General features: G+C 41.7%; 2 protein-coding genes across 17 annotated transcripts; one reads left to right on the top strand and one right to left on the bottom strand.

Annotated features, from left to right (window-relative positions):
• Window positions 1-48,470: 48,470 nt before the first annotated feature.
• Window positions 48,471-137,968, bottom strand: ZNF157 (zinc finger protein 157). Of its 15 annotated transcripts, none has more exons than XM_073227732.1 (6): window positions 137,658-137,968; window positions 135,845-136,045; window positions 99,556-99,625; window positions 51,587-51,713; window positions 51,204-51,354; window positions 48,471-49,890 (listed from the first exon to the last, which is right to left on the bottom strand). In XM_073227732.1, the coding sequence occupies exons 2-6, from the start codon at window positions 135,904-135,906 to the stop codon at window positions 49,056-49,058; spliced, it is 1,245 nt and encodes a 414-aa protein (XP_073083833.1). In that variant the 5' UTR covers window positions 135,907-136,045; window positions 137,658-137,968; the 3' UTR covers window positions 48,471-49,055. The 15 variants fall into 15 exon arrangements, with proteins under 15 accessions (XP_073083833.1, XP_073083834.1, XP_073083824.1 ...); XM_073227733.1 differs by having other exon boundaries at window positions 51,204-51,299; window positions 51,587-51,668; XM_073227723.1 differs by having other exon boundaries at window positions 48,471-50,281; window positions 51,204-51,299; window positions 137,658-137,966.
• On the top strand, window positions 113,137-135,769 carry LOC140847402 (endogenous retrovirus group K member 10 Gag polyprotein-like). Of its 2 annotated transcripts, XR_012127386.1 has the most exons (3): window positions 113,137-115,335; window positions 128,456-128,595; window positions 133,762-135,769. XR_012127386.1 is itself a non-coding variant. In XM_073227641.1 (2 exons), the coding sequence occupies exon 2, from the start codon at window positions 129,489-129,491 to the stop codon at window positions 130,488-130,490; it is 1,002 nt and encodes a 333-aa protein (XP_073083742.1). In that variant the 5' UTR covers window positions 113,137-115,335; window positions 128,456-129,488; the 3' UTR covers window positions 130,491-135,769. The 2 variants fall into 2 exon arrangements, 1 of the variants encoding a protein (XP_073083742.1); XM_073227641.1 differs by having other exon boundaries at window positions 128,456-135,769.
• Window positions 137,969-144,179: the final 6,211 nt, after the last annotated feature.

The following is a 144,179-nucleotide window of genomic DNA, read 5'->3' as shown; positions in this document are numbered from 1 at the left end:
AACCAGTCTAGCAGATGCTTCCCATTCATATAGGGTATCATTAAATAGGTCCAGAATTAGTAGGCTATCTCAACCACTAATTAATGTAGCTACATTCACTGTCAACCCCAATTTTGCCAACTGGGATGAAGGCAGAATCAATCTTTCACATTAGACCCTTTGGAATTTTGATGTAAACATTTAAAATACAGTTAAAGTTTCTTGCTCAAGGATTATCCCTGCTTCTGGCATGTGCACTTACAGTGCTGGTCCTGAAATCCCTGAATCAGATAGGAAAAAAAGGAAAGTTGAGGTGGTGTGGGCGAAACATGGTATAGTCATATATCTCCTACCAACTCTCTCCTGGATCCTTCTGAAAAGTAAAGAAATCTATCTATTGGAGATCTGCCTTGGCAAACCCCCCACCATCACCCTGTTGACTGAGTACACACTTGTGAAGTCATATAAGTCAATCCTTCATCTCTCCCAGTTTCAGACAACAAATGTTTCAATTGCCTGTTCCAATTCTCTATCAAATCACTACTCCAAGGATATCTCTGCCCATTGCTGTACATTATGGGTTGTTATGTATACCCCCCCAAATTTATATGGTGGAGCCCTAACCTGCAATGTGATTGTATTTGGAGATACCACTTCAAGGTGGTAATTAAAGTTAAATGACGTCATAAAGGTAGACCTTAATCCAATAGAAGTTGTGTCCTGATAAAAAGAGGAAGAGACACCAGTGATGTGTGTGCAGAGAAATGCCATGTGAGGACACTGTGAGAAGGAGGTCATCTATAAGGTGGGAAGATTGGGTAATTTCGGCTTTCCTATCTTAGAACTTACTGATTCCTTCATCTGTTACTTCATTGAGTTCAACTTTTTTTTAAAGTAACCCTTTTAAACAACTTTGTATTTCAGAAATCATAAAAGTATTTATATAGTTAAAAATAATAACTATGTATGAGACTTCTCTCATTATAAGATAGTTTTACAGTTGTATTTACACTCTATTCTTTTTTTTCATGTTGGAATCCTTTATTATTATTATTATTATTTATTATTATTATTTGGTATCATTAATCTACAATTACATGAGGAACATTATGGTTACGAGACTTGCCCAATCACCAAGTACCGCCCACATACCCCATTACAGTCACTGTCCTTCAGCGCAGTAAGATGCTATAGTATCACTACTTGTCTTCTCTGTGTTGTACAACCCTCCCGGTGCCCCCCGGTACATTGTGTCTGCTAATAGGAATGTCCCCTTTTTTCCACTCCTTATCCCTTCCTTCCCACCCATCATCCCCAGTCCCTTTCCCTTTGGTAACTGTTAGTCCATTCTTGGGTTCTTTGAGTCTGCTGCTGTTTTGTTCCTTCAGTTTTTTCCTTGCCTTGTTCTTATACTCCACAGATGAGTGAAATCATTTGGTACTTGTCTTTCTCTGCCTGACTTATTTCACTGAGCATCCAACCATGTTGTTGCAAATGGTAGGATTTGTTTTCTTCTTATGGCTGAATAATATTCCACTGTGTATATGTACCACATCTTCTTTATCCATTCATCTACTGATGGATACTTACTTAGGTTGCTTCCATTTCTTGGCTATTGTAAATAGTACTGTGATAAACATAGGGGTGCATATGTCTTTTCCAAATTGTGCTGCTGCATTCTTAGGGTAAATTCCTAAGAGTGGAATTCGTGGGTCAAATGGTATTTCTATTTTGAGTGTTTTGAGGAACCTCCATACTGCTTTCCACAATGGTTGAACTAATTTACATTCCCACCAGCAGTGTGGGAGGGTTCGCCTTTCTCCACAACCTCGTCAACATTTGTTGTTTGTTTTTTGGATGGTGGTCATCCTTGCTGGTGTGAGGTGATATCTCATTGTAGTTTCTATTTGCATTTCTCCAATGATTACCGATGTGGAGCATCTTTTCATGTGCTTGTTGGCCATCTGAATTTCTTCTTTGGAGAAGTGTCTGTTCAGATCCTGTGCCCATTTTTCAATAGGTTTATTTGCTTTTTGTTTGTTGAGATGTGTGAGCTCTTTATATATTTTGGATGCCAACCATTTATCGGATATGTCATTTATGAATGTATTCTCCCATACTGTAGGATGCCTTTTTGTTCTATTGATGGTGTCCTTTGCTGTACAGAAGCTTTTCAGCTTGATATAGTCCCACTGGTTCATTTTGGCTTTTGTTTCCCTTGCCCAGGAAGATATGTTCATGAAGAAGTCGCTCATTTTATGTCCAAGAGATTTTTGCCTATGTTTTTTTCTAAGAGTTTTATGGTTTCATGACCTACATTCATGTCTTTGATCCATTTCAAATTTACTTTTGTGTATGGGTTTAGACAATGGTCTGGTTTTATTCTCTTACATGTAGCTGTCCAATTTTGACAACAGCAGCTGTAAAAGAGGCTGTCATTTCCCTGTTGTATGTCCCTGGCTCCTTTATCATACAATAATTGATGACATATGTTTGGGTTAATATCTGGACTCTCTATTCTGTTCCACTGGTCTGTGGGTCTCTTCTTGTGCCAGTGCCAAATTGTCTTGACTACTGTGCCCTTGTAGTAGAGCTTGAAATTGGGAAGTGAGATCCCACTTGCTTTATTCTTCCTTCTCAGGATTGTTTTGGCTATTTGGGTTGTTTTGTGGTTCCATATGAATTTTAACACTATTTGTTCTAGTTAGTTGAAGAATGCTGTTGGTATTTTGATAGGTATTCAATTGAATCTGTAGATTGCTTTAGGTAGGATGGCCATTTTGACAATATTAATTCTTCCTAGCCAAGGGCATGGGATGAGTTTCCATTTGTTAGAGTCCTCTTTAATTTCTCTTAAGAGTTTCTTGTAGTTTTCAGGGTATAGGTCTTTCACTTCCTTCATTGGGTTATTCCTAGGTATTTTATTCTTTTTGATGCAATTGTGAATGGAATTGTTTTCCTGATTTCTCTTTCTGCTACTTTATTCTTAGTGTATGTGTATAGGAATACAACAGATCTGTGTCTTAATTTTGTATCCTGCAACTTTGCTGAATTCAGATATTAGTTCTAGTAGTTTGGGAGTGGAGTCTTCAGGGTTTTTTATGTACAATATCATGTCATCTGCAAATAGTGACAGTTTAATTTCTTCTTCACCAACCTGGATGCCTTGTATTTCTTTGTTTTGTCTGACTGCTATGGCTAAGACCTTCAGTACTATGTTGAATAACAGTGGGGAGAGTGGGCATCCCTGTCTTGTTCCCGATCTTAGAGGAAAAGCTTTCAGCTTCTTGCTATTCAGTATGACATTGGCTGTGGGTTTGTTGTATATGGCCTTTTTTATGTTGCGGTACTTGCCCTCTATACCCATTTTGTTGAGAGTTTTTATCATGAATGGATGTTGAATTTTGTTGAATGCTTTTTCAGCATCTATGGAGATGATCATGTGGTGCATATATATATTGGGTGCATATATATATTGTTGATGTAGTGGATGATGTTGATGGATTTCCAAATGTTGTACCATTCTTGCATCCCTGAGATGCATCCCACTTGGTCATGGTGTATGATCCTCTTGATATATTTTTGAATTCGGTTTGCTAATATTTTGTTGAGTATTTCTGCATCTATGTTCATCAAGGATATTGGTCTGTAACTCTCTTTTTTGGTGGTGTGTTTGCCTGGTTTTAGTATTAGAGTGATGCTGGCTTCATAGAATGAGTTTGGAAGTATTCCCTCCTCTTCTATTTTCTGGAAAACTTTATGGAGAATGATATTATGTCTTCTCTATATGTCTGATAAAATTCAGTGGTGAATCCATCTTGCCTGGGGGGTTTGTTCTTGGGTAGTTTTTTCATTACTGATTCAATTTCATTGCTGGCAATTGGTCTGTTTAGATTTTGTTTCTTCCATGGTCAGTCTTGGAAGGTTGTATTTTTCTAGTAAGTTGTCCATTTCATCTAGGTTTTCCTGCTTGTTAGCATATAGATTTTCATAGTGTTCTCTAATAATTCTTCGTATTTCTGTGGGGTCCCCCGTGATTTTTCCTTTCTCATTTCTCATTCCGTTTATGTGCGTAGATTCTTTTTCTCTTAATAAGTTGGGCTAGGGGCTTATCTGTTTTGTTTATTTTCTCAAAGAACAAGCTCTTGGTTTCATTGAATTTTTCTATTGTTTTTTCTCAATTTTATTTATTTCTTCTGTGATCTTTATTATGTCCCTCCTTCTGCTGACTTTGGGCCTCATTTGTTCCTCCTTTTCCAGTTTCAATAATTGTGACTTTAGACTATTCATTTGGGATTGTTCTTCCTTCTTTAAATATGCCTGGATTGGTATATAATTTCTTCTTAGTACTGCCTTCACTGTGTCCCACGGAAGTTGGGGCTTTGTGCTACTGTTGTCATTGGTATCCATATATTGCTTGATCTCTGTTTTAATTTGGTCATTGCTCCATTGATTATTTAAGACCATGTTATTAAGCATCCACGTGTTTGTGAGCCTTTTTGTTTTCTTTGTACAATTTATTTCTAGTTTTATACCTTTGTGGTCTGAGAAGTTGGTTGGTAGAATTTCAATCTTTTTGAATTTACTGAGGCTCATTCTGTGGCCTAGTATGTGGTCTATTCTGGAAAATGTTTCATGTGCACTTGAGAAGAATGTGTATGCTGCTGCTTTTGGATGTAGAGTTCTGTAGATGTCTGTGAAGTCCATGTGTTCTAGTGTGTTGTTCAGTGCCTCTGTGTCCTTACTTATTTTCTGTCTGGTGGATCTGTCCTTTGGAGTGAGTGATGTGTTGAAGTCTCTTAAAATATATGCATTGCATTTTATTTCCTCCTTTAATTCTGTTAGTATTTGTTTCACATATGTTGGTGCTCCTGTATTGGGTGCATATATATTTATAATGGTTATATCCTCTTGTTGGAGTGGCCCCTTTATCATTATATAATGTCCTTCTTTATCTATTGTGACTTTCTTTGTTTTGAAGTCTATTTTGTCTGATACTAGTACTGCAACACCTGCTTTTTTCTTCCTATTGTTTGCATGAAATATCTTTTTCCATCCCTTGACTTTTAGTCTGTGTATGTCTTTGGGTTTGAGGTGAATCTCTTGTAAGTAGTGTATATATGGGTCTTGCTTTTGTATCCATTCTCTTTGTCTGTGTCTTTTGATTGTTGCATTCAGTCCATTTACATTTAGGGTGATTATTTAAGGATATGTACTTATTGCCATTGCAGGTTTTAGATTCGTGGTTACCAAAGGTTCAAGGGTAGCTTCTTTACTATCTAACCATCTAACTTAACTCACTTATTAAGCTATTATAAACACAGTCTGATGATTCTTTATTTCTCTCCCTTCTTATTCTTCCTCCTCCATTCTTTATATGTTACGTGTTTTATTCTGTGCTCTTTTGTGTTTCCTTTGATTGCTTTTGTGAATAGTTGATTTTATTTTTTGTCTTTAGTTAGTAGTTGGTTGGTCTGTTTTCTTTGTTGTGATTTTTTATTTTCTCTGGTGACATCTATTTTGCCTTAGGAGTGCTTCCATCTAGAGCAGTCCCTTTAAAATATCCTGTAGAGGTGGTTTGTGGGAGGCCAATTCCCTCAAGTTTTGCTTTTCTGGGAATTGTTTAATCCCTCCTTCATATTTAAATGATAATCGTGCTGGTTACAGTGTTCTTGGTTCAAGTCCCTTCTGTTTCATTGCTTTAAATATATCATGCCATTCTCTTCTGGCCTGTAAGGTTTCTGTTGGGAAGTCTGATGATAGCCTGATTGGATTTCCTTTGCAGGTGATCTTTTTTCTGTCTCTGGCTGCCTTTAATACTCTGTCCTTGTCTTTGATCTTTGCCATTTTAATTATTATATGTGTTGGTGTTGTCCTCCTTGGGTCCCTTGTGTTGGGAGTTCTTTGGGCTTCCATGGTCTGAGAGACTATTTCCTCCCCCAGCTTGGGGATGTTTTCAGCAATTATTTTTTCAAGGACACTTTCTATCCGTTTTTCTCTCTCTTCTTCTTCTTGTACCCCTATAATGCAAATATTGTTCCATTTGGATTGGTCACACAGTTCTCTTAATATTTTTTCATTCCTGGAGATCCTTTTATCTCTCTCTGCCTCAGCTTCTCTGTATCCCTGTTCTCTGATTTCTATTCCATTAACAGTCTCTCACACCTCATCCCATTTTCTCTTAAGTCCTTCCAGAGATTGCTTCATTTCTGTAATCTCCCTCCTGACTTCATCCCTTAGCTCTTGCATATTTCTCTGCAGGTCCATCAGCATGGTTATGACCTTTATTTTGAATTCTTTTTCAGGAAGGTTGGTTATATCTATCTCCCCATGCCATCTCTCTGAGGTTGTGTCAGTGATTCTTGACTGGACCAGATTCTTGTGCCTTTTCATGGCGATAGAGGTAGTTGTAGGCAGGTGGCCTGTGTGTCAGCTGGGGGAACAAAGTCCCTTTCTGCTTGCTGTTCGCCTTGCCCTTTTCTGCTGCCTGTGTTGGTTACCTGCACACCAGGAGCAGCCTCCAGGTTAATCCCCTGAGCTGCCATGGGTAGGGCGCCCCTCAGAGTAGCCCAGAGCCCTATGGGGAGTGGCAGGCACACCAGGTGTGTTCTCCTGCAAGAACTGCACCCCTTCACCCCTTGCCCCAGCTTCATCTGTCTGTGCCAGGCAGCCTCTCATCGGCAGCAGCCTCTGGGTCTGTCCTGGATAGCTGCATGCTGGGAGGAGCCTCTGGGTGGTTGCTGTGGGTGGGGCCACTCTTTGGCTGCTCTGCTGTGGTGGGGCAGTGCTGGCCAGGGGTAACAAATGGCAGGCTGCTTATTGCTATGAGGGCTTCAAAGCTGCATTGCCATCCAGGGGGTTGAGGCACCTAAAGTTCCTTAGGATTCTCAGCCTGCTGGGCTGAGTGTGCCGGGACGACTCTATCTAGCTGTTAAGCCCCTGTCCCTTTAAGACTTTCAAAAAGCACTCACTTTTCTTTTGTTCCAGAGAGATCTGGCTGTGGGGACCTGCAGGCAGATTTTACTTTTCTGTTTCTCTAATATCCAGTACACCATGAAATATGTGTCTGTGCTCCCAGTGCACATTACTAGGGCTGGTTAATCAGGAGTCCTGAGCTTCCACTCCTTCACCACTCTGACTCCTTTCCTCCCACTGGTGAGCTGGGGTGGGGGGAGTGCTTGGGTCCCTCCAGATTGTGGCTTTGTATCTTACCCTTTTCGTGAGATGCTGAGTTCTTGCAGTTGTAGATGTAGCCTGGCTGTTGTACTGTATCTTCTGATCTCTCTGTTAGGCATAGTTGTATTTGTTGTATTTTCAAAAATATATATGGTTTTGGGAAGAGATTTCCACTGCTCTACTCATGCTGCCATCTTGGCTCCCCTCTGAGTTCATCTTTTCAGTTTTTAATTTTGTCTATTGCATTGTTCAGTTCTGAATTTTGATTTGTTTTTTTATCTTCCATAGCTTTGCTAAGACTTTGTATTTCTTTGCTGAGACTGTATTTTTGTTATTTGTTTCAAGTGTGTTCATAATTACTCACCAAAGCACTTTATTGTGGCTGTCTTAAAAGCTTTGTCAGATAATTCTAACATCTCTGTCATCTTGGTGTTCACAAGTGTTCTCTTTTTTTGTAATAAACTTACTACAGTATTATTGACTATATTTCCTGTGCTGTACTTTCCATCCCTGGACTTAGTTATTTTATAACTGGAACTTTGTTCCTCTTAATTCCCTTCACCTACTGCACCTATTCCCCAACCTCCAGCCCTCTGGAAAACACCAGTTTGTTCTCTGTATTTATGAGCCTATTTCTGTTTTTGTTTGCTTGCTAGTTTGTTTTGTTTTTTAGATTCCACATATAAGTGAAATCATACGGAATTTGTCTTTGTCTGACTTACTCCACTTAGCATAATACCCTCTAGGTCCATCCATGTTAATTGCAAATGGTAAGATTTCATTCTTTTTTATGGCTGAGTGATATTCCATTGTGTAAATGTACTATATGTTCTTTATCCATCTACCACTGGACATTTAGTTTACTTCCATATCTTAGTTATTGTAAATAATGCTGTGATAAACACAGGGGTACATTTAGATTTTTGCATTAATGTTTTCATTTTCTTTGGGTAAATACCCCAAAATGGAATTACTGGGTCATATTATATTCCTATTTTTAATTTTTTAAGGAATGTCCATACTGTTTTCCATAGTGGCTGTGCCAATTTACATTCCCACCAACAGTGCACAAGGGTTCCTTTTTCTCTACATACTCCCCAACACTTGTTATTTCTTGTCTTTTCAATACCAGCCATTCTGACTGGTATAAGGTGATATCTCATTGTGGTTTTGATTTGCATTTTTCTGATGATTAATGATGTTGAGCATTTTTTCATGTCTCTTGGAATATCTGTATGTCTTCTTTGGAAAAACATCTATTCAGATTCTCTGCCCACTTTTTAACTGGATTTAATTCATTTGGGTTTTTTTGGTGTTGATTTGTATGGGTTCTTTACATATTTTCAATATTAACACCTTATCAGATATATCATTAGCAAATATCTTCTCTCATTCAGTGAGTTACCTTTTTATTTTGTTGATGGTTTCCTTCACTGTCCAGATAGATGCTTTTTAGTTTGAGGGAGTCCCTCTGTTTATTTTTACTTTTGTATTTTTTGTACATTTTGCCTGTGGAGACATATCAAAAAAAAATTGCCAAGGACAATGTCCAAGAGTTTACTTTCTATATTTTCTTTTGGGAGATTTATGGTTTCAGGACTTACATTTAGGTCTTTAATCCATTTTGAGGTGTGTGTGTGTGTGTGTGTGTGTGTGTGTGTGTGTGTGGTGGTGGTGGTGGTGGTGTAAAGAAGTGGTCCAGTTCCATTCTTTTGCATGTAGCTGTCCAGTTTTCCCAACACCATTATTGAAGACTGTCTTTTCCCCATTGTATATTCTTGTCTTCTTTGCTGTAGGTTAACCATGTAAGTGTAGGTTTGTGTATGGGCTGTCTGTTCTGTTCTACTGATCTATGTATCTGTTTTCATGTCAGGACCATATTGTTTTGATTATTACAGCTTTGTAGAGTAGTTTGAAATCAGGGAGTGTGATATTCTGAGGTTTGTTCTTCTTTCTCAAGATTGCTTCGGCTATTCAGGGTCTTTAATGGTTTTATACAAATTTTAGGATGACTGTTCTAGTTCTATGAAAATTGCCATGGGTATTTTGATAGGGATTGCATTGACTCTGTAGATTGCTTTGGGTAGTATGGACATTTTAACAATATTCTTCCTATCCATTAACATGGTGTATCTTTCCATTTATTTGTGTCACCCTCAATTTCTTTTATCAGTGCCTTATAGTTTTCAGAGTACAGGTCTTTTAACTACCTCATTGGCTAAATTTATTCCATGATATTTTATTCTTTTTGATGCAATTATAAATGGGACTGTTTTTCTTAATTTATCTTTCTGCTAGTTCATTAGTGTATAAAATGCAACAGATTTTTGTATATTGATTTTGTATCCTGCAACTTTATTATCTTTTTTCATTCAATTATAAAACTGAAAATTCAATTATAAAATATTCCTGGTTCTTAGAATGACAAGTGATTTTCAAATGAAAGCTGAACATTTTAGATATTATGTTATAAGATTACAGTTCTTACTTAAGCCTTCTTTTTCTCACACCATTCCAGCAGGGAAAAATAGTGAAGGGTGCCAGATTGCTAATGCCAGGTATGGGGAGAAGTCTATAGTTTCTACACTCACCCTCTGTTGATAATAAAGGGGGGAGCCTCCTTGCTATTGCTAGGCAGGGCTGGGAGTTCCAAGTCTAAGTAGGGTCCCACTGATACTTCCCTGGCTGGAATGAAGGGGAAGGGTGCCTTGATACTACCATGTGAGGAAGTCAAGGCTTCCCAGATAGTTTACACTGATACTGCATAAGAGAGGGCTTGTTACTATCTGGTAGGGACAACTATCCCGGCTCCATAATCAATCTTTTCTGACACTACCTTGACAGGTGTTTGGCATGACATTCTTTGGAGTGAAAATAAAAGCTCCTCGCTTGACATTTGTTGGTGTAGGTGGGAGTTGGTCCACTTTTTTTTTGTTTGTATACTATTTGGTTCCAGTAAAGCAACTATTTTCTCAAAGTTTACTGTCTTGTTAGGCTGCCCATTTTCTCATTCTCTGACTAGAAAAGGCAGGGTTTTGTATGGTAATTTTTCTTGTCTGGGACCATTGGCATGTCCAGGTTGTCAGGTTCTCCAGCACAGTCTCAGATACATGAAGCAAAAAGAAAACCCATGGAACTCACCAATGTGCTCTTTTTTGGGGGGAGGGGGGTTACTGAGGTTCCTAGCCAATCTGCTTTCTTCACTGCATCTTCCAGAGTCATCTTATGTTTATTTTATAAATACCATTTCCAGAGATTTTTGTTGTCGTTGTACTTAATGGGAAGAATAGGGGAAGTACATCTACTTCATTTTCCCAGAAGTGGAAGTCTAGTATTGGATCTTCTAAAAAATATTTTCCATGTCTCCACTAACTTTCTCAGCATGTGTAATATATTTAGAAAAATGTTTAAAATATACCTATCTGCTAATTCTAACATCTGTGTCAGTTCTGGGTTGGTTGATTGCTTATTCTCATTATGTGTCCTGTTTTCCTAGTTCTTTGTATGCCTAGTAATATTTGACTGAATGCCAAACACTGTGATTTTACTTTGTTAGGTATCAAATACTTATGCATTTCTATAAATTATCTTGAACTTTTGGGGGGCACAGCTACATTACTTTGAAATAGTTTGATCTTTTCAGGTCTTGTTTATTAACTTTTAGGTATATCTGGAGAAGTGCTAAGCCTAGGGCAAATTATTCCCTACTGAGGCAATAGCTTCTTGAATTCTCTATCCAATGCCCTATTTTTCCAGTCTGGCTGATGAAAATAGGCACTTTTCCCAGCCCTTTGTGAGCATCAGACACAATTTCCTCTTTTCCTTTCAAATGGTTCTTTCCCTGACCTCAGATTCCTCACACATGTGCTGACTGGTATTCTACTGAATACTCAAGAAGGACCCTAGGCAGATCACCTGGGTCATCTCTCTTGTGTGATTTTCTCCACTCTGGTGGTGTGTCCTGCAAAAGTTATCTGCTTTGTTCTCCCTAGACTCTCAGGTCCTTCTCAATTCAGGGAATTCACCAGGCTCTACCTCAGTTCCTCCTCTCTGTGCAGTGCCCTGGAAACTCTCTCAAGGAAGTATGCTGGGCCAATTACAGGGCTCACCTCATTTGTTTTGTTCTCAGGGATCACTGTTCTTCATTGTATGACATACAGGGTCTTGAAAATCTTTTTTTTCTTCATGTATTTTCTGTTTTTGTTTGTTTGATCTAGGCATGAGGGTAAATCCAACCTCTCTGACTCCATCTTGGCTGAAGGAAGTCACAGGTATAAATTTATAAATGTGGAGATTTGTCAATGAAGGCTGTCAATAAGAGATATATCCTCAGTTGGTGTGATTTTTTATGAACGGGGGGGTGAGGTTCTGAGCCTCACCTCTGTTGATCCCCAATTTCTCACCTGATAGCCCCCCTGCGACTGTGCCTGTCTTAGGTTGTTCCTCCCTTGAGGAATCTTACCTGTCTCTGGCTAACCAGTCATCTTCTGGGGCCATACAGGGAATTGTAAAGTTGGTAAGTGAGAGAGAAGCCATATTGTTTGAAAAGGTTAGCTTTTTACTTCTTTGCAGATTTATGCCCTGTGGCTTCTATGCCCAGCACTTGTCTCGAGGTATCTTTACCACCTGGAGGAATTATGATACTCGGTAAATTCGATATGAGGTACGAATTCTATTTAAGGTTGTAATTAGGAAGTAAGAAGAAAAGCTATAGAGGTAGCATATGGGAGAAAACATGGGAGGATTGATTATTTCTTTGACATATCTTCTTGTAGAGTACCTTAAGTATGTATAGATTTTAAACTACTAACTAATCTGCACACACATATTAACATAATAGGAATACGGTGACATAAACAAAGCAAATCTATAATTACCATCCATCTCCAGTGAAGCCAAGACAACCAGTTAGGCACCCTAGGCATTTGTGAAAATTTGTCTAGGATATGATGGATATTGTCCAACTGTACTTGAACAGTCTGAGAGAAATAAGACAAATTAAAGCAGCGCATTTCTGGGATCTGTTCACATCCCATATATTCTTTTAACCATAGATAGTCTAGAGTTATTAGATTTTGGAGGGCTACAACTTGCACCCCTCCTAACTCCTGGTTGAGTTCCAAGAGTACAGATCCGGTCAAATTCGTTTTCTCACTGTATGCACCTGCCAGCCTAGACATCTCTCTCCTCATTCCAATGGCAAGTCCAGGAAACAGTGGGGTGGATGCAGCCACAACTGCAGCATCGCCCAGATCCCTGTGGAGGCCTTTTGATGATCATCCCCCTGGCACAAGTCCTCCAGAGAGTGCTGATGCCGGAAGCCCCTCCTCATATCGTAAATTAGTTCATTTTCGGGGTATCCAAGCTAGGCCTTGATCTTCTGCGTAGAAACAAACAGACCCTTTGCCCACACTTTGACATGCCCTCTATACCACTGTGCAGAACTCACTGGAGGTCAGCACACAGGAAATGCTTTTTTTTTTTTATTAAGAGAAAGGAATATTATCAGAAAAGAGTACCTCCATAGCTGATCATCTGACACCCTTTAAGTGATCAACATTAAGGATATTTAAAGCATGCGTTGATCTTTGACTTACCAATAGTTTTATCCTATCAAGGAGTAATCCCCCTTTTCTTTCTTTCTTTCTTTCTTTTTTTTTAAATCTTTAATCTACACTTACATGAAGAATACTATGTTTACTATGCTCTCCCCTATATCAGGTCCCCCCTAACAACCACAATACGGTTACTGTCCATCAGCTTAGCAAAATGTTGTAGAATCACTACTTGTCCCCTCTGTGTTGTGCAGCCCAACCTCCCCTTTCTCCCTCCCCCCACATGCATGCTAATCTTAATACCCCCCTTTTTCTTCCCCCCCCTTATCCCTCCCTGCCTACCCATCCTCCCCAGTTCCTTTCCCTTTGGTACCTGTTAGTCCACTTTTGGGATCTGTAATTCCGCTGCTGTTTTGTTCCTTCAGTTTTTCTTTCTTCTTATACTCCTCAGATTAGTGAAATCATTTGGTATTTTTCTTTCTCCGCTTGGCTTATTTCACTGAGCATAATACTCTCCAGCTCCATCCATGTTGCTGCAAATGGTTAGATTTTTCCACTTCTTATGGCTGAGTAGTATTCCATTGTGTATATGTACCACATCTTCTTTATCCATTCATCTACTGATGGACATTTAGGTTGCTTCCAATTCTTGGCTATTGTAAATAGTGCTGTGATAAACATAGGGGTGCATCTGTCCTTCTCAAACTTGATTGCTGTGTTCTTAGGGTAAATTCCTAGGAGTGGAATTCCTGGGTCAAATGGTAGGTCTGTTTTGAGCATTTTGATGAACCTCCATACTGCTTTCCACAATGGTTGAACTAATTTACATTCCCACCAGCAGTGTAGGAGGGTTCCCCTTTCTCCACAGCCTCACCAACATTTGTTGTTGTTTGTCCTTTGGATGGCAGCTATCCTTACTGGTGTGAGGTGATACCTCATTGCAGTTTTAATTTGCATTTCTCTGATAATTAGCGATGTGGAGCATCTTTTCATGTGTCTCTTGGCCATCTGTATTTCCTTTTTAGAGAACTGTCTGTTCAGTTCCTCTGCCCATTTTTTAATTGGGTTATTTGTTTTTTGTTTGTTGAGGCGTGTGAGCTCTTTATATATTCTGGATGTCAAGCCTTTATCGGATCTGTCATTTTCAAATATATTTTCCCATAATGTAGGGTTCCTTTTTGTTCTATTGATGGTGTCTTTCACTGTACAGAAGCTTTTCAGCTTAATGTAGTCCCACTTGCTCATTTTTGCTGTTGTTTTCCTTGCCCGGGGAGATATGTTCAAGAAGAGGTCACTCATGTTTATGTCTAAGAGGTTTTTGCCTATGTTTTTTTCCAAGAGTTTAATGGTTTCATGACTTACATTCAGGTCTTTGACCCATTTTGAATTTACTTTTGTATGTGGGGGTTAGACAAAGGTCCAGTTTCATTCTCCTACATATAGCTGTCCAGTTTTCCCAGCACCATCTGTTGAAGAGACTGTCATTTTGCCATTGTATGTCCATGGCTCCTTTATCAAATATTAATTGACCATATATGTTTGGGTTAATTTCTGGGGTCTCTAATCTGTTCCACTGGTCTGTGGCTCTGTTCTTGTGCCAGTACCAAATTGTCTTGATTACTATGGCTTTGTAGTAGAGCTTGAAGTTGGGGAGTGAGATCCCCCCTACTTTATTCTTCTTTTTCAGGATTGCTTTGGCTATTCGGGGTCTTTGGTGTTTCAATATGAATTTTTGAATTATTTGTTCCAATTCATTGAAGAATGTTGCTGGTAATTTGAGAGGGATTGCATCAAATCTGTATATTGCTTTGGGCTGGGCAGGATGGCCGTTTTGACGATATTAATTCTTCCTAGCCATGATCATGGGATGAGTTTCCATTTATTAGTGTCCCCTTTAATTTCTCTTAAGAGTGACTTGTAGTTTTCATAGTATAAGTCTTTCACTTCTTTGGTTAGGTTTATTCCTAGGTATTTTACTCTTTTTGATGCAATGGTGAATGGAACTGTTTTCCTGATTTCTCTTTCTATTGATTCATTGTTAGTGTATAGGAAAGCTACAGATTTCTGTGTGTTAATTTTGTATCCTGCAACTTTGCTGTATTCCGATATCAGTTCTAGTAGTTTTGGAGTGGAGTCTTTAGGGTTCTTTATGTACAGTATCATATCATCTGCAAATAGTGACAGTTTAACTTCTTCTTTACCAATCTGGATTCCTTGTATTTCTTTGTTTTGTCTGATTGCCGTGGCTAGGACCTCCAGTACTATGTTAAATAACAGTGGGGAGAGTGGGCATCCCTGTCTTGATCCCAAGCTTTCAGCTTCTTGCTCTTCAGTATAATGCTGGCTGTGGTTTTATCATATATGGCCTTTATTATGTTGAGGTACTTGCCCTCTATTCCCATTTTGCTGAGAGTTTTTATCATGAATGGATGTTGAATTTTGTCAAATTCTTTTTCAGTATCTATGGAGATGATCATGTGGTTTTTGTCTTTCTTTTTGTTGATGTGGTGGATGATGTTGATGGATTTTCAAATGTTGTACCATCCTTGCATCCGTTGGATGAATCCCACTTGGTCATGGTGTATGATCCTTTTGATATACTGTTGAATTCTGTTTGCTAATATTTTATTGAGTATTTTTGCATCTACATTCATCAGGGATATTGGTCTGTAATTTTCTTTTTTGGTGGGGTCTTTGCTTGGTTTTGGTATTAGGGTGATGTTGGCTTCATAGAATGAGTTTGGGAGTATTCCCTCTTCTTCTGTTTTTTGGAACACTTTAAGGAGAATGGGTATTATGTCTTCTCTGTGTGTCTGATAAAATTCCGAGGTAAATCCGTCTGGCCCCGGGGTTTTGTTCTTGGGTAGATTTTTGATTACCGTTTCAATTTCTTTGCTCATAATTGGTTTGTTTAACTTTTGTGTTTCTCCCTTGGTCAGTCTTGGGAGGTTCTATTTTTATAGGAAGTTGTCCATTTCTTCTAGGTTTTCCAGCTTGTTGGCATATAGGTTTTCATACTAGTCTTTAATAATTCTTTGTATTTCTGTGGAGTCTGTCGTGATTTTTCCATTCTCATTTCTGATTATGTTGATTTGTGTTGACTCACTTTTTCTCTTAATAAGTTGGGCTAGAGGCTTATCTATTTTGTTTATTTTCTCAAAGAACCAGCTCTTGGTTTCATTGATTTTTGCTATTGTGTTATTCTTCTCAATTTTGTTTTTCTTCTATGATCTTTATTATGTCCCTCCTTCTGCTGACTTTAGACCTCATTTGTTCTTCTTTTTCCATTTTCGATAATTGTGACGTTAGACTATTCATTTGGGATTATTCTTCCTTCTTCAAGTGTGCCTGGATTACTATATACTTTACTCTTAAGACTGCTTTTGCTGCGTCCCAGAGAAATTGGGGCTTAGTGTTGTTGTAGTCATTTGTTTCTATATATTCCTTGATGTCTATTTTGATTTGTTCATTCATCCATTGATTATTTAGTAGCATGTTGTTAAGCCTCCATGTGTTTGTGAGCCTTTTTGTTTTCTTTGTAGAATTTATTTCTAGTTTTATACCTTTGTGGTCTGAAAAATTGGTTGGTAGAATTTCAATATTTTGCAATTTACTGAGGCTCTTTTTGTGAGCTAGTATGTGGTCTATTCTGGAGAATGTTCCATGTGCACTTGAGAAGAATGTATATCCTGTTGCTTTTGGATGTAGAGTTCTATAGATGTCTATTAGGTCCATCTGTTCTAGTGTGTTGTTCAGTGCCTGTGTGTCCTTACTTATTTTCTTCCCGGTGGATCTATCCTTTGGGGTGAGTGGTGTGTTGAAGTCTCCTGAAATGAATGCATTGCAGTCTATTTCCCTCTTTAGTTCTGTTAGTATTTGCTTCACATATGCTGGTGCTCCTGTATTGGGTGCATATATATTTAGAATGGTTATATCCTCTTGTTGGACTGAGCCCTTTATCATTATGTAGTGTCCTTCTTTGTCTCTTGTTACTTTCTTTGTTTTGAAGTCTATTTTGTCTGATATTAGTACAGCAACCCCTGCTTTCTTCTCACTGTTGTTTGCCTGAAATATGTTTTTCCATCCCTTGACTTTTAGTCTCTGCTTGTCTTTGGGTTTAAGGTGAGTTTCTTGTAAGCAGCATATAGATGGGTCTTGCTTTTTTATCCATTCTATTACTCTGTGTCTTTTGATTGGTGCATTAAGTCCATTTACATTTAGGGTGACTATTGAGATATGTATTTATTGCCATTGCAGGCTTTAGATTCGTGGTTACCAAAGGTTCAAGGTTAGCTTCCTTAGTATCTTACTGCCTAACTTAGCTCGCTTATTGAGCTGTTATATACACTGTCTGGAGATTCTTTTCTTCTCTCCCTTCTTATTCCTCCTCCTCCATTCTTCATATGTTGTGTGTTTTGTTCTGTGCTCTTTTTAGGAGTGCTCCCATGTAGAGCAGTCCCTGTAGGATGCCCTGTAGAGGTGGTTTGTGGGAAGCAAATTCCCTCAGCTTTTGCTTGTCTGGGAATTGTTTACTCCAGCCATCATATTTAAAAGATAGTCGTGCTGGATATAGTATCCTTGGTTCAAGGCCCGTCTGTTTCATTGCATTAAGTATATCATGCCATTCTCTTCTGGCCTGTAGGGTTTCTGTTGAGAAGTCTGATGAAAGCCTGATGGGTTTTCCTTTATAGGTGACCTTTTTCTCTCTAGCTCCCTTTAAAACTCTTTCCTTGTCCTTGATCCTTGCCATTTTAATTACTATGTGTCTTGGTGTTGTCCTCCTTGGATCCTTTCTGTTGGGGGTTCTGTGTAATTCCATGGTCTGTTCGATTATTTCCTCCCCCAGTTTGGGGAAGTTTTCATCAATGATTTCTTCAAAAAGACTTTCTATCCCTTTTCCTCTTTCTTCTTCTTCTGGTATCCCTATAATACGAATATTATTCCTTTTGGATTGGTCACATAGTTCTCTTAGTGTTGTTTCATTCCTGGAGATCCTTTTATCTCTCTCTATGTCAGCTTCTATACGTTCCTGTTCTCTGGCTTCTATTCCTTCAATGGCCTCTTGCATCTTATCCATTCTGCTTATAAATCCTTCCTGGGATTTTTTCACTTCTGTGATCTCCTTCCTGACATCTGTGATGTCCGTCCAGACTTCATCCCATTGCTCTTTCATTTTTCTCTGCATCTCATCCCATTGCTCTTGCATTTTTCTCTGCATCTCTGTCAGCATGTTCATGATTTTTATTTTGAATTCTCTTTCAGGAGGACTGGTTAGGTCTGTCTCCTTCTCAGGTGTTGTCTCTGTGATCTTTGTCTGCCTGTAGTTTTGCCTTTTCATGGTGATAGAGATAGTTTGCAGAGCTGGTACAAGTGACTGCTGGAAGAGCTTCCCTTCTTATTGGTTTGTGGTGTTCCTCTCCTGGGAGAATAGCGACCTCTAGTGGATTATGCTTGTCACCTGTGCGCAGGCAGGGCTTCTGCTACCTGCCCGTTTGCTATGAAGTTGATCTCCGCTGTTGCTGTGGGCGTGGCCTGGCTGGGGCTGCTCCTCCAACGTGGTGGAGCCCCGTTGGAGGGGGAGCCGCCAGGAGGCTATTTATCTCCGTAAGGGGCCTTGTGCTCCCTATTGCCCAGGGTGTTAGAGTGCCCAGAGATCCCCAGATTCACTGCCTCTGGTCTAAGTGTCCTGTCCTGCCCCTTTAAGACTTCCAAAAAGCACTGTCCAAACGAAAACAACAGCAACAATGAGAGAGGGAAGAGAAAAAAAAAAAATAGAAGGAAAAAACACACGATGTTTTTTGTCCTCAGGCACCAGTCCCAGGCACCCACTCACTGGTCCTGCTGCCCTGCCTCCCTAGCACCGGGGTCCCTGTCCCTTTAAGGCTTCCAAAAAGCACCCGCCCACCGGTCCCACAGGGAAAAACCCGCAATATTCTTTGTCCTCAGGTGCCAGTTCCAGGCACCCGCTCACCGGTCCTGCTGCTCTTCCTCCCTAGCATCGGGGTCCCTGTCCCTTTGAGGCTTCCAAAAAGCACTCGCCAAAAAAAGAGAAAAAAAGGGCAAAAACGCGCGATTTCCTCCGTCCTCAGGCGCCGGTCTCAGGCACCCGCCCACCGGTCCCACAGGGAAAAACGTGTGATATTCTTTGTCCTCAGACTCTGGTCCCAGGCACCCGCTCACCGGTCCTACTGCTCTGCCTCCCTAGCACCGGGGTCCCTGTCCCTTTAAGGCTTCCAAAAAGCACTCGCCTAAAAGAGAAAAAAAAAAAGGGGAAAAATGCACGATTTCCTACTTCCTCATGCGCCGCTCTCAGGCACCCGCCCACCAGTCCCATAGGGAAAAACGCGTGATATTCTTTGTCCTCAGGCACCGGTCCCAGGCACCCACTCACCGGTCCCACCACCCTGCCTCCCTAGCACCGGGGTCCCTGTCCCTTTAAGGCTTCCAAAAACACTCGCCAAAAAGAGAAAAAAAAAGGGGGGGGAAACGCACGATTTCCTCCATCCTCAGGCGCCGGTCTCAGGCACCCGCCCACTGGTCCTGCAGGGAAAAATGCGTGATATTCTTTGTCCTCAGGCGCCAGTCCCAGACACCCACTCACCAGTCCTGCTGCTCTTCCTCCCTAGCACTGGGGTCCCTGTCCCTTTAAGGCTTCCAAAAAGCACTCGCCAAAAAGAGAAAGAAAGAAAAGGGGAAAAACGCGCGATTTCCTCCGTCCTCAGGCGCCGGTCTCAGGCACCCGCTCACCGGTCCCACCACCCTGCCTCCCTTGCAATGGGGTCCCTGTCCCTTTAAGGCTTCCAAAAAGCACTCGCCAAAAAAAAAAACCACTCCAGTTTCTTTCCACCCACCGGGAGCCGGGGGGAGGGGCGCTTGGGTCCCGCCGGGCCGGGGCTTGTATCTTACCCCCTTCGCAAGGCGCTGGGTTCTTGCAGGTGTGGATGTGGTCTGGATGTTTTCCTGTGTCCTCTGGTCTCTATTTTAGGAAGAGTTTTCTTTGTTATATTTTCATAGCTCTATGTGTTTTTCGGAGGAGATTTCCACTGCTCTACTCACGCCGCCATCCTGGCTCCGCCCCATGACCTTTATTTTGAATTCTTTTTCAGGAAGATCGGTTAAATCTATCTCCCCTGGCTCCCTCTCAGGGGTTCTCTGGGTGATTCTGGACTGCATCAGATTCTTCTGCCTTTTCATGGCTATAGAGGTAGTCATGGGCAGTCGGCGTGTGTGTTATCTGGGAGAACAAAGTCCCTTCCTGCTTGCTGGTTGCCTTGCCCTCCCCGGAGCAGCTTCCGGTTTTATTTCCTGAGCTGCCACAGGTGGGGCATCCGTCGGGGCAGCCCAGAGCCCTGCTGCGAGGCGCAGGCGTGCCAAGTGTGCTCTCCTGCAAGAACGGCGACTCTTGTCCCTCTGTCCCAGCTTCCTCTGTCTGTGCATGCCAGCGGGGCCTCTGAGTCTGGTCCGGGTGGCTGCAGAGGAGTTCCTGGGCAGTTTCTGTGGGCATGGCCACTCTCAGGGTGCTCTCCTACTATGGTGGGGCCACATCAGAGGGGGAATGGATGGGAGGCTGTTTGTCACCATGAGGGGCTTCAGAGCTGCACTGCCTCCCAGGGGGCTGGAGCACCTGAATTTCCCCGGATTCCCAGCTGCTGAGCTGTGTGCCGGGATGCTGCCATCCAGCTGTGAAGCCCCTTTCCCTTTAAGACTTTCAAGAAGCACTTGCTTTTCTTTTGTCCCAGGAGTGCCGACTGTTCCATTTCTCTAATATCCAGCTCACCATGCAGTGTGTCTACACTCCCAGTGCAGATGACCAGGGCTGGGTATTTAGCAGTCCTGGGCTCCCACTCCCTCCCCTCTTCAACTCCTTTCCCCACCAGGGAGCTGGGGTAGGGAGGGCGCTAGGGTCCCACTGGGCCACAAAAGCTTGTGTTTTTTCCCCTTTGTGAGGCGCTGAGTTCTCACAGATGTAGATGTAGCCTGGCCGTTGTACTGTATCTTCTGGTCTCTCTTTTAGGAATAGTTGTAGTTGTAGTTGTTGTAGTTCAAAAATATATATGGTTTTGGGAGGAGATTTCTGCTCCCCTACTCATGCCACCATCTTGGCTCAAGATCAACATGTAGTCTTTTGTGACTGTCTTCTTTCAAGTAACATGTTTTCAAACTTCATCCATGTTGTAGCATGTATCAGTACATCATTCCTTATTATTACTGAATAACATTCCACTGTATGGATATGCTGCATTTGATTATCCCTTCATCAACTGATGGACATTTGGACTGTTTCTACTTTTTGGCTACTATGAATAATGCTGTTGCAAACATATGTGTACAAGTTTTAATATGAACATGTTTTTATTTCTTTTGGGTGGATATCTAGGAGTGCTCTCTGTTTACCATTTTGAGAAACTTGCAAACTACTTTCCAAAATCTTTGCACCACTTAACATCTCACCACCAATGTAAGACAGGTCCAATTTTTCCACATCCTCAATACTTGTTTATCCTTTTTATTCCAGCCATATGGTGGCTGTGAAGTGATACCTCATTGTAGTTTTGATATTCATTTTCCTGATGCTTAATGATGTTAAACAGCTCAGCTTTTCATGTGCTTAGGCCATTTGTAGATCTCATTTGGAGAAATGTCTATTCATATCCTTTACCTATTTTTAAGGAGCTGTTTATGTTTTATTACTGAATTATAAGAATTCTTTACATATAAATACAAATCTCTTATCATATATGATTTGCAAATATTTTCTCTTATTCTGTGGTTGACTTTTTACTTTCTTGACAGTATCACTTGCAGCACAAAAGTTTTTGATTTTGATGAAGTCCAACTTCTTTTTGTTTTATAGCATGTGCTTTTGGTGTTATATCTAAGAAACCATTAAGGGGCAGGATTTGAATGCAGATTTCATTCCAGAGTTCATGTTTTTTATCATTATACTACATTACTTGTCTAGCACGGACCACAAAAGGATTCTGGGTAGGGACTGTGAGGCCCATTTCTTAGGCTGGGAGTGAAGGAAGAGCCAACAACCAGGCTGCCCACTGAGCTGGACCCCATGCTGCACATGCCACAGGGCTGTCACCCTCATGAGCTTCCTCTCAGCCATCAGTCTCTCCCCAGCAGAGATTCACACACAGATACATGGAAGGCTGGGTGCTGGTTGGGGTGGGGTTTGTTAACTCATTTTACTGTAATTTTCTAGAAGGGTAATGGGAGGAAATGTAGTGCCTCCAGGACTACAAATATCCTGCCAGGAGCTACACCAGGCTCTGAAGTAGGCAGCCTCTCCATAGGGTCTGCTGCTCCCTAACAGCCGCAGCCAAAGGGATCTACCTGGAAGGTGTGCCCTGTGCAGCCTGCAACTCCCACCTGCTGTTTAATGCTCCCAGCCACATCCAGAGTATACAATAGTCCTCGGTGTTGGAAAACAGCTGGAGAAACCAGAAAAAAGGCAGTAGGAAGTGTGAACATAACGAAGATTGAGGTAACAACTGGGAGAGTAAGGTAACCTATTCCAGGGGAATAGGTAGAAGCAGCAGGAACAGTCTGGAGTTCCAGGCAATAGGCCAGGGCTGAGGTACTATCCCAGGACACTAGGAAACACACATGGGGACCAGGGAAGTCACTGCAGTGATGTGAACAGTCAGAGGGACTATCAAAAAGTCAGAGGGCCAGTGAACAGTCCTTGTCATTAGAAGACAGTCAGAGAGACCCTAGAAGAGCCAAAGGGAAGAGGAAACCATCCTTAAGTGTCATGCAACAGCCAAAAACATGTAGGAGACAGCCAGAGTTAAGGGAACAATCTCAGGCTGAGAGAACAGTCAAAGAAACAGGGAAACAGCTGGAAGGACAAAGGAAGTGTCTCGACCTGAGGCAGCGGGATCATCAAACATCAGGAGAGACCACAAAACAGTCCTCACATCTGTAAGACACTCAGAGGGACTACAATATAGCCAGTGCAACAAGGGATAGATTGTGAGCACCAGGCCACCGCCCCAAAGACCAGCAAACAGTCTCTGAAGCGCAGGTAACAGGAAAATAAGGAAGCGGTCTCAAGGCTAGGGAACCACGAGAGTCCAAGGAACAAAAGGATTGAAAGAACAGCCAGCAAACAGTGTACAGAGATCAGGGAACAATGACTGGTCCTAATATAGGGTGATCAGAAACTATAGGCAGAAATCACAGATCAAAGACACTATGTTGATAACTAGTGGGAATTCAACAGATACAGTCATGGGAGCTAATATAGCACCAGCAGACATGTCTAAGGGGACACATGGGGATCAGACACTGTACTGTAGCTAGTATAGGAGCATCTGAAACCATGATAGGCTCTAACACAGGGTAGGCACCAGTGAGTCCCATGCATTATTCTGGGCCTCATGAAGCCAATACGCTGAAGTAGGAGATAATGAGGGAGCAGCATCCACACGGATGGGGTAGTGAATGGATTAATGCTGGGGTGGAGACTAAATCACTTTAGAGGTATCAGTAGTGATAAGGGCTAATACGGGATCAGCAGACACTGGACTGATTTTTAATGCTCAAAAGCACTGTACTTGTGACCAGTATTAGGAGACATAGTGATGACACTAATATAGGGTCAGAGCAGATACCATAATTGAGTAAGATGAAGCAAAGACTGAACTACTGAGCAGTCAGTGTTGAGGCTAATACTTTTAACCTTTGAACACAGGTTTGAACTGTGTAGGTCCACTTATATGCATATTTTTCAATAAATGTATTTGAAGATTTTTTGGACATTTGCAACAATTTGAAAAAACATTTTCTCTCTAGCTTACTCATTTTAAGAATATAGTATGAAATACATGGTATGTGCAAAATCAGTGTTGACTGTTTATGTTATCGGTAAGGCTCCTGGTCATTAGTAAGTTTTAATAGCTAAGTTTCTGGAGAGTCAAAGTTATATGCAGATTTTCAACTGCAGAGGGGGTCAGCACCCCTAACCCCTGCATTGCTCAAGGTCTAAACTATAATGGGTTAGCATACACAGTGATGAGCTCTAATGGCTGGAGCATTGTGTTCAGACACTGTATTAGTGGCTCATGAGACATCAGCAGGCACAATGATGAGGGCTAATGTACAGTCAACAACACAGTAGTTGGGGCTTATCAGGATCAAAGACAGTGTACTCAAGGCTAAAGGGTGATCTGCAAGGTGAGGCTAGTGTAGAATCAGCAGATACGTTCTGGAAGCTCACACAGGTTAGTCTTTGTTCTTGGGGCTAACTGAAGATCAGCAGACAGTGACGGTAGCTAAAGTAGCAAACACACTGCTGGGGCCTCATGGATGTTGAAGAAACTGTACTGTCAGCTAACAGAGTCTCAACAGACACTGTGATGTGGGCTGATGTGGGGTCACCAGACCCTACTGAGGCCTCAATGGGTCAGAGACACAATACTAATGGTTAAAGCAGGGGGATTCAGCAGACAGTGATTCGACTACCGTAAGGGCAAAAGACATGGTGCTGACTCCTCAAGGAAGTCCTAATAAATCAAAAGATATTGGTGTATGGTCAGTAGATATGCGGAGAGGCTGTAGAGTAGCATCAGAATGTTAGGCAGAAAGACAGAAATGAGCAGGATGGAAAGGAGAAAGGGCCCCCCAAAGATGACTCAGGGAGTTGATCAGGGGAACCAGAAAGCCAGAAATGACTCAGAGTTAATTAGATGAAGCCACAGGGTCCAAGGATGACTCAGGAAATGTCCAGGGTCCCCCAGATAAGAAATATCAGAGGCACAGGCACAGCACGGCCCCTGTCCCCATTTCACCAACCAGAACAAGCCTAGAGAGATGACTGCTGCCAATCAAGGACCTCTCTGCCCAGCCAAAGCCACATAAAAGAAGCCTCAGAATGAGCATCCAGGCCTGTCTTGTCTTAGGCAGGCCCGCTTTGCTACTCTATGCAGAGTGTATTCAAACTTACTTTGCTTTCTTGACTTTGGTCTCTCATCTCACTATATCTGACTTCCCTGCGACACCGAGCTGACTTCTTTCCTTCCCAACATATTTTGGTGCCATGCCTCAGAGAAAGCAGTGGTAAGTCACTCTTACTTTCAATTTCTGTTGGGCAGCCACTCTGGCCAAAAGCAGGCATGGGTCAGCCACACTAAAATGCCACTAGGGCAGGCCGCCACTAGAAGACTCCCATGACAGGATAAGATGGTCGCAGATCAGGGACAGAGCATTAGGCTCCCCACCACCCATAAGACAACATCTGCACAACCAGGCACACAGTAAATCACACCCAAGTCCAACCCTGGCCATCTCCAAAGTAGGTTTTTTTGCTGCCTGACACTATACCCTTTCCAGTTTCCATTTGGTTGAGCCACCTTCTGACACCCATAAATACCTGCCAGCCTTGATTTCCACTGTCTCCAGCTCTTGGGATCATCTCAGATCACTGTAAGCCTCCTTTAACCCTTCACTAGGAAGCCACAAGACTAGTCCTCCATATCCCACTTGGAGATGTCTGACGCGGGATGTATTAAAGTCCTGGGCAGCCAGCTGTGCCAGGACCTCTGGGATAGACCCTGGGACACTGGGCTCTCTAACCCATTCCACAGGATTAGTCTTTCAGTCCTCCGTCCTGTTGCTGGAGACGTCCGAAACAGGAATAGATTTACAGGTCTTGGAATGCTGAGACCGCTGAGATAGACCCAGGAATGCTAGGCTCTCTAACCCATTGGTTTCTTCCTAGATGGGCAACCAGGAATCCATTCCGGCTACCATGCCACTGGGCTGTATCCTTTCTCATTGGCCCCAAATAGATGCAGAGACACTTAAAAAGAAAAGACTGATATTCTTTTGCAACACAGCCTGGATCCAATATCAACTAGGGGACCAGGAGCAGTGGCCAATTAACGGAACTCTTAACCCAAGTCTCTGCCAGACTTGTAAGATAAAAAGTCCTCCCAGCCTTCTCTCTATTCCACTGCCTGCTTTACCTCTACCCCAGTACCCAGGACCACCCAAGGGCAAAGTGTCACAGCCAGCCCCACAGGGCCATCAAGAACAGAGTCCTGGGTACTCAAATCTGCTCCCAAAGGCACCTGCTAAAGTTCTCCCATTAGTAGAAATGGCAGGTAGAGAATTTGGGACAGTACTAGTCCACAAACCTTTTTCACTAACTGAATTAAAACAGCTTAAAGCTGATCTTGGCAGCTATACTACCAATTCATATAACTGTTGTCTTGCCAATGGGTTTCAGCCCTGGGCAAGTTCGCTAATTCAGTGTGACCAAAGAAAATGACAGCAAAACGTTCTTGGGGTGAAAGGGTTATACCCAACTTTATTTTCACAGTGGCAGGCCAGTCACTAAAATCCCGTTCACTCAGAGCGAGTCTGCATGCAGCAAGCCAGTCTCTGCCTCTGGACCCTCTGTCCACACAGCTGTCCTCTGGGCTTCTCTGCACAGCCGTCCTGCACAGCCATCTTCTGGGTCTTTCTGCACAGTCATCCGCACAGCTGTCTTCTGGGCCTGTCCTCGGCACTCCCACCACTCCAGCCTCTGCTCTGCTCTCCTGCAGCCTTGCAGCCCTGCCACCGTGTATCACACAGAGCACTGGGCGGAGCTCTTCATATAGAGTCAACAGCCATGTATTGCCCACAGGTGTGCAGTGAGCTAGTCAACCACAGCCAGGTGAGAATCCTGGCCACAGGAACTATCATTTTATCCACACTGTTTTGATCAATTCCAGCACATCAGTCTATGCTGGGAGCCATGCTACTCAAGCTGTGTAGCAAAGCTCAGGCTGGAAGAAGACCCCCACAAATCAGGGTCTTCGCAGTTGGCTCCCTCTATTACCCACCTTGATTTTGTTATTTTCCATTATACTATTGGCTTTGTTTTTACTTGCATTGTTGCCAAAGACTAAGCTAACCTTTGCTAAGCAGCATGGAAAAGATGAGAACATAAACTTCCCAAAAGGTTTTCAGGACAGTGCTCCTGAAGAATAGAACACGCAGGGCCAAATGGCGATCTTAGCATAAAGTACCGAAACTTGCTGTTAGTTAGTCAAACATTGACCACCCCATTTCCACTGAGAACGCCCTCCTTGTTTATGCTAGTGAAACTAGCGATAGAAAGTTTTCTAGAAATCAAGTTATGAAAGAATATTGAATAGAATAACCCTGTTGACACTTAATTAATCATCTCATGTTTTCTTCCCTCTACTACTTCTATAGTTTGTTTTTCTTCTTTCCTAATCACAGCCCTTTACTAGAATTTGTGCCTCATACGTGAAATTACCAAGAACTATAGTTTTCCAGGAAGTAAAGATGCCTCAAAACAAGTGCTGGGCGTAGAAGCCATGGAGCGTAAATCTGCAAAGAAGTGAAAAACTAACCTTTTCAAAGAATATTACTTCTCTCTCACTTACCAGCTTTACATCTCCCTGTATGGCCCCGTAAGATGGCTGGTTAGCCAGAGACAGGTAAGATTCCTCAAGGGAGGAACAACCTAAGACAGGCACAGTCGCAGGGGGGCCATCAGGTGAGAAAAAGGGGGCCAAGAGAGGTGAGGCTTAGAACCTCACCCCCCCCCCCCCAGTTTTGAGAGAAATCTTCTACACCTGTGGATGTTTTGTTGCCCTTGTTCAGCTTGGATTAAGACCTGGTCTGTAGGCACAAACCTGATCATCTATACCTGCCTTCTTACAGTTCTAAATCATGCTTTCTATCTATATCTTGCATTTACCTACTACATTAACATTTTATTAGATTCACATATAAAGTATAAAAACCAAATGAATAATCATACATTTGACGTGATTGTTTATAGTTTAAAGTTTGTAGTTAAAACAGAAACAGTTTCTATGATATGAATGCCCTTGCATTGTTCACCATGTAAGAACTTGTTCAGTCCCTGCAGTAGTGGAGTCATAGAGAGCTGTGTAGCATATGTCAAGGAGATTTTGGTATCCACACAGAAGAAAGAAAAATGTAGATAAGAAGGGGAAATTTAGTTTGCTGCCTACTATGCCCTATAAAGAAGTATAAAGTGAAAATGTGAGTTTATGATTTTAGATTGCTTATAAATTTATTAAAGCTTTTAAGAATATTTTTGTGAGAAAGAATCCTAGCTAACTGTAGCACTAGGTGACCTGTATTACACCCTGAGCTGATAGACTGCATAGTCGCTGCTACATACTGCACGCTCCTGCGGTCACATGCACTTCTTAGAAACTGTGTTGCATAGAAACGTAAAACACAATAGAGTACATGTTAATGAGAAAAGTTTTGGTCAAAGAACAGAAAAACAATCACCTGTCTAACGCTTGACCAACCATGAATAGATTAGAAAGTAAAAGAAAGAAAAAAGCTTGCCTATACTTATTAACCGTGTATTCTAGTTAATCATCAAAATAATAAAAAATAATCATATCCTTGTGCAAAACAGTATAAATAAAGCTGTCATCGGCACTTTGTCGAGAGACCACCTCCATCTGACTCTGTGTCCTGTCTCTCCACGCTCCGACTCCGTCTCATCCTTTTGGGCTTCACATCCCCCCGCTGGAGCTGGACTCCGGCAAGTCTAGCTTATGACTTCACTTGGAAAGATGTCATGATAATCCTGGGATAGACACTCTCTGACCCTGAGCAAGAGAGAGTTATTAAAGAAGCCCATAAATTTGCCAGTAGTATCCACTTATCAGATACTAAATTTCCCACTGGGGAAACAGCAGTCCCCTTTACAGACCCTAATTGGGGGGATTATAATGATAAAGACGATATGTGGGGAAGAAACAACTTCCTCTTTTTCATAAAGACAGGGCTAAAGAACGCCAGGCAAAAAGTTATTAACTATTCAAAAGTTGCTGCCATTAGTCAGGAACCGGAGGAAAATCCTGTTACTTTCTTAGAAAGACTGAGAGACACCCTCACTAAATATACTAATCTAGATTTAGACACATATGAAGGACAAGTAATTGTGAGAAATAAATTCCTCTGACCGTCATCATCTGACATCAGGAAAAAATTACTAAAACAGACCCAGGCAAACCCTAATAGCACTATAGGTGAGCTCCTGACCACGGCCAATACTGTGTTCTATGGCCATGATCAGGAAGAGAGGCTAGGTCTCAGGAAAAGGAAAGAAGGAAGGAGACCCGACATACTCAGCTACTAGCCGCCCTTGCGGCTCAGTCCATGTCCAGAGGCTCACCAGGTCCTGACCAGAATTCTAAGAAAGATAATAAGTGTAATATCTGTTGTAAGACTGGTCTTTGGGCTAAGAGTTGTCCTAATAGAGATAAGCCTCCACAGTCTCCCTGCTACAAGTGTAAGGAAATGAGTCACTGGGCTGCCCTTTGCCCCATGGGCTGCAGGGCCCCTGGGCCATTGGAGCTGCCCATGGTCCTTGAGCTCCTTTTGCAGGAATGAAGAGGCCCTGGCCAGTTGGCCCCAATCCATAACATCGACATCATTGGACTAGAGCCTAGGGTAACCGTGGATGTGGCAGGTAGGACAATTTTCTTTTTAATTGATACTGGGGCCTCCTACTCTGTCCTCAGTTCCTATTCTAGACACCTATCCTCTCGAACTTGTATAGTACTCAGAGTGACAGGGACCCCTACTACTTGGCCCTTCACTCCACTTAGGATGTCTCCTCCATAGCCATTATTTTTCACATCCATTTTTAGTTGTAAAAGAATGCCCTATTTCCTTCTTGGGACAAGACATACTAGTAAAATTACACACCAGGATGATTTTTAGCTTTCCCCTAGCTAGTCAGACTCCTCTCCACCTTCTAGTTGTTCCCAAAACCCCCTCATCAGCTTTTCAATACTGGGAACAGTCTATCAATCCTGATGTTTGGGATAAGGGAATCCCAGAAAGGACTAAGTATGCCACCCCAGTAGTCATCCAGCTCAAAGATCCAACTAAGTTTCCTAGCCAAAAACAATATCCTATAAAGCCTGATGCTTGTAAAGGCCTCCAGCCTCTAATTTTCAATACCTTAAAGATGGGCTGCTAGTTCCAACTAAGTCACCTTACAATACTCCAATCGTGGCCATCAAAAAGAAAGTCCAGACATCGTCTAGTTCAGGGTCTAAGAATTATCAATGAGGCAGTTGTGCCTTTACATCCAGTGGTTCCTAACCCATATACTGTATTAGGAGCTATTCCACCTGACACCTTGTGGTTTATAACTCTAGATCTCAAAGATGCTTTCTTCTGCATCCCCTTAGAAAAACAGTCACAGTCACTATTTGCTTTTGAATGGACCACTCCAGAAAACACCTCTAGCCAGCTAACTTGGACTGTCCTTCCCCAGGGGTTTAGAGACAGTCCTCATCTACTTGGACAAGCCTTGTCCCAAGACTTAGCCCACCTGCACCCGAACAATGGGGCACACTCATACAATATGTAGATGATCTTTTAATCTGTTCCCCCACAAAACAAGATTCCATTAATCATACCATTCAAACCCTTAATTTCTTAGCTGAGCGAGAATATAAAGTTTCAAGGGCCAAAGCTCAGTTAGTACAACAAAAGGTCACTTACCTGGGATTAATCCCTACTCCAAGAAAGAGAGGCCTTTCTCCAGACCAAGTTCAGGCCATTTCCCTTCCTCAACCTATTACCCACAAACAACTCAGGGCTTTCCTAGGATTAACAGGATATTGCAGGTTGTGGATCCCAAACTATGGACTCATTGCACAGCCTCTCTATGAAGTCCTAAAAGGAAAGGATGACTCTAATCCTTTAGACTGGGGACCGTCACAGCAAAAAGCTACAGGTCTGCTTAAGAACCTGTTAACACGGGCCACCACCTTAGGACTCCCAAACCCAGCCAGGCCACTCCACTTGTACTCCCATGAAAAACAAGGAGTAGCTCTTGGAGTTCTAACTCAAAAATTAGGCCCAACTCACCAACCTATGGCCCATCTGTCAAAATATCTCAACCCCATAGCGCAGGGGTGGCCTTCCTGTTTTAAAGCTATTGGGGCCCTTACTCTTTTGCTAGAAGAAACCCTTAAACTAACTCTAGGGGCTCCCATCCAGGTTTATACCTCCCACAATATCCCTAACCTTTTACAATACAGTGGGTTCCAGTGGCTATCTGATAAGACTCCTCAAATATCAAGCCATGCTATTAGAAAATCCTGATATCACAGTAGCTACATGCTCATCTCTTAATCCAGCTACCTTGCTCCCAGATACCCAGGAAGAGCCCATCCATTCATGTGAAGAAGCACTATCGCTCTCTCTTGGCCCTAGGCCTGACCTTACAGACCAACCATTAGATAACCCAGATCTTACCTAGTTCATTGATGGGAGCAGTTTTTTCTTAATGGGCAGAGAAAAGCTAGATATGCTATAGTCTCCCTACATGAAACAAGAGAGGCCCAGTCTCTGCCTCCCGGAACTTCAGCTCAATTAGCTGAGCTCATTGCTCTATCGGGGGCCTTAGAACTAGCAGAAGGAAAAAAGCTTACCCTTTACACTGACTCCAAGTAAGGATTTCTTATTCTCCATGCCCATGCGGCCATCTGGAGAGAAAGAGGATATTTAAATACTAAAAACAGTCCTATTAAATACAAAGATCAGATCTTAAAGCTGCTTGAAGCAGTACAAGTCCCCCAACAAGTAGCTGTAGTACATTGCAAGGGACACCAGAAGGGAGATGCTGAAATAGCAAAATGCAACTATCTAGCTGACCAAGCTGCCAAGCAGGCGGCTCTCCAAGACCCCTCAGCCTCAGGATACTCTTTTGAGGGAGGCCTCTTCCCCCCACTAATCTCCCAACACCTCAGTATGCTGAGGAAGAGAGGACTTGGGGTCAGCAACAGGGATATACTTTACAGACCAATGGGTGGCTCACTAAAGACAGTCTCCTTTTTATACCATAAAGCCTACAATGGAAAATCATCAAATCACTACAAGATGCCACCTATATAGGACAGCCAGCTTTCACTACATTAGTCCACTGCCTATTTACTGGTAAGGGGCTAACAAATACCATCAAACAAGTAACTGAAGCTTGTCGTCTCTGTACCATTAATAATACACAAGGAAAACCATGATCCCACCTAGTACAGCCTATTCAACAGCGAGGATCTTATCCTGAAGACTGGCAGTTAGATTTTACCCAAATGCCTCTATGTCAAGGATACAGATTTCTCCTGGTATATATAGACACCTTTATGGGGTGGATAGAAGCCTTCCCTACATGGACAGAAAAGGCCAGAGGGTTGCTGGGAGCCAACCTACTCTGCCTGCCTGATGGCACAGCCAAGGAGGCCAATGGATGGATGCTGCACAGCGGGCCTCCAAAGGGAAAGCTACTGATATCTCTTCTATTGCTTAATTTGACTATTCCCCTAGATTTGAGCAGCCCTCATGAATCAGAAAAAGCCCCTAGAGAAAGGACTGTTAGGAGCCATAGAGCAATCATAAAACTCAGCTTGTGACTCTGCACATTCCCCTCAGGCCGGTGGGTTATTATCCCTGGATTGGGAAATAGAAGAAAGCTCAGGTGAATTCAGGGTACAACTCCCTGGCCAACTTGGCCCCCAGGAGAAACAAGAGGTGACCAACATGGGGTGTGGGTCAGGAAAGCAGGTGGAAAAAAAATCTTGGTAGAGTCCCCTTATGAATCATTACTGTAGAACTTACAGCACACATTGTTATAGTCAAGATCAACAGGAGTGCTGCTCATTCTACTGTAAATGGTTTCAGGAAACTGGAAAACACATGCCCCCACAGCGAGTTTAGGTGGGAGTCCGGTTAAGCAAGTTTTAAGACACCTTCAGAAGACATTGTGGTGCCTTGTAGAAATTTAACCTGAGATTAGAGCAACAGAAAAATCTTGAGTAAAAGACCATAATGACCTTTCATGCTTGGGAAAGCAGGGGAACATTCCGAGAAGTAGATTATGCCATAAATCACCTAATGACACATGCTTTATGATGATTTTATGTAACCAATCCCCTATATATTGCTTGAAGTTTCTATCAATAAACAGGCCAGCTTAGCATCTTTGCTAGTGTCTATGTCCTCACTCACTGACACCGTTCCTCCCTCAGGGACCCCTGGACTTGCTGGAGCTGGACTCTAGCAAGAGGTGGCAAAAACTTTACTACATGAAATCATTCCATGGTTTGGGCTCCCAAAATCACTCCAGTGACAATGGTCCTGCCTTTGCATCCCAAGTTACCCAATTTATTTCACAAGTGCTGGGCATCTCCTACCACTTACATTGTGCCTGGAGACCCCAATCTTCTGGGCAAGTAGAACAAGCTAATCAAACCCTTAAGGCTACTATTTGAAAGTTAGTATAGGAAACCTCTCTAAATTGAGTCAAAGTTCTACCCATAGTCTTATTAAGAGTTCGAGTAGTTCCAAAAGCCCATCTTAATTTGAAGCCACCTACGGACAGCTTTTTCTATACACTGACCTTTTATTAGACCCTGAGGCCAGTGCCTTATCAGAATATGCCACTTCCATACACTAGTTCCAACAGGCTCTGAGAGAATTTGGACTCACCCAGGTCCCAGTCTCTAATCAAAGGACAAGCCTCTGTTTAGCCCAGGAACCCAGGTTCTCATCAAAGTCTGGAAAGATGGGTCACCTCAATCTCAGTTACAGCCCATTTCGAAAGGACCCTACCCTGTCCTTATGTCCAATCCTTCAGCTGTCAAGGTCCCTGGAGTCACCAGCTGGATACATCACTCTCGAGTGAAACCTTGGAAAGAACCGACCGCAGAGGACAGTATCACCCAGGACCCCAGCTATACCCATGAACCACTAGAAGACTTAAGACTTCTTTTCAGATGACAACTGCCCAAATAAGATATGTCACTCATGACTGAGCTCACAAATTGTCAGTCAACTTTCTTTGCCTTATTTTTCCTTCTTTGGGAATTTTCCCTCCCTTGGGCTCTTCTGTCTTATGTCTGTGGAGATAACAGCTTGGTCCCTGTGCTTAAACATAGCTTTTCAAAAGTGGAGTTAAACTAATTATACTGTAACCAATACCACTATACCATAACCAATACCTTGGCTATGAATATGAATCTCCCAAGACTTTCCCTTTAGAAAAACTCACCGGCCTTTGCTTTCAAACTTATTCTCATTCCCTGGCACATAACCAGCCATGGGCTACTCCTAAAAGAATTCATGGACACTGGATACCTTCACAAAACCCTAAACTTAACACATCACCTCTTAAATATTACCAATCCTCAGCTAGCACGTGACTGCTGGATATGTCTCTCTATGTCGTCTACCAAGTATACAGCTGCTCCAATTCCAATCCTCTTATGGCCTAACCTTACTATAACCCTCCATCCCAAGTACGAAGGGGAAGCCCCTCCCAACTAATAAATTTAAATAGTCTTTATGACTTCCAAATCAGTGAATATACAAAAAGAACAATTACAGGAAGAGCAGTCCAACTCTTCCAATCCTATTTAGACAATTTAACTCAAGCTTCCGCTACTGACCTGCCTGTCTGGGCACCAATAGCTTCCCACACTAAACTTAGTTTCAGGTACCACTGTGCATAAAAAGATATCAAACTTCAGGTCAAAAGTTAGGAGAGCTTGAAGAGCATCTCCGTAACTTCACCTTAGAGATCAAGCCCTCAAACAACCATGCCAACTTTCAAGTCACTCAAGCAGCCCCTTTTTCCAAACCTGTACAATTTTCATGGAAACCTTCCTTACAGGTCAATACATTAAAAAATAAGCAGTCAGGATATTGCCAAGGCAGACCTGCCTCTTGGATAAATATTTTCCCTTGGGAAATATGTTCCTATCCTACTCAACATGAATGCTTAGTAGTCCCCACTTAAGAAAATTCTTCCGAGTGGGTTCTAATAGATACCAAAAGGAATTTCATACAATAGGAAAACAAAACTTCTGGAGCAGTCCACTACATGCCTCAGGGCCCTTTTCAACCCATAACTGGAGCTGTATTAGCAGGAACCCTATCTGCCTGGAAAAATGAAAACAACAAACTCACCCACTTATTTTCCATTGAAACTAATTTCTGCCTCAAAACCAAGGAGTCATTTTCTTATGTGGATTAAATACCTATTTATGCCACCCAGGTAATTGGACTGGGACCTGTACCCTAGTCCACCTGGCTCCAGACACTGACATAGTTCCCAATAACCAATCACTAACCAGTCTTCTGTCCTCTCACATAAGAGTTAAATGAGCTATACAGTTCTCTTAATAGGCTTAGGAATCACCACAGGACTAAGCTCTGACATAGCTGAACTAACGATCTTGCTGTTCTATTATGAAAGCCTGTCCAAAGATTTTTCTGACAGCCTAGAAGAAATTGCCCAAAGTATTATAACTGTTCAAAATCAGATAGACTCCTTAGCAGCAGTCACGCTTCAAAACAGAAGAGGATTAGACCTCTTGACCGCTGAAAAGGGAGGCCTATGCCTCTTTGTAAAAGAAGAATGTTGTTTTTATGCTAACCAGTTAGGCCTAGTTAGAGACACAGTCCAAAAGCTTTCTGAATGTGCCTCCAGAATCTGACAACAACTATCAGAATCCTGGGGCAACTGGTCCCAGATATGGAACTGGGCATCCTGGTTACTTCCCTTAACAGGACCCCTGCTGATGCTTCTCCTAGCCCTACTATTTGGACCATGCTTACTAAATCTCTTAACTAAATTTGTTTCTTCCAGACTAAAGTCCATCGAGGCCAAAATCCTGTTGTCAGGATTCAAGCCCTTGCCAACTGATGAATCAGCTGTCTTCCTGGGACCCCTAGATGGACACCCTTACTGTCCTACTCTCCACCATCCTGACAGTCAGCAAGCAGAGGGACCCAAATGACCACACTGTCCCTCACTAGCAGGAAGCAGCCAGAGCAGTCGTCACCCCTCATCCCAATGACTTGGGTCCTACCTGCTTGAGGGGGGAGTCTTAGGCAGAAAGACAGAAATGAGCAGGATGGAAAGGAGAAAGGGCCCCCCAAAGATGACTCAGGGAGTTGATCAGGGGAACCAGAAAGCCAGAAATGATCAGAGAGTTAACCAGATGAAGACACAGGGTCCAAGGGTGACTCAGGTAATGTCCAGGGTCCCCCAGATAAGAAATATCAGAGGTGCAAGCACAGCACAGCCCCTGTCCCCATTTCACCAATCAGAACAAGCCTAGAGAGATGACTGCTATCAATCAAGGACCTCTGCCCTGCCAAAACCACATAAAGGGAGCCTCAGAATGAGCATCCAGGCCTGTCTTATCTTAGGCAGGCCCGTTCTGCTACTCTATGCAGAGTGTATTAAAGCTTACTTTGCTTTCTTGACTTTGGTCTCTTGTCTCACTATATCTGACTTCCCTGCGACACCGAGCCGAGTCCTTTCCTTCCCAACAAGAAGACAAAGTGATGGGAGCTATTTTAAGGCAAGCATACACCACTAGATCTTAAGGTTAAAAAACCTGAAACTTGGTTAATGGGGTATCAGGAGGCAGAGCGACATGGTCATATGAGTTCTGCTGGGGCTCAGGAGGATCAAAGTCACTATATTGGTGGTTAACTGAGGAACAGCAGATAGGTACTGGTACAAATATAATGTGCTATGGGTTCACTGGGATCAGGCACTACCAGAGGCTAACAAAAAATCAGCAGACATAGTGATGGGATCTAATGTAGGATGAGCAGATGCTGTGATTAGAACTCACTGGCTTAAATACATTGTATGGTAGTCAATGGGGGATCAACAGATAAAATGGTGAGGGCCAATGTGGTTAACAGACAGTAGGTCTAACGGAAGGTATAAGACACATTGCTGTATATGAATGGAAGGTCAGCAGTCACCATGCTGAGTCTAAAGAAGGACAAAAAGACATGATACTGAATTAATGGAGGATCATCAGTCACTAAGCTGGAGGTTAAAAGGTGAAAAGACACTATGCTATAAGCAAATGGGGGTCATCAAAAGTTGTAATGATGGCTAAAAGAGGTTGTAAGCCTTGAGGCTATGAGCTAATAAGGGTGGGGAGTCAGCAGACTGCTGGAGCAAAAAGTTTTGATAAGACAAGACATTCTGAGTTAATGGCAGGTCAGCAGACATTGCACTCTGGGCTAAACAAGATAATAGAATTGCTGTAAGCTAATGCAATATTAGTAGACACTGTGTTGATTTGTCATGGGGGTAGAAACTACTGTGGAAGTGGCTAATGGAACATCAGGAGAAACTGCTTATGCTATTGGGAGTGAAATATACACAGCAGTGTTGGCCAGTGGGGGATCACCACATAAGGGACAGTAGCTAATGGAGGGCCAGCACAATCCATCATGCAGCCTCAGTAAATGTCATTTTCATGGAGCAAGTCCACTTCTAAGCCTTGGGAGGACTAAGTCTCCCATTTACAGTGTCTTTCATGTACTCTAGTGATCAAGATTCCTCATTTTTCCCAGGCAACTCACATCTGACTCCTGGTGTGGGAACAGGGAACTTAATATTGTTTTTAAATTTTAAATGAGATATAATTTACATACAATAAAATGCACAAATCTTAAGTTTACTCACTGATGACTATTGTATACACCCATCAACACACATTCCAGTCAAGACAGAGAATAGTTCCATCCCCCAGAAGTTCCCTCCTACCCCTTATCAAAGAATTCTCACCCCAGAGGCAACCACTTATCTGCTTTGTCACTAAACATTACTTGTATATATGTTTGAAATTTTACATAATAATTACAAAACATCAAATTTAATATTTTTAATGGATGAGCTGAAGATTGGAAGAACTAATGAGATGGCATCTTAATAAATTTAATTAATACTTAGCAAGTGAGTGTGAGGGCATGCTATATACAAACTGCAGAAATTATAATATGTATATTCATGTGTATGCTGTATTTGGGGGCATCTGATGATTAATTCAAATATCCTAGGTTATCATAATCATTATGGAAGATTCAGGAAAAAAAAAAGCAAGAAGGTCTTTCATTTAGCATCAAATTACCATGGCATAGTGCTACCAAATACCAAAGGTGAAGTATTCATTTTTGCTTATCAAAAAAGGTGCAAGAGACTTGATTATGGGGGAAATCTAGTAACCACAGTGTTGCTCATATGACTGTATATTAATGATACCACAATAAAAAAAAATTTTTAAAGGTGCAATAGAAAACATTCTCAGACAAAGTTGAGAAGTTTGCCCCTAAAAGGTGCTCTTTAGGCAAAATAGAAAATAACCTTGGATGGAATGCAGAAAGGAATGAGAGCAACCAAGATGGTGAATATGTGGGCAAAATGAAATAAAGAAATGAAACAAAAATGTTTTCTGAGAATATGTGTGTGTGCATGCGCATGTGTGTGTGTAGACACATATATTACATATATATATATATACACCGCAATACATTATATTTAAAAATATATATGCATATACATGTATATAAGCAAAGTTCATCTTAAAAGATTAATTTTCAAAGACAATTTCTTGGAGAAAACCATAAAATACTGAAGGTCAAGAGATGAGTTACAAAAAATAAAGACAAACTGTTAGGGTCCAAGACTCCGGGGTTTCCCCAGAGAACAAGCCACACAGACACGGAGATGTAAATCCAAGGAACGTCTTTAATCAGCCAGCAAGCTGGGGCCGACAGCACCTCCCGTGACATGCAGGCCGAGTCCGAGCTGCCGACCCCCAAGCAACTTTAGGTAGGGAATATACAGAGTTTTCGCAGCTGTTGCACCGAAGCCCACGCATTACCACAACCAATGAATTAAAAACACATTCTACATTTTAGCCAATGGAGTTGAAACGGGAATGCCCCGGTTACCTAAACCGCTTCCCGTTATCTCTACCTCACACAAGCATGTCTTTGTGACTTATCACAGGTTATGTCCCGAGGCTACTGCCCACCTCTGGTTATCTAACTTAGGGCAGGCGTGTTAGCTTCGGGTAGTTTCTACGAAAACTGTGTGGCTATTGCTCTAGGGTTTCCTGACTCTTGATGCTCTCTGCACTCCTTTACATTTCCCCCCTTTTCTTGATCAGACTGAGGAATCTTCCACAGCGGCACCTAGGGCCTGATACTTTTGACGAAGGACCAGAAGTTGGACGGTGTTAATCCTTTCCCATACAAACCTAAGCAGCCTGTTTATTATGCACGGACCAATCGTAAACAACAACAGCAGGATGACCAGTGGCCCCGCAACGGCCGAGAGGAGGGTAGTGAACCAAGGCTTGTATTTGAACCAAGACTCAACCCAGCCTTCGTTACCTTCATATTCTTTACGTCATTTCTCTAGATCCATTTTTAGTTTGGCTAAGGAATCTCTGACTGCACCTGTCTTATCTACATAGAAACAGCACTCTTCTTTTAGGGCTGCGCACAGTCCACCTTCCTTTAAGAACAAGAGGTCCAGGCCCCTTCAGCTTTGTAGGACCACCTCTGACAAGGAGGTGAGGGATTGCTCCAGGTCTGATATTGACTGTCGGAGTTGTTCTAGGTCCCTGTCGACTGCCAGCCTCAGGGCTGTGAGCCCTTTTTCCCGAGTTACAAGGGCTGCAACCCCAGTGCCTGCCCCTGCTATCCCTAGGGAAAAGAGGGTCCCAATGGTCAGGGCAGTAACAACCTCCCTCTTGCTCCGGTGGGGGCTCGGCCTTTCTTCCCAATAAGAAAGGAGAGATTCATGAGAATGATACATTAGGCGAGGTAGAATGGCCACCGGCACACAAAACTCACTGTTAGCATTGAACACAGAGGTGGATAGGGCCGGAGTGAGGCCTGTCTTTGAGCAGAGCCACCAGCCCAAGGAAGGTATAATCCACTTTTCCTGCTCCCATGTGGTGTTAGCGTAGGAAGAGCATAACTGGCCCTGGGCCGTCGAGACTGTGCCTACACATGTACCAGCGACTGAAATCTGAGCGATCGTAAGTCCCCACGGTTTCCCGTCCCAGTAAGTGGGATGGGAGTTGCTGATAGTATAGGAGCCATTTATCCCGATTGCCTCATAGAAGGGGGGTGAACCTGGGTAGCATAGCCAACAGGGATCGGTGAGGGAGGGATTGGTGTGGTTAAGAGTCTCTGCTACTGCCTGCACCATTTCCCACATGGGGTTATCTGACCCGGAGGGACCCAGACTTGGTCCTCTTGTGGGCTCTGGAATCAGGGCTACAGCACCTACTGGAACCAGGGCTACAGCTACCAGCAGGGCTACGGGCCAGGCTATGGCGGCTTCGACTACTCGCCCCATGGCTATTGCGGCTACGGCCCCGGCTACTACTACAGGTGGGTCCAGGGCATGCGTTCCGGCAGTTGGCCGGCGGATGTGGCCGTCGGTGCCCACCAGGGCGCCCCTTGGGGAGCTGAGCCGGGTGTGAGGTGCAGGCGTACGTCCGGTCGACATTTTCTCGTCCCTTTGGCCCAAGTCCTTGTTCTGATTTGAAGGTTTCTGGGGATGTATAACCGGTTGCTGGAGACGTACAACCGGGTTGGGCCCTATGAAGACGCTTCTGGGAGTTGACACGGCTAATTTGATGGTGAGGGTTGAGCCTTCATGCCCCCTATATTTATAGTACGCTATCCCCCATGTTAGTCTGTTTATCCAGCACAATACTTCAGTCTTTTTGCCCATCTCGGTGAATTGAATTTGTACCCAATCCTGGTCCCTTCAGTCACAAGCCTTGTCCTTGTAAAGGGCCATAGGCACGTGACGAGGGATGCCCTGGTTGACATAAGAAATTTTGACAGCATCCTTTTTTGTAACTGGCCATCTCCAATCCCTATTGTTCAAGGTTACACAGTCCCATTTGGCACACCAGAAGTCTCTTCCCCCACCCCCCACATGACTTTCCTTTACCTGTTTCTGGGCAAGCATAAAATCCATGGGAGCAAGCCAAGTTTGGAGGGATGGTTCGGTAACCATGGTTGATCTGTCGGAGGCAGAAAAACAGGTCAGGCCACCAGGTTCCAAGTGGTGCAGTGTGTTCTGTGGTGCTGATGATCTCCCCAGTTGCGCCGTTAACCAGCATCCAGGTCAGGTCCCATGGCTGATGAGGGTTGGTGCCTTCAAGCCAGGGGATGATGCCTGCCCCCAGCTCCACAGATGTGGTTCCCTTGAAGGTCCATATTAAGACGCTTATCAGCAGGATCTCCTTCATCTTCAGCTTAGGTGTAGTTTTAGGGGATCCACAGGATGCTGCTGCACCTTCCACTCTGAGGTACTCTGAGACAGAGCCTTCCAAACGTGGGTGTAGTGCACCCATGGAGTGATACCATCAACTTTGAGAGCAGTGGGGGTGGTAAACAATACAACATAAGGTCCCTTCCACCTGGGTTCGAGAGTCCTTACTTGGTGTCTCTTGACCCATACCATATCTCCTGGGACTATGCCATGTTCCGGGCTCGGAATTTTCCCGCCCTCATAATATGCTCTGATCAGGGGCCAGATTTCCTGCTGTACTCTAGCAAGAGCTTGCAACACATTCGGATAGTCAGGGGCCGGGTCCTCTGCATCGGGAAGCTGCACTCGCTGAATTATAGGTGGAGGAGCCCCGTACATTATTTCAAATGGAGTTAAACCATGTACATAGGGGGAGTTCCGAGCGCGGAAGACGGCTAAGGGAAGGAGGGTCACCCAGTCCCTGCCAGTCTCCAATACCAATTTAGAAAGGGTCTCCTTCAAGGTCCGATACATTCTCTCTACCTGCCCAGAGCTTTGTGGGTTGTAAGCATAATGTAACTTCCAATCTACCCCCAAAGCCAGGGCTGATCCCTGCAGAATTTTGCTAATGAAAGCCAGGCCGTTATCGGAACCTATGGCTTCAGGGACCCCATATCTGGGGATGATTTCTTCAATTAATTTTTTTGCTATCACCTGGCTGGTTTCATGCTTGGTTGGAAAAGCCTCCACCCACCCTGAGAAGGTATCCACCATAACCAGCAAATACTTATATCCGTACTTCCCTGGTTTTACTTCAGTGAAGTCTATTTCCCAACCCCTCCAGGGAGCCCTACCCCTTTCCTGAGTACCTGCCGGGTGCAGCCCTCTTGGGGCTGGTCTTAGCATTGCACAGCTGCTGTATTCTTTCGTGATCTGACGAGCTGCCTCATTCTGGTGGGGAAACACCAACTGCGCAGACTGGAAAAGGCTGAGTAGGTTTTTCCAGACTAGATGGGTGGACTTATGCAGATTAGCAAGCATGTACTGCCCCAATGCTTCTGGCAGGATCAACCTACCTTCTTGGTCCCTACTCCAATTTCCCTCCCCAAACACTTTCCCCGAGACTTGTTTCCTAATCCAGTCAAGATCCTGGAGGGAATACTCAGGTTTGGGTAGCAAGGTGGGCAGTTAAGGTATGGGTATTTCGAGGGCTGCAAGTACAAGGGAGTCCGAGAGGGCCGCCCTCTTAGCTTCCGCATCAGCATGGTTGTTGCTGATGGCCTCAGGTGTCTTCTTTGATTGGTGGCCCGGTACATGTATAACTGCTACTGCCTTGGGTTTTTCGATAGCAGCTAGTAGTCTTTGTACTTCTTGTAGATTCCTCAGTTCCTTCCCTTCCGGGGAACGGAATCATCTTTCTTGGTATATGGCACCATGGACATGGACAGTGCCAAAGGCATACCTGCTATCTGTGTAGATGTTGGCCCGCATGCCTTCTGCTCTTTCCAGGGCCTCAGTGAGAGCAATAAGTTCCACCTTCTGTGCTGAGGTGCCAGGGGGCAGAGCTGCGCTCCAGACAACTTCCCCTTCGTGGGTTACTACCGCTGCCCCTGCTCTCCTGACCCCCTCCTGCACAAAACTGCTCCCATCTGTATACCAATTTAGCTCACAGTTCGGTAACAGTGTGTCCTTCAGGTCTGCTCGTACCTGGATAATTTCGGAAAGGATGTCTCTACAGTCATGGATGGGGGTCATCAGATCTGGGTCCGGCAGAAGGGTGGCAGGATTTAGGGTCACCGGGTCAGAGAAGGCAATTCGTGGAGAGTCTAGTAGGAGCCCTTGGTAGTGGGTGAGTCTTGTATTCATCATCCATTTTCCTGGAGGATGCCTGAGAGGATCCCCTCCACAGTATGTGGGGCTGTTACTCTCAAGTTCTGGCCAAAAGTCAGCTTGTCTGCCTCTTTTACTAGTAGAGCAATGGCTGCTAGGATACGTAGACAAGGTGGCCACCCAGAAGCCACTGGGTCTAGTCGCTTGGACAAATAGGCCACAGGTCTTTTCCATGGGCCCAGCTGCTGAGCAAGGACTCCTTTAGCCACTCCTTTCTTTTCATCTACAAACAGGATGAAGGATTTTTCTGGGTCTGGCAGAGATAGGGCGGGGGCCCGGAGGAGAGCTTCTTTTAGTCTGTCAAAAGCCTCTTGTTGTTCCTGAGTCCATTGCCAGCCCGGCCCTTCTTTGGTCGCCTCATATAGCGGTCAGGCTATTTCTGCGTACCCTGGAATCCAGAGCCTGCAAAACCCAGCTGAGCCAAGAAACTCCCTCACTCCCCGGGGTGAGGAAGGGACAGGGATAGTCAGGATAGTTTGTTTCATGGCCTGCATTAGCCACCTGGCCCCATTAGATATTTTGTACACCAGGTAGACCACTGACCTCTGACAGATGTGGGCTTTCATGGTGCTGGCTCGGTATCCCAGTTCGCCTAGTTCAGCCAGCAAGTTCCCCGTGGCTTCTTCGCACTCCTCACGGGTTTCTGTGGCCAGCAACAGGTCATCCACATACTGCAGCAGTGTCACACAGGGGTGGCTCCTGCGAAAGGGCTCCAGGTCCTGGCTTAGGGCTTCATTGAATAAGGTGGGAGAGTTCTTGAAGTCCTGTGGCAGTCTAGTCCAGGTAAGCTGCCCTTTTCTTCCTCCCCCTGGCTCCTGCCACTCAAAGGCAAACAAAGGCTGACTAACTTCAGAGAGTGGGATACTGAAGAAGGCGTCTTTCAGGTCCAGAGTAGTATACCACACATGTGCGGGGTGTAAGGGTTGGGCACTGTAGGATGGATGTCTTCTACCCTCTCATTGACCTTTGGCAAGTCCTGCACTGGTCTGTAATCTCCACTGCCAGGCTTCCTTACTGGAAGCAGGGGCGTATTCCATGCAGATTGGCAGGGTTTAAGGATTCCTGTCTCCAACAGTCTGTGGATATGGGGTGCTATTCCTTTTCTAGCCTCTTCCGGTATTGGATACTGCCAGACCCGGATGGGTAGGGCCACGGCTTTGAGTTGAACAACAACCGGGGGCAGATGTTTGGTGAGACCAATTCCTCCGGTTTCGGCCCATGCGGAAGGGAACCTCTGCCACCAAGAGTCCATTTCTCCCTGGCCCCCCTTTTCTTGATCTGCCTGAAACAGATGATGTTCACTGGCCAGAGACAGAGTCAACACATGCACCAGTGGTAGGGGCTGCCCCTCTTTGTCCATGATCTTTATCCCCTCGGGTTCGAAATGGATGCGCGCCCTGACCTTGGTTAATAAGTCTCTGCCCAGCAGCAGTACGGGGCTTTCGGGTATGACTAGAAATGAGTGAGAGACCTGATGCCTTCCTAGGTCCACTTTTCGGTTTGTAGTCCAGGCACATTTCTTGGACCCTGTCGCTCCCTGGACTATACTTGTGTGTCCTGGGATCAGGGGACTGTGGGCTTGGTTGAGAACTGAATATTGTGCCCCAGTATCTACCATGAACCCAATGGGAGTTGCCTCCACACACAGGGTTACCCAGGACTCGGGAAGGGCTGCCAAGCCCCGTCCCCGTCAATTCTCCTCTCCTAGGTGCAGGGTCTTAATGGGGTTCCCTCCTCCTTGTTCCCTCCTTTTGGGGCACTCCCTCTTTCAATGTCCATATCTCTTACACAGGGCACATTGATCTCGTCCTAGTCGGGGTTGGCAGGGTCCCGTTCTTTGAGGTGGTCTAGGGCTCTCCTTCTCCCCGGCCAGGAATATCCTGGCCATCTCCTCCCTCTGCTTCTTGTTCTCCCTCCTCTGAAATTCTCTGTCTTCTTTCCTATTTTTCTCCTGCATTTCCCATTTCTCTTTCCTCAGCCTTTCCTCTCTGTCTTCCGGAGTTTCCCTAGCATTGAAGACTGTCTCTGCTTGCTGCAGCATTTCTCTAATAGAGATCACCCCCAGGTCATCCCGTTTGTGGAGTGTCCTCCAGATATCGGGGGCTGCCTCATTGATGAATGAGAGGACTACAGCTGACCTATGTTCCTCTGCTTCTGGGTTTATGGGGTATATTGCCTGTAAGCATCAAACAGCCTTTCCAGATATGCGGCCGGGCTTTCTATTTCCCCCTGAACAATAGTTTTTACCTTAGCCAGGTTAGTGGGCCGCCTTGCAGCTGCCTGGAGACCGATCATCAGAGTCTGGCGGTAGACCCGGCGACGCTCCCTACCTTCTGCAGTCCCGAAGTCCCAATTTGGGCACGTAAGTGGGAACACATCGTCGATGATGGGCTGGAGAGTAGTGGGTCTTCCATTTTCTCCAAGGACATTTTTCCTGGCCTCATTGAGGATACGCTCTCGCTCTTCTGTCGTGAAGAGGGTGCGGAGCAATTGCTGGCAGTCGTCCCATGTGGGACAATGGGTAAACATAATGGACTCCACCAGGACTATAAGACACTTGGGGTCCTCCGAGAAGGGGGGGTTCTGAGTCCTCCAATTATAAAGGTCACTAGACAAAAAGGGCCAGTACTGATATTGTTGAGCTCCGTCCGATTGCCTGCACCGATGGCACGCACAGGCAGGACCAGCACTGCTCCTTCTGAGGTGGAGGAGGGAGCCTCCCCTTCCTGTTCCCTGGCCCCCCGAGGCCTTAACTGCATTCCTCCCGCTATCCCTGGCCTCCTGCCTTCTCTTGCTGGAGAGCCTGGAAAAGCTGCGGCCATTCCTCCCGCTCTCCTTGGTCTCCTATCTTCTCTTGCTGAAGAGTCTGGAGAAGCTGCGGCCGTCTACCTGCTAGGCACTCTAACCTCGTTTTCTACCCCCCGGCGGCTTCACCCCCTCCCTCCCACGGAGCCACATATGGGGGTGGTCGCTCAATCGGCAGAGGGGGGTAGAGGGGAGAACTGTCAGGGAGAACAGGCGGCACACTCGGGCGCACAGGGTTTCTGGCCTTGCGATCAGAGGGCTTTAATTCTTCCTGGGTGACTAGGACAGAGGTCTTTAGTGGGTCGGTGTGAGGTTTCCCCACCAAAAAGGGCTCCAGCCAGGAAGGAGGTTTCTCAACCAGATTTTCCCATACAAGGATATAGGGAAATTGGTCAGGGTGGCCCTCAGGGTCTGGCAGGGAGATAATGGCCTTGACTTTGCCGATAAGGTCCAGGGAAAGAGACCCCTGGGTCGGCCAGCCTACTCCAAAGGAAGGCCACTCGGCCGAGCAAAAGGTGTCGAGCTTACCTTTCTTGATGCCAAGGCCCATATTTAAGGCCCGTTCCTTGACCTTCGGGAAATGGGAAAGGATCAGACCTTTAGGAGTAGCCTGAGTCTGGCCCATAGTGAAAAATACGAGGAAGCAAAGGCGAAAGATAGAGATGCCACTCTAACAAGATGACTGGTGTATGTGCTTGTGAACGGGTGCCTGTTGTTGCACAGTTTTTCTTCTGCGGGGGACGCGAATTTATCTGGGATTCGCGGCTATGACCCCCTTATCCTGTCACTGGAGTCTTCTAGCAGCGGGCGCCCTAATGGCTCTTAATTGCCTGACCCGTGCCCGTGGGGAATGATTTAGTGGCAGAAAGGAGGAACGGAAAGAACAGGAGAACCTTAGAACAGGGAAACTTAAAATGAAAAGCACAGAAAGAAATATAGACCAAAACCAAAACACAATAAAACAATCAATGATAACACTAAGCACACACACCACATCTGATCGCACTCGCTCGGACCGGTCCTTCTTTCACTCTGGTGTGCACCACACTTACCACTTTCAGGATCCTCAAAAACTCTCGTGATTCTCCCGAAAGGCGTGCACTCGGACTGCCGCAGAGTGACGAGCTCAATTTCTTCCTCCTCGGGCGCCAGGTTCCTGCCGATTGGACTTGCCTTCCTAAGGCCGAGTCACTCGGACCCTAGGGCCAGGATTGGTTACCTGGACTTCACCCAGGGTCACTAACCTGGGGGCCGGGACTACCAACCTGGACTTCCTCACTCGGGGTCACTAACCCAAGACCATACACGGGATGGCGACTCCCGCTTTATAATGGATTTATGCAGACACGAGGGGGCGACCCTCGAATTACACTGCCTCATCCAGACAATTAGACCTTGCCTCCAGCCATCCTTTGTTCTCAGGGAAGGCACTCGGATCCCGGACGAGCCCCCAAATGTTAGGGTCCAGGACTCCGGGGTTTCCCCAGAGAACAAGCCACATGGACACAGAGATGTAAATCCAAGCAAAGTCTTTATTCAGCCAGCAAGCTGGGGCCGACAGCACCTCCCCTGACACACAGGCCGAGTCCGAGCTGCCGACCCCCAAGCAACTTTAGGTAGGGAATATATAGGGTTTTCGCAGCCATTGCACCGAAGCCCGCGCATTACCACAACCAATGAATTAAAACACATTCTACATTTTAGCCAATGGAGTTGAAACAGGAATGCCCCGGTTACCTAACCGCTTCCCGTTATCTCTACCTCACACAAACATGTCTTTGTGACTTATCACAGGTTATGTCCCGAGGCTACTGCCCACCTCTGGTTATCTAACTTAAGGCAGGCGTGTTAGCTTTGGGTAGTTTCTACGAAAACTGGGTGGCTATTGCTCTAGGGTTTTCTGACTCTTGATGCTCTCTGCACTCCTTTACAGAACCACATTTATGGATGGAAAGACTTAAGGCCATTTTTTGCCTTTCACATTAGTAGCAATTTGAAAGACTGATAATAAGTACTGGTAACTATATAGGAAAATGTAAACTTCTCTTAAACTGCTCATGAGAGTATAAATTAGTACAATTTAGAGGGAAAAATTCCATTATTGAATAAAGCTGAAAAAATTCTGCATCAATCAGAACCCAGCTAGGAGACAGAAACCATACCAGTTCTTTTAACAGAGAGAACTTATTATAAAGAATTTTTAACTAGTTATGAAGTTATTAATCACATAACTAAAAAACAAAAAGCAAACATTAAAATTATCATGGAGGTAGCAACTGGTACCTGCCAGGTTATGGTAACAAGGGAAGAAATTGGAATTATTAAAAATTAGGAGAAGGGAAGACGGGTTTCATGTGGCCGAAGTCATATCTCTAAGGAGATGGCACCAGTCTGAGTGTGTGGGGTGCCAGAAAGCTGTTCTGTGCATGTGGGAAAACCACACACTGGATTAATCTGCTGCTGCCATGAGGAACTGCTTTTCCCAAGGTAAAAAGCAATGCCAGCTGACACTCAGATGAAGAGAGAGCCAAGGGGAAGAACAAAAATGGATCAAGTCCCTTCTTCCTTCCCCAGGCTCAGAGTTTACAGTTAGCATCTCTTCTTGGCAAGGTCCAACAGGGAGCACTTGGCAAGGCAGAAACACTTTTTGTAGTGTCACATACCAGAATCACAAAACAAAGTCTTACAAAGGTGGATTTGGCACTAGGGCACAACATAATAACTGCACACTGCCTACACTTGGCGACCCATCAGTTCTGCTTCTAGATTTAGATACTGAACATAGAAACAATTCAAATGTCTTTCATGAGGGGACTGAAGAGATAAATGAATAAACCAGACATATTTATTAACACGGATTGATTGTGGACAATCACGTTCATACACAATTGTATAACATTACATGAAAAGAGCCAGCTGCAGAACTTTAAACATAGTGTGATACCATTTATGTGAAGGTTTAAATTGCAGTATAGTTTTCCATACTGCATACTTTATACTATACACAGAAAAAAACTCAGGGTAGATTAAAATTCTAAATATTGAAAGGAAAACTTTAGAGAAAAGTATAGGAGAATATTATCACATTGAAACTGGTAATATTAGAACATAAAACCTCACCAGAAGAAAAGAGTTCATGAAATTAAAGAACCAGCCAAAGTCCAGGAGGCGATATTTGCAACACACATGACTGAAAATGATTTTTATATTCTCACATATGAAAAAATAACACTTAAACCAAGAAGTAAAAGATAAACAGCCCATTAGAAAACACTGAGCAATGGATATGTACAGTCAATGCAAAAAAAAAAAAAACCCAAATGGTCAATCAACAGATAAGATGTTCAACCTCACCATTAACTAGGGAAATCCAAAAGAAATGAAAACAATGAGCTACTCCTTAATGGGATCAGGACATATTTTCACACCAGCATAAAAGCCAAATTGTTACAGGTGCACTCTGTGTGCCCTGATGGTCAGATGGCTCAAAGGGTCTGATCAAATGGTGAGGGGAGTCTTCACAGAGAAGCTTTCTTCATGGTACAACACAAGTGCCGGCCTACATGAGTTCTTTGATGTTCTGTGAGGTGTGCTTTCCGGTAGAAGGCTTTTCCACATTCTTGACACTTGAAGGGTCTCTCTCCTGTATGAATTCGCTGATGTTCAATGAGGCGTAATTTCTCATAGAAGGCATTTCCACATTCACCACATTCATGAGGTTTCTCTCCTGTGTGAGTTCTCTGGTGTTGACGAAGGGATTTCTTCATACTGAAAATTTTTCCACACTCACTACATTCATAGGGTTTCTCTCCTGAATGCATTCTCTGATGTTCGATGAGGCGTGCTTTAACATAGAAGGCATAACCACATTTAATACATTCATAAGGTTTCTCTCCTGTGTGAATTCGCTGATGTATCCTGAGAGATGAATGCACCCCAAAAGATTTCCCACATTCATTACACTGATAGGGTTTTTCACCTGTGTGAGTCCTCTGATGATTACTGAGAGTCATCTTAATTCTGAAGAATTTTCCGCATTCACTACATTTATAAGGTTTCTCACCTGTGTGAATTCTTTGATGTTGATTTAGGGATTTCTTTGCACGGAAGTTTTTCCCACAATCACCACACTCATAGGGTTTCTCCCCTGTATGAGTTCTTTGGTGTTGGGTAAGGGATATCTTAACGCGAAAAGTTTTCCCACATTCACTACATTCATAGGGTTTCTCCCCTGTGTGAGTTCTCTGATGAATCATGAGGGTTGCCTTCTCAGAAAAGGTTTTACTACATTCAGTACATTCATAGGGTCTTTCTCCTGTGTGTGTTCTCTGATGTAGAAGGAGTTGTGACTTCCTGCCAAAAGATTTCCTACATTCATTACATTCAAAGGGCTTCTCCCCTGTGTGGGTTTTCTGATGAGCAATGAGGTATGATCTTGCACTAAAGGTTTTCACACATTCACTACATCTATAGGGTCTCTCCCCTGTATGTTTTCTCAGATGTTCAATAAGGTTTGATTTCCTGCAGTAAGTTTTCCCACATTCATGACATTCAAAGTTTTTTTCTCCTGTATGTGTTCTTTTATGTCCAGCAAAGCCTGTTTTCTTGTAGAAGACTTTCCCATATCCTCTGTATTCAACACTTTGATCCAAAGTTTGAATTTTCTGATGGTGAAGAAGGTCATTATCATGACTAAGAGCATTACCCCCAACAGAATTGTTGCCACACAGCAGTGAGAGAGATCCTTTAAAAACAAATTAGATCAGATCACACTTTCACTTGAGACCTAACAATGGTGTCCCTTGTTACAGTAGGGAAATTAAAGTGATTAACAGAGCCTAGAAAACTCACATAATTTGGCTCCTACCTAACTCTCTGATAACCACCTTTTAACACTCTCATCACCTACCCTTAAGCTACAACAGCACCATTGGTATTCCTGGGATATGTCACTCAAACTAGGCTTGGCACTTAGTGTTCTCTCTCTGACATATACATGGTTGCACCTCTCACTTCACTGATGTTGGTGCAGTAATGTCAACCTTACCGAAAAATTTCCCAACCACATTCCCTAAAAGCACATACCCCAGCATTGTCTATGCCTCTCGCACACTGATTTTCTTTTCACCACCAAATGTTATGTGTTTACCTCTGGTCTCTTTCCCGCATCAGACTGTATTCAACTCTGCTCCAAGAGAACAGAGATATTAATTTATTCACTGCTGGATCCCCATACCTAGAACATGACCAGAATATAGTTGACACTCATTTAAGATTTGATGGATCAGTAAATGGATGCATGAATGAATGCCTGACAACAGAAGGCATCCAAGGCGATGGAGGGAAGGAAGACAATTGAGAATACTAAAGAGAAAGTGTCTAGCTAAGAATAGATGTTTAAAATGGGGTGGGCAGGAACAGATAAGAGTGGTAAATAGCCACAAAAAATCAATATAAAGTAGGAGAGAACACTTAAGTATGAGCAGTTATATTGACATGTGTGATTTAGGTATTTGAAGCATGTATACCTTCTTCCCTCCAGTCATTTTCAAAGAACCAGGGGGCCTCTAAAAAGACACTCCTGAAAAATCTGCCCCAAGTGTTTTGACCTTAATTCCAGTGTTCTTATTTCCTGTTTTCTACATGTCTAGTTCTTGCTCACTCACCTAGGTATCCGCGGCCTGAGGATTCCTCCTCTAATATCCACAGTTCTTCTCCTCGCTCCAACTTGAAGATCATCTCTGGTTTGGCCATGCAGAGGCCTGTTAATGGGAAATGGCACAGGACATGGGCCAAATTGTCTGAGCTTTAGGGATTCTGATGGAAGAAGAAGGTGCATCTTCATGAGCTGCACAAGGAAGGGGGCCCATTTAAATCTTTCAGTGGGAGAAGTGAGAACACACACATTCTTTCTGGTGCCCCAAACTGATCATCTGTGACCCTTGAATTTAAGACTAAAGTATCATTAAAGTCTATAAGGCTACACACACTATAGTAACCACATAAGGAAATACATGCAACCAAGAGTTATACAGACAAGAATCCTTACCCACAGATGCCAAGTTGCTGTAGTTCTCCAGCATTACATCCTTGTGCATGGTCCTCTGAGCAGGGTCCAGTCTGTGCCACTCCTGTCGGGTAAAATGCACAGCCACGTCCTCAAATGACACAGAACCCTGTAACAACAATCTTCAATGATCAGAATGGGACACATGGAAAAGCTGTGTGGGAACTAATTCTCTCAAAAGAGCACTATTGAGAGTTGACTATAAAAAGCTCCACTGGACACCAAACTCTGTGTCTTGCTTGGTATTATACTTTGTGGGGGAACCCAGAACCAGCCTGTTACTGTGTTAATTTATCAATTCATGAAGAAAAGACTACTGACTACTGAGTTAACACTCTGTGCATGGACCTGTCTCAGTCAGTGGGGAAACCAAAAGGAGTAAGATGGTGTACCTTCTGTCAAGGAGCTCATTGCCCAGTAAGGAGACTTGTATATGAATACATATCTGTGGTGAGCTGTTACAGGAGCTATGGGGAAATGTGCACAGGGCATGATGGGCTTTCACAAGGGGTGGAACAGAATTCTCCTTTGTGTTATCAGATTGAACTTCACTTGGGGAGGTTTAACGGGAATAACATTTCCTCACAAACATGGGGCAACAGACACAGTCAGGCAGTGGAGGGACTTTCAACTTTTTTCCCCCCTATAGATGTTTAGTCTCTATAATACTTGACTCCTTACACCATCAGAATATTTTCTGAACTTCTCACAATATATTTATAGTTATATAGAAGTACCACACAGTGGAAGAAAGGGAGAGAATATTACTCCCAGGTTAATGACATGAACAGCTAGGTTGAGGCTGATGCCATATATTGAGATTAGCAAAACAGGAAAGACGATGGGTTGGCAGAAGGGGAAAGTGAGACAGATCTTGAACCAGAGCTGGAGTGTTTATGGCACAGATAGAGACATCCAGCTATCAAGTAGATATGATTCTGGGGTTCAAGAGAAGGCTAGGATAGACCAAGGATTGGGAAACAATAGCATTTTAGTACTAGCTGAAGCCACCAGAATGAAGTGGTGGGCTAAGAGAGAACAAAGATCTTGAGAGAAGCAGCAAGTACAGGGCCATCAGGAACACCAGTATGACTAGAAGACTTGAGAGGGTTGGCCCTATGGGACAGAGAACACGGGAGAAATATCTTTTCTCATGCATCCTGCCTCAGAGTAAGCCCCAGTGCCAGACCTAGTCTTGCAGTAGCAGGCATCTCAGACTCTAAAGGAAAGGATACTTTTCTGTGGCCAGAGGTATAGTGGTCTGAAGAGTGTGGGAAAGGAACCTCATTTCCTTCTTCCTAACCCCCACCACTTGGCCCTAAAAGCAAACCTAGTTGTAGAAAGTGAGTGCCAGAGTGGAGAGACTGATACCCCAACTGTCCAGCCAGAGGACAAGGAATGGAGCATCCTGGGAGCAGGAGAATGGGGGAGACCACCCTAAGACTGCACCTTCAAAATACATGAAGCCAAATGGAAAGAACTGAGAGGAGAAACAGGCAAATCCACAATTACGGCTGCTGACTTTCAACACCTCTCTCCTAGCAGACAGAAAATGAACAAGGATATAGAAAAACTGAACACCACCAACCAACTGACTTTGCAGAACATTCTACACGAAAATAGAGAGATTAACAGTTTCTTCAAGTCTACATGGCATATTCACCATGCTAGACCATATTCTGGACCATAAAACAAACACAATCAAAGGGCCCACTAGGTACCAAAGAAAATTAACCTAGAAAATTAACTCTGAGATATGTCTTAATAAAACTATTAGAATTTAAAGACAAATAAAAAATCCTTCAGAGCCTTCAGTCAAAAAGATGAAACAACTTACAAACCAAGAGAATTAGACAGGCATCAGTTTCTCACACACACAAAAAACATACAAGGCAAAGCAATAGTAGAATGGCATTTTCAAGAAACTTAAGAAAATACAAAGGAAATTATATTTCTAGCCAAGACATCCTTCAAACATTAAAACCATTAGAAAAATAGTTGAATATTCCAGAATACTTGTTCCCTTCCTAAAGAATTTAATAGAGCTGCACTGTCCAATATGGTAGCTGCCAGCCACATGTGGCTATTGATATTTAAATTTTGATTAATTAAAATGGAATAGAAAAGAAAACTCAACTTTCAGATACACCAGGCACATTCCCAGTGCTCAATAACCACATGTGGCTAATTACAGTACTGGACAGCATAGATACAGAAGAACATTCCCATCACCGCAGGAAGTTCTACTGGACAGCACTGTACTAGACAAAGAGCTTCAGTCAACCAAAAAACTGAATGGAAATGTTTTGGCAGAAGGACTGACAGTGAGCATTTCATGTATTTAATTGTAAAGCTAAGACTAAAACAAGGCTGGGTCATGGATTGAAGGACAGTATAGAAACATTTAGTGTTCTGACAAAGTAGAAAAACTGCAATTAAAAAATGGGAGGAAAAGAGCAAGAAATAGGGGAAAGCTGAATAAGACAATCGACTGTTGTATAGGTATAGGTGAGAGACAAATTAGATGATAAGATTAATAAAGAAAAAAGGTAAATTGGTATAGTCATTCTGGAAAACAGTATGGAAGTTCCTCAAAAAATTGAAAATAGAAAATACCATATGATCCAGCAATCCCACTTCTGGGTATTTACCCAAAAGAATTGAACTCAAGATCAGGAAGGGATATCTGCACTCCCACATTCCCTGCAGCATTATTCATAACAGCCAAGATATGGAAACGATTTAAGTGCCTATCAACAGATGAATGGATAAAGATGTGGTAAACACACACACACACACACACACACACACACACAAGTATATTATTCAGCCATGAAAGGGAAATCCTGCCATTTGTGACAACACGGATCAACATGGAAGGTATTATGCTATGTGAAATTGTCAGAGAAAGACAAATACTGCATGATCTCACCCATATGTGGAATCTGGGGGAAAAAAGTAGCAAACTCATAGAAGCAGAGAGTAAAATGGAGGTTAGCAGGGGAATGGCAGCAATGAGGAGATACTGGTCAAACAGTATGAAGTTACAGTTATGCAGGATGAATAAAGCCTAACATATAGGCATGATGGCTATATTTACACTCTACAGGAAATATGCTAAAAGTAAATTTCAGGTATACACATCACACAAAAAATGATAACTATGTGAGGAGATGATATGCCAATAAGCTTGACTGTAGTAATCATTTCACTATGTATAAGTATTTCAAATCATCATGTTGTTCACCTTAAATATACACAACTTGTATAAGTAAGTACTTAAGAAGAAAGAAAAAAGAAAAGGGTTGACAGTATTAACACAAAGGTAACCACCAGCATAAAAGTACAAATGTTCCAAAACCTTACCAAAAAAATTTGGAGGAAAGACTCAATAGAGAAAAAAACATAGTAAATATAACCTATATTCACAGTAATTACATCTAAGATAAAATGAGAGAATTGACACCAAACATATTTGTATAATTTATATTACCAAACAGTTAATACAAATAAATGTGATTGGGCTTACGTTGCCTATTAACAGAAAAAAGTTTTCACATTGCCTCATAAAGCAGAACCTAACACAATACTGTATACCAGAGATGGACAAAGAAATCAAATGAAAACAGTATAAAAACAGGGGTTGAAAGCAGAAAAATAAACTAGAATTCCAAAAGCAACTGTATGAGAGAAAGTAGGACACTCTGTAACGATATAAGCCCTGTCTACTGAATGAAACAGATTCAGTGGACAGAAAAAAAAGTAATGATATAGAAGACCCGAACAACATAATAAGGTAGAATTTATGCAAAAGACCTAGAATAATAAAAGGAATTTTGAAAAAAGAGGATGTATAAAGCCACAGGTCTCATGACAGTGTGGTATTTTAAAAAAATAAACATCAGACAAAAAAAAGTTTAGTAATAGGCCCAACACATATATGGTCAATTGATGTCTGACAAAGCTATCAAGGATATTCAATAGGAGAAGAATACTGTTCTCAACAAATGCTCTGGAACAATTAGTCATATCTAAAAACACTTCAAAGTTCCTGAAGGATATTTACTTAACTGTTAAGATGATTATTTCCACAAGGTGAGATTATGAGGAATTTTCAAATTGAAATTTTTATATTTTTGGTCATTTAGTTAAAGTAGTTTCTCTCAGGTCTCTCCACTGTAAAGTAACCAATTTTCCCTATGTAATTAATAAGTCATTTGTGGGGACATAACGAGACTCTGTAAATATTTTATTCCTCACATAGGATTAAAGATGGTGGTGTAAGAGGTGAGACAGAGGCTTCCTCCTGAAACTGCACGTAATATGAAAATATAATTAATACAACCAATCCTGAAAGAGCAACAGGAAAGAGGACTGTGCCAGATTGCATACATCTGGAGAAAAGAGCAGATGTCATGGAACACGGTAACATTCCAAAGCTGTGGCGTGGCAGGACCCAAGCCCTTCCCCTACCCCAGATCACCAGCAGGAGGAAGAGAAACAGAGCTGGGAGGGAGTGGAGGCCTGGGACTGCTGAATACCTAACTCTAGAGATCTGCTCTGGGAGCAAAAACCTACATTTCATGGTGCTTGCATGATACTCTCATGATAAGGGGGTTGGAAAGCAAAGACAGGCAGAATTCCTGGAGACACTGAGATTCCAGGAGCTTGTGGAAAGCAAGGACCCATATCAGGCTGCTCTGGGACAAAAGAAAGGCAGGCAGTCTGAAAGACTTTCTAACAAGGAAGCCCTTAGCAAGAGGGCTGCTAAAAGGGGCAAGGACTTCACAGAGCTTACTGCTCAGGACAAGTAGACAAAATTGTCCAGGTGTACTCTGCCCAGCAGGTTGGGAGCTTTCATGATCTTCAGGTGCTCCAGCTCCCTGGCTGGCTACACGGCTCCAAGGATCCCTTCCGTGATAGGCACCCTACTGCACCTTTCTCCCAGCCAGCCCCATTGGGCTCGCAAACTGGCAAACACTACCCTGGCATTAGGCCAGCCAGAGGGAAGATCTGTCTACAGCAACTAAAAACACAAAGCATAGAGGCTTATACCTGTGTGCATGGACCATTGGTTGAGGCACTGGAGACAGGCATAACAGCCTGGAAGCAGGAAACAGCTCTTTCCTCCCCCCAGGTACCAATATCATTCCCCTGAGACCCCCGACATTGCTTCAGGGGCTGAGCAGGTCCAGAGAGTAGAGCTTCTGGGCACTAGAGGGTGCCATAAACAAATATGAAACGTCAAAGGAACCTGATTCAGAGAAAAATTATTAATACAACTACTGAGAAAGATTTAGATGACATCAACCTCAGGAATCTTCCGGAAAGGGAGTTCAAAATAAAAATCATTAACATGCTCATGGAGGGACATAAAGATATTTAAGAACTCAGGAATGAATTCCGGTCAGAGATCCAATCATTGAAGAGCACAATGGAGGGTATTAAAAGCAGATTGGATACAGTGGAGGAGACAATAAATGAAATACAAACTAGAGAAGAGGAATACAAAGAAGCAGAGGCACAGAGAGAAAAAAGGATCTCTAAGAATGAAAGAATATTGAGAGAACTGTGTGACCAATCCAAATGGAACAATATTTGCATTATAGGGGTACCAGAAGAAGAAGACAGAGAAAAAGGGATAGAAAGTGTCTTTGAGGAGGTAATTGCTGAGAAATTCCCCAATCTGGGGAAGAAGATAGTCTCTCAGGCCATGGAGATGCACAGATCTCCCAACACAAGGGACTCAAGGAAGACAACACCAAGACACATAGTAATTACAATGGCAAAGATCAAGGATAAGGACACTCTATTAAAAGCAGCCAGAGAGAGAAATAAGATCACATAAAAAAGAAAGCCCATCAGGCTATCATCAGATTTCTCAACAGAAACATTACAAGCCAGAAGGGAGTGGCATGATGTATTTAATGCAATGAAGCAGAAGGGCCTGGAACCAAGACTACTTTATCCAGCAAGATTATAATTTAAATTTGAAGGAGGGATTAAACAATTTCCAGATAAGCAAAAGCTGAGAGAATTTAACTTCCGCAAACAATCTCTACAGTGTATTTTGGAGGGACTGCTATAGATGGAAGCGTTCCTAAGGTTTAATAGCTGCCACCAGAGGTAATAAAACCAGAGCAAAAAACTAGAAGAGCTAATTACTAAGCAAATGCAAAACTAAATTAACTATCCCCAAAGTCATTCAAGGGATAGACAAAGAGTATAGAATATGATACCTAATATACAAAGAATGGAGAAGGAAGAAAAAGGAGGAAAGAAAAAGAAAGAACTTTAAATTGTGTTTGTAATAGCATATTAAGTGAATTAAGTCAGACTCTTAGAGAGTAAGGAAGTTAACCTTGAACCTTTGATCACCACGAATCTAAAGCCTGCAATGGCAATAAGTACATATGTATCAATAATCACCCAAAATGTAAATGGACTGAATGCAACAACCAAAGACATACAGTCACTGAATGGATAAAAAAACAAGACCCATCTATATGCTGCTTACAAGAGACTCACTTTAAACCCAATGACATACACAGACTAAAAGTGAAGGGATGGAAGAAGATATTTCATACAACTAATAGGGAGGAAAAAGCAGGTGTTGCAGTACTAGTATCAGATAAAATAGACTTCAAAACAAAGAAATTCACAAGAGACAAACAAGCACATTACATAATGATAAAAGGGTCAATCCAACAAGAAGATATAACCGTTATAAATATCTACACATCCAACACAAGAGCACCTACATATGTGAAACAAATACTAACAGAATTAAAAGTGGAAATAGAATGCAATGCATTCATTCTAGGATATTTCAACACTCCACTCACTCTGAAGGACAGATCAACAAGACAGAAAACAAGTAAGGACACAGAGGCAATGAAGAGCACATTAGAACAGATGGACATAACAGACTACAGAACTCTACACCCAAAAGCAGTAGAATAGACATTCTTCTCAAGTGTACATGGAACATTTTCAAGAATAGATCATATACTAGGCCACAAAAAGAGCCTCAGTAAATTCAAAAAGATTGAAATTGTACCAACCAGTTTCTCAGACCACAAAGGTATGAAACCAGAAATAAATTATGCAAAGAAAATGAAAAACCCCACAAACACATGGAGGCTTCACAACATGCTCCTAAATAACCAATGGATCAATGACCAAATAAAAACAGAGATCAAGCAATATATGGAGACAAATGACAACAATAATTCAACACCACAAAACCTGTGGGATGCAGTGAAGGCCTTGCTAAGAGGGAAGGATATTGCAGTACAGGCCTACTTCAGGAAATAAGAACAATCGCATATGAGCAGTCTAAACTCACAATTAATGAAACCAGAAAAAGGAGAACAAATGCGGTGAAAAGTCAGTAGAAAGAGGGATATAATAAAGATTAGAGCACAAATAAATAAAATCGAGAAGAATAAAACAATAGAAAAAAATCAATGAAAGCAAGAGCTGGTTCTTCGAGAAAATAAACAAAGTAGATAAACCCCTAGCTGGACTTACCAAGAAAAAAAGAGAGTCTACTCACATAAACAGAATCAGAAATGAGAAAGGAAAAATCACAACAGACAGCACAGAAATACAGAGAATTATTAGAGAATACTATGAAAAATTATATGCTAACAAACTGGACAACTTAGAAGAAACGGTCAACGTTCAAGAAAAATACAACCTTCCAAGACTGACCCAGAAAGAAACAGAAAATCTGAACAGACCAATTACCAGCAACGAAATTGAACTGGTAATCAAAAACCTAAGAACAAAACTCCTGGACCAGATTGCTTCACTGATGAATTTTATCAAACATTTAGTGAAGACCTAATACCCATCTCCTCCTTAATGTTTTCCAAAGAGTAGAAGAAAAGGGAATACTTCTAAACGCATTCAATGAGGCCAGGATCACTTTAATACCAAAACCAGGCAAAGACACCACCAAAAAAGAAAATTCCAGACAAATGTCCCTGATGAACATAGATGCAAAAATACTCTACAAAATATTAGCAAACCGAATTAAAAAATACATCAACAGGATTATACACCATGATCAAGATGGATTTATCCCAGGGATTCAAGGATGGTACAACATTTGAAAATCCATCAACATCATTCACTACATGAACAAAAGGACAAAAACCACATGATCATCCCCATAGATGCTGAAAAAGCATTTGACAAAATTCAACATCCATTCATGATAAAAACTCTCAACAAAATGGGTATAGAGGGAAAGTACCTCAACATAATAAAGGCCATATATGAGAAACCCACAGCCAACATCATATTTAACAGCATGAAGCTGAAAGCTTTTCTTCTAAGATCAGGAACAAGACAAGGATGCCCACTCTCCCCACTTCTATTAAACATAGTACTGGAGATCCTAGCCATGGCAATCAGACAACACAAAGAAATAAAAGCATCCAGACTGGGAAGGAAGAAGTCAAACTGTCCCTGTTTGCAGAAAACATGATATTGTACATAAGAAACCCTAAAGAATCCACTCCTAAATTACTAGATCTAATATCTGAATTCAGCAAAGTTGAAGGATACAGAATTAATACACAGAAATCTGTGGCATTCCTATACACTAACAATGAACTAGCAGAGAGAGAAATCAGGGAAACAATTCCATTCACAGTTGCATCAAAAAGAATAAAATACCTAGGAATAAACCTAACCAAGGAAGTGAAAGACTTATACTCTGAAAACTACAAGACACTCATGAGAGAAATTAAAGAAGATACCAGTAAATGGAAACAAATCCTTTGCTCATGGATAGGTAGAATTAATACTGTCAAAATGGCCATCCTGCCTAAAGCAATCTACAGATTCAATGCAATCCCTATCAAAATACCAACAGCATTCTTCAATGTACTAGAGATAATTGTTCTAACATTCATATGAAACCACCAAAGACCCCAATAGCCAAAGCGATTCTGAGAAGGAAGAATAAAGCTGGGGGGATTATGCTCCCCAACTTCAAGCTCTACTACAAAGCCACAGTAATCAAGACAATTTGGGACTGGCACAAGAACAGACCCATAGACCAATGGAACAGACTAGAGAACCCTGATATAAACCCAACCATATATAGTCAATTAATATATGATAAAGGAGCCATGGACATACAATGGGGAGATGATAGTCTCTTCAACAGCTAGTGTTGGCCAAACTGGACAGCTACATGCAAGGGAATGAAATTGGATTATTGCTTAACCCCATTCACAAAAGTAAACTCGAAATAGATCAAAGACCTGAATGTAAGTCATGAAACCATAAAACTCAGAAGACAACATAGGCAAAATCTCCTAAATATAAGCATGAGCATCTTCTTCCTGAAAGCATTTCCTCGAGCAAGGGAAACAAAAGCAAAAATGAACTCATGGGATTATATCAAACTAAAAAGTTTCTGTATGGCAAAGGACACCATCAGCAGAACAAAAAGGCATCCTACAGTATGGGAGAATATATTTGTAAATGACATATCCAACAAGGGGTTAACATCCAAAATATATAAAGAACTTAAACGCCTCAACACCTGAAAAGCAAATAACCTGATTAACAAATGGGCAGAGGATATGAAGAGACAGTTCTCCAAAGAAGAAATTCAGATAGCCAACAGACACATGAAAAGATGCCCCACGTCACTGATCATCAGGGAAATGCAATTTAAAACCACAATGAGATATCACCTCACACCAGTAAGGATGGCCAGCATCGAAAAGACTAAGAACAACAAATGCTTGCAAGGATGCGGAGAAAGGGGAAACCTCTCACACTGTTTGTGGGAATGTAAGCTAGTTCAACCATTGTGGGAAGCAATAAGGAGATTCCTCAAAAAACTAAAAACAGAAATACCATTTGACCAGGGAATCCCACTCCTAGGAATTTACCCAAAGAATACAACTTCTCAGATTCAAAGAGACATATGCGCCCCTATGTTTATCACAGCACTGTTTACAATAGGCAAGATATGGAAGCATCCTAAGTGTCCATCAGTAGATGAATGGATAAAGAAGATGTGGTACATATACACAATGGAATACTATTCAGCCATAAGAAAGAAACAAATCCTACCATTTGCAACAACATGGATGGAGCTGGAAAACATTATGCTCAGTGAAATAAGCCAAGCAGACAAGGACAAGCGCCAAGTGATTTCCCTCATTTGTGGAGTATAACAATGAGGCAAAACTGAAGGAACAAAATAGCAGCAGACTCAGAGACTCCAAGAAGGAACTAGTGGTTACCAAAGGGGTGGGGTGTGGAAGGGGGGGTGGGTAGGGAGGGAGGGGATTGAGGGGTATTATGTTTAGAACACATGGTGTGGGGGATCACAGGGAAAACAGTGTAGCACAGAGAAGGCAAATAGTGAATCTGTGGCATCTTACTACACTGATGAACAGTGCCTGCATTGGGGTATGGGTAGGGACTTGATAATATGGGTAAATGTAGCAACCACATTGTTTTTTTTGTGTGAAACCTTCATAAGAGTGTATATCAATAATAGCTTGATTTAAAAAAAGAATTAGGAAGGAGAAAGAAAAAAAATTTTTTATTCCTCATGAAAATTTCATCAAATAGCTTTGGCATTCATCAATGATTCTTGCTTGGCTCTATTATTACTACAATGGTTACAAAATGGTTTTCCAACTCTCATTCTTTCCACATTGTTAATTGGCACTGAACCTTAAGGTTTCTCTCCTCTCTTGTTCAATCATTTTATCATCAGTAAGGACTCATGGTTTATCCTGGTCTCCAGCCAGGCTCAACACCCAGCTGGGTACCCAAAGCCATTTGCACAAGTGTGGGTAAAATGGCCAGGGGGGCAGAGAAGAAAATTTTCAAGGACTCTTTGACAGGTAAGAATAATACACTATGACCCCAAAATCTGTTAGTGAAGTACTAACAAAGGCCAGAGTTAGACTAGGAGAATATAGGGATGCAACAGTTCATGCAACTAAGGTGAAAGTTTGGATGAAAATAAAAATGTGTAAATGGGCTTTATGTGAAGTAGTTGCATCTCCTTCATCTAAATATATTCCTGAGATGTATTTTCTGTCTGACTAGGGAACACTTCTCCTACCTAGTACTGTAAAACAGAAGGAATCTGAGTTCACTCTTTGGCCAGTATTAACTGCACATGATAAATGAGAATCTTCAGAACTACCTGAGCCCATACAAGTTGTTATTTTGTAACAGTATAGAATACATGGAAGCCAAAAAGAGGCTATTACTTTAATTAATGACACGTTAGAAGAGTCCTAGTTCAACAAAGTCTCTTAAATTAGTCCTGTGTGGCCCATGGAAGAGCTACCAAGGGGCTCAGGGAGACTAACAGCAGTTTTTTTAAGACTAAAGGCTTAAAAAATGAGTATTGCCTATATCATCAGTAGTTCCTGACATGGTTTCAACAGTGGAAAAATACAAAAAGCTTAAGAAGACTGGTTCTCCATGACTGATCCTGCAAATTCTTTTCTCTCTCTCTCAGTGTAAAACAAGAGTCAACTGCAGTTTGGTTTCACATGGGAAGGATACTAGTTTGCATTTATTGTACTGCCATAGTGTTACTTGAATTCACCAGCTGTTATAATTCAATAGTCACAATTTGGTTAGAAAGGATTTGGACTTGATGCAGATCCCAAGTACAGTAATACACTACACTGGTGATGTCATGATAACATCAGAAACTGAAGCTCAAGATAAGACTGACTTAAATGCAACAGTGATACACATGATTAACAGAAACTAGCTGATACAGTGACTGAATGGGGATGTGGGAGGGACTTGGTGAAGGGGGGAGACTAGTAAACATAATGTCCTTCATGTAATTGTAGATTAATGATACCAAAATAAAATTTAAAAAAAAAAAGAAACTAGCTGATAAAGCTAACAAAAATCCAAGGGCCTAGTGAAATGGTGAAATTCTTAGGAATACCCTGTGTGGGCAGAAGCCACTCCTGACGTCTCACCAGCAGCAAAAAATGAACTGCTGTTGCCTACCCTTGGTACAAGCAAGAAACATACAGCACTTGATCAGGTTACCTGGATTTTACAGGATGAATGCTCCACATCTACAAATACTGCTAGCTCTTCTCAATAAAACTATGAAAAAGAAAGCTGTATTTGAATAGGGCCTGAAAAAAAGTAAGCTATGTCTGAATTGCAGAAAGTGGTAGCTCTTGGTGCTTTGGAGTCCTTATGATCCACACTCAGACATGATTTTTATGAGGGTCTGTAACTTGTACTAAGACAGGAGTCCAGCAGGCTGGTGAACAAATGACCATGGTGACAGGGATGGAGGTTATGCACGGACTCAGCTACATGGAGTTGCTCACTCACCAAGGCCGACCTGGATACAATTTGCCAGCAGCAGAAACCAACACGGAGTCCCTATATGGCACCATTGACCAGGGTTATCCACCAGCTATCTGGTGGCAGGTCAATTACACAGAACCACTTCCATCATGAAAGGGGCAGCATATGGTTCTTACTGAAATAGACAGTTACTCTGGATATGGATTTGCTTTTCCTGCATGCAATGCTTCTGCCAAAACTACCATCTGTAGACTTACATTATGCCTTATTCACCACTGAGGTATCCCACATAGCATTGCTTCTGAGAAAAGAACTCACTTCACCACACATGAAGTGCAGCAGTGGGTCCATACTCACAAAATCCATCTGTCTCACCATGTTCCCCACCATCCTGAAGAGCTTCCTAAAGACTCAGTTACAGTGCCAGCTAGGTGGTAAGCCCTTCCCTGCAGGTCTGGGGCGAAGGCCTCCAGGAAGCTGTACAGCTTCTGGTTCAGTGTCTAATATGTGGTGCTCTTTCTCACATAGACAGGAGTCACAGGTCCAGAATTCAAGAGTTAGAAATGGGAATGGCACCACTTACTATTAACCCTAATGATCAACTAGCAAAACTTTCTCTTCCCATCCCTGTGACCTTATACTCTACTGGTGTAGAGGTCTTAGTTTCAAAGGGATGAATGCTTCCCACAGGGAGCACAACAGTGATTCCACTGAACAAGAACCTAAGACTGCCTCCCAGCCACTTCAGGCTCCTCATGCCTCTGAATCAAGGTAAGGGAGGGAGTTACAGTGTTAGCTGGCATGACTGATCTGACTACCAAGGAGAAACTGGGCCACTGCTACACAATGGAGGTAAGGCTGTATATGCCTGGAATATAGAAGGTCCTTCAAAGCATACCATCATGCTCTGTGATTAAAGTCAATGGAAAACTACAACAACCCTATCCAGGAAAGTCTATTAACAGGTAGACCCTGTAGGGGTGAAAGTTTGGGTCATGCTACAAGATAGAGAATCACGACGAGCTGAGGTGCTTGCTGAGGGCAAAGAGAACATGGAATAGGTAGCAGAAGGTACTTATAAATATCAGCTATGACCACAGGACCAGTTGTAAAAATGACTGTAATTTTTATGAGTATTTCTTCCTTCTTTTGTTATGAGTGTGTATGTGTATTTAAAAGAAATATTTCTGTTTTGTCCCCTCCTACCCTCATATCATCTACCATTAAATCTATTGATAATCATTCACATTATAACACAGTATTTAAGTTATAATATATCAGAAAGAGTAAACATCACTTAGTGAACTTAGCATCCTCCTCTAAGAAAAGTCAGCCTGTTTTCAGTTGTACACAACAGCTGTGTCATGTTAGGCAGAAGTATGACCTTGTTATTGTCTATATTTAGAGGTTAACTATGATTTCAGAAGATGTGTGTGGGTGCCAAGTTGTGGGATATGTGTGGAATGGCCCGGGGTGATCAGTTTTATGTGTCAAGTAGACTAGCAACAGTTCCCAGTTACTCAATATTAACATAGGTGATGTTGTGAAGATACTGTGTGGATTGATTAGCATCTATGATTAGCTGACTTTAGTAAAGGGGATTATCCTTGATAATCTGAGCGGGTTTCATCCAATCAGTTCAAAGGCCTTAAGAGCAAAACTGGGGTTTCCATGAGGAAGAAGAAATCCTACCTGTGGATCGCAATGTCAGCTCCTGCCAGTTTCCAGACTGCCTTTGCTGATGGTCTACACTGTGAATTTTAGACTTGCATAGCCAGCTCACACAACTGCTTAATCCAATTCCTTGCAATAAATCTCTTAATGTATATATACATACATATCCCCTACTAGCTCTATTTCTCTGGTAGAACCCTGAGTATACACAGTACCCAGCTGGGCCTTTAATTCAATGACAAGAGTCCTTACAAGACACAGATGAGGAACAGATAGACACAAGGAGCAGGTCATGTGAAGACAGGGGCAGAGACTGTAATGATACAGCCACAGCCAAGGAATGCCTAGAATCACTAGAAGCTGGAAGAAGGAAGGGTTCCCCTAGAGCTGTCAGAGTAAGCATGGCTATGCTAACACCCTGATTTCAGACCTCTAGAACTGTGGGAGAACAAAGTTGTATTGTTGTAAGCCACCAAGTTTGTGGTCATTAGTTATGGCAGACCTAGGAAACTAACACAAATTTTTGTTACTGGAAAGTGTGATGCTGCTGTAATAAATACCTAAAAATGTGGACATGGTTTTGGCTTGGAATAACTGGTAGAAGCTAGAAAAATTTTTATGTGTATGATAGAAAAAGCCTACATTGCCTTGAAGGAACTACTGGAAAAACTATAGACATTAAAGGCACTGCTGGAGAGGGCTCAGAGGAAGTAAGGAAGATGGTAGAGGAAGCTTCCATCACTTTAGAGACTAAATATATCATCATGAATAGAACATTAAGAGAAATAGAAACACTGAAGAAGCTTCAGGAGAGGTTTCAGACAAAATGAAGAACATGTTACTGGAAACTGGAGGAAAGAGTGTCCTTGTTATATAGTGGCAGAGAACTTGGTAAAACTATGTTCTACAGTTGTATGGTAAACAGAACTTTTAAGGAATGAACTGGGATATTTAGCTGACAGTTTTGAAGTGGAATATTGAAGGTATAGCCTGGTGTTGCCTTGCTGCTTATAGTAAAAGGAGAGACAAAAGACATGTATTGAGTAAGGAACTATTAAGCAAAAAAGAACCAACACATGATGATTTGGTATATTCTCACCCTATCTATATTGTAAAGAATGCTAAAATGAGAAAACTCACTGTTGGGGACTAGTACTATGGAGAGAAAACTAAGCATGTGGCTAGACAATCTTCTGAAAAGATTAAGTATGTGACTCATGGATCCACTAAATCATCACAAGCAGAATCCAGAAATAGAGATGGGAATGTCCAGTAAATATCTGTGGGGTCCCATTTGTCTAAAGGGCACATACACAGAAGAGTCACAAGGCTTTTGAGAATGTTTTGATAGAAACACTGTCAACTTGAACTGAAAAGGATAAAGGACAAAATGAGAGAAGGCTGTGAGACTTCCAAAATTTTAAGCAGGAAAAGGGCTAACGGAACTGTCAGTGGGCAGTTAGTTAGAACATAAGCAGGAGAAGGGGGCCAGCCCATCACCAAGGAAGGCTCCTCCCTGGCCAACCCCAAAGCCCTCCTTACTGCTCAGTTCCACAGTCAAGGACACCTAGACTGTCAAGGGGGCCAGGACCACAGGGGCTCCCCTGATTACAGGGCATGCACAAGATCTAAAGGCCTTGCCCAAAAGTAACCCCACCTCATTAAAATAACATCTAAATCTAATTAGCACTGCAGTTTTGGCCCCACTGTGGATCTCATTTACTTATGGTAAGGTGCCTGAGCACTGAGGGAAAGGTTATATAACCTAGAGCTGCCAATTAACCTGTCAATCAAATGACCTAAAATGCAGGTCAGGACTTCCTGTATCTTAAGAAAAAATAAAAGCCAACCTAACCCTCATAGCAATGATGCTTCTGGTTTCCAGAAAGCCTGCACTCCACACTTCTTGAGAGTATACTTACACTTCGTTCGATAAACTACTGCTGTTTAAAACTGTCCTAAGTCTATCTCTTGATTGAATTCTTTCCTTCAAGAAGACAAGAATTGGGGAAACACAATGCATTCTGCCAGTAACAGACCTACCTAGCTGTAAACAACTGCTATTCTACAAGAAAAAGGAAGAGTGACTTCAAGGGCACAGCCTTGGGTGCAGTCAAGACAGTGGAGGTGTGGGTCCAGAGGCACAGGCCAGTGGCGCCACTTCAGGCAGTGCAAGTGAAGGGGCAGCACGTGTTGCCATAGGTCCAGCAAATGAAACCACTATGGTCCTCAGGGGAGAGCATCCAGCCAGAGCAGATTATTTCCAGGCCTTAAAACCTAATGGAATTGCCCTGCTGGATTTCAAACTTGCCTGGGAGCGGTGACCTCTTTACACCTTCCAATTTTCCCCTTTTGGGATGGGAATGTCTATCTTATGCCTATTCTACCATTGTATCTTCGAAGTAAATAACTTGTTTTCTAGTTTCACAGATCAACAGATTGAAAGGAAGTTTGCCCAGGATGAATCACACCTAGGGTCTCACCCCAACCATACCTGATTTAGATGATTTAAATATGATCTGGGGTTTTCTGAGCTGATGATACTTAGATGAGATTTTGGACTTAGAGTTGATGCTATAATGGCTTAAGATTACTTTAGGGTATGTTGCAATATGGTGAATGTATTCTGTAAGTGTAACAGATGTGAATTTGGGGACCAGAAGGTAGACTGTAGTGGGCTGAATAGCGGCCCCACAAAAATATGTCCACATGCTAACACCCAGACTCTGTGAATTCTACCTCATTTAGGAAAAGGCTCTTTACAGATGTTGGTAAGGATTTTGAGTTGAGGTCTTCCCAGATTACCTGAGTGGACCCTAAATCCAATGAGATATGTCCTTATAACAGACAGAAGAGGAGAAGGGAGTGATGCTGTGGCTCCAGGGCACCATTCAAGTTGCCATCACATTGCCTGAGAGGAGCGGCATGGTCTTCATGGTGTTCATGACAGGTGATGATGAGCGGTCTACACAGATGGCTGCAAGTTGGGAACATGAGAAAGTGACAGAAGCATTCTCAAAAAGTTCTGTTGCCATTAAAATCCACACCAAAAGATGCACTCACTAACATTGAAATGTAAGTTGCAAATGGGAGCCAGTAAGAAAGTTTAGTCTCTCTTTCATCCCTCATTTGAACCCAGTAACACTTCTAGAAAGAGAAAAACTAGAGAAAAAGATGCTGACTATTAAAAGAAAGAAAGAAGAGTTGACAAACAGCATGTAAGAGCAAAGAAATAGAGAACGCAAAATATAAGGCAGCTCAAGGGCATGTAAAATAGCAGATTGCATTGAACCAGGCAGGGAGTGCTGCTCCTTTCACAAAGACAAAGGAAAATGTAGAAGCTGCCAGAGCTGTTGCTTTGCTGAAAACAGGCAGAAGTAGAATTCAAGAGGGAATCTTATGGAAGAGAAGGAAACACTATTGCAATAATTCAATTCTGTCTTCCTGATCATTGGGTCTTCCTTTATAAATGAGTTACCTCTGGATGCTCAAGAAAAACATGGCAGTTTTCTGCACAAGCAGAAAGGCCAACTATATCCATGGTACACTTTTCCAGTGGAGGCATCTGGACACTGCTAGGGACAGTACTTTATCCATGCCTTGTCATTTGGATATTAATTAGCAATTTATTTCTCATTCTTACAGTAATGCTTCTCCTGCACAGACTTCGAGAACAACATCATGACAAACTCAAACTGTACCCCCATCTAGCCAGTCAGAAAAAAAGAGAACCAGCCAGTAAAGAGTGCCAGAAAAGCACAGGGAAGACTTCAAAAAGGAAGGGAGATAATTTAAGGACTCATGATGATAGTGATGAAAAACACTTGGAATGCAAAATCTACTCAACAGATGTAGTGTGTAGTGACACTAATATAGTATGTGCAATAATCATTGTTTCTCATGTTTTAATTCAACTAAAATTCTACTGCAGAAGCAGGACTGCTTTGTTGCGCAACTAATCCATAAAGTGTCTCTTAAACGTACTTAGTGGGTTTGGTTTAAAATTGTCTAACTTGGAAGAGTCAAGAGATAAAACAACTAGCTGGGGATGAAGGAGGAGGATAAAGGGGCACAATAACTCACAGTCAGTATAAGATGGTCATGGGGATAGTAATACAACATTGAGAATACAGTCGATGACTTTGTAACATTCTCCTATGCTGATAGATAGTAACTGCACTAGAGGGAGCAAGGATTCAATAATATGGTAACTGTTGAACCACTGTGTTGTACATTTGAAACCAATACAAGATTGTATATCATTGATACTTTGATAAAAAATAAACAACTAGCTCATTGCAAAGTCCTTACACAGGATGTGAAGTGCTGACACAACTACTTCCATCAGATTTGTTATGTAGAATGTCATGACCCTAGAACCCTATGCTCTCAGATGGGATGTTTTGTTTAGAGGTACTTTGCTCTAAAACTCAAGTCCATGCACAGTAACTGGTATATCACTGAGTAATTTGACTCTGGGTCAGATGCCTTTCAATTAACCAATCAGATGATTATTATGTTTAGCTTTTCTCTTATCACTCAACTGCAAGCAAATACTATAGTTTTTAATCTTCCTTAAACACTGAATGAAAAATCTTTTTCAAAAAGAAAAACAGCCACAGAAGATGTGTAATAGCACTTACAACAAGATTGTAACTGAATATATTGTATCCACCATCTATACAAAGATCTATCAAAAGATTTCTTGAACCTCAGTATCAGCAAATCTTTACTACAGAGGAATTACTGATTTCTCTGCAGGGCATTGTAATTCATGTGTCTGACTGCACTTCTTACCCTGTTATATCTTCTCAGAATATCAGAGAGAAATCTAGAATTCAAAGTTTCTAGCTGCACAGGACTTTTAACCAGCATGCCTACATTCTAAAACTTGTGTTGGTATTTTTTTTTCTTTTTACTTCACTTTACCCTAGTATTTATCTATGTATACCTAGAAGCTTCCTAAAAACCATGGAAAACAAAAGCAACAAGTAAAGAAATGAACAAATAAAAACTGACTGGGAATGTGGCCATTTCTAATTCTTCTTTGGAAGATCTGGGAAGGAAGAGTTGGGGAGGGTTAGGGTACTGATAAGGAGAAAGTTGCCATGCATGGCTCAATATCACCAGCTTCCAAGTAGTATTACCATGTGGAGTGTGAAGAGGAAGATTTTTCACTATCTTCCACTGAATTCCTTACAATTTAGTGCCCCCTCTCCTATAACACAAAAATTCCACCTCTAGAAAAATATCTTTTACCAATATTCACGGATGTGCATAAAGAAATAAACAGGAATTTCACACCCAAATAGCTAATTATAATGAGAACAACTGCCACTGCAAATGCTCAAAGGATGGAATGCTATGTCACAATTAAAATCATGTAGAAAATTATTCCTGAATATGCAAAACTATTTATGTAACATTCTCAATGTTTCTTATTTTTTTAGGAAAAGGCAACCATTCTTATTAGTTTTACTTTATCCTCCCATTATTTTTTTATATTATAGGATAAACCAAGAAAGTAATTATGTAAATGGCATTATGACCCTGCCACCAAAAAAGATACATAAGAAATAAATATTATGCAATTTTATCTGAATTGGAAATGAATACTTTATTTTTTTTCTCTTAAGAAAAAGTAAGCTGACTTCTGCTTCCAGGAAAATATAGGAAATATACTTTTCCCTTTTCCTCCTGTTCGGTAAAACTAAAAACCCTGGACACTAGATAAAAAAAAACAAAGAAGAGAAGAGTACCAGTTGGAGAGAAGGCAGAATAGCAGGGGACCTCAGAACCTACAGAACATCACAGCAGTGATTCCCTTATTTTCCTTTTACCTCACATATCCCAAACGAGGTGCTGGAGAAGCCGGCAACCCCAAAATGCCAATGGGCACAGAAAAAGGTGGCTCCAAGAAAGCCTGCTTTCTCTAGTCAAAGGACCAGGAAGGGGACAACCTAGCAAGACAGAAAACTGTTAAATAATAACCACCTCACTCAGCCAAGCATCATGGAAAAAACTATGGGTCCAAACTCCATCCCATCAGCAAACACCAAGTGGAGCATACACTTCTGTTTTTGTCTGGTTGTAACAAGGTGTTACATCTGTACAACACCAGGCTGGTATCAGAAAAGACCAAGTGGGGAACTAAAGCTCATCCATTCTGGGTAATGAGTCTCCTCACTCAGTGCCGTCAGTGGAGAAAACATGGGGAACCTGGGCTTTCACCACAAATCAGCAGTAATGAGGCATCCTTCCTCTGTCCTGCTAAAACAGTTCAGAAAAGGCCTAGTGAAGAGTCAGAATTTTCACCACTACCAACGTGTAGCAAGCCAAGCCTCCCACCTAGAGGTAATAGGAAGCAACAATTAGCCACTACTACCTCTCCCACCTGGGGAGGTATTAGGGCAAACAGTAGAGAATCACTCATACCAAGAATCAGAAAAGTCTCAAACTTTGAAATAAAAAAAATCAAGACTAAAAAAACAGAGATAATTATCCAACAAAGATTTTTAATCAGCCATCACAAAAATACTTCAATGAGCAGGTCTCAGAAAAAATAAGGGAGCTATGAAGACCCAAATGGAAATTTTAGACCTGGAAAATAAATAACCAAAATTAAAAACTCCATCACTGCCCAGAAGTAATGAGGAGCTCTCTACCTTGGGTGTCAAGGGAATACAAATGGGAAACCTGGACTTCTCCCCCCCATCTAGCAATAATGAGGTGGCACCCTCTCTTCCCCAGCTAGAGTTAAATCAGAGGAAGCCAGCTACAACAGGTTTGAATAAGAACAGGATTCTCATAACATAATATCAAAAATGTTTAGGTTTCAGCTGAGAATCACTCATACCAAGAACCAGAAAAATCTCAAACTGAATGAAAAAAAATCAAGACTAAGGTAACAGAGATAATTATCCAACAAAGATTTTTAATCAGCCATCACAAAAATGCTTCAATGAGCAGGTCTCAGGAAAAATAAAGGAGATATAAAGACCCAAATGGAAATTTTAAATCTGGAAAATAAATAACCAAAATTAAAAACTCAATGAATGGCCTCAACAACAGAGGAGAGGTGATAGAGAAAAGAATCAGTGAAATGGAACACAGAAGTATAGAAATCACCTAATCTAAATAGCACAGACAAAACAGACTGGAAAAAAATAAGTGCCAAAGGGATCTGTGGGACCATTACAAAAGAACCAACATTCATGTCATCAGAAAACAGGAAGGAAAAGTCAAAGAGGATAAGGCTTTAAAAGTACATTAATAAATAATGGCTAAAAACTTCTCAATTTGGCAGACATAAATTTACAGATTGAAAAACCTGAGCAAACCCCAAACAGTATAAAACCAAAGAAAACCACACTCAGACACATCATTAAACTTCTGAAAACTAAAGATTAAAAAATACATATTGAAAGCCATGAGAAAGAAATGACACCTTACCTACAGAAACAATTTGAATGACAGTAGCTTGCACATCAAAACACATGGAGGCCATAGGAGATAACATAAAGTTCTCAAGAGCTGAAAGAAATGAACTTTCAATACAAAATCATATATCCAGTGAAAATATCCTTCAGGAGGGTAACCCTCCTATACTGTTGGTGGGAATGTCAATTAGTTTATCCATTGTGGAAAGCAATAGTTAAACTAGTTTTGTGGAGGTTCCTCAAAAAACTAAAAATAGAAATTCCATTTGACCCAGGAATTCAACTCCTAAGAATTTACCCAAAGAAAACAACTTCTCAGATTCAAAAAGACATATGCACCCTTATGTTTATCACAACACTATTTACAATAGCCAATATATGGAAGCAATCTAAATGTCCATCAGTAGATGAATGGATAAAGAGGTGGTAGTACATATACACAATGGAATATTATTAAGCCATAAAAAGAAAATAAATCCTACCATTTGGAACAATATAGATGGAGCTAGAGGGTTGATGCTCAGTGAAATAAGCCAGGCAGAGAAAGACAAGTACCAAATGACTTCACTAATTTGTGTAGTATAAAAGCAAAGCAAAACTGAAGGAACAAAACAGCAGTAGACTCACAGACTCAAAAAAGAGACTAGTGGATACCAAAGGGAAGGGATTAGGGAGAGTGGCTGGGGAGGGAGGGAGAAGGGGATTAAGGGGCACTATAATTCACAATCACAACATAGGCAGGTCACAGGAAAGGCAGTACAGCATGGAGAAGACAACTAATGACTCTGTAGCATCTTACTATGCTGATAGACAGTGACTACAGTGGAGGGGAGGGGAGGACTTGATAATATAGGTGAATGCTGAAACCACAATGTTGTTCGTGTGAAAACTTCCTAAGATTGTATACTGATGATACTTCAATAAAAAGAAAGAAAGAAAAGATGCTCCACATCACTAATCATCATGGAAATGCAAACTAAAACCACAATGAGATATCACTTCACACCAGTTAGAATGACCACTATCCAAAAGACAAAAAACAACAAATGCTGGAGAGGATGAAGAGAAATAGAAACCCTTCTACACTACTGGTGGGAATGTAAATTGGTGCAACTGCTGTGGAAGGCAGTATGGAGATTCCTCAAAAAACTAAAAATAGAAGTACCATTCAACCCAGTAATTCCACTCCTAGGAATTTACCCAAAGAAGACAAAATCCCTGATTTGAAAAGATATATGTACACACTATTTATGTTTATGACCACACTATTTGCAATAACCAAGATATGTAAGCAACCTAAGTGTCCATCAGCACAGGAATGGATAAAGAAGATGTGGTACATACATACAATGGAATATTAGTCAGGCATAAAAAGAAAAGAAATCCTGCCATTTGCAACAACATTGATGGGGCTAGAGGGTATTATGCTCAGTGAAATAAGCCAAGTGGAGAAAAACAAATACCATATGATTTCACTGATTTGTGGAATATAAAAGCAAAGCAAAACAGAAGAAACAAAACAACGTTAGACTCAGACACTGAGAAGTGACTAATGATTACTAAGGAGGAGGGGAGGGGACAGGGGAGATAAAAGGGCACAATAATTCACAATCACAATATAAGTTGATCATAGAGACTGCTGAACCACTGTGATATACATTTGAAACCAACACAAGATTGTATATTAAGGGTACTTTAACAAATAATAATGAAAAACAAAACAAAACAAAAAAGAAAATATCCTTCAAGAATGAAGGATAAAGATACTCTCAGATAAAAGAAAACTAATAGAATTTGTCACCAGCAGACCTACCCTAAAAGAATGGTTTAAGGAAATTCCCCAAACAGAAAATAAAAAATAAAAAAAGGAATCTTAGAACACTATAGAGAAGAAAGAACACAGTAAACAAAATATGGGTAAGTACAACAGACTTTCCCTCTCCTCTTGAGTTTTCTAAATTATGTTTAACAGCCGAAGCAAAAAATTACAGTAGCTTAAATATGGTTCTAAATGCATGTAAATGAAATATTTAAAACAATTATAAATAGGGGACAGAAAAGGGGAATAAAGGGAGGCAAGGTTTCAACATTTCACTCAAACTGGCAAAAAGATGACAGCAACTGACAATGATAAGCTATGTGTATATGATGTGATTCCTAGACCAACTATTAAAAAAGATATGAAAAGAGATATTCTCTAAAACACTATAGGTAAATCAAAGTGGAATTCTAAAATAGGTTCAAGTAACTGACAGGAAGACAGGGAAAAATAAAACAGAAAATATAACAGAGAGAACAAACAAAAAATAAAAAGTAAAATAGCAGAGGTAAGGCCTAATGTATCATTAATTACATTAAATGTAAATAATTTAACTGCATCAATTAAAATACAGAGACTGGCAGAAAGAACATGACCCAACTGTATGGTATCTAAAAGAAAGTCACTTCAAATACAGCAATATAGGCAGGTTGAAAGTAAAAGAATGGAGAAAACTGTATCATAAATATTAACCAAAAGAAAGCAGAAGTATTGTCAATTATACCTCAATAAAGCTGGAGAAAAAAGAAAGCAGAAGTAGCTATATTAATATCAGATAAAGTAGACTTCAGAGAAAAAAGTTACTAGAGACAGAGAGAGACATATAATGATAAAAAAATGTCAATCTATCCAGAAAGACAAAGAAATCCTAAATGTATATGCAGCAACCACAAAAGCAAAAGCTGATCAAACTGAAAGGAGAAGTAAGTTATACTTGGAAACTTCAACACCCCTTCTCAATAATTCACAGAACAAGTAAACAGAAAATGAGTAAGAATATGGAAGAACTGAACAACACAATAACTCAACAGAATTTGACATTTATAGCCACCCTTCAACAGTAGAATACACATTCCTTTTAAGTGTCCATGGAAAATATATCATAGCTTGGGCCATAAAACAAATCTCAACAATTTTAGAAGAAATGAAATCATACAAGGTATGTTATCTGACTACACTGTAATCAAAATAGAAATCAGTAACAGGAAGATAACAAGAAAATCTCCAAACATGTGGAAACTAAACAATATACTTCTAAATAATCCATGGTTCAAAGAGGAATTCTCAAATTTAAAAATAAAATAAATTCATAACGGGCATAATAATTAGCACTCACAATATAGGTAGGTCACAGGGAAGGCAGTACAGCACAGAGAAGACAAGTAATGACTATACTGCATCTTACTATACTGATAGATGGTGACTCCAATGAGGTGGAGGGGGACTTGATAATATGGGTGAATGTTGAAACCACAATGCTGCTCATGTGAAACCTTCTTAAGATTGTATATCAATGATACCTTAATTTAAAAAACCTTAATAAAAAATACAATGAATTCAATGAAAATGAACATACATTTTTTAGAACTTATCTAAAACAGTGCTGAAAAGGAAAATATATGACACTAAAATGCATACATTTGAAAAAGGAACATCTCAAATAAAAATATCTAAGACCCTACACCTCTAAAACTTAGAAAAACATTCTATATTGGGGATATGTTGTTTAAGGGTACAAACTTGGAACTAGTAGATAAATAAGTCCTGGAGAGCTGGATTATAATCACAGCATAGCAATTATAGCCAACAATCCCATATTATACACTTCAAAGTTTATAAGACACTAGCTCTTATCTGTTCTCACCACAAAAAAGAAATGATGCTTATTTGATGTGATACAGGTGTTACCTCTGTCTATGTTGGTAATCAGATTGCAATATATAAATTTATCACATCAATACAATGTTTTCATGTAATCGTATTGCAATATATAAATGTATCAAATCAAAGTTTAAGGTGTGTACAACTTAAACTTACACAAAGTTATATGTCAATTCTATTTTGATTTAAAAAGGAAAAGAGTGAAAAAAAGACCAACATAAACACGGAGCAAGCAGAAGGAAGGCAATAATAGAAATGAACAGGAATTAATGAAGTTGAAAACAGAAAAATGATAAAAATCAATGAAATAAAGGGCTGAGACTTTGTAAAGATCAATACAATTGACAAACTTTTAGCAAGACTGACAAAAAAAAGAGGAAAGACACAAATTACCATATCAAGAATGAAACAAAAAATATTGATACAGACTGTGCAGGCATCAAAAAGATAATAAAGAGAGTACATAAACAATTCTTCACACATAAATTTGATAACTTAGATGAAATGGAAAAATCACTCAAAAAATACTATACCACAAATCACCTGATATGAAACAGATAATTTGAATAGCCCTAACTATTAAGGAAATTCTATCCATAATTTAAAACTCACAAAAAAAAGAAATCTGGGGCAGAGGATTAAAGATGGCGGCATGAGACGTGAGACAGACGCCAACTCCAAAAAACCTCATATAATATGAAAATATAATTAATACAACTAATCCTGAAAGAGCAACAGGAAAGAAGGCTGTCCCAGACTGCATATACCTGGAGAAAAGAATAAACCTCACGGAACAGGATAACGAACCAAAGCCATGCCTCAGTGGGATCCAAGCCCTTCCCCCACCCCAGTTCACTGGCAGGAGGAAAAGAAATAGCTGGGAGGGAGTGGAGGCCTGGAACTGCTGAACACCTAGCTCTGGAGATCTGCTCTGGGAGCCCAAACCTACATTACATGGTGCTCTGGAGATTAGGGGGGTTGGAAAGCTTAGACAGGCAGAATACCTGGAGAGACTGAGATTCCAGCCACTTGTGGAAAACAGGGATCCATATTGGGCTGCTCTGGGACAGAAGAAAGGCGGGCAGTCTGAGAGACTTCCTAACAGCGAGAGGGCTGCTAAAGGATCAAGGACTGCACAGAGCGTATTGCTCAGGAGAAAGGACAGGTAGACAAAATTGTTCGGGTGCACTCTGCCCAGCATGGTGGGAACTTTCACTGTCTTGAGGTGTTCCAGACACCTGGCTGGCTACACAGCTCCAAGGTCTCCCTCCATGATACACAGCCTGCTGCACCTTCCTCCTGGTCAGCCCACACCTGGCTCACAAAACCGCAAACCCTGTCATGGCATCAGGCCAGCCAGAGGGAAGCCCCGCCTACAGCAGCTACACACACAAAGCACAGAGGCTTATACCTGTGTGCTCGGCCCACTGGTTCTGGCAGTGGAGACAGAGCAGCTGGGAAGCAGGAAACAGCTCTTTCCTCCCACCAGGCACCATCAGGGCAATAGAGGGTGCCACATAAAAATATGAAACGTTACAGGACCCTGGTTCAAAGCAAAATCATAAATACACCAGAGAAAGAGCAAAATGAAATCAACCTCATGAATCTTCCTGAAAGAGATTTCAAAATAAAAACCATAAACATGGTCATGGAGGTACAGAAAAATATTCAAGAACTCAGGTATGAATTACAGTCAGAGATCGAATCATTATGGAACCAAGTATCAGAAATGAAACATACAATGGAAGGGTTTAAAAGCAGATTAGATATGGTGGAGGATATGATAAATGAAATAGAAATTAGAGAAGAGGAATACAAAGAAGCTGAGGCACAGAGAGAAAAAAGGATCTCTAAGAATGAAAGAATATTGAGAGAACTGTATGACCAATCCAAATGGAACAATATTTGTTTAATAGGAGTACCAGAAGAAGAAATGAGAGAAAAAGGGATAGAAAGAGTCTTTGAGGAGGTAATTGCTGAAAACTTCCCCAATCTGGAAAGGAGATAGCCTCTCAGGCCATGGAGGTACACAGATTTTCCAACACAAGGGACCCAAGTAGGACAACACCAAGAAATATGATAATTAAAATGGCAAAGATCATGGACAAGGACAGACTATTAAAAGTAGCCAAAGAGAGAAAAAAGATCACATACAAAGGATATCATCAGACTTCTCAACAGAAACCTTACAGGCCAGAAGGGAGTGGCATAATATATTTAATGCAATGAAGCAGAAGGGCCTTGAACCAAGAATATTTTATCCAGCAAGATTAACACCTAAATTTGAAGGAGGGATTAAACAATTTCCAGATAAGCAAAAGCTGAGAGAATTTACCTCCCACAAACCACGTCTACAGTGTATTTTGGAGGAACTGCTATAGATGGAAGTGTTCCTAAAGTGTAATAGCTGTCACCAGAGGTAATAAAACCACAGTAAAGAAAGTAGAACAGTTAATTACTAAACAAAATCAAAACTAAATCAACTACCCCAACAGAGTAACAGATAACAAAGAGTACAGAATAAGATACCTAATATATAAAGAATGGAGGAGGTGGCCCATAGGCTCAGACACGAGACAGGAACTGCAAATGGGAATCAGGAAACAGATCTTTCCTCCCCTCAGGCACCAGCTCTGCTCCCCTACGACCCCCTAGGGGCTGAGCAGCTCCAGAGACTGGAGCTTCTGGGCACTAGTGGGCACCACACAGAAATATGAAACATCAAAAGAACATGGTCCAGACCAAAATCTCACAAACCCCAGAAAAAGGATCAAATGAAACTAAACTCACCAAATCTGCCTGAGAGTTCAAAATAAAAATCATAAATATGCTTATGGAGGTACATAAAAATATTCAAGAACTCAGGAATGAATTTAAGTAGGAGATTCAATCACTAAGAAATTACATATCTGAAATGAAACATACAATGGAGGGATTTAAAAGCAGATTAGAAGTAGTAGAAGAGAAGGTAAATGGAATAGAAATTAGAGAAGAGGAATACAAAGCTGAGGCACAGAGAGAATAAAGAATCTCTAAGAATAAAAGAATATTGAGAGAACTGTGTGACCAATATAAACAGAACAATATTCCTATTATAGGGGTACCAGAAGAAGAAGAGAGAGAAAAAGGGATAGAAAGTGTCATTGAGGAGGTAATTGCTGAAAAATTCCCAAATCTGGAGAAGGAGATAGTCTCTCAGGCCATAGAGGTGCACAGATCTCCCAACACAAGGGATCTAAGGAAGACAACATCAAGACATATAATAATTAAAATGGCAAAGATCAAGCATAAAGACAGATTTTTAAAAGAAGCTAGAGAGAGAAAAAAGATCATATACTAAGGAAAACCCATCACGCTATCATCAGACTTCTCAACAGAAACCTTCCAGGTCAGAAAGGAGTGACATGATATATTTAATGCAATGAAGCAGAAGGGCATTGAACCAAGAATACTATACCCGGCAAGGTTATCATTTAAATTTAAAGGAGGGATTAAACAATTTTCAGATAAGAAAAGGTTGAGAGAATTTACCTCCCACAAACCACCTCCACAGTGCATTTTGGAGGGACTCCTATAGATGGAAGTATTCCTAAGACTAAATAGATGTCAAACAAGGGATAGAAAAAGAGTACAGAATATAATTCATAACATACAAAGAATGGAGGAGGAAGAAAAAGGAGGTAAAAAAAAAGAACCTTTAGGTTGTGTTTGTAATAGCACACGAAGTGAGTTGAATGAGACTGTTAGATAGTAAGGGAATTACCCTTGAACCTTTGGTAACCACAAATCTAAAGCCTGCAATGGCAATAACTACATACCTATAGACAATCACCCTAAATTTAAATGGTCAAAAGACAAAGAGTAACAGAATGGATTAAAAAAACAAGACCCATCTATATGCTGCCTACAAGAGACTCACTTCAAACCTAAAGACATATACAGACTGAAAGTAAAGGGAAGGAAAAAAAATATTTCATTCAACTAACAGGGAGAAAAGAGCAGGAGTTACAGAACTTGTATCAGACAAAATAGACTTCAAAACAAAGTAACAAGAGACAAAGAAGGACATTCCATAATGATAAAGGGCTCAGTTCAACAAGACGATATGTCTATTATAAATATCTATGCACCTAACAGAGGAGCACCTACATATGTGAAGCAAATACTAACAGAATTAAAGGGGGAAATAGAATGCAATGCATTCATTTTAGAAGACTTCAACACACCACTCACTCCAAAGGACAGATCAAACAGACAGAAAATAAGTGAAGAGACAGAGGCACTGAACAATGTACTAGAACAGATGGGCCTAACGGACATCTACAGAATGCTCCATCCAAAAGCAGCAGGATGCATATTCTTCTCGAGTACACATGGAACATTTTCAAGAGTAGATCATATACTAGGCCACAAAAAGAACCTCAGTAAATTTGAAAGGATTGAAATTGTACCAGTCAGCTTCTCAGATCAGAAAGGTATGAAACTAGAAATAAATTACAAATAGAAAACAAAAAAGACCACAAACACATAGACGCTTAATAACATACTCCTAAATAATCAATGAATCAATGACCAAATAAAAACAAAGATCGAGCAATATATGGAGACAAAGTACAACAATAATTCAACAACAGAAAAATCTGTGGGATGCAGTGAAGGCCGTTGTGGGATTAATGGGCTTAATATATAAATCAAGTAATATAGAAGTCAAATGTATGAAGATTTGTGACTTGATTGTCTCTCCTATGACCTCTGACATTTGGTCAAGGACAGAGTGATTAAAGCCATGAAAAGTTCCTACAGCTCGTGACCACCCTCACATGGTTTCCGTATCCTTAAGGAGTGTCCCACCTTTGGGTGGGACTCAAACATAGATGTGGATCATGTGCTGAACCCCCTACACAGAATTCTTCAGATACTCATTTACTCAATAAATATGAGGAGTGCCTTCCTGGCATTACTCTTGAGCCATTACGCCTTGAGTCCCCTGGCCGGTCCATTCAGGTCTTTGATATCTCATCGCGTTGCCTCCTTAATCTGTGGGTCAGAGACAGGGAGGGGGCCGACAAGTGGCACTCGAACAGGGACCCTTGAAACTCAGAGCGGGGAAGCTCCGAAGATCAACCCGGTAAGGCTCCCGAGAAAAGCGTACATCCCTGACAGGGTCAAGACGTCAGGGACACTATAATGGGCCATCATGAAACTAAAGCAGCTAACCTGGAGGATCATTTAAAATTACTCCGTGTCCTCCTAAAAACATCAGGAGTGAAACCATCAAAAACGGATTTTGCTCAACTTCATAAATATATTAGGAAACATTGTCATTGGTTACCGGCACAAGGAACTCTTAAACAGGCTGATAGGAATGATGTGTTAAGAGATTTTAAGAAGGCACACAGACAGGGGGATGTTATCCCTGTGCCTCTCTGGTCTTTATGTAATCTGATCACTCTTGCCTTACAGCCTCTACAATCTCCCCCACTTTCTGATGCTAAATCAGACACACATGAGCAAGAGAGAGAACTGTCAGACGATGTGGTAAAATTAAGTAGACGTTCCTCAACCCCACATTCATCTGACTCTTCATCCTTCTCCTCTTCCTCTTCAGAGAGTGAGGATGAGAGAGCCCTGCTCGCCTCTGTCATCATAAAAAAACCTCAGCTTCTGCCTCTGCCATGTCTGCCTTCACAGCAGGAATACGCAAAGCCCAGAGGGAAGATGACAGATGCTTATCTGGCACCCTTAGTGGCACCAATTAACGACTCCTTATGGGTCAGGTGAGGATCCTGATTTTCCACAAGGTGGAGTCAGAGCACTTTATACACCTATTCCCTATAAAATATTGAAAGATTTCAAGCAAGTCATCTCTACTTATGGCATTAATTCGCTGTATGTAGTGGGTCTTCTGAGAGGATTAGCAGAACAAGAAAGGATGATTCCTCATGATTGGGACTTATTGACTCGTATCTGTTTAGACTCTTCTCAGTTTATACAATTCAAAACATGGTGGTACGAGGAAGCAAAGGCACAAGCTCTGAGAAATCAGCATGCCAATCCTCCAATTCTTATAACTACTGAACAGCTAGCAGGACAAGGAGATTGGCTACAGCTAGAAAGGCAAGCTGGGTATGAGGACACCGCAGTGACACAGGTGTGTCTGTGTTGCCTGAAAGCTTGGGAAAAGATACAAGAGGCTGGACAGCCCGCTTGACCATTCAGTAAGCTTGAACAGGGTTTCAATGAACCATATGTCAATTTTGTTGCAAGGTTACAAGATAACTTGAGATGAACAGTAGCACATCCAGATTTGAGGGATTTGTTGTTGCAAATGTTAGCCTATGATAATGCAAATGCAGAATGTCAGAGAGTTCTTAGACATTTGAAAGCTGCAGGAGCTAGAATGGAAGATTATATCAAGGCCTGTGCTGATGTGGGTTCTCCTACATACCAAGCTAATCTGCTAGCAGCTGCTATGAGAGGAAAGTCAAGAGAAAGATTTAAAAATCTGACATGTTTTGGTTGTGGCAAGCAAGGGCATATGAGGAGAGATTGCCAATCCCAAAAGAGGGCGAGAGAGCCAAACTTCAAAAATAAACTGTTGTCTGTTTGCCCAAAATGTAAGAAAGGCAGACATTGGTCTAATGAATGCCGTTCAAACTTTGATAAAGACGGTAATCCTATCAATGAGTCTCAGCCTTTAAACCTTCAATTGGGCCAGCCTATGAGGCCCTAGAAAATAATACAGAGGCATTTTCCCCAGTTAAAAGAACATGGCATGATTTACAAGCAGCTACTAGAGGAAGTGCTCCTATAGATCTTGCCTCTTCTCAAACTGTATATTTATATCCATCACAAGGAGTCCAATTACTTAAATCCATCACAAGGAGTCCAATTACTTAAATCAGTAATTTTAGGCCCATTACCAGCTAACTCTGTAGGATTAATTTTAAGCTGCAATAGATAGACACTAAAAAGATTAATAGTAAAACCAGGATTTATTGATCAGGACTATATGGGTGAGATTAAAATAATGGTATCATCTGATAAAGCATTATATATACCTCAGGGAAAAAGAGTTGCCCAGTTACTTTTGCTTCCCTATCTCACACCTTTAACAACACCTTATGAAAGGGGACAAGTGGATTTGGAAGTACAAATAAACAAATATGGCTAAATACAAAAATCACATCTGACAGACCTCAATGCAAAATCAGCATTCAAGGCAAACCTCTTTTTTAAATTTTATTTTGGTATCATAAATCAACAATTACATAAAGGATATTATGTTCACTAGGCTTCCCCCTCACCAAGTACCCCCCCACATACCCATTCACAGTCACTGCCCATCAACATAGTAAAGTGCTGTAAAATCACTACTTGTCTTCTCTGTGTTGGACAGCCCTCCCCATGCCCCCCCCCACACACTATACATGTTAATCGTAGTGCCCCCTTTTTTTCCTGCCCTTATCCCTCCCTTCCCACCTGTCCTCCCAAGTCCCTTTCCCTTTGGTAACAGTTAGTCCATTCTTGGGTTCTGTGATTCTGCTGCTGCTTTGTTCCTTCAGTTTTCTTTTGTTCTTATACTCCACATATGAGTGAAATCATTTGGTACTTGTCTTTCTCCGCCTGGCTTCTTTCACTGAGCATGATACCCTCTAGCTCTATTCATGTTGTTGCAAATGGTAGGATCTGTTTTTTTCTTATAGGTGAGTAATATTCCATTGTGTATATGTACCACATCTTCTTTATCCATTCATCTACTGATGGACACTTAGGTTGTTTCCAATTATTGGCTATTGTAAATAGTCCTGCAATAAACATAGGGGCGCATCTGCCTTTTTCAAACTGGAGTGCTGCATTCTTAGGGTAAATTCCTAGAAGAGGAATTCCTGCATCAAATGGTCTTTCTATTTTGAGCATTTTGAGGAACCTCCATCCTGCTTTCCACAATGGTTGAACTAATTTACACTCCCACCAGCAGTATAGGAGGGTTCCCCTTTCTCCACAGCCTTGCCAACATTTTTTGTTCTTTGTCTTTCGGATGGTAGCCAACCTTACTGGTGTGAGGTGATATCTCATTGTGGTTTTAATTTGCATTTCTCTGATGACAAGAGATGTGGAGCATTTTTTCATGTGTCTGTTGGCCATCTGAATTTTCTCTTTGGAGAACTGTCTATTCAGCTCCTCTGCCCATTTTTTAATTGGATTATTTGCTTTTTGTTTGTTGAGGTTTGTGAGCTCTTTATATATTTTGGATGTCAACCCTTTGTCGGATCTGTCATTTATGAATATATTCTCCCATACTGTAGGATACCTTTTTGTTCTATTGATGGTATCCTTTGCTGTACACAAGACTTTCAGCTTGATATGGTCCCATATGTTCATTTTTGCTTTTGTCTCCCTTGCCCGGGGAGATATGTTCAAGAAGAGAACACCCATGTTTATGTCTAAGAGATTTTAGTCTATGTTTTTTTCTAAGAGTTTTATGGTTTCATGACTTACATTCAAGTCTTGATCCATTTCGAATTTACATTTGCGTATGGGGTTAGACAGTGATCCAGTTTCATTCTCTTACATATAGCTGTCCAGTTTTGCCAGCACCACCTGTTAAAGAGACTGTCATTTCCCCATTGTATGTCCATGGCCCCTTTATCAAATATTAGTTGACCATATATGTCTGGGTTAATGTTTGGAGTCTCTATTCTGTTCCATTGGTCTGTGGCTCTGCTCTAGTGCCAGTACCAAATTGTCTTGATTACTATGGCTTTGTAGTAGAGCTTGAAGTTGGGGAGCGAGATATCCCCTCTTTATTCTTCCTTCTCAGGATTTCTTTAGCTATTCAGGGACTTTTGTGTTTCCATATGAATTTTTGAACTATTGGTTCCAGTTCATTGAAGAATGCTGTTGGTATTTTGATAGGCATTGCATCGAATCTGTATATTGCTTTGGGCAGGATGGCCATTTTGATGATATTAATTCTTCTTAGCCAGGAGCATAGGAATTTGTTAGTGACCTCTTTAATTTCTCTTAAGAGTGTCTTACAATTTTCAGAGTATAGGTCTTTCACTTACATGGTTAGGTTTATTCCTAGGTATTTTATTCTTTTTGATGCTATTGTGAATGGAATTATCTTCCTGATTTCTCTTTCTATTAGTTTATTGCTAGTGTATAGGAAAGCCACAGATTTCTCTGTGTTGATTTTGTATCCTGCAAACTTTGCTGAATACCGATATTAGCTCTAGTAGTTTTGGAGTGGAGTCTTTAGGGTTTTTTAGGTACACTATCATGTCATCTGAAAATAGTGACAGTTTAACTTCTTCTTTACCAATCTGGATTCCTTGTATTTCTTTGTTTTGTCTAATTGCTGTGGCTAGGGCCTCCAGTACTATGTTGAATAACAGTGGGGAGAGTGGGCATCCCTGTCTTGTTCCAAATTGCAGAGGAAAAGCTTTCAGCTTCTCGCTGTTCAGTATGATGTTGGCTGTGGGTTTATCATATATGGCCTTTATTATGTTGAGGTACTTGCCCTCTATGCCCATTTTGCTGAGAGTTTTTATCATGAATGGATGTTGAATTTTGTCGAATGCTTTTTCAGCATCCATGGAGATGATCATGTGGTTTTTGTCTTTCTTTTTGTTGATGTGGTGGATGATGTTGATGGATTTTCGAATGTTGTACCATCCCTGCATCCCTGGGAAGAATCCCATTTCGTCATGGAGTATGATCCTTTTGATGTATTTTTTAATTCAGTTCGCTAATATTTTGTTGAGTATTTTTGCATTTACGTTCTTCAGGGATATTGGTCTGTAGTTCTCTTTTTTCGTAGGGTCTTTGACTGGTTTTGGTATTAGGGTGATGTTGGCTTCATAGAATGAGTTTGGGAGTATTTCCTCCTCTTCTGTTTTTTGGAAAACTTAAAGGAGAATGGGTATTATGTCTTCCCTGTATGTCTGATAAAATTCCGAGGTAAATCTATCTGGCCCGGGGGTTTTGTTCTTTGGTAGTTTTTGATTACCTCTTCAATTTTGTTGCTGGTAATTGGACTGTTTAGATTTTCTGTTTCTTTCTGGGTCTGTCTTGGAAGGTTGTATTTTTCTAGGAAGTTGTCCATTTCTCCTAGGTTTCCAGGCTTGTTAGCATATAGGTTTTCATAGTACTCTCTAATTATTCTTTGTATTTCTGTGGGGTCCATCGTGATTTTTCCTTTCTCGTTTCTGATACTGTTGATTTGTGTTGACTCTCTTTTCCTCTTAATAAGTCTGGCTAGAGGCTTATCTATTTTCTTTATTTTATCAAAGAACCAGCTCTTGGTTTCATTGATTTTTGCTATTGTTTTATTCTTCTCAATTTTATTTATTTCTTCTCTGATCTTTATTATTTCCCTCCTTCTGCTGACCTTAGGTCTCATTTGTTCGTCTTTTACCAATTTCGATAAATGCGACATTAGACCATTCATTTGGGATTGTTCTTCCTTCTATAAATATGCCTGGATTGCTATATACTTTCCTCTTAAGACTGCTTTTGCTGTATCCCACAATAGTTGGACTTTGTGTTGTGGTTGTCATTTGTTTCCATATATTGCTGGATCTCCATTTTAATTTGGTCACTGATCCATTGATTATTTAGGAGCAAATTGTTAAGCCTCCAAGTGTTTGTAAGCCTTTTTGCTTTCTTTGTAGAATTTATTTCTAGTTTTATGCCTCTGTGGTCTGAAAAGTTGGTTGGTAGGATTTCAATATTTTGGAATTTACTGAGGTTCTTTTTGTGGCCTAGTATGTGGTCTATTCTGGAGAATGTTCCATGTGCACTTGAGAAGAATGTGTATCTTGTTGCTTTTGGCAAAGTTCTATAGATGTCTATTAGGTCCATCTGTTCTAGTGTGTTGTTCAGTGCCTCTGTGCCCTTACTTATTTTCAGTCTGGTGGATCTGTCCTTTGGAGTGACTGGTGTGTTGAAGTCTCCCAAAATGAATGCACGGCATTCTATTTCCTCCTTTAATTCTGTTAGTATTTGTTTCACATATGTTGGTGCCCCTGTATTGGGTGCATATATATTTATAATGGTTATATCCTCTTGTTGGACTGAGCCCTTTATGATTATGTAATGCCCTTCTTTATCTTTTGTTTCTTTATTTTGAAGTCTACTTTGTCGGATACTAGTATTGCAACACGTACTTTTTCTCTGTTGTTTGCATGAAATATCTTTTTCCATCCCTTGACTTTAAGTCTGTGCATGTCTTTGGGTTTGAGGTGAGTCTCTTGTAAGCAGCATATGGATGGGTCTTACTTTTTTATCCATTCTATTACTCTGTATCTTTTGATTGGTGCATTCAGTCCATTTACATTTAGAGTGATTATTGAAAGGTATGCACTTATTGCCATTGCAGGCTTTAAGTTTGTGGTTACCAAAGGTTCAAGGTTAGCTTCTCTACTATCCTACTGTTTAACTTAACTTGCTTATTGAGCTATTATAAACACAGTCTGATGATTCTTTATTTCTCTCCCTTCTTATTTCTCCTCCTCCCTTCTTCATATGTTGGGTATTTTTTTCTGTGTTCTTTTTAGGAGTGCTCCCATCTAGAGCAGTCCCTGTAAGATGCCCTGTAGAGGTGGTTTGTGGGAGGCAAATTCCCTCAACTTTTGCTTCTCTGGGAATTGTTTAATCCCTCCTTCGTATTTAAATGATAATCATGGTGGATACAGTATTCTTGGTTCGAGGCCCTTGTGTTTCATTGTATTAAGTACATCATGCCATTCTCTTCTGGCCTATAAGGTTTCTGTTGAGAAGTCTGATGATAGCCTGATGGGTTTTCCGTTGTAGATGACCTTTTTTTTCCTCTCTGGCTGCCTTTAATACTCTGTCCTTGTCTTTGATCTTTGCCATTTTAATTATTATGTGTCTTGGTGTTGCCCTCCTTGGATCCCTTGTCATGGGAGTTCTGTGTACGTCTGTGGTCTGAGAGGCCATTTCCTTCCCTAGTTTGGGGAAGTTTTCAGCAATTATTTCTTCAAAGACACTTTCTATCCATTTTTCTCACTCTTCTTCGTCTGGTACCCCTATTATGCGGATATTGTTGCATTTCAATTGGTTACACAGTTCTCTTAATATTCTTTCATTCTTGGAGATTTTTTACCTCTCTCTGCATCAGCATCTCTGTGTAACTGTTCTCTGTTTTCTAGTCCATTAATGATCTCTTGCATCTCGTCCATTCTGATTTGAAGTCCTTCCAGAGGTTGTTTTATTTCTGTATTCTCCCTCCTTAGTTCTTGCATATTTCTCTGCAAGTCCATCAGCATGTTTATGACTTTTGTTTTAAATTCTTTTTCAGGAAGACTGGTTAAATCTATCTCCCCAGGTTCCTTCTCAGGGGAAGATGTAGAAGATGTCAAAGCTGTCTGGGTTAGTCTTATCTGGATCAAATTTTTTTGCCTTTTCATGTTGATAGGTGCAGTGGTATGCAATTGACAAGTCTGTCACCTGGGAGAGCCTAGACTTTTTTCACTAGCTCCTGGCCTTTCTTTACTGGGACAACTGCGACCCCTAGTGGCTTGTGTTGGGCAATTGTGTGTAGACTGGGTCTCTGTATCTTGCCCAGCCGGTATTGAGGAAGCTCCCTTGCTGTGGGCGTGGCTAGCCTCAGGCTGCTGCTCTGCTATGGTGGGGCCCTGGAGGGGTAATGGATGGGGGGCTGTTTGGCTGTTTACCTCCACGAGGGGTCTCAGAGCTCTTGCCCAGGGGGTCAGTGCACCAGGAGTTCCCTGGAATTTCCAGCTGCTGGACTGTGACCCGGGATGCTTCCGTCCAGCTGTGGGGTCCGTGTCCCTTTAAGACTTTCAAAAAACACTCACATTTATTTGTCCCAGAGGCACCGGCTGCAGGACCCACTCACAGGTCTTACTGTCCTGCTTCCCTAGTTTCCAGCACCCCACGCATGCTCTGTGTGTCTGCGCTCTGGTGCGGATGGCTAGGGCTGGGTGTTTAGCAGTCCTGGTCTCCCTCTCCCTCCACGCTCCAACTCCTCTCCTCCCATCGGGAGCTGGGGTGAGGGGCCTCGAGTCCTGCCAGACTGTGGCTTGTATCTTACCCCTTTCACCAGGCGCTGGGTTCTCACAGGTGTGGATGTAGTCTGGCTGTTGTCCTGTGTCTTCTGGTCTCTCTTTTAGGGACAGTTGTATTTGTTGTATTTTCAAAAATATATATGTTTTTGGGAGGAGATTTCCACTGTCCTATTCACGCCACCATCTTGGCTCCGCCCCCCGAGTAGCCTCAAGGCAAGTCTTTTGCAAGGTTGTTAGACACAGGAGCTCATGTGTCTGTAATTGCTCTTAAACACTGGCCAAAAAATTGGTCCAAACAATAGAAGCATATTCAAGTGTCATTTATTGGTACAGCTTCTGAGGTATGGCAGAGGTCAGCTACGTTACATTGCTTAGGCCCTGAAAAACAATTAGGTTTACTAAGACCTTTAATTGTTGACGTAGCAATTAATCTCTGGGGACGAGACTTGATGCAACAATGGCATACTACACTGTCTTTTGATTTACCTTCCTCAATTCAATCTTTTTCTTAGGGGTCATTGATACACGGCTGCCAGCTCCTATACCATTACAGTGGACCACTCAGACGCCTGTTTGGATGGATCAATGGCCCCTCAATAAAGAGAAATTGGCAGGCTTACACACATTAGTTCAAACCCAACTTCAGCTAGGTAGGTTAGAATTTTCTACAAGCCCAAGGAAATCCCCTGTAAAGAAGAAGTCAGGAGATTGGAGACTCTTACATGATTTAAAACAAATTAATGCAGTTCTTAAACCTATGGGTCCTTTACAATAAGGTCTCCCTTCTCCAGCTATGATTCCAAAGGACTGGAATATGGCTAGCATTGATCTTAAAGATTACTTTTTTATGATTCCTTTGGCTGTGGCAGACAGAGAAAAGTTTGCTTTCGCTGTCCCTTCCTTGAATTTGCAGGCCTTCTTCAGAAAGATTTCAGTGGAAAGTCCTTCCTCAAGGAATGTTGAACAGCCCTACAATTTGTCAAAATTATGTGCATAGAGTTCTTCAGTCTGTATGTGAAAAATGGTCTTCTGCTTATATCATTCATTATATGGATGATATTCTCATAGCCCTGCCCAAGCATTTGTCCCTCATGACTATTCTCAATGAAAATGAGATTGAGTTAAAACAATGGGGCCTACAGATAGCTCCTAATAAAATACAAATAAAATATACAATGGATTGTTTAGGAACTAAAATGCAAGAAACCTCAGTAATTCCTCAGAAAATTCAGATTATGAGAGATCATCTTAGAACATTAAATGATTTTCAAAAGTTTTAGGAGATATTAATTGGATTTAACCATTATTAGGTATTCCTTCCTATAAATCACAACATCTTTTTAATACCTTAAAAGGATCCCCAGATCTTAATAGTCCAAGGAATTTAACCTCAAAAGATGAGGAAGAACTCAAATTGATAGAACAACACATTCAAAAGGCTCAATTATCAAAGGTTGGTTTACACAAACTCTTACTTATTTAATTTATTTATTTATTAATTAATTAATTTTTTTGAGAGGGCATCTCTCATATTTATTGATGAAATGGTTGTTAACAACAATAAAATTCTGTACAGGGGGGTCAATGCTCAATGCACAATCATTAATCTATCTCAAGCCTAATTCTCATCAGTCTCCAATCTTCTGAAGCATCACGAACAAGTTCTTACATGGTGAACGAATTCTTCATTAGTGAATAAGTTCTTACATGGTGAACAGTACAAGGGCAGACATCACAGAAACTTTCAGTTTTGATCACGCATTATGAATTATAAACAATCAGGTCAAATATGAATATTCGTGTGATTTTTATACTTGATTTATATGTGGATCCCACATTTCTCCCTTTATTATTATAATTATTTTTATTTTTAATAAACTGCTGAAGTGGTAGGCAGATGCAAGATACAGGTAGAAAGCACAGTTTAGTGTTGTAAGAGAGCAATTATACATGATCAGGTGTGTGCCTGTAGACTATGTGTTAATCCAAGCTAGACAAAGGCCTTAAAACATCCACGGATGCAGATTTCTCTCAAAACGGGGGGGGGGGGGGTGAGGTTCTAAGCCTCACCACTGTTGATCCACAATTTCTCACCTGATGGCCCCCATGCGACAGCGCCTGTCTTAGGTTGTTCCTCCCTTAAGGAATCTTACCCGTCTCTGGCTAACCAGTCATCTTCCGGGGCCATACAGGGACATGTAAAGTTGGTAAGTGAGAGAGAAGCAATATTGTTTGAAAAGGTTAGCTTCTAACTTCCTTGCATATTTATGCCCTGTGGCTTCTATGCCCAGCACTTGTCTCAAGGTATCTTTACCACCTGGAGGAATTATGATGCTCGGTAAATTCGATATGAGGCACGAATTCTATTTAAGAGTTGTAATTAGGAAGGAAGAAGAAAAGCTATAGAGGTAGCATATGGAAGAAAACATGGGAGGATTGATTATTTCTTTGACATGTCTTCTTGTAGAGTACCTTAAGCATGTATAGGTTTTAAACTACTAACTAACTTGTGCACACATATTAACATAATAGGAATACGGTGACATAAACTAAGCAAATCTATAATTACCAGCGATCTCCAGTGAAGCCAAGAAAACCAGTTAGGCACCCTAGGCATTTCTGAGAATTTGTCTATGATATGATGGATATTGTCCAACTGTACTTGAACAGTCTGAGAGAAGTCAGACAAATTAAAGCAACCCATTTCTGGGGTCTGTTCACATCCCATATGTTCTTTTAACTGTAGATAGTCTATAGTCATAAGATTTTGGAGCGCTACAACGTGCACCCCTCCCAACTCCTGGTTGAGTTCCAACAGTACAGATCCACTCAAATTCGTTGTCTCACTGTATGTACATGCCAGCCTAGACATCTCCCTCCTCATTCCAGTGGCAAGTCCAGGAAACGGTGGGATGGACGCAGCCACAACAGCAGCATCGCCCAGATCCCTGTGGAGGCTTTTCGATGATCATCCCCCGGCACGAGTCCTCCAGAGAGTGCTGATGCCGGGAGCTCCTCCTCATATTGTATCTTAGTTCATTTTCTGGGTAGCCAAGAGGGGCCTTGATCTTCTGCATAAAAACAAACAGACCCTTTGCCCACACATTGACAAGCCCTCTATACCACTGTGTAGAACTAATTGGAGGACAGCACACAGGAACTGCTTTTTTTTTTTTATTGACAGATACGAATATTATCAGAAAAGAGCACCTCCATAGCCAATCATCTGACACCGTTTAATTTATCAAAATGAGGGATATTTAAAGCATGCGTTAATCTTTGATTTACCAATAGTTTTATCCTATCAAGAAGTAATCCCCCTTTTCCTTCTTTCTTTTTTTTTCCTTTTTTTTATCTTTAATCTACACTTCCATGAAGAATACTATGTTTACTATGCTCTCCCCTATACCAAGTCCCCCCTAAAAACCACATTACACTCACTGTCTATCAGCATAGCAAAATGTTGTAGAGTCACTACTTGTCCTCTCTGTGTTGTACACCCCTCCCTCCCCTTTCTTCCTCCCCCCAATGCATGCTAATTTTAATACCCCCTTTCTTCTCCCCCACCCCTTATCCCTCCCAGCCCACCCATCCTCCCCAGTTCCTTTCACATTGGTACCTGTTAGTCCATTTTGGATTCTATAATTCCGCTGCTGTTTTGTTCCTTCAGTTTTTCCTTTGTTCTTATACTTCTCAGATGAGTGAAATCATCTGGTATTTCTCCTTCTCTGCTTGGCTTATTTCACTGAGCATAATACTCTCCAGCTCCATCCATGTGGCTGCAAATGGTATGATTTTCCCTCTTCTTATGGCTGACTAGTACTCCATTGTGATTATGTACCACATATTCTATATTCATTCATCTACCGATGGACATTTAGGTTGCTTCCAATTCTTGGCTATTGTAAATAGTGCTGTGATAAACATAGAGGTGCATCTGTCTTTCTCAAACTTGATTGCTGCGTTCTTAGGGTAAATTCCTAGGAGTGGAATTCCTGGGTCAAATGGTAGGTCTGTTTTGAGCATTTTGATGAACCTCCATACTGCTATCCACAAGGGTTGAACTAATTTACATTCCCACCAGCAGTGTAGGAGGGTTCCCCTTTCTCACAGCCTCACCAACATTTGTTGTTGTTTGTCCTTTGGATGGGAGCTATCCTTACTGGTGTGAGGTGATACCTCATTGTAATTTTAATTTGCATTTCTCTGATAATTAGCGATGTGGAGCATCTTTTCATATGTCTGTTGGCCATCTGTATTTCTTTTTTAGAGAACTGTCTGTTCAGTTCCTCTGCCCATTTTTTAATTGGGTTATTTGTTTTTTGTTTGTTGAGGCGTATGAGCTCTCTATATATTCTGGACGTCAAGCCTTTAACAGATCTGTCATTTTCAAATATATTCTCCCATACTGTAGGGTTCCTATTTGTTCTATTGATGGTGTCTCTCGCTGTACAGAAGCTTTTCAGCTTAATGTAGGCCCACTTGTTCATTATTGCTGTTATTTCCCTTCCAGCGGGGAGATATGTTGAAGAAGAGGTCACTCATGTTTATGTCTAAGAGGTTTTTGCCTATATTTTTTTCCAAGAGTTTAATGGTTTCATGACTTAAATTCAGGTCTTTGATCCATTTTGAGTTTACCTTTGTATATGGGGTTAGACAATGGTCCAGTTTCATTCTCCTGCATATAGCTGTCCAGTTTTGCCAGCACCATCTGTTGAAGAGACTGTCATTTTGCCACTGTATATCTATGGCTCCTTTATCAAATATTAATTGACCATATATGTGTGCGTTAATTTCTGGAGTATCTAATCTGTTACACTGGTCTGTGGCTCTGTTCTTGTGCCAGTACCAAATTGTCTTGATTACTATGGCTTTGTAGTAGAGCCTGAAGTTGGGGAGTGAGATCCCCCCTACTTTATTCTTCTTTTTCAGGATTGCTTTGGCTATTCGGGGTCTTTGGTGTTTCAATATGAATTTTTGAATTATTTGTTCCAGTACATTGAAGAATGTTGCTGGTAATTTGATAGGGATTGCATCAAATCTGTATATTGCTTTGGGCAGGATAGCCATTTTGACGATATTAATTCTTCCTAGCCATGAGCAAGGGATGAGTTTCCATTTGTTAGTGTCCCTTTTAATTTCTCTTAAGAGTGACTTGTAGTTTTCAGGGTATAGGTCTTTCACTTCTTTGGTTAGGTTTATTCCTAGGTATTTTATTCTTTTTGATGCAATTGTGAATTGAATTGTTTTCCTGATTTCTCTTTCAATTGGTTCATTATTAGTGTATAGTAAAGCTACAGATTTCTGTATCTTAATTTTGTATCCTGCAACTTTGCTGTATTCTGATATCAGTTCTAGTAGTTTTGGAGTGGAGTCTTTAGGGTTTTTTATGTACAGTATCATATCATCTGCAAATAGTGACAGTTTAACTTCTTCTTTACCAATCTGGATTCCTTATATTTCTTTGTTTTGTCTGATTGCCATGGCTAGGACCTCCAGTACTATGTTAAAGAATGGTGGGGAGAGAGGGCATCCCTGTCTGGTTTCCTATCTCAGAGGAAATGCTTTCAGCTTCTTGCTGTTCAGTATAATGCTGGCTGTGGGTTTATCATATATGGCCTTTATTATGCTGAGGTACTTGCCCTCTATTCCCATTTTGCTGAGAGTTTTTATCATGAATGGATGAATTTTGTTGAAAGCTTTTTCAGCATTTATGGAGATGATCATGTGGTTGCTGTCTTTCTTTTTGTTGATGTGGTGGATGATGTTGATGGATTTTCGAATGTTGTACCATCCTTGCATTCCTTGGATGAATCCCACTTGGTCATGGTGTATGATCCTTTTGATATACTGTTGAATTCTGTTTGCTAATATTTTATTGAGTATTTTTGCATCTACATTCATCAGGGATATTGGTCTGTAATTTTCTTTTTTGGTGGGGTCTTTGCCTGGTTTTGGTATTAGGGTGATGTTGGCTTCATAGAATGAGTTTGGGAGTATTCCCTCCTCTTCTATTTATTGGAACACTTTAAGGAGAGTGGGTATTATGTCTTCTCTGTGTGTCTGATAAAATTCTGAGGTAAATCCGTCCGGCCCCAGGGTTTTGTTCTTGGGTAGATTTTTTATTACCGTTTCAATTTCTTTGCTCGTAATTGGTTTCTTTAACTTTTGTGTTTCTTCCTTGGTCAGTCTTGGGAGGTTTTATTTTTCTAGGAAGTTGTCCATTTCTTCTAGGTTTTCCATCTTGTTGACATACAGGTTTTCATAGTAGTCTTTAATAATTCTTTGTTTTTTGGTGGGGTCTGTCGTGATTTTTCGATTCTCATTACTGATTATGTTGATTTGTGTTGATTCTCTTTTTCTCTTAAGTTTGGCTAGAGGCTTATCTATTTTGTTTATTTTCTCAAACAACCAGCTCTTGGTTTCGTTGATTTTTACTATCGTTTTATTCTTCTCAATTCTGTTTATTGCTTCTCTGATCTTTATTATGTCCCTCCTTCTGCTGACTTTAGGCCTCATTTGTTCTTCTTTTTCCAGTTTTGATAATTGTGATATTAGACTATTCATTTGGGATTGTTCTTCCTTCTTCAGGTGTGCCTGGATCGCTATATACTTTCCTCTTAAAACTGCTTTTGCTGCATCCCACAGAAGATGGGGCTTTGTGTTGTTGTCATTTGTTTCTATATATTCCTTGATCTCTATTTTGATTTGTTCCCTGATCCATTGATTATTTAGAAGCATGTTGTTAAGCCTCCATATTTTTGTGAGCCTTTTTGTTTTCTTTGTAGAATTTATTTCTAGTTTTATACCTTTGTGGTCTGAAAAATTGGTTGGTAGAATTTCAATCTTTTGGAATTTACTGAGGCTCTTTTTGTGAGCTAGTATGTGGTCTATTCTGGAGAATGTTCCATGTGCACTTGAGAAGAATGTATATCCTGTTGCTTTTGGATGTAGAGTTCTATAGATGTCTATTAGGTCCATCTGTTACAGTGCGTTGTTCAGTGCCTGTGTGTCCTTACTTATTTTCTGCCCAGTTGATCTATCCTTTGGGGTGAGTGGTGTGTTGAAGTCTCCTAAAATGAATGCATTGCAGTCTATATCCCTCTTTAGTTCTGTTAGTATTTGTTTCACAAATGCTGGTGCTCCTGTGTTGGGTGCATATATATTTAGAATGGTTATATCCTCTTGTTGGACTAAGCCCTTTATCATTATGTAGTGTCCTTCTTTATCTCGTTACTTTGTTTGTTTTGAAGTCTATTTTGTCTGATATTAGTACTGCAACCCCTGCTTTCTTTTCACTGTTGTTTGCTTTAAATATATTTTTCCATCCCTTGACTTTTACTCTGTGCCTGTCTCTGGGCTTGAGGTGAGTTTCTTGTAAGCAGCATATAGATGGGTATTGCTTTTTTATCCATTCTATTACTCTATGTCTTTTGATTGGTGCATTAAGTCCATTTACATTTAGGGTGACTATTGAGAGATATGTACTTATTGCCATTGCAGGCTTTAGATTCGTGGTTACCAAAGGTTCAAGGTTAGCTTCTTTAGTATCTTACTGCCTAACTTAGCTCACTTATTCAGCTGTTATATACACTGTCTGGAGATTCTTTTCTTCTCTCCCTTCTTATTCCTCCCCCTCCATTCTTCATATGTTGTGTATTTTGTTCTGTGCTCTTTTTAGGAGTACTCCCATCTAGATCAGTCCCTGTAAGATGCCCTGTAGAGGTGGTTTGTGGGAAGCAAATTCCCTCAGCTTCGTGCTGGATACAGTATCCTTGGTTCAAGGCCCTTCTGTTTCATTGCATTAAATATATCATGCCATTCTCTTCTGGCCTGTAGGGTTTCTGTCGAGATGTCTGATGTTAGCCTGATGGGTTTTCCTTTATAGGTGACCTTTTTCTCTCTAGCTGCCTTTAAAACTCTTTCCTTGTCCTTGATCCTTGCCATTTTAATTATTATGTGTCTTGGTGTTGTCCTCCTTGGATCCTTTCTGTTGGGGGTTCTGTGTAATTCCGTGGTCTGTTTGATTATTTCTTCCCCCCGTTTGGGGAAGTTTTCAGCAATTATTTCTTCAAAGAGACTTTCTATTCCTTTTCCTCTTTCTTCTTCTTCTGGTATCCCTATAATATGAATATTATTCCTTTTGGATTGGTCACATAATTCTCTTAGTGTTGTTTCGTTCCTGGAGATCCTTTTATCTCTCTCTATGTCAGCTTCTATACGTTCCTGTTCTCTGGCTTCTATTCCTTCAATGGCCTCTTGCATCTTATCCATTCTGCTTATAAATCCTTCCAGGGATTGTTTCACTTCTGTGATCTCCTTCCTGACATCTGTGATCTCCCTCCGGACTTTATCCCACTGCTCTTGCATTTTTGTCTGCATCTCATCCCATTGCTCTTGCATTTTTCTCTGCATCTCTGTCAGCATGTTCATGATTTTTATTTTGAATTCTTTTTCAGGAAGACTGGTTAGGTCTGTCTCCTTCTCAGGTGTTGTCTCTGTGATCTTTGTCTGCCTGTAGTTTTGCCTTTTCATGCCGATAGAGATAGTTTGCAGACCTGGTACGAGTGACAGCTGGGAGAGCTTTCCTTCTTGTTGGTTTGTGGCCTTCCTCAACTGGGAGAATAGCGACCTCTACTGGCTTATGCTTGGCAGCTGTGCACAGACAGGGCTTCTTCTACCTGCCCGGTTGCTATGGAGTTTATCTCCGCTGTTACTGTGGGTGTGGCCTGGCTGGGGCTACTCCTCCAAAATTGTGGAGCCCCGTTGGAGGGGAAGCAGCCGGGAGGCTATTTATATCCATAAGGGGCCTCTGTGCTCCCTGTTGCCCAGGGGGTTAGAGTGCCCAGAGATCCTCAGATTCCCTGCCTCTGGGCTAAGTGTCCTGTCCTGCCCCTTTAAGACTTCCAAAAAGCACTCTCCAAACCAAAACCATAGCAACAACGAAAGAGAAAAAATCAAAAGGGAAAAACACATGATTTTCTTTGTCCTCAGGCGCCGGTCTCAGGTACCCACTCACCGGTCTTGCTGCCCTGTTTCCCTAGTATTGGGATCCCTGTCCCTTTAAGGCTTCCAAAAAGCACTCGCCAAAAAAAAGTTAGAAACGCGCGATTTTCTTTGTTCTCAGGCACCGGTCTCAGGCACCCGCTCACCGGTCTTGCTGCCCTGTTTCCCTAGGTTTGGAGTCCCTGTCCCTTTAAGGCTTCCAAAATGCACTTGCCAAAAAAAAGGGAAAAACGCGCAATTGTCTTTGTCCTCAGGCGCTGGTCTCAGGCACCCGCTCACCGGTCTTGCTGCCCTGTTTCCCTAGTATTGGGGTCCCTGTCCCTTTAAGGCTTTCAAAAAGCACTCGTCAAAAAAAAGGGAAAAACACGTGATTTTCTTTGTCCTCAGGCACCGGTCTCAGGCACCCACTCACCAGTCTTGCTGCCCTGTTTCCCTAGTATTGGGGTCTCTGTCCCTTTAAGGCTTCCAAAAAGCACTCGACAAAAAAAAAAACCACTCCCATTTCTTTGTTCTGTGGCGTCAGCCTCAGGCACCCGCTCACCGGTCCTGCCGCACTGTTTTCCTAGTATCCAGGACCCCATGCATGCACTATGCGCTCTGGTCCGGAATCCTGCGGCTGGGTGTTCAGCAGTCCTGGGCTCTCTTTCCCTCCCTGCTGACTCCTCTCCACCCGCCAGGGGCCGGTGGGAGGGGTGCTCGGTTCCCGCCGGGCCGGGGTTTGTATCTTACCCCCTTCGTGAGGCGCTGGGTTCTCGCAGGTGTGGGTGTGGTCTGGATGTTGTCCTGTGTCCTCTGGTCTCTATTTTAGGAAGAGTTGTCTTTGTTATATTTTCATAGATATATGTGGTTTTGGGAGGAGATTCCTGCTGCTCTACTCACGCTGCCATCCTGGCTACGTCCCCCTATTAATTTATTTTACTCCCCATTCTCCCACAGGACTGCTCTGTCAGTATAATGGTTGGTTGGAATGGATATTTTTACAATATCAATCTAAACCCTCGTTACAACCTTACACTGACAAAGTAGCCTCTGTCAACCTCAAAGGATGTCAGAGACTAAGGCAGATGATTGGTTATGATCCTCATTCCATTATCTAAACAATATATCATACAAGTATTTCAAGAGAATACTCAATGGCAAATTGCGCTCTCTAAATTTTTAGGAAATATTGACTGCCATTACCCTAAAAATAAGTTATTTTCCTTTTTTTTTCAGCATCATCAGTGGATTCTTCCTCACAAAACTTCCCCCAGTCCACTAATAAATGCTGTGACTTGTTTTACAGATGGTGTGAAGTCTTTTAAACTAGCCTATACAAATGACTTGTTCTGGTCTAGCAAAAACCTCTCAAACATCTTTTACTTCTGTGCAACAAAATGATTTATACTCTGTATTGCAAGCTCTGCAAGACTTTCCAAGTCCTCTCAATATTGTTACTGACTCTGCTTATACTGCCTTTTCTGTTCCTTTATTAGAAACTGTGACGTTGGGCACCATACAATCTCCTATTAACACTTTATTTTCTCAATTGCAGGTGTGTATCCATCAGCGTCTGCACCCTTTCTTTATCACTCACATACGATCACATTCTAATTTACCAGGTCCTTTATCATACTGTAATGATAAAGTGGACAAACTTGTTTCTCCAGTTCATTACTCACTGGCTCAACATTCTCACAACCTAACACATGCTCCTTCCTTTACTTTGCAAAAGCGTTTTTCCCTTTCAGCCTCTGAAGCTCAAGATATCTTGAATTCCTGCTCAACCTGTTCTCAAATCAACTCTCTCCATTTACAGGCTGGAACCATTCCCAGAGGAACAAGCCCTAATGCCCTATGGCAAATAGACATTACCATTGTTCCTGAATTTGGAACTCTTAAACATGTTCATGTTTCTATAGATAGGTATTCTTCTGCTTCTTAGGCCACTGCTTTAACAGGAGAACAATCTCATCATGTCATTACTCATCTCTTATAAGCATTTGCAGTATTGGGCATTCCTGCTATCATAAAAACTGACAATGCTCCAGTTTACCTCTCCTCTACACTAAAGAAATTTTTTCAGCTATACAATATCACTTATAAAACAGGCATTCCTTACAATTCTACAGGTCAAGCTCTAATTGAACGTCACCATATTACTCTTAAACATTATTTATTAAAACAAAAAGGAAGACTAAACCCTGACATGATCAAATTAACTGCAAATCAACAACTAATGCATGCTTTACATATTCTTAATTTTGATCTTTTACAAGGTGACAGATGATCATCTATGGAAGTACATTTTTCTGACACTATTTCTTTTTCTAAAACAACAGCAGATCCTGTATGGTGGTCTCCAATAGGTTGTTCACAGTGGTAGAAAGGTCATATTAAAGTATGGTGCAAAGGGTTTGTTAGCATTGTTGCAGAGGATTAACATCTGATCTGGCTACCCAAGAACAGAATTAAGATACAGTATGAAGAACTCCCAATATCAACACCTTCAGAGAAGTCTACTCCGAGAGATGATCATCAACAGACCTCATCAACAGTTTGTACGCAGCCCACAGAGAACTGAAGCTCACCAGATGAGATTTTTATTCCTGACAATAACATTTACACATACATACACCGCACAAGCTTGCACTATCACAGCTAGTGTAAGCAATCCTCCATATTTAGGTCAAGGAGTAGTCCTTCATTGTGTATCCACCTGCTATACTCCAGCAGGTCCAGTAGTATGGAAAAAGAACAGTGAGGAAATATATAGGCAAACAAGTGGAGGAAGATTTGGGTGGCATAATGCTACAGATCAAACTCAGAGAGAATAGTCAATATGGTATTTATAAAACAGTTTTGACTCGAGAAGATATTGGAATTTATACCTGTGAAAAATTCCAAAAAGGATCTCCTGACATATCATATAAGAGTAGTCATGTGTATTTAAATATATCACTTGTTCCAGAATGGAAGTTCTCCTCACCTAACCTATGGCTGCAACTAGCAGGCCAAGGATTGAATAAGCCATCCTTTTGTATAGCAGGAAATTCTTCCATTAGTGGATTGTTAACAAAGAATTTAATAGGAATAGGACTTCCTCCCATGGTGTTTACTAATATATCAGGTATAAATATTACCCGTTCTCCTGACATTCTTGTGCATAATATTCAATTAAATTTACCTGTTAGGACTACCATAATCACTGATTGTATATGTACTAATTGTACTCAAATACCTTCTTATTGTAACTCTTCTATTCATGTAAAATGGCCATACGGATATAGACTCCCAAATGACTGGGTGTTTTTATGTGATAGCAAAACATATCAAGCCTTTCTTCACAATACCAAGGTGTTTGTGGTGTGGGATGTATTCTTCCTGCTCTCATAGATCATCCTGGATATACACATAGGTTTCCTTGAGCTTTGCTGTCTAGCTGCAATGACAACGTGAAGCTGTTGACTCCAACTGCTGTTGCAGTTGCTGCTGCATTTCTTTTGCCACTTCCTGGACTTGCTGCAGGGATGCAAAACGAAATGTCTAAACTGGCCTGTGCATACAGTAGAACTACAAATGTGACTGCTTCTATATTATCTGAACTGAACCAAGAACTGGGAGAAGTATGAATTGCAGTACTTCAAAATCATGCTACCATAGATTATCTATTGTTAAAAGAACACATGGGATGCGAACAATTTCCAGGGATGTGTTGTTTCAATTTGTTTGATTTTTCTCAAACTATTCAAAATCAGTTGGATGACATTCATCATGTTATTGATAAGTTTTCACAAATGCCTGGATTATCACACTGGTTTTCTTGGTTTCATTGGATATGGCCAATACTTACAGGTTTACTTCTATTATGCGTTTGTCTTCCTGTTCTTATAATGTGGGCACATCATTTCATTACTAGTCTATTGAAGCCTATTCATGCTTATGTTATTTTTCAAGAAATAATGTCTAAAGAATGATTGTTCATGAGAGCCCATGCAACGAATTTTTGTACTTTATGATTTTTATGATTGCAGCTGGACACGGGAATATGAGAAGAGCATCAATCTACTTCAAATGCCTCTTTTTCCCGTATACTATCTCCCTGTATGGCCCCGGAGGATGGCTGGTTAGCCAGAGATGGGTAAGATTCCTCATGGGAGGAACAACCTAAGACAGGCACAGTTGCAGGGAGCCAACAGGTGAAGGCAAGGGGGCCAACTGAGGTGAGGCTTGGAACCTCCTCCCCCCATTTATGTGGGGCATTCTCTACTGCTTTCACCTAGCTAAGTTGATACCAAGATCTAAAAACGGACTTCTCGCTTATATTGCACCTACTGTTTTGGTGTTCTTTAATTAAAAAATAAGGGGGAAATGTGGGATTAATGGGCTTAATATATAAATCAAGTAATATAGAAATAAAATGTATGAAGATTTGTGACATGATTGTCTCTCCTACGACCTCTGATGTTTGGTCAAGGACAGAGTGATTAAAGCCATAAAAAGTTCCTACAGCTCGTGACCACCCTCACATGGTTTCAATATCCTTAAGGAGTGTCCCACCCTTGGAAGGGGCTCAAACATAGATGTTGATCATGTGCTGAACCCCCTACTCAGAATTCTTCAGATATTCATTTACTCAATAAATATGAGGAGTGCCTTCCCGGCATTACTCTTGACCTGTTACACCTTGAGTCTCCTGGCTGGTCTGTTCAGGTCTTCAATATCTCATCGCATCACCTCCTTAATCTGTGGGTCAGAGACAGGGAGGAGGCCAACAGCTGTGCTGAGAGGGAAATATACTGCAATACAGGCCTACCTCAGGAAAGAAGAACAATCCCAAATGAACAGTCTAAATGCACAATTAATGAAAATAGAAAAGGAAGAACAAATGAGGACCAAAGTGAGTAGAATGAGGGACATAATAAAGATTAAAGCAGGAATAAATAAAATTGAGAAGAATAAAAGAATAGAGTCAATGAAACCAGGAGCTGGTTTGTCGAGAAAATAAAATAGATAAACCCCTAGTCAGACTTATCAAGAAAAAAAGAGAGCCTACACACATAAATGGGATCAAAAATGAGAAAGGAAAAAGCACAACTGACACCACAGAAAAACAATTATGAAAGAATACTATGAAAATTATATGCTAACAAACTAGATAGCCAAGAAGAAATAGACAACTTTCTAGAAAAATACAACCTTTCAAGGCTGAAGCAGGAAGAAACAGAAAATCTGAATAGACCAATTATCAGCAAAGAAATTGAATTGGTAATCAAAAAACTACCTAAGAAAAAAAATGCCTGGACCACATGGTTTCACTTCTGAATTTTATCAAACATAGAGTGAAGACCTAATACCCATCCTCCTCAAAGTTTTCCAAAAACTAGAAAAGGAGGGAATACCCCCAAACTCATTCTATGAGGCCAGTATCATTCTAATACCAAAACCAGGCAAAGAAACCACAAAAGAAGAAAATTACAGACCAATATCCCTGATGAACATAGATGCAAAAATACTCCACAAAATATTAGCAAATCGAATATAAAAATACATCAAAAACATCATCCACCATGATCAAGTGGGATTCATCCCAGGGATGCAAGGATGATACAAAATTCGAAAATCCATCAACACCATCGACTACATCAACAAAAAAAAAGACAAAAACCACATGATCATCTCCATAGATACTGAAAAAGCATTAGACAAAATTCAACATTCATTCATGATAAAAATTCTCAAAAAAAGGCCTCAACATAATAAAGGCCATATATGACAAACCCACAGCCAACATCATACTTAACAGCAAGAAGCTGAAAGCTTTTCTTCTAAGATCGGGAACAAGACAAGGATGCCCACTCTCCCCATTTTTATTCAACATATTTCTGGAGGTCCTAGCCATGGCAATAGACAACACAAAGAAATAAAAGGCATCCAGATTGGCAAGGAAGAACTCAAACTGTCCCTATTTACAGATGACATGATATTGCACGTAAAAAACCCTAAAGAATACACTCTAAAACTATTAGATCTAATATCTGAATTCAGCAAAGTTGCGGTGTAGAAAATTAACACTCAGAAATCTGTTACATTCCTATACACTAACGATGAAAAAGCAGAAAGAGAAATCATGAAAACAATTCCATTCACAATTGCATCAAAAAGAATAAAATACCTACACATAAACCTAACCAAAGAAGTGAAAGACCTGTACCCTGAAAACTATGGGACAGTGTTAAGAGACATTAAAGAGAACCCTAATAAACAGAAATTCATCCCATGCTCTTGCTAGGAAGAATTAATATTGTCAAAATGGCCATCCTGCCTAAAGCAATCTACAGATTCAATGCAATCCCTATCAAAATACCTACAACATTCTACAATAAACTAGAGCAAATAGTTCTATAATTCATATGGAATGATAAAAGACCCGAATAACCAAAGCAATCCTGAGAAGGAAGAATAAAGAAGGGGGAATTATGCTCACTGACTTCAAGCTCTAATGCAAAGCCACAGTAATCAAGACAATTTGGTACTGGCACAAGAACAGACCCATAGACCAGTGGAAGAGAATAAAGAGTCCAGATATAAACCCAATCATACACAGTTAATTAATATATGATAAAGGAGCCAAGGATATACAATGGGGAAATAACAGCCTCTTCAACAGCTGGTGTTGGCAAAATTGGACAGCTCCATGTAAGAAAATGAAACTGCATTATTGTCTAACCCCATACACAAAAATAAACTAAAAATTTATCAAAGACCTGAATGTAAGTCATGAAAACATTAACTTCTTAGAAGAAAATATAGGCAAAAATCTCTTGGACATAAACATGAGCAACTTCTTCATGAACATATCTCCCTGGGCAAGTGAAACAAAAGCAAAAATGAACAAGTGGGACTATATGAAACTAAAAAGCTTCTGTACATCAAAGGATACCATGAGTAGAACAAAAAGACACCCTACAGTAAGGGAGAATATATTCATATATGACACATCTGATAAGGGGTTGATATCCAAATTATATAAATAGCTCATAGACCTCAACAAACAGAAAGCAAATAAGCCAATTAAAAAACAGACAGAGGAGATGAACAGACAGTTCTCCAAAGAAGAAATTCAGATGGCCAACATGCACATGAAAAGATGCTCCACATCGTAATCATCAAAGAAATGCAAATTAAAACCACAATGAGATATCACCTTACACCAGTTAGGATGGCCACCATCAAAAAGGCAAACAATAACAAATGTTGGCAAGGTTGTGGAGAAAGGAAAACCCTCCTACACTGCCGGGGGAAATGTAAACTAGTTCAATCATTGTGAAAAGCAGTATGGAGGTTCCTCAAAAAACTCAAAATACAAATACAATTTGACCCAGGAATTCCACTCCTAGGAATTTACCCTAAGAATGCTGCAGCCCAGTTTGAAAAAGACATATGCACCCCTATGTTTATCGCAGGACTATTTATAATAGCGAGGAAATGGAAGCAACCTAAGTGTCCATCAGTAGATGAATAGATAAAGAAGATGTGGTACATATACACAATGGAATACTATTCAACCATAAGAAGAAAACAAATCCTACCATTTGCAATGACATGGATGGAGCTAGAGTGTATTATGCTCAGTGAAAAAAGCCAGGCGGAGAAAGACAAGTATCAAATGATTTCACTCATCTACGGAGTATAAGGACAAAGCAAAAACTGAAGGAATAAAACAGGAGCAGACTCACAGAACCCAAGAATGGACTAACAGTTACCAAAGGGAAAGGGACTGGGGAGGATGGGTGGGAAGGGAGGGATAAGGGGAACAAAAAAAGGGGCATTACTATTAGCAGACATAATGTATGGGGTGGGCATGGGGAGGGTTGTACAGCACAGAGAAGACAAGTACTGATTCTATAGCATCTTACTATGCTGATGGATGGTGACCTTCATGGGGTACATGTGGGGGAGTGGTGATGGGGGTAGTCTAGTAAACACAATGTTCTTTATGTAATTGTAGATTAATGATACCAAAATATAATAAATAAATAAATAAATAAAACAAGAACCATCTATATGCTGCCTACAACAGACTCACTTTAAACCCATGGACATACACAGACTAAGAGTGAAGGGATGGAAAAAGATACTTCATGTAACTAATAGGGAGAAAAAAGCAGGAGTTTCAGTTCTTATATCAGTCAAAATAGACTTCAAAACAATGAAAGTCACAAGAGAAAAAGGACATTACATAATGACAAAGGGGTCAATCCAACAAGAAGTTATAATGATTATAAATATCTATGCTCCCAAAACAGGAGCACCTATATATGTGAAACAAATACTAACAGAATTAAAAGGGGAAATAGAATTCAATGCATTCATTCTAGGAGACTTCAACACTCCACTCACTCCAAAGGACAGATCAACCAGACAGAAAATAAGTAAGGAGACAGATGCACTGAACAACACATTAGAACAGATGGACCTAACAGACATCTACAGAACTCTACACCCAAAAGCAGCAGAATATACATTCTTCTCAAGTGCACATGGAACATTTTCAAGAATAGACCACATACTAGGCCACAAAAAGATCATTGGTAAATTCAAAAAGATTGAAATTGTACCAGTTTCTCAGACCACAAAAGTATTAAACTAGAAATAAATTACGCAAAGAAAATGAAATGTCCCACAAACACATGGAGGCTTCATAACATGCTCCTAAAAAACCAATGGATCAGTGACCAACCTAAAATAGAGATCAAGCAATATCTGGAGACAAATGACACATAATTCAACACCATAAGATCTGTGGGACAGAGCAAAGGCCATGCTAAGAGGGAAGTATATTGCAATACAGGCCTACCTCAGGAAAGAAGAACAATCCCATATGAACTGTCTAAACTCACATTTAACGACACTAGAAAAAGAAGAACAAATGAGGCCCAAAGTCAGCAGAAGTAGGAACATAATAAAGATAAGAGCAGAAATAAATAAAATAGAGAAAAATAAAACTACAGAAAGAATCAATGAAATCAGGAGCTCATTCTTTGAGAAAATAAACAAAATAGATAAATCCCTACCCAGACTTATCAAGAAAAAAACAGAGTCTACACACATAAACAGAATTAGACATGAGAAAGGAAAAATCACTACGGACACCACAGAAAAAACAAAGAATTATTAGAGAATATTATAAAAAATGATATGCTAACAAACTTGATAACCTAGAAGAAATGGACAACTTTCTATAAAAATACAACTTTCCAAGGCTGATCCAGCAAGAAATAGAAAACCTGAGCAGACCAATTACCAGCAACGAAATTGAACTGGTAATCAAAATACTACCTACGAACAAAACACCTGGACCAGATGGCTTCATCACTGAATTCTATCTAACATTTAGTAAAGACTAATACCCATACTCCTTAAAGTTTTCCAAAAAGTAGAAGAGAGAATACTTTCAAACTCATTCTATGAGGCCAGCATCATGCTAGTACCAAAACCAGGCAAAGACACCACAAAAAAGAAAATTACAGACCGATATCCCTGATGAACATAGATGCAAATATACTCAACAAAATTTTAGCAAACCGAATTCAAAAATATATCCAAAAAATCATCCACCACATCAACAAAAATGACAAAACCACATGATCACCTAAATAGATGCTGAAAAAGCATTTGACAAAATTCAACATCCATTCATGATAAAAACTCTGAACAAAATGGGTATAGAGGGCAAGTACCTCAACATAATAAAGGCCATATATGACAAACCCACAGCCAATGTCATACTTAACGGTGAGAATCTGAAAGCCTTTCCTTAAGACCGGGAACAAGACAAGGATTCCCACTCTCTCCACCTTTATTCAACATAGTTCTGTAGGTCTTTGCAAGCACTTAGGCAACACAGAGAAATAAAGGGCATCCAGATTGGTAAGGAAGAAGATAAACTGCCACTGTTTCCAGATGACATGATATTGTACATAAAAAAACCCTAAAGAATCCACTCCAAAACTACTAGATCTAATATCTTAATTCTGCAAAGTTGCAGGACACAAAATTAATAGACGGAAGTCTGTTATATTCCTATTCACTAATGAAGAAATAGCAGAAAGAGAAATCAGGAAAACAATTCCACTTACAATTACATCAAAAACAATAAAATACCTATGAATAAACCTAACCAAGGAGGTGAAAGACCTATACTTTGAAAACTACAAGACACTCATGAGAGAAATTAAAGATACCAATAAATGGAAACACATCCTGTGTTCATGGACAGGAAGAATTAATATTGTCAAAATGGCCATTCTGCCTAAAGCAATCTAGAGATTCAATCCAATCCCTATCAAAATACCAACAGCATTCTTCAATGAACTAGAGCAAATCATTCTAAAATTTATATGTACCCACAAAAGACCCCACATAGCCAATGCAATCCTGAGAAGGAAGAATAAATCTGGGGGCATTATGCTTCACAACTTCAAGCTCTACTACAAAGCCACAGTAATCAAGACAATTTGGTACTGGCACAAGAACAGAACAATAGACCAATGGAACAGACTAGAGAGCCCTGTTATAAACCCAACCATATATGGTCAATTAATATACAAAAAAGGAGCTATGGATATACAATGGGGAAATGACAGCCTCTTCAACAACTGGTGTTGGCAAAACTGGACAGCTACATGCAAGAGAATGAAACTGGATTATTGCTTAACCCCATACACAAAAGTAAACTCGAAATGGATCAAAGACCTGAATGTAAATAATGAAACCATAAAACTCTTAGAAAAAAACATAGGCAAAAATCTCCTGAATATAAACATGAGCAACTTCTTCCTGAACACATCTCCTCAAGCAAGGGAAACAAAAGCAAAAAATGAACACATGGGACTACATCAAATTAAAAAGCCTCTGTACTGCAAAGGACACCATCAACAGAACAAAAAGGCATCCTACAGTGTGGGAGGCTATATTTTTAAATGACATATCTGACAAGGGGTTAACATCCAAAATATATAAAGAACTCACATGCCTCAACACCCAAAAAGCAAATAATCCGATTAAAGAATGGGCAGAGGATATGAAGAGACAATTCTCCAAGGAAGAAATCCAAATGGCCAAGAGACACATGAAAAAATGCTCCACGTCACTAATCATCAGGGAAATGCAAATTAAAACCACAATGAGATACCACCTAACACCAGTTAGGATAGCCAACATCAAAAATCTAAGAACAACAAATGCTGGCGAGGATGTGGAGAAAAGGGAATCCTCCTACACTGCTGGTGGGAATGTAAGCTAGTTCAACCATTGTGGGAAGCAATATGGAGATTCCCCAAAAAACTAAAATTAGAAATACCATTTGACCCAGGAATCCCCCTCTTTGGAATTTACCCAAAGAATACAACTTCTCAGATTCAAAAAGACCCCCCTATGTTTATCACAGCACTATTTACAATAGCCAAGATATGAAGCAACCTAAGTGTCCATCAGTAGATGAATGGATAAAGAAGATGTGGTACATATACACAATGGAATACTATTTAGGCATAAGAAAGAAGCAAATCCTACCATTTGCAACAACATGGATGGAGCTGGAGGGTATTATCCTCAGTGAAATTAGCTAGGTGGAGAAAGACAAGTGCCAAATGATTTCACTCATTTGTGGAGTATAACAACAAAGCAAAAGTGAAGGAATAAAACAGCAGCAGACTCACAGACTCCAAGAAGGGACTAGGAGTTACCAAAGGGGAGGGGTGTGGGAGGGCAGGTGGGGCGGGAGGGAGAAGGGAATGGAAGGGTATTATGTTTAGTACACATGGTGTGAGGGGTCACAGGGAAGACAGTGTAGCACAAAGAAAGCAAATAGTGAATATGTGGCATGTTACTACACTGATAGACTTACAGTGACTACAAAAGGGTATGAGTGGGGACTTGGTAACATGGGTGAATGTAGTAACCACACTGTTTTTTCATGTGAAACCTTCATAAGAGTGCATATCAATAATACCTTAATAAAAAAAGAAAAGAAAAAAATCTCTCACTCAGGCAGTTTCCCTGGAGAATTTCACCAAATTTTTAAAGAAGAATCAACACCAATTACATAATCTTTTGCAGGGAAAAGAAGAAAAGGTAGCTCTTCCAAACTCATTCTATGCAGCTAGTATTTCCCTGTGATAGGCTGAATATGGGTCCTCAAAAGGTATCAACATCCTAATCCTCATAACTTGTGAATATAATCTTATGTGGCAAAAACAAAAGGCTTTTGGAAATGTGATGAAGCATATTGAGATGAGAGAATCCTGCATATCCAGATGGGTCCTAAGTGCAAGGACATCTATCCTAGTAAGACGAAGGTAAAAGAAAATTTGATGTATGCAAGGAAGGCAGTAATGTGAAGAGAGAGCAGAGTGAGATTTGAAGATGCTGGTCATGAAGAATGGAGTAACGCAGCCACAAGACAAGGAATAGCTGTAGCCCCCAGAGGCTGGATGAAGCAAGGAACAGATTCTCTCCTAAGGACTCTGCTGAGACTATAGCCCTGATTTTGGCCCAGAGATACTCATTTTGGATATTTGGCCTTCAGAACTGTGAAATAATAATTTTCACTGTTGTAAGCCACCAAGTTTGTGGTAATTTGTTGTAGCAGTCACATGAAACTAATACATTCACTGATTATGAAATCAGAGAAATACGCTACAAAAAAAGAAAACTACACAATAGCACTATGAATATAGAGGCAAAAAATCTTGACAAAATATTAACTAATACAATTCAGCAATATATTTAAAAAATTATACACTAAGACCATCCAGTGATGTGAGACAGGTTTAATATTCAAAAGTCAATCTATATAATCCACTGCATTTGACAAAAATCGAACACTCATTCCTGCAAAAAAAAGTATAGAAGTAGGAATAGAGAGAAACTGCCTCAAGTTGATAAAGAGCATCTAAAACACTACAGCTAACATTATTCTTAACAGTGAAAGACTGAAGATTAAGAGGAAGGAAAGGATGCCCATTCTCACAACTCTTACTCAACATAGTGTTGGAAGTTCTAATCAATGCAATAAGGCAAGAAATGGAAGTGAAAGGATTACAGAATAAAAAAGAAGAAATCAAATTGACATGATTTGTAGAAAGTTGTAAAGTCTATGTAGAAAGTTGTCTGTGTAAAAAATCCCAAAGAATCCACAAAAAAAAATCTTAGAACTAATAATTGAGTTCAGCAAGGTCACAGGAGACAAGATAAATGATAAACATACAAAAACCAACTGTATTTCTATGTTAGCAGAAAATGTGGACTCTAAAAATAAAAATATAAAAGCATTTATAATCACTTAGAAATAGAAAATCCTTAAGTATAAATCTGAGAAAACACATACAAGGCTTGCATATTTAATACTGCAACCCAGGGAGGAGCCAAGATGGCGGCATGAGTAGGAAAACGGAAATCTCCTCCCAAAAACACATATATTTTTGAAAATACAACAAATACAACTATTCCTAAAAGAGAGACCAGAAGATACAGGACAACAGCCAGGCTACATCTAGATCTGCGAGAACCCAGTGCCTCATGAAGGGGGTAAGATACAAGCTGCAGCCCGGCGGGACCCGAGTGCCACTCCTACCCCAGCTCCCCGGTGGGAGGAGAGGAGTCAGAGTGGGGAGGGAGAGGGAGCTCAGGACTGCTAAACACCCAGTCCAAGTCATCCGCACTGGCAGCGCAGCTACACAGTGAGTGGTGTGCTGGATACTAGGGAAACAGAACAGTAAAACCTGCAAGTGGGTCCCCACAGCTGGTGCCCCTGGGACAAAAGAAAAGCGAGTGCTTTTTGAAAGTCTTAAAGGGACAGGAGCCTCACAGCTGGACAGAGGCATCCCAACACACTCAGCCCAGCAGCTGGGAAACCCAGGGAACTCCGGGTGCCCTAACCCCCTGGGTGGCAGTGCAGCTCTGAGGCCACTCACAGCAATAAACAGACTGCTGCCCGTTCCCCCTCCAGCATGGCCCCGTCATAGCAGAGCAGCACCCTGAAAGCGGCCATGCTCACAGCAACTGCGCAGAGCTCACTCCATAGTGGCCCAGGCACGAATCAGAGACCCCACCTGTGAGCAACTGCCCAGCACAAGCCACTAGGGGTCACAGTTCTCCAAGGAAAGGAAGGCCAGGGCAAGTGGAAAGGGACTTGGTTCTCCCACCTGACACAAACACATGCGCCAACTGCCCACGACAACCTTTATCACCATGAAAAGGCGGAAGAATTTGATCCAGACCAGAATAATCCAGACATCTTCCTGTAAGAGGGAACCTGGGGAGATAGATTTAACCAAAATTCCTGGAAAAGAATTCAAAATAAAGGTCATAACCATGCTGATGGACTTGCAGGGAAACATGCAAGAGCTAAGGAGGGAGAATACAGAAATAAAACAATCTCTGGAAGGACTTAAAAGCAGAATGGATGAGATGCAAGAGGCCATTAATGGAATAGAAATCAGAGAACAGGAACACAGAGAAGCTAATGCAGAGAGATCTCCAGAAATGAAAGAATATTAAGAGAACTGTGTGACCAATCCAAAAGGAACAATATCTGCATTATAGGGGTACCAGAGGAAGACGAAGAGAGAAAAAGGGATAGAAAGGGTATTTGAAGAAATTATTGCTGAAAACTTCCCCAAACTGGGGAGGAAATAGTCTCTCAGACAACAGAAGCATACAGAACTCCCAACACAAGGGACCCAAGGAGGACAACACCCAGACACATAATAATTAAAATGGAAAAAATCAAGGAAAAGGACACAGTATTAAAGGCAGCCAGAGAGAGAGAAAAGTTCACCTACAAAGGAAAACCCATCAGGCTATCATCAGACTTCTCAACAGAAACCCTACATTCCAGAAGAGAATGGCATGATATATATAATGCAATGAAACAGAAGGGCCTTGAACCAAGGATACTGTATCCAGCTCGATTATCATTTAAATATGAAGGACAGATTAAACAATTCCCAGACAAGCAAAAGTTGAGGGAATTTGCCTCAAACAAACCACTTCTACAGGGTATTTTAGAAGGACTGCTCTAGATGGAAGCACCCATAAGACTAAACAGATGTCCCCAGAGAAAATAAAATCACAGCAAAGAAAGCAGAACAACCAAATACTAACTAAAGGCAAAAAATAAAATCAACTACCCACAAAAGCATTCAAAGGAAACACAAAAGAGCACAAAATAAAACACCTAACATACAAAGAATGGAGGAGGAAGAATAAGGGAGAGAAATAAAGAATCATCAGACTGTGTTTGTAATAGCTCAATAAGAGAGTTCAGTTAGACATTAAGATAGAAAAGAAGCTAACCGTGAACCATTGGTAACCACGAACCTAAAGCCTGCAATTGCAATAAGTACACATCTTTCAATAATCACCCTAAATGTAAATGGACTGAATGCACCAATCAAAAGACACAGAGTAATATAATGGATAAAAAAAGCAAGACCCATCCATATGCTGCTTACAAGAGGCTCACATGAAACCCAAAGACATGCACAGACTAAAAGTCAAGGGATGGAAAAAGATATTTCATGCAAACAACCAGGAGAAAAAAGGTGTTGCAGTACTAGTATCAGACAAAATAGACTTCAAAACAAAGAAAGTCACAAGAGATAAAGAAGGACATTATATAATGATAAAGGGGTCAATCCAACAAGAGTATATAACCATTATAAATATATATGCACCCAATACATGAGCACCAACATATGTGAAACAAATACTAACAGACTTAAAGGAGGAAATAGGATGCAATGCATTCATTTTGGGAGACTTCAACACACCACTCACTCCACAGTACAGATCCACCAGATAGAAAATAAGTAAGGACACAGAGGCACTGAAAAACACACTAGAACAGATGGACCTAAAAGACATCTATAGAACTTTACAGCCAAAAGCAACAGGATACACATTCTTCTCAAGTGCACATGGAACATTCTCCAAAATAGACCACATACTAGGCCACAAAAAGAGCCTGTTGGGACCTTTTGCCTCTTTCAGGCTTGTAACCAAGAAAAGGCTGCAGGCTGGGGATTTCCACCCTCCCTCATTACTTACGCATTCGTGGCCCAACTGAGTTTCCACACACGCACTCTTAGCCCTAACTCTGCCTCCCCACCTAACCTAAAACCTGCCTAAGACCCTAGTGACAGATGAGATAATCAATTCCCATTGGTTTCTGCTATTTCCTTATCTTCCCCTATATAACTAAGCCTCTGATGCAATAAAGCTGAGTTTTGCTGTGCCTCCAAGGCTGACACATCTCCCGGCTTGGTGTGGTTTTGTTTTCCCCAGATCTCTGGGGAGGGTGACCGAGCCGTCAATACTTGCCCTCTCACTCAGCCCCCGGGGATAACAGGCTGGTCCTGCTTGTCACACACACACACACACACCCCACCTTCTTGTTGCTGAGGAGCAACAACTGGTGCCCCGTGTGAGGAACGCTTCACTGACGAGCTAATCGGACCATGGGTAAGTGTATTCCCATAAACTATGGTGGGACAAACTTCCTCAAAGCCTGATCCTTCCCTTGAGTCCCTTAGGGTCCTTCTCAAAAGCAGGGGCTTAGAGCTTTCTGATAGTCAGGTTATCAAGACCTGGGAGATTTTAGTTAAGGTCGCCCCATGGTTACTGGAGAGTAATTTCTTTGACTGGGAGACTTGGGATCGGGTAGAGCAGCTCGTGCTCAAGGCCCAGGTTAACAGGGGTGAAATCCCCCCTCTAGGGACTTTCTCCACTTTGGCAGCCTTGAAGAGTTGCTTCCCTCCCTGGCCTCCCAAACCACCCGCTAAGGATTCAGGAGATAAGAGGCCACTGGAGCAAGGGCCCCCTCTCGGGGAAAATTGGGTCCTCTGCCCCCACCCGAAACCACCCCTTCAGGCCAGGAGAGTGATAAAGAGCCTAAGAAGGATCGAAGCGGCCACACCACCAACCCATTTGATGCTGCTCCCTGGCCTCCCAAATCTACAGCCCCCTTGTACCCACCACTTCCTGGTTCTAGTTCCCCTTCTAACCCTTTCAAATCACCATCAGCTCCCCCTCCCCCATACCAATGGGCAGGGGTTTCAGCTCCTCTCCCATATAAGGACTTGTGCTCTCCTGTTGGTTGTCCACCTCAAGAGAATCCAGGGCTCCACCCACAACCTGACCTAGGGCCATGTCAGCTATTTCCTGTCTATGTTAATCCCTGAGGTAACTGCCCTGCCCCCTGGTACCCTTGGGAGCCAGGTGACCTTAAGGAGTTAAAGAAGGCCGTTCTTGAGGACAGCCCCAATGCTCCTTGGACTGAGACCATCATCCAGGGACTTGCTCACCATCCATGCACCGCTGCAGATTGGAGGGCTCTTGCCCGGGCGGTTCTCCCTGGCCCCCTTTATATTACGTGGTTTGCTTTGTATAAAGAGGAATGCCAGCAACAAGCAGAGAGGAATCTGACATACTCTTTTACATATATATAGATGATATTATCTTGGGGGCCACTTGTTCCTGCAAATTAGATGACCTCTTTTAAAGGTGCCTTTCCCTGCTCAAAAACTACAACTTTCAAATTGCCCCAGATAAAGTTCAACAGGTAGCTCCTTTTAAAATTTTGGGGACTACTTTAACATTAGATGTTGTTTCCCCTGTTAAGCCCCAGTTATGTGTTCAGGATGTGTATACACTACCACAGCTCCAGAAACTGCTGGGGGAAATCAATTGGATGAGGCCCAGGACTCCTATAACCACAGCTGATCTTACCCCTCTTTTCAACCTATTAAAAGGCCTTAACCTAGCCTCAACAGTGACTTTAACTCCTATACATAGAGACACATTGACAAAAGTTCAACATGCTATTGATAATGCTGCCTTAAAAAGATATAATCCAAATTTGCCACTAACCCTCTATATTATGGCGGGAGAGACCCTCCTCACTGCCCTTTTGGCTCAGGAGGGAGATCCCATACATTGGATACATCTATCTGTGGGAGGGGCACCCTGAGTGTACTCTATAGTGGATCAAATGGCTGACTGCATTGTCAAGGGACGAGATCTTTCTGTCTGTATTTTCGGGTGTGAACCCCACTCTTTGATCATCCCTTTTCAGGTCAATGATTTCTCATGGCTACAGAGAAATAATTCCAGATTGGCAATGGCCATGGAGGGCTTTCTGGGGATAGTGGACTGTCACTATGGTCCCTATGGGTGGATGAGTTCTTTTGGCCAATTGGCGTGGCAGCCGCCTAAAATGTTCCTCACTGAGGCAGACGCCTCTTTCCCCTCTGTTTTTACCGATGGGGGTAAACAGGGAGCCTCTATGGTAATGTTCCCCCCAGGCACAAGTGAGTGCCCTCCAGCCATAACCCTCTTTCATGAGGTACAGGGCTCTGCCCAGTTTAAAGAGCTTTATGCTGTTTTTTTAGCTCTGTCTGAGATCCAAGGCCCTCTTAATCTGTTTTCTGATAGCCTTTACATTGTCAATCTACTGCCCAACCTTGTGGGCCCTCACATCAGACTTGATAATAATCCCATCACTCCTTTAATGATTCAAGCCCGCCATTTGTTAAAACAGAGACTAGTTCCCCTTTTTGTACAACATTTAAGGGGACATCAGGACTTGCCAAGCTTTTTATCGAGGGGAAATGCTCTTGCAGACCGACTAGCTTCAGCCTACACGGTACAGGAGGCCACCTCTTTTCATCAACTTACACACACTAATTGGAGGGGACTACACCATCAGTTCCCTCAAGTCCCTGTCAGAAACTTTAAAAAGATCATTAGAACATGTAAATCATGCCAGCCCTTTCTACAGGTTCCTCCGCTTCAAAAGGGCGGAGTGAACCCTCGAGGCCTGAGGCCCAATAATCTTTGGCAGACTGATGTCACACATTTTGCCCCTTCTGGGAAGCTTAGATACATATTTCTAACAGTTGATACCTTCTCCAGGCCTGTTGGGCTACAGCCCATACGAGAGAAAAATCCAAACATGCCATAAGCCATTTTCTCCAGTGCTTTGCCATCCTTGGCTTGCCAGACCAAATCAAAACCGATAATGGTCCCTGCTTTATCAGTAGATCTTTTACTGAATTCTTGAGGAAATAGCAAATTTTTCATACCACTGGAATTCCTTATAACCCTAAAGGACAAGCAATCGTAGAAAAACACAATCATATCCTCAAAGGTCAATTAATAAAACAAAAAGGGGGAACACTCCCCCCCCCATGATCAACTAAAGATGGCATCACTTACTCTGAATATTTTAAATTTTGCCAAAGGCAAACACTTCACGCCTTTTCAAAAGCACTGGACAACAACTGTTACTTATTGGACAATTAGAGCCCGATGGAAGGACGCCCTTGCTGGAGAATAGAGGAGCCTAGACCCCCTCATTACAGCTGGAAGGGGATTCGGCTGTGTCTTTTCGACCAATGAAAAAAGGCCGATCTGGGTCCCCGCAAGGGATCTCAAGTATTACCCTCCTACAGAGGGGGAGTTCACTGATGTCAATGATGACCCAGAAGGCCCCTCGCCTCCTGAGGATATCTCTCTTCTCTCTCTCTTTCAGAGTCCACAATGAACCCAATGATGCTGGTCTTCCTGTTAATAGCGATGAATCTCCCATTAGCTAAGACAGGATTTGGAGATCCCAGTCAAGCAAGGGCCATACTACGAAAGACCATCAGAGACCCCTGCACGGCCTGTGCTTTTGCCAAGACCCCTCCCCCATAACCTGTTATACTTCTACCAAAACCTGCCCTAATGGGCAACGGGCAGCTACTCTTACAAAAGGGAGAGAAAATGGATGCCCTGGAAGGGTTCTCGATCACAAATGTTGGCAAGGCCCCAAAGTATCCTCACCCATCCCAGGGAAACCCCACTCTAATTGTCCTTGCACCACTTTTCAAGCCTCCATTCATGCTACATGCTATCAGGAGGTTAGCCCCTGCACTCACCGTAACAAAACATACTGGTATGCGATTCTGACAGAAGGCAAGACTAAATATGCTGACTGTCAAGAGAATAGGGGAGCTCATGCCTGCTGGAATCGAGTTGCCCCTATAGGCATCTCTGATGGGGGCGGAGTCCAAGATCAGGTTCGACAGCACCAAATTAAAAAACTGATAGACAGGCTGATTGAAGACCAAATCCCCCGATTTACCACCCTCTTAGCCTCCCAGAGATCAGGGGAGAATTGCTTCTTGTTCCTGAGACACAATCAATCATACAGGCTGCTTTTACCTTACTCAACACAACTAATCCTGATTTAGCTAAAGATTGCTGGCTGTGCTTGAAGCCAGGATCATTACGAGTCAATGCTCTTCTTGTTAACCTGTCACAGACTGAGCCCCAGTGCCCACTATTGCCCTCAAGCTCTGGGGTCTATCTAGACCCTCTCTCCCCTAAAGGCCCATGCTTCAAAGCTGACCCTGTTCTGATAATACTAGTGGGATAGATGTAGGTCGAATCCACTATTCCTTTTGCCAACAAAATATTACTGTGAACAATACTCTTCTCCGTCCCCCTAATGGAACAGTCTTCATTTGTGGGGGAGACGTGTTTGGCTTTCTCCTGACAGGCTGGACGGGGCTTTGTGCTCCAGCTGTAATTTTCCCTGACATTGGAGTGGTCCCTAATAATCAGTGCCTCCCTATTCCTGCTTTAGACCACATCAGAGATAGACCAAAAAGGGCCATTCAGGTTATCTCCCTGCTTTTAGGCCTTGGAGTGGCCATCGGAACTACCACAGGGACAGCAGGATTAGGGACCTCCCTACATTATTATAAAGCCCTTTCTCAACAGATGATTGATGACATACAAGCTGTAGCCAGCACAATTCCTGCCCTTCAAGCACAATTAGATTCCCTCGCAGAAGTAGTCCTACAGAACCGTAGGGGGCTTGACCTCCTCACAGCTGAAAAGGGAGGCTTATGTCTCTTTTTACAGGAAGAATGCTACTTCTATGCGAACCGCTCTGCAATAGTCCAAAATAAGGTCAAACAACTTCAAGAAGATCTCGAGAGACGCAGACAAGAATTACAAGCCAATTTTCTTTAGACTGAGTTATATAGCTTGTTACCCTATCTTCTGCCCCTCCTTGGTCCCATCCTTCTTTTGCTCCTACTTTTCACTTTTGGGCCCTGCCTTGTTAACAAGATTATCCAGTTTGTCCAAAAAATAACTGAACCAATTCAGTTGATGAGAGTGCAAGTACAATACCAGAGACCCCCTACAGTTGCTGTGAGCCTTATGATGCAGCAGTGTCCATTGTTTGCCCGACTATCTCCCCATGTGCCCATGATGGGTAACATCTCCAAAGTGGAGACAACCTAAGACAGGCCTCGGGGGATTTGTAAGCTTGGGACAACCGAGGAGCTGCAAGGTACCCAGTGACGGGTAAGATCCCCAGAGGGGGACAACCTAAGACAGGGGCCTTGCCTGCCGGGACATCCCAGAGGATTTATAAAACAAAAAGGGGGAATTGTTGGGACCTTTTGCCTCTTTTAGGCTTGTAACCAAGAAAAGGCCACAGGCTGGGGATTTCCACCCTCCCTCATTACTTCTGCATTGGCGGCCCAACTGACTTCCCGCGCACTCACTCTTAGCCCTAACTCCATCTCCCCACCTAACCTAAAACCTGCCTAAGACCCTACTGACAGATGAGATAATCAATTCCCATTGGCTTCTGCTATTCCTTATCTTCCCCTATATAACTAAGCCTCTGATGCAATAAAGCTGAGTTTTGCCGCGCCTCCAAGGCTGACACATCTCCCGGCTTGGTGTGGTTTTGTTTTCCCTGGATCTCTGGGGAGGGTGACCGAGCCGTTGACACTTGCCCTCTCGCTCAGACCCTGGGGATAACAGGCTGGTCCTGCTTATCCCCACCCCCTCCGCCTTCTTGTTGCTGAGGAGCAACAAGAGCCTCAGTAAATTCAAAAAGACTGAAATTCTACCAACCAAATTCTCAGACCACAAAGGTATAAAACTAGAAATGAATTGTACAAAGAAAGCAAAAAGGCTCACAAATACATGGAGGCTTAACAACATGCTCCTAAATAATCAATGGATCAATGACCAAATCAAAATAGAGATCAAGCAATATATGGAAACAAATGACAACAACAACACAAAGCCCCAACTTCTGTGGGATGCAGCAAAAGCAGTCTTAAGAGGAAAGTATACAGAAATCTAGGCATATTTAAAGAAGGAAGAACAATTCCAAATGAATAGTCTAAAGACACAATTACAGAGATTGGAAAAAGAAGAACAAATGAGGCCGAAAGTCAGCAGAAAGAGGGACATAATAAAGATCAGAGAACAAATAAATAAAATTGAGAAGAATAAATTGAACAAATAAATAAAATTGAGAAGAAAAAAATTAATGAAATCAAGAGCTGGTTCTTTGACAAAATAAACAAAATAGATAAGCCCCTAGCCAGACTTATGAAAAGAAAAAGAGAATCTACACACATCAACAGAATCAGAAATGAGAAAGGAAAAATCATGACGAACCCCACAGAAATACAATGAATTATTAGAAAATACTACAAAAAACTATATGCTAACAAGCTGGAAAACCTAGAAGAAATGGACAATTTCCTAGAAAAATACAACCTTCCAAGACTGACCAAGGAAGAAACACAAAATCTAAACAAACCAATTATGAGCAAAGAAATTGAAGCAGTAATCAAAAAACTACCCAAGAAAAAAAAACCCAGGCCAGATGGATTTACCTCGGAATTTTATCAGACATACAGAGAAGACATAATACCCATTCTCCTTAAGATTTTCCAAGAAATAAAAGAAGAGGGAATACTTCCAGAATCATTCTATGAAGCCAGCATCACCCTAATACCAAAACCAGGCAAAGACCAAACCAAAAAAGAAAATTACATACCAATATCCCTGATGAACATAGATGCAAAAATACTCAAAAAATATTAGCAAACAAATTCAAAAACACATCAAGAGGATCACACACCATGATCAAGTGGGATTCATCTCAGGGATGAAAGGATGGTACAACATTCGAAAATCCATCAACATCATCCACCACATCAACAAAAAGGACAAAAATCACATGATCATCTCCACAGATGCTGAAAAAGTATTCAACAAAATTCAACATCCATTCATGATAAAAACTCTCAGCAAAATGGGTATAGAGGGCAAGTACCTCAACATAATAAAGGCCATATATGAAAAACCCACAGCCAACATTATACTGAACAGCGAGAAGCTGAAAGCATTTCTCCTAAGATCAGGAACAAGACAGGGATGCCCACTCTCCCCACTGTCATTCAACATAGTACTGGAGGTCCTAGCCATGGCAATTAGACAAAACAAAGAAATAGAAGGAATCCAGATCGGTAAAGACAAAGTCAAATTGTCACTATTTGCATAAAAAACCCTAAAGACTCCAATCCAAAACTTCTAGAACTGATATCAGAATACAGCAAAGTTGAAGGATACAAAATTACTATACAGAAATCTGCGGCTTTCCTATACACTAACAATGAACTAATAGAAAGAGAAATCAGGAAAACAATTCCACTCACAATTGCATCAAAACGAATAAATACTTAGGAATAAACCTAACCAAGGAAGTGAAAGACCTATATCCTGAAAACTATAAGACACTCTCAAGAGAAATTAAAGAGGACACTAAGAAATGGAAACTCATCCCATGCTCTTGGCTAGGAAGCATTAATATTGTCAAAATGGCCATCCTGCCCAAAGCAATATACAGATTTAATGCAATCCCTATCAAATTACCAACAGCATTCTTCAACAAACTGGAACAAATAGTTCTAAAATTCTTATGGAACCACAAAAGACCCCGAATAGCCAAAGCAATCCTGAGAAGGAAGAATAAAGTGAGAAAGATCTCGCTCCCCAACTTCACGCTCTACTACAAAGCCACAGAAATCAAGGCAATTTGGTACTGGCACAAGAACACACCCACAGACCAGTGGAACAGAATAGAGACTCCAGACATTAACCCAAACATATATGGTCAATTAATATACGATAAAGGAGCAATGGACATACAATGGGGAAATGACAGCCTCTTCAATAGTTGGTGTTGGCAAAACTGGACAGCTACATGTAAGAGAATGAAACTGGATCATTGTCTAACCCCATGTACAAAAGTTAATTCGAAATGGATCAAAGACCTGAATGTAAGTCATGAAACCATAAAACTCTTAGAAAAAAACATAGGCAAAAATCTCTTGGACATAAACATGAGCGACTTCTTCATAAACATATCTCCACGGGCAAGGGAAACAAAAGCACAATGAACAAGTGGGAATATATCAAGCTGAAAAGCTTCTGTACAGCAAAGGACACCATCAATAGAACAAAAAGGCATCCTACAGTATGGGAGAATATATACATAAATGACAGATCCAATAAAGGCTTGATGTCCAAAATATATAAAGAGCTCACCCACCTCAACAAACAAAAAGCAAATAATCCAATTAAAAAATGGTCAGAGGAGCTGAACAGACAGTTCTCCAAAGAAGAAATTCAGATGGCCAACAGACACATGAAAAGATGCTCAACATCGCTTGTCATCAGAGAAATGCAAATTAAAACCACAATGAGATATCACCTCACACCAGTAAGGATGACCACCATACAAAAGATAAACAACAACAAATGTTGGCAAGGTTGTGGAGAAAGGGGAACCCTCCTACACTGCTGGTGGGGATGTAAATTAGTTCAACCATTGTGGAAAGCAGTATGGAGGTTCCTCAAAATGCTGAAAATACAAATACCATTTGACCCAGGAATTCCACTTCTAGGAATTTACCCTAAGAATGCAGCAGCCCAATTTGAAAAAGACAGATGCACCCCTATGTTTATCAAAGCACTATTTACAATAGCCAAGAAATGGATGCAACCTAAGTGTCCATCAGTAGATGAATGGATAAAGAAGATGTGGTACATATACACAATGGAATATTATTCAGCCATAAGAAGAAAACAAACCCTACCATTTGCAATAACATGGATGGAGCTAGAGGGTATTATGCTCAGTGAAATAAGCCATGCAGAGAAAGACATGTACCAAATGATTTCACTCATATGTGGTATATAAGAACAAAGGAAAAACTGAAGGAACAAAACAGCAGGAGAATCACAGAACCCAAGAATGGACTAACAGTTACCAAAGGGAAAGGGACTGGGGAGGATGGATGGGTAGGGAGAGATAAGGGGGAGGAAGAAGAAAGGGGGCCTTACGATTAGCATGTATAATGTGGGGGGGCACAGGGACGGCTGTGCAACAGAGAGAAGAGGAGGAGTGATTCTACAGCATCTTACTACGCTGATGGACAGTGACTAATGGGGTATGTGGGGGGGATTTGCTGAAGGGGGGAGTCTAGTAAACATAATGTTCCTCATATAATTGTAGATGAATGATACCAAAATTAAAAAAAATACTGCAACCCAGTAGGATTCTTAAGAAAGAAGATGTTGGAGGCATTATGCTCTCTAAGTTCAAACTATATTACAAAGCTGTAGTAATTAAAACAATATATTATTAGCATAAGAACAGACACATAGATCAACAGAACAACCCAGAAATAATCCCACACATATATGGCCAATTAATTTATCACAAAGGGGGCAAGAATATTCAATGGGGAAAGGACAGTCTCTTCAGTAAATGGTGATGGAAGAACCAGACAGACATACACACACAAAAAAAAAGAAATTGTGTCTCTGTGTTACACTACACACAAAAATTAACTCAAAACAGTTTAAAACCTTGAATGTAAAAACTGAAACCATAGAACTCCTAGAAGAAACCACAGGCAGTAAGCTTCCTAACATTAGTCTTGGCAATGATTTTTTGGATTTGACTCCAAAAGCAAAAATAAACACGTGGGACTACACTGAACTAAACAGCTTCTGCACAGCAAAGGAAATCATCAACAAAATGAAAAGGCAACCTATTGAATGGGAAAAAATATCTATCAATTGTGTATCTGATAAGGGGCTAATATCGAAAATATATAAATAACTCACAACTCAATAGCAAAAAACAAACAATCCAATTAAACAATGTGCAGAGGATATGAACTAACATTTTTCCCAAGAAGAAACAAAGACAGCCAGCAGGTACATGAAATGATGTGTAATGTTACTAATTATTAGGGAGACACAAATAAAAACCATAATGAAATATCACCTCACACCTGTTAGAATGGCTATTATCAAAAAGACAAGATCACAAGTGTTGGTGAGGAAGCTGTACACTGTTGGTGGGAATGTAAACTGCTGTAGCCACTACGGAAACCAGTATGGAGGTTCCATAAAAAAATTTAAAAAAGAATAATGACATGATCCAGTAATTCCACTTGTGGGTATTTATCTGAAGAAAGGGAACATATTAACTCAAAAAGATACATGCACCCCACATGTTCATTTCAGCATTATTTAATATAGCCAAGATATGGAAACAACTTAAGTGTCCATTGACAGATGAACAGATAAAGAAGATGTAGTGTGTTCTGTGTGTGTGTGTATGTATATAATTCAGCTATAAAAAAGGAGGAAATTTTGCCATCTAAAAGAACATGGATGGATCTTGAAGGCATTATGCTAAATGAAGTCAGACAGAGAAAGAAAAATACCATATGATCTTACTCATATGTGGAGTCTAAAAAAAAAACTAAGCTCATAGATAAAAAAAACCAGATAGGTGGTTGCCAAAGGCAGAGGTTGGGGGGCAGGCAAAATAGGCAAAGGTAGTCAAAAAGTACAAACTTCTAGTTATAAAATAAGTCAGGGGGATGTAATGTACAGCATGGCAACTACAGCTAATAATACTGTATTACATATTTGAAAATTGCTGAAAGTAAATCATAAAGGTCTCATCACAAGAAAAAAATATTATAACTACATATGGAGATTGATGTTAACTAGACTAACCTGGTGATCATTTTGTGCTATATACAAATATCAAATAATTATGCTGTACACCTGAAACTAATATAATATTGTAAGTCTATTATACTTAAAAAAATAAGACAACATAATATTGGTTAAAGAAAAGACAAATACATCAATGGAATAAATAGACAGCCATAGACCACACAAATATAGTCAACCAATTTTTGACAAGGGAGCAAAGTCAATTCAAAGAAGAAAGGATACCTCTTTCAACAAAAAGCGCTGAAATAATTGGACATCTATATGCAAAAAAAAATCTAGACACAGTCCTTACACAAAAATTAACTCTAAATGGATCTTATAACTATATGCAAAACGTGAAACTATAAAATGTCTATAAGATAACAGGAGAAAACCTAAGTGATCTTGGGTTTGGCAATGGTTTAAAATACAACAAAGTCACCCCTATGTTTATTGCAGCACTATTTACAATAGCCAATATATGGAAGCAATCTAAGTGTCCATCAGTAGATGAATGAATAAAGAAGACATGGTACATATACACAATGGAATATTATTCAGCCATAAGAAGAAAACAAATACTACCATTTGCAACAACATGGATGCAACTAGAGGGTATTATGCTCAGTGAAATAAGCCAAGCGGAGAAAGACAAGTATCAAATGATTTCACTCAAATGTGGAGTATAAGAAAAAAGAAAAAACTGAAGGAACAAAACAGCAGCAGACTCACAGAACCCAAGAATGGACTAACAGTTATCAAAGGGAAAGGGACTGGGGAGGATGGGTGGGAAGGGAGGGATAAGGGGAAAAAGGGGCATTATGATTAGCACACATAATTTACTGGGGGGGCACGGGGAAGGCAGTATAGCACAGAGAAGACAAGTAGTGATTCTATAGCATCTTACTACACTGATGGACAATGACTGTAATGGGGTATGTGGGCGGGACTTGATAATGGGGGGAATCTAGTAACCACAGTGTTGTTCATCTAAGTGTATATTAATGATACCAAAAAAAATTAAAATAAAAAAGTACAGCACAGGGAGTATCATGAATAATATTATAACTTTGGAGACACATGATAACTATACTTATCATGGGGATCATTTCATAATGTATAAAAATTTCAAATCATTTTCATGTATACCTGAATATAATAGGGTATCATATGTCAATTATACTTCAATGTTAAAAATAGAAATAAAACACCAAACTTAAGAAAAATTTACAACTTGGACTTTATTAAAATTTGTAAATTCTGCTCTCTGAAAGACACTGTTAATACAATAAAGAGACAAGCCACAGAATGGGAGAAAAATCTGCATAACACATTATCTGATAAAGGATTTATATTTAAAATATACAAAAAAAAAACTAAACTAAACAATAAGAAAACAAACATCCCAATTTTAAAAATGGGCAAAAGATCTGAATAGACATTTGACCAAAGAAAATATACAGATGGCAAATTAGCACATAAAACTATGCTCAACATAATTTTTCATTAGGGAATTGTAAATTAAAACAACAGTGAGATACCATTACACACCTACTAGAATTTTTAAAATCCAAAAAACTGACAATACCAAATGCTGACAAGGATGTGGAGTAACAATGCTCATTGTTGGTGAGAATAAAAAATGGTGAATAACTTTGGAAGACAGTTTGGTAGTTTATCAGAAAGCTAAATAGTCTTACAACCCAGGAATTGCACTCATAATTATTTACCCAAATGAATTGAAAATTTATATCCATACAATAACCTATACATAAATGTTTATAGCAGCTTCATAATGAATAGCCAAAAACTGGGAACAACCCAGATGTCCTTCAATAGGTAAATGGATAAGCACACTGTGGCACATCCATTCAATGGAATATTATTCAGTGATAAAAATAAACAAGCTATCAAGCCTTGAAAAGATGTGGAGGAACCTTAAATGCAAATTGCTACATAAAAGAAGCCAATCTTAAAAGGCTACAGGCTATATAATTCCAAACTACATGACATTTTAGAAAAGGCAAAACTAACAGACAGTGAAAGAATCAGTAGTTGATGGAGGTTCCAGAAGAAAGAAAGGAAGGATGAATAGCTGAAGCACAGAGGAAACAATTCTGCAAGAAACTGTAATAGTAGATATACTACATTATGCATTCATTGAAACCCATTGAGGATGCAACATGGAGTGAATCTTACTATAAACTGTAGACTATAATTAATAATAATGTTTCAGTATTGGTTAATTATAACAAATGTACTTGGATATTAATAATAGGGGAAACTATGCCAAAGGAGGTGGAGTTAGAATACTATATGTGTGGGGGCCCGGCCTACGGCTGAGGCTGAGCCCCACTCTAGCTGGACAACGCCCTAAAGATGGCACCTGCTTCCTAGACACCACCCTTCCTGGCCCTACAGCTCAGCGCATAAGGAAGTCTCCATGATTGGCTTGTCCCCATTTCCGTGCTCATGCTCATAGCATGCTTTTCACATGTTTCCAATAAGACTGAACCTGGCGTGTGATCAGTCAGCTGATTGGTTGGGATATGCTATATAAGCTGCTGCCCTGGAGGAAGTGGTGGTTGTTGTTTTTTGCTTTTGCCTTTCGCTAGATGGATGCTCGGACACCCATAATAAAGATTCCTAACAAACCAGGCCTTCGGTGATCGTTCTCCTGCTATCGCCCTAGATGGCGGGATGCGATAGCTGGTGCTGAAACCCGGGATGAAAACCTGGCGTCCGAGGATGGAGTGGAACTTCTCACCCTGCGGCGATCTGAGTGGACACCCTTTGGAAGAGTTACACGAGTGACTGACATTTTGGAGAGTGGTGAGTATGGTCAGGGACAAAGTGAAAGCAACATCAGGTCGTGCGAATGCAAGCAATTGTGGTGTGTGTGTTTAGCCTTTGTGTTCCTTGTCTTGTTCTATCTTAGTCTGTATATGTTTCTGCGTTTCCTCATGAAAGAATAAGAGCGCTGTGGAAAGTTTGCAGGTAAAGCAACGTAGACTAAAGTTCGTGGGAAGCGACGAAAACCAGTTAGCGAGGACTCTCAGGCTGTAAGGAGACTCAATTCAGGGGTACGAGCGCGGGCACACGTAACCTCAACTTAGAATAGAGTCAACCTCCTTTCCTCCGCACTATGGGTTCAGAGGTGTCTAGGATGCGGGTGGAGGAACCACTCCGGGCACTCCTAAGGGCTAATGGAGAGGGGGAGGAAGTCCTGGAAGATGTCCGGGAGGAAAGATCCTCCGCTAGGACCTCAGAGAGGGGGTCCGAGCGAGGAGGATCTACAGATGAGGAAGGGGAGCTATCGGGGGAGGAATTAGAAAAGCATATAAGGAGACTTAGAATCGCCCAGAGGAAGGAACACCCTATCCCCCGCAGTTATCCCTCCCTAACACAGCTGAGGCAACAGAAAGAGGAAGAGGAGTCGGAGGACACCCCCCACTCAACAACCCCGAAACCATCCTTGAAAATGGTGCCGTCAGCCCCCCCCCTTCCTCCGGCTTCATTTGCAGAACCGCCCCCATATCATGTACAGCCCTGTTGTTGTACGTGTGATTGCAATCAAGGACTAGAAAGAGGGGGGTGGAGGGAGTGGCTGAGAGAACAAGGAAGTGCCGCTTTCCCTGTATTTGAAGACCCTAATACACAACAGAGGTATCATCAAGCCCTAGATTTCAAGGTCATTAAAAGTCTGAAGGAAGCATCCACAACGTATGGCCCCCCAGGCAGCTTTCACTGTTTCTTTAGTGGAGTCAGTAGCTTCTCTTAATCTGACACCGGATGATTGGGCCAATGTAGCAAGAGCAGCCCTCTCTGGAGGTCAGTACCTGACATTTAAGACAGCCTGGCAAGAATTTTCACAGGACACGGCTCAGCATAATGCCGCAGCAGGTAATCATCAATGGAACTTAGACATGTTGATGGGCACGGGTCCATATTTGGGTCAACAGAATCAGGTAGGATTCCCCCCAGAGGTATATATGCAAATAGCCGCAGCAGCAGTGAGGGCCTGGAAGATGCTGCAAGGCACAGGTGACCTACAGGGTCAGCTGTCAAAGGTGTTGCAAGGATCTAATGAGCCATATGCAGACTTTCTAGCCAGACTGATGCAAACAGCCGGTCGCATATTTGGTGATGTTGATACTGCTATGCCCCTTGTGAAGCAGCTGGCCTATGAGCAGGCCAACAAATGGTGTAGGGAGGCCATAAGACCCTGGAAGAACAAAGATCTGAGTACTTATATTAAGGTTTGTAGGGACATTAATGACAGCGTGGTGCAAGGACAGGTTATGGCCGCAGCCATAACTCAGGGATTGAGAGATGCTCGTGGCAGGTCAACCCCTCCTGGGGCCTGTTTCTACTGCAAACAAATGGGTCATTTGAAAAGAGATTGTCCCAAGTTGAAGGAAGCCAACAAACCTGCTAGCAGGCCCAAACCAAGATTATGCCCGAGATGTAGAAAAGGAAATCACTGGGCCAGTGAGTGTAGGTCAGTGGTAGATGTGGAAGGCCGACCGCTGCCCCCTCAAGAGCCAAAAAACGGGAGGAGGGGCCCTCCACCTCAGGGCCCGCAAATGTATGGGGTGGTTCAACAGATACCCAGAACTCACCACCCTTTGACAGATCAGGGAGTTCACCCAGCACCAAGGGATCACGGAGAGCAACAGCAGGAAGCGCAGGAGTGGACATCTGTGCTGCCACTAGACTCATATTGACCCCTGAGATGGGAGTTCAAGTTGTAGAGTCAGATTTTAAGGGACCTTTGGCAAAAGGAGCAGTGGGTCTCTTATTGGGCCGGAGCTCCACTACTAAAGCAGGGTTAATAGTACACCCAGGAGTTATAGATCCAGACTATGAAGGAATAGTTAAAATTATGGTCTCCTCCCCACGAGGAATCATGACTATTAGCCCAGGAGATCGCATTGCTCAAATTCTTATGCTTCCTAGCAAACATGATTTGTATGCTCATAAAAATGCTGTTCGAGGATAGCAAGGGTTTGGGTCTTCTGGGGCTCCGCTGGCTTGTCTTACATTGGATTTGGGAACCAGGCCCATGCACACCTTAGAGATCAGAGGTAGGCATTTCTCAGGATTGCTGGACACAGGAGCAGACCGTAGTATCATAAAGGAAGATGAATGGCCAAAGGAATGGCCTTTAAATTGAGCTGCACAAACCTTAAGAGGACTCGGGATAGCCCAAGCGCCCCTATGTAGTGCTGCTTCACTGTCTTGGATGGACCAAGAAGGGCACGAGGGGATAATTCAACCCTTCCTGCTAAACATACCCGTGTCCCTCTGGGGAAGAAATGTACTAACCCAAATGAATCTCAAATTGACCACGGAACCTTTCTACAGCGAACAGTCTAACTGCACTCTGAAAAGACAGGGCTACCCCGGGACAGGTGGACTTGGGAAGAACTTGTCGGGTTGAGAAAAGTCCATTCCTTTGTCTAACATTACACCCAGTCGATTTGGAGGGCCTGGGCTGGGTTTTTCCTCGGGGCCACTGAAGGAGAACAGCAAATAAAGATTCAGTGGCGATCTGAGAATCCTGTGTGGGTTCCTCAGTGGCCCCTTACTAAAGAGAGGAAGGAAGCAGCCCACACTTTAGTACAGGAGCAGCTTGCTGCCAAGCATATTCAGGCCTCTACCTCCCCCTGGAACACACCTATTTTTGTGATAAGAAAGAAAACAGGGAAGTGGAGGCTTTTACATGACCTTAGGGCTGTAAATAAGCAGATGGTGCTTATGGGCTCAATACAACTGGGTTTGCCACTGCCCATGGCCCTGCCTAAGGATTGGAAAACGATAGTTGTGGATATCAAAGACTGATTCTTTTCTATCCCCCTTCACCCTGAAGATTGTGCCAAATTTGCCTTTACCATACCTGCCATTAACCATGACTGCCCAGATGAGTGCTATGAATGGAGAGTATTACCGCAGGGAATGGCCAATAGTCCCACTATGTGTCAACTATATGTGAGTAAGGCTTTGTCAGTTGTCAGAGGAAAGTTTCCTAACATGATCATCTATCATTATATGGATGACATCCTTTTGTGTCATGAGAGCAGCAGGGAGCTAGAGCAAGGTCTGTTTCTTGCAGTTGCACTTCCAAAAATGGGGCCTGGCTATAGCCCCAGAAAAAATCCAGAAGACTAGTGCCAAGAGTTATTTAGGAATGAGATTAGAAAGCACCCTGGCCAGACCCTTGAAAATAGTTATAAGGACAGATCACCTAAAAAATCTTAATGATTTCCAGAAACGGCTTGGTGATATAAATTGGGTGCAACCCTACCTAAAGCTTACTGATGAAGAGCTCCAACCTCTCTATGCTATACTGAGAGGTGACCCAGATCTAACATCACCCCGCTCACTTACTGATCAGGCAAGAAGGGCATTGGAACTCGTCCAATTCCGTTTAGAACTTGCTCAAGTGGATAGAATAAATTATCAGAAGCCTCTTTCCTTTATTACGCTTCCCAGCAATCATAGCCCCACAGGCGTGCTCTGGCAAGAGGGACCCCTTCTGTGGGTGTATTTAGCTCATTCACCAGGAAAAACTTGATTTGGTACCCACAGTCTATAGCGGACTTAATCCTCAAGGGAATCAAGGTGGCAATCAAAACCTTTGGAATAGCGCCCTCTATTATCATAACTCCATACTCAGCGACACAGTTAGAGTGCCTTGCCTCTTGTTGTGACACATGGGCCATTGTACACACCGTCTCTCAAGCCTCCTTTGACAATCATTACCCAAAGCATCCGTGGCTACAATTTTGCTTGTCTAACCCAGTTGTTTTCCCGAGAAACACCAGACATAAACCCATACCTAAAGTAAGAGTACTGTTCACTGATGGTTCTAAAACTGGCATTGGGGCCATAGTCACTGATGATGGCTCGTGGACCTTCAATTTCGCGACTACCTCGGCCCAACAGACAGAACTATTGGCAGTGATGCGAGCATTTGAGCTCTTTCCAAAGGAACCCTTTAACCTTCTATCAGACAGCCAGTATGTAGTGAATGCTGTCTCTGCAATAGAGTGCGCAGGTCACATTAACCCCTCCTCATCCGTCTTAAATATTCTTAGATGCCTACAGCAGATAATTTGGGACCGTTCAGACCCCTTTTTCATTGGACATATAAGAGCTCATACCTCCCTTCCGGGGCCCCTCGCCAAGGGAAACCATCGCGCAGATTCCCTGACTAGGGAATCTACTATGTTTGTGGTAACAGACCCTGTGGAACAGGCCAATCTATTTCACAAGAAATTTCATGCTAATGCCACCACCCTCCGCCTGAAATTCCAGATCACTAGAGAACAGGCGAGAGCCATAGTGGTCAGCTGCAAGTGGTGTGTATCGCTTCTTCCCCCTACCCCCATAGGGGTTAACCCAAAAGGATTGCTTCCCAACCACATTTGGCAAATGGATGTCACTCACATCCCCGAATCTGGCAGGATGAAATATGTTCATGTGTCTGTGGACACCTGCTCAGGTGTTATCTTTGCATCCTGCCACATGGGGGAGAAATCTCGGGATGTCATTTCCCATTGTTTGCAAGCATTTTCGGCCTGGGGAAAGCCCAAGCATCTGAAAACGGACAATGGGCCAGCGTATTCATTCAAACCATTCCTTACCTTTGTCAAAACTCTAGACATCAAACATACTACCGGCATTGCCTACAACCCTCAGGGTCAGGGTATGGTGGAACGCACCCACCTCACCCTCAAGAATGCCTTATATAAACAAAAAGGGGGAATAGGAGAAGACTTTAGATCCCCCAGAGACAAATTAAACATCATATTATTCATTTTAAACTTTTTAACACTGGACAAAAATGGCCGCAGTGCAGCAGAACGGCACGGCCAAAAATCCAATCCAAAACACATGCCTAAAGTTTTGTGGAAGGATGTGTTGGAAGGAACATAGAAAGGCCCAGACGCAGTGATAATCTGGACCCGAGGCTCAGTTTGTGTTTTTCCACAGGACCAGCAGAACCCCGTTTGGGTGCCTGAACGTCTGATACGCAGAGTGGAAAACCCCGGAGTGGAGGTACAAGATGATCGCACTGCTTCTGCTCCTGCCGTGGATCCTACAGCAGGCGACAGCGGAGCCGAGAATGCTGTGGGGAGTGGTGAAGGCGTGGCCTCTGCCACTCCCGGTACAAGAGAGACTTCGGCATCTCTGCAGCCTTTGCCTTGGCCGTTGCCACCTCGGTGGCCGCTACAGCTGCAGCCACCGCCGCGCTATCACCATTCCTACAGCAGAGACGCTGAATGGTCTGTCCCAGGCCACTGCCTCGGCAATGACAATACAGAACGTCATCAACGGCCATTTTAAGAATGGGATGGCCTTGGTCAACCAACGCATGAACCTTCTTCAAGAACAACTGGACCTCTTGGGGGAGGTTTTGTCTGTGGGCTGAGTCCATTCTTATACGGGGGTGTATTACTGGTATTCCTTTTCATAATTATTCTAAAGCTGCCAACTTGTCCAGACAGTTAGGCAAGATGTTAACCACAAATTGGTCCAGTGAGCTTGAAGAGCTCACCACTCAGCTACGGTTAGAAATTTTGAATGTTAGCTCCAAGAAGGTAGAGATGCTCTCTGTAGCTCAAATAGCTGAAACTGTGTTAAACGCCACCAAAGCCTGGTCAGGTGTAGGTGTCATAGGAATATTGCTAATTGTGGGCCTCCTCCTGCTTGGGAGGAAAGTCTGTTCCATACAAAAACAGCAACAGGGAGAACGGAAGGTCCTGTTGCAGGCCATGGCAGCACTAGAGGAAGGCATCTCCCCTAGAGTATGGCTTAATATGCTGGATCAGTAGTCAAGGACGGGTAAGATCGGGAGCTGCGCATATCAACCTAAGACAGGGCGCAGACCTAAGCTGTCTGTTGCCTGAGGACGGGTAAGAATGCCGCAGACTCCGGACGACCTAAGACAGGCATGATCCCGACAGCCCTTTGGTTATAAAACAATAAAGGGGGAGATGTGGGGGCCCGGCCTACGGCCGAGGCTGAGCCCCACCTTAACTGGACAACGCCCTAAAGATGGCGCCTGCTTCCTAGACACCACCCTTCCTGGCCCTACAGCTCAGCACATAAGGAAGTCTCCATAATTGGTTTGTCCCCATTTCCGTGCTCGTGCTCATAGCATGCTTTTCACATGCTTCCAATAAGACTGAACCTGGCGCGTGATCAGTCAGCTGATTGGTTGGGATATGCTATATAAGCTGCTGCCCTGGAGGAAGTGGTGGTGGTTGTTTTTTGCTTTTGCCTTTCGCTAGATGGATGCTCGGACGCCCATAATAAAGATTCCTAACGAACCAGGCCTTTGGTGATCGTTCTCCTGCCATCACCCTAGATGGCGGGACATGATATATATGGAACTATATATATATACTATTTTCTTAATTATTCTGTAAATCTGAAACTACACTAAAAATATTGTCAATTAATTGTTTTAAATGTGCTTAGTATCTTAGTACATAACCCAGCAATTGCACTCACGTGCATTCATCCCATACAAAAACCTTATACAATCTTAGCATCTTTATTCACAATAGCCAAAAACTGGAAACAACAAAGATGTCCTTCAACTAGTGGCTGGTTAAGTAAACAGTGGTACATCCATACCATGGAATACTATTCAGCAATAAGAAGGAACAAACTATTCAATGCAACAATTTGTATGAATCTCCAGAGAATTATGCTGAGTTAAAAAAAAAAGCCAATCCCAAAAGGTTACACTGTATGATTCCATTTATATAACATTCTTGAAATGACAAAATTCTAGAACTGGAGCACAGATTAGTGGTTGCCAGGGGAGTTGAGGGAGTAGGTGTGGTGGGAAGTAGGTGTGGCTATTAAGGGGATAACCTGAGGGATCCTTCTGACAGAAATGTTCTGTATGGCAATATTCTGTTTGTGATATAGTACCAAGGTTTTGTAAGATGTTACCATTGGGGGAAACTGGGTAAATGGTATACTGCATTTGAATCTACAATTATCTCAAAATTAAAATTTATTTAAGAAAAAAACAGGCAAAATGTAGGCTCACCCTCCTTACCTCAAATGATCTGCCAGGTTGTCCTGAAACCAGGGCCGGGAACCTCTGGGGTGATTTCCCATTTGCTAGCATGTTCACCCTGGGTCTCAGCCCACCTTCCAAAGCTCGAGTGTGGGGGGTTTCTTTGTGAGCTGTGTTCAGAATGAATGCAGCCTCCAGTATAGGGAAAACTCAACAGCTCCACAGAGTCACCAATAAATCCTAAAAGGACAGTATCCATGTCATTATTGTCATCCATATTCACCCTCACAAAGTTTAGCAACCCCCACTCTGAGAGTTAGAGTGGACTATGGAAACAGTCATGATTGGAGTCAAATTAATGAGTTCAGAGTACTCTTTGAATGGCTCCTCCAGGGGCTTCATACCTTACACAACCAGACCATCCCTCAATTCAAGGTTCAAGGCATGTCTGGGTTTGTTGGGAGGGTGGAAATGGGGCAATGAATGCTGCAGAAGCCCCATGGGGTGGGCAGGGGAAGGACTTGTCCATGGGGATGTGGTAGGTGGAAGTGGAGGCAAGAAACCTACAAACCTGGTAAACTGAATGAAAGGTATCTCTTCTTCCTTCTTTAATTATTTTGCCATTTTAGGATGGAAAGTCCCCCTTAAATTCTTCTATAGGAAGCTCTTAGCCTCCTCTTTCCAGAAGATGGTTCCACATTAATAATATTATTTTTTAAATCAACAAATTGGGGGTGGGGGTGTACGTGGCTATTAACTTATGCAAAAAAGTATTTGACACAATTCAGCAGTCATTAATAATAAAAACTCAAACTAAAATTAGGGAAGAAGCATATCACTTAAATATTACAAAAAATCATTTACAAAACACAGCCCTGAAATACTATGCTAAAAAGTAAAATGATGAAGCTCTCACTACTAAAATTAACAAGATAGGGATGTCTGATACAACTCAAAGTTGTTTTGCTGGCTGTAGCTCACCCAAGATAAATCAATCAGAATAAATATTGCAAAGACATAAAAATGTAGCTTTCTTTGCCAGTAATGATTTTATACATAGAACATACCAGATTCTGCTAGAATTCACAGGGTAATTTGATAAGGGGCTGGATATAAGATAAAATTGTAAGAGCAGATAGTTTTTCCTCTATAATAGCAACAATCAAATGAAAACAGGAAAAAAAATTTGTAATGATAGCAAGAAATATATAAAATATGTAAAGTCAACTTTTTAAGGAACTGGACCTATACAATTCTAAAAGTTTTTAAAAACTGACGAATATAAAATAGTCACAGACATACCATCTCCGTGGATAAGATTTAATAGAAATGTCAACCCTCCCAAAAGCGTTAATGTAAAAAATAAATTTTAAAAAAGACAAAAACGAAGCTCAGTAATAAGATGGTGTATATAAAATTTTGTGCAATACAGCTAAAAAGATTCTTAAAGGGAAATTCATGCACTCAAATTTTTTTTAGAAAGAAGGCTAAACAATTAATGAAATAACACCCAATTTAAAAAGGTAGATAAAAGGAAAATAGCACAGATAAGAGCAGAAATTAAAGAAATAGAAAACAAAGGTCCATCAGAGAGGATCAACTAGGCCAAAAGTTGGTTGTCTGGAAAGGCTAATAAAATTAGCAAACGTCTAGGGAGACTGATTCGGAAAAATCTTAGCACACACAGTATTATGACTTGACAAGACACAGCAAGGAATCTAAAAACTGACTACCCCGGAAGCCCCCTTCCCAGACCCGCATAAATTCCCATTCACCAGATTCTTTTAATTCCTCACCAACTGACCCTACAAACTGACAATTTATCATTCCCGAAAGCCAACAAACCCATCACCTCAAAATCACTGATGACTGTCACGCCATAAATCCTCGTGCACAAGCTTTTGCGCCGCGCGCCAACAAGACTTTAAACAGCCTCTGAGGGCCACTTCCGTTTCCTGTCCTCACGCCGACACTGTCCCTTCTGGGGCTGTTGGTCTCGCACACGAGCGTAAGGGGTGTGAGGCTGTGGCCCACTCGCCCCGAACGAGGCGCAATTTTAGGTCGGGGGAGACTTTGTCCGGAGTGGCATTGCCGGGCGGGCGAGGAACATGGCTGCGTCAGGCGTTCCTCCACGGGGGCAGCCATCTTGGCGTCCATTCCGTACACTGGGCTGTTCCACAGAAGGCGGGGGCGGGGGGCGTTCAGGAGGAGACACCTTCGCAGGGCAAGCTTCTGAGGAGCTGGTCTTTGACACTGGATCCTATAGGTCTGTGAAAAGTTTACAGAAGCAGAGGTGCCAACCCCTATCCTCGTGGGGAGGGGACATGTGTCCTGATCTGCAAGGGAGATACCACTGCGTGGGGGAGTCAGAACACATTTTCCTCCCGGTTGATGTCACTCCAAGGAAAGAAGAATTTAGGATGGTATAGTCCCCCTCCTTGCCGAGGCGGGAGGGCTAAAATAGATGGAATTAGAGTGGTACAGTCCTCTCTTTGGAGATACCACAGAGAAGAGGGGGAAAAGTCATGTTAACGCGGATCCCCTCCTGGGTGAGACCACTGGAAAAGAGTGGGGAGGAGTCAGGGTGATAAAATCGCCCCCTTTTTTAAAAGTGCAAATGTCATACAATATTATATTACTTTCAGGTATACAACATACTGATTTAACAATTATATACATTACGAAATGCTCACCATGATAAATGTGGTTACCATCTGTTACCTTACAAAGGTATTACAGTATTAGTGACTACATTCCCAATGCTCTGCCTTTCATCCCCTAACTTACTTATTTTATAACTGGAAGTTGGTACAATCTCTTCTTGATGTGCTGGAATTGGTATGGAGGTGACTTGAATCCCCCTCAAACTCCACTACCCCCATTACTAAACTAAAATGATAGTAATGAGGAATCATAATAATAGCTATTGATATGGGCAGCTAATGTTTTTCAGCAGATTGTCAACAGAAAAATATTTAGAAAACGTTAAAAGCATCTTTCAATGAAAGTACATCTCTAAGACATGCCCCCAACCAGGTTGCAGCCACTTAGCCTCAGGAGCTGCTACTTAACTCTTTGAAGAGAAGAGACGATTCTGTTCGCCTGTGAACTCCACATTTTTCAGAACCTAGTCCAAGTATACCCTTCTGCGGGAAGCCTCTGACAAGAGGCTGAGGGCTCTTCCCCTTACTGAAGGTGTTTCAAACACAACAGGTAGGCCCTGGATAAACTTTGGTATAGATGGCCAGGTACCCTAAGGACATGCAGATCCTCTCTGGGACTCCTGCTCCCCTACAGTATTTGTGAATTGAATGGAAAACAGAATGGCAAATGTGAGGACATTGCCAGAATACACCTACTTTTACAGAAATTTCCAAAACTTATTGTCATGACTTCTGGTCAACATCTCAAATCCTAGAATCTTCTAACTTCCACCATCAATGCCTCCTGGGCTGTTCTCAAGCCTGGGCCTCTCTTAACTCTACCAACATCTATGTTGCACTCTTCTGATCTGGATTCATGTTCTCTATTAATGATTCCATCCTCAGTGTCCCCATATTTTGGCCCTGAATCCAAGCTGCAACTAACTATTGTGCCATATGTGCCCATCTTTTATAGACTGAGAGATTAGGCATATGTCAATTTTCCACTATCAAAGCCTCTCTGGTCTAGATCTCAACTATTAGACCCTTGTTTACTTTTCTACTATCAATGTCCTTTTGATTAAACCTCCAGAACACACCTCTGTTCAAGTTCAAACCAGAAGGGAAATGATAGTTGTGGAGGAACAGAGGCCCAAGTTCAAGAACTGGACCTGTGGACCATTGAAGATAGAAGACTTTTTGCAGGTCTCTGCTTACAGCCTGTAAACAAGATGGTGATTTCTGGAAAAATCATTAACCGATGTTTTCAGTTCAAACCAGGGAGACTGACGGTGTTGAAAAGTTAGTATTTTCCTAATATGTAGACACGGAATAGTTAATCGAAGCCCAGGGTTCAAGGTCAGAAGTGATGGTTTGCCATCTCAGAGATTAGACTAGAAAAGACTGTGGCTTCCATTTTGTGTTCTCTTCTCAAATTACTCCCTCTAGGAGAAACCAGCTGCTATATCATAATGACACTAAGACAGCCTTTGAAGAAGCCCATGTGCCAACCATTCCTGCCAACAGCCAGTAAGGACCTAGCCCCTAACCAGCGGGACCTCTAGCCTATAGCACTACGAATGAGCCATGTTGGAAGTGAAACCTCCAGCCTCAGCTGACTGTGACCCCAGTTGACAACTTGACTGCAAAATCAGGAAAGACCCTGTGGCCCCTCAGCCAAGCCATTCTCAAGTACTTCACCCCCCAGACACTGTGAGATAATTAATATTTGTTTTATACTTATGTGTTTAAGGGTATTTCATTATGCACCAGTTGGTAACTAATACAGGAATTTAAAGTTGTGGTATTTGTTCATCACGGATTTGTGCACTAATTTTGACTTTTCTAAATATCACACTACAATCTTTTTTTATCTAGATTACTGAGCTTTTTGGTGTCCCCTTAAGTTGTGTACTTTTAGGTGAGCACCTCACTTCCTCACTCTAGTCCCAGCCCTGCTGAGAAACCTTGTTCTCTAACATCATAGACTATCAGAAACTTTGCTTTGAAGTATGTCAGGTAAGAATAAGACATCCCACGCTTGCCTGGAAGATCCAAGTCGCTTTGGCACAGAGAAGCAGACTCGGCTTGAATCCAGGTTCAGAGCTTCAAATAAGGAGTATATGGAGTGAACATATCACATCTATTTTTACTTTAGTGTTTCTTAATAAAAAGAACCTTATATCCACTTCACAGTCCAAACTTGACATTGACCCTTTTATATACCAATGTACTTTGCTTTGGGCTAATGGAAACAGTGCCTCACTTAAATTTTAACTGAATTCCTCTCTTCCCCGAAACCCTATAGTAATCCCATTCTTTCTCTGTTTGGTGAGACTAAGTTGATCAACCATCCCTGTTGGCCCAGGACTGAAGGGTTTACTGAGACAAAGGACATTCAGTGCTAAAACCAGGAGAGTCTCAAGCAAACTGGAACAAGTTGGCCACCCTAGGTGAGATCCCCCCAGTTCCGATGTTGTGTGGTTTCCTTTGCTGCAGCAAGTTAATAAACCCATTTCTGTTGGACTACAGGTGTGAACCTGGTAGTCTTTATCAGATGGGCTTTGTCAAGGTCATTAATATTGGAAGGGTTCACAGAGGTTAGTTTGAGATCAGTCCTAGCATACACTGATGGTAGGAAAATTAACAGGCCTGAGTCTGAGGTCCCAATCAGAGGCGCACTGATGGAAGAACGGTTAATTGAAGACTCAATGCTAAACCATACCAGAAAAGCATTGATGGTGAAAGAAATCAGAGCTCTTGATTAGAGGTCAGACTACAGCAATACTGATAGGGTTAAGAATTGGTCCAGAGATGGTGGAAATGTTAACAGGGGCCTGGATTTTAGATTTTGACAAGAGTCATTTATAGTGAATTAGATAATAAATGACCAAGTTCGAGGACCAACCAGAAGAGCAATGGTGGTGGAGGAGTTAATAGAAGCCAGAAATTTGAGCTCTTTTGTCTAGACCAAGTCTGAGGGGTTGTAGATAGATGGTGCAGCTGGCCAATGACTGCATATGAGAGGTGGGATCTGGTTTCTGGTAGCCAATGGAATGAAGCAGCAGCCTCTTACCGAGGAGAAGACCCTGTTGCTATGTACAGAGAGAAGCAGGGTCTAGCCTGAGTTGCTACAGACAGTTAGCCAATGACTGCAGAAGATGGGTTTTAGCCTCTTCAGCCTATGATAAAGTATTGCTAGGTAGTAACCCCCATTCCCACATGAAATGAGGCAACCAAAGTGGTACCTGAGAGGCTATAGACAGAAGGAGCAGTTAGCCAATGGCTGGGTATAAGAATCTAGCTCTGGCTTCCCTAGTCTGATGAGGCTGCCAGGTCTGTAAATCAGCAGAGGCCCCCACTGTCCAGTGCAGGGAGTGGGTACGGCCTAGCCTGAGGGGGTACAGAGCAATAACACGGCTGTGTCAAGGAAGTGGAAGTGGGTGGGGGTGAGGCCTGAGGTTGCTTTGGACAGATGGTATAGCTGGCCAAGGGCTCTGTGTGGGAAGGAGGCAGGCTTTAGTCTCCATGGCCAATAAAATGCAAATATCCGTGTTACTATGCAGAAATAACTTTGCTGTTCCAAATTATACCAGTAAGAATGAATCCTTTCATGCTTGCCCAGAGAATCTGAATCAATTTGACACACAACAGCAGCCTCAATTTCCAACCCAGCTGGAAGAGACAGAAGAAACTTAGGATGTGAGGCTGCCGACAGATGACACATTAAAAAGAAAAAGAAACAAATGAAATTTAATAATATATTTTACTTAAACTGCATTTGCAAAATTTGTCACGTCAATATGTGTAAGGCTGGAGGCACCGGAGGGAGGAGTGAGCACGTCGGACACTAATGACATGCCAAAGTCCCCGGCTGTTGCCCCCTCCCAACCTGAAAAATGTGCCTTGGGCTAGCCAATCCTCGCACTGCTGTAAATCTAAGCTCTGCCTCCCCCTACCTTTTTTAAAAACTCACTGCCTGTCTACTTACGCATGACCTCTCCAGCCTCTATTTCCATAGACTGGGAACATCGCCTGGGAACTGCGCTCAAATAAACTACCTGGCTCTTTGTTGCCTCTTTTCACCTGCTTATTTTGGTTAGAATTTATCTTATATTGGCATTTATCTTACATTTGGTGCCGAAAAACCCGGGAAAGAGTGTGAGCACAGGGCCCCAACCAGCCACTGGTGGCCCTTCTCCCTCCTTCCCCGACCCGGGACCTCAGCCTGCTCTCCGCTGCATGGACTATTTTCCGGTGAGTCCCTCAGTTTCCCCCGGTCTGTTTCCCTTCCTAACTCTGTTTCACCTGGTCCATCCAAAATCGTAGCTACGTCCAGGTTTGGGCATCTAGCCCATCTGTTGCGGGCATCTGGGATACCTGTCCCTGGCCCTGCAGTGCGGGAGACATCCCTACCCCAGGCCCCAGGACGTCTGCTGGCATCTAGCCCACCCCTGGCCCTGCAGTGTGGGAGATGTCCCTCACCCAGGCTCCCAGGACATCTCCCCGGACTTGGCATGCTTGGGACACTGGGCGCTCCTCTCAGCAGGATTAGTTGGGGAGTGGTGCAGACATGGGGAACCAGCCTTCAAAAGCAGAGGCTCAGACACCATTGTGGTGTCTCATTTCTAATTTAGCTACTCTGTATTTGTCCAGGGAAGTTCACAAACAGAAGCTGGTCTTCCTTTGTTCTCAGGCCTGGCCTCAGTATCCCTTGGACAACCAGTCTCGCTGGCCCCCTGAGGGAACTTTTGGTTTTAGCCTCCAACTGGCTTGACTAATTATTGCCACTGGAGTGGAAAGTGGGGTAAAATCCCATATGTGCAGGCCTTTTGGACTTTGCTCGCCCACCCAGATCTGTGTGTTAAGTGTACTCCTTCTCAAGTTTTGTTGGCCCAGGCTTCCACCAAGGACCGCCGAGCTCTACCACTCCTATTACTGGGAGGCTCTTCTCTGGCAGACTCGGCAGAAGATCTCAGCTACCCCCCTTCCCGCTCCTCCAGGCCCACTGCGGGGGCCGGCTCCCTTTCTCAATGTTCATGTCCTCACCCCTCCTCCTCCTCTCTTTCTCCACCATCTTGTCCCCCTTCTCTTCCTGCCTCTCCTCTTCTGGTCTCTCCACCATCTTGTTCTCCTTCTCTTCCAGTCTCTCCACCATCTTGTTCCCCTTCTCTTCCAGTCATGCCGCCATCTTGCTCCAAAAGTGCCAACTCCCATTCGGATAAAATGCATAAAATTCCCCCATATCCTGGTCCCCAGCCTTCAAGTTCCGTATAGATTCCCAGGTTGTATCCCCCACTACCAGTGTCACCTCCTCCATACCCTCCTTCAAACCCGCCACCATCTTACTCACTGCGGCTAGCACCCAAATGGTCTAGCCCTCCCATAACCCACTCAAAGTCACAGCGGTCTCAAGCTCATGTGATGGCTCCTCTGAGGGAGGTAGTGGGGACTGAAGGGGTGGTGCAAGTTCATCTTCCCTTTTCCCTGGCAGACTTGTCCCAAGTAGAGCAGCGATTGGGGTCCTTCTCCTCCAACCCTGTAATGTTCACTAAACAGTTTAAATATCTCACTCTAGCTTACAAGCTCACCTGGCACGATGTACATGTAGTCCTCCAATCCACTCTAACTCCAGAAGTATATGACTGTGTCATGGCGGCGGCACAACACTGTGCCAATAAAGCCCATGCCACAGATGAATGGGAACCTATGGGTAAAGAAGCTGTTCCTCT

This window comes from Manis javanica, chromosome X (assembly GCF_040802235.1).
Source record: "Manis javanica isolate MJ-LG chromosome X, MJ_LKY, whole genome shotgun sequence".
NCBI lineage: Eukaryota > Metazoa > Chordata > Mammalia > Pholidota > Manidae > Manis > Manis javanica.
This window is presented reverse-complemented; position numbering and strand designations above follow the sequence as displayed.

Bases quoted from the DNA above. Each gene is read 5' to 3' on its own strand.
- LOC140847402 (XM_073227641.1), top strand. From the start codon at position 129,489: ATGGCCCCCCAGGCAGCTTTCACTGTTTCTTTAGTGGAGTCAGTAGCT.
- ZNF157 (XM_073227723.1), bottom strand. From the start codon at position 135,906: ATGGGAAATCACCCCAGAGGTTCCCGGCCCTGGTTTCAGGACAACCTG. The intron at 99,626-135,844 runs GTAAGGAGGGTG...TTCCTAAAATAG, and splicing joins AACCTGGCAGATCATTTGAG to AGACCAGAGGACACAGGACA. The intron at 50,282-51,203 runs GTGAGTGAGCAA...TTGTTTTTAAAG, and splicing joins CTCAGGCCGCGGATACCTAG to GATCTCTCTCACTGCTGTGT.